Raw genomic sequence first — 142,793 nt, forward strand, 5'->3', positions numbered from 1 at the left:
AAACCCAGGTCCCATGAAGTGTAAATCTAACAATCAAAACGAAGCACGGAGTGTGAGCTGTGAAGGGGCTGGGTGGCCATTTTGGTGTGGCAGCCATCTTGGGGCAGAATAGATGCAAAAGCTGAGTTTCCAGAAATTACTAACATTTTGCAGATGTGATAGTTTTAAGGAAATCTTTCCAATTATCAGCTGCTTCACTAGAATTAGAGGAAGGGTATGGCAGTCTATCACAGTATGACATGTAACCGCATGAGGAAATAATTTCTGCTGCACATATTTTGCTCTCATCTTACAAAACCCCAGAGATGTAAGAGTAAAAACAAGCTACTATTAAAAGCCCCCTTTCAAGACCATAAGGTAAATCAAGAACACACGGTATAGGAATGCCTACTACTAGGATCTCATTGTAACCTTAATATGCAGCGTAGTTTGGCAATTTTATGTACTTACTTAGAAAGCCGTAGACTATAAAAGCACACCACCAACACTAAGCCCCCTTTGACACGTAAACTAATCTAATCAAATGATTTGGGAATGAGGTTGTGCTCATGATTTACTTCCCTCACAGGAGACTTTTATCACTCAGGACCTCATCACGGTGGCTGCTTCTCCTTTTCGGAGCTCTGACCCCTAAGATGTATCTGCAAGAGAGAAGGGATTAGATATTAGGTGAGGAAGGGCGATGGGAATAAGCTGTGGAAGCCAGGCTGCTCCAGCGCACCTTGGAAGCGCCGTTCAAAAGGGGCGACGGTCACAGCGAAAGCCGAAGCACACGTTAGGAAACTTATTTCACCATTTTATTTTTCGCGGCAGAAGACGAAGAAAGGCTGGAGCGCCCACGAGCAGGACGACAGCAAAGAGAGCGCGAACCCTCAGGATTCAAACACAAGCTCGGCAACAGGACTGATGAGATTCACCGATTAGAAACGAGAGAACACGACAACACCCAACACGAACACAACAAGGGGTCGGAGCCGGCACCCAACACGCCACGCGACCCAAGCCCGATACGGTGTGTGTGCCCCCTGCCTCGCCGTGATTCACCGCCCCCGCAGGGCAGAGCCGGGCTGCGGCGGCAACGCGCGGGGCGGCGAAGCGAGGCGCGGCGCGAGACACGAAAGGACGGGGCAGATGCCGGTAAAGTTCGGGTGTGCAAGAGGTCGGGCGCTGCCCGGTTTCGAATCGCTTTCGGTGCGGCGGGAAACACGTGGGCTGGAGGGCGCGCGTCGGCGGGTCGGGGGAAAAACACGTAGGCTGGAGGGCGCGGGCTCTCTCGGTGCAGCGCGCGCCGGGGGGGGGGAAATGAGGGATAAAAACACGCGGTCTGGGGGGCGGGAGGGGAGCGGCCACGCGTCGCCCTCCGCGCACACCAGGCGCCCCCCCCCCCCCCTTTCCCGTTGGCCAGGGCCGCCCCCTCCCGCGCGCGCGCGCGGCGGGACCGTTAAAACCGTTAGGCAAGCTCCCGCTTCCGAAAGCCATTCAAAAGCGGGCAGCGCCTGGCCCGGCCTCGACCCGTGGTCCCTTTCTTCATTCCCGGCGACCACCAATCCTTTCCCCCCACCCGCTCCCGCCTCCCCACGAGTCTCCGCCGCGACCCCGGGCGAGGTGCAGGAGCGGGCGGACAGCGTAGCCCCCGCCAGCAGCGAGAGAACAAAGAGCTCTCCCGCCTCTCCCCACCCCCACCCCACCCGCACGTGGGTCCGCGCGCGCCCGCCCCCGGCCCCGCCCCTCGCGGCGCCCGATTGGCGCGGGGGCCCCGCCCGCGTCCTCGCGGCGGGGGTGGTGCGCGGCGCCCGCCAATGAGCGCGGCGCCCATTGGGCCGCGGCGTTTGGCGCTCGGTCCGGGAGGGTGAACCCGGCGGGGAGCGCGCGCGGAGCTGGCGGTGGCGGCACCGGGCCGAGGCGGGGGGGCGGGTGAGTGAGCGAGCGACACCTCGCGGGGTCGCGGCGGGGAGCGCTTTGTCACCGGGGGGAGGGGGGCGAGCAGCAGCCTCCCGCGCGGGCGCGGTGCCGGCCGGGACGCCCTTTGTCTAAGTTGGCTTCGGCCGGCGGCCCGCGCTGAGCCGGCAGCGCCGGGAAGACCCCGCGGTTTCCTCCCGCGGGAAGGGGCGGGGGGAGGCTGAGCCCGCCGAGTCGGCTCCGGGGGCGCCGGCGGAGCGCGGGGCGAAGCCGCCCTGGTGCCCGCCGCCTCCCGGAAGCCGGGCAGGGAGGCCGCCCCCGCGGAACCCGCTCTGCCGCCGCCGCCCCGTGGGGTAAAGGCGGCTCCGGTACCTTGGGGGGTAAATCAGACCGGCGGTGGTTCCGGGGAGCTACCGAATCCACGAGGGCTCGGCTCGATCTGCCGCGAGAAAGTTCACGGGGAGCTGGAAATTCTGGGCTTGGAATCTAATTGTCGCGGGTGTACAGAGCGCTCGCTAAAACGAGGGGTGCCTGGGGAGGTATGAAGGGAGAGCGCTGGGAGAGAGCTGTCTCTGAGCCGTGAGTGTGACTGGTTAAAGATGAAGAAATCGGCGCCTTGTGGCGTACGGTGTACGCTTTGGATGTTAATAGGTATTTTGGTGATTCCGAAATTGTTATTGCCGGACAAAAGAAGAGTACTCCGTGCATAGATGAAGCAGGAATGGGATAATAAACTTGTAACGTGCTTGCAATACTCGTTTCTAACTTACAAAGCGCTTTCGTTATAGCTAGGAAAAAGTTTTCTGTGTTTTGTTTTTTTTGTTTTTTTTTTTGGTCTTTTTTTAATCTATAGAGCTGAAACTTCAGATTCTTGGTCTCTCTAATAAGACTGTAACAGCTTAAACAAGGTTGTTTAATTGTCGCAAGGTAGATTTGCCTTTGTTTAAGTCTAGCAACTGTTGTTTCGGCTATTACGAGTCTGGTTCTTACTGATACAGATTTCAGTGAAGACTTTTACCAGGATTTTTAGTGTCATCTTCACTTCTAAATTGGATCATCCTCATAGATAGGTTCATCTTTTTTTAGGGGTTGGCACATTCAGATTCTTCATGTGATTTATAAAAATAAAAAAGTCATTCTTTGTTTGTCCTCAGTGTCTATATCAAATTGAGAGTCTGGGAAATGTTTATTTGTGGTAACAATAAAGCATCTGCAGAAGGGTGAGTATTACTTGTACATAGTGTACTATACTCTTACTTTAGATAATTAAAATATGAGTATTTGAGGTGGACAGAGTATTCCAGAAAGTGTCCTTCCAGTATTTTAGGAGATACGACTCAAAAGTTTTGTGCGACGTGTCAAGTGTTATTAACGTCGAGATCTAGTGCTTTATCAAGTGCTGGCTTTAAGATTGTTGCATCAAAAGTGTTACAGTTCTTGTTCTGAAGTTTTCCTTATGAAAAAGCAAAAAAAGAAAGGAAAATTTTTTTGTAATCTTTCCTCTGCCTGCATGAGGAGTGAAAGTAGCAATTAAAGTTAACCTGTGGAGAAATCTGTGACAGTAAAATATTCCGTGAGATGCTAACAGCTATTTTTGCCGGGAACTTTGAGAGAATTCAAGATTCTAATTTAGGACAAAAATTCAGAAAAAACCCCATTTTTAAAAAATATGTAATTTCACCCTGAAAGATGACATATACTAAAAATCCACATTGTCAAAAGGTTATAAAAGGCCTTTGCTCTGTTTAAAATGAGCTGAAGGGGTGGTTTGTAACCTTAGGCCAGAGATGTGAAATTTAAGCTCAGTGTTTTTTGTTTGTTTCTTGCTGTATTTTTTTCTCTCCTGCTAGAATTGCCAACAAGCTGAAACATATTTTGTTGAGGACATACATTCAAATGGATTGTTGTTTGTTCTGTAACATTGCGATGTTCATAGGTGAAATATAAATATATTTCTGTACTTATGCTTACCTGCAAAGAAACTTTGGCTTAGTGAGAAGGGAATTTTTGTAGTGCATTGTTGAATGCACTAGCTATATTATACACAGAGAGGGTGCAAACTAGCTGCTCCTTCTTGTAAAAGCAATTTATGTCAGAATAAGCTACATTTAGTGCACTCCAACAGTGTTCCCAGAAAAGCTGGTGCACTGTAAAATTCCCCTTGAAATTAGTAAAAAAAAAAGCTGTTCTTGTCACCATTCACAAAATTCAGCGTCTTTAGCTCTGTATGTCATGTATACATTTTAGCAAGTTCACAGCTATAATGTTAAAATTGAACAACAAATTTAAACAGCACTGCTATATTCATGTGATTGAACAGTGAGTGTTATTTTTAAAAATGGCTGCAGTACCATCAGAAGGCACATTTAATAAATGTTTGCTTTACATTGTATTTCAGCAAAAGTGGTGTTGTGGGAAACTTCAATGTGTGGTTGTAATCTGAAAGTTCTGTAATCCCTCCAGTTAGTGCTTATAGGTATATCTTAGCTGACTTGAGAGGAAGTAGCTGTGAAATTTAGGGGGGAATAGTTTTCCTTAGCAGTAATGCTGAAAATCTCAGGAGCAGGACCTAGCCTTCAGTAGGCAAGGAAGTTTACTGAGTCAAGTAGGTCATCTTTACAGAATTACCTTTCCAAGCAAAACTGAGCTTATCAGATTTCTATAAAAGTGGAGAAAATGAATTATGTACTGTAAATATAGTTCCTAATGTTTTGATGAGGTGTTTGAATAATGCTTACATTAGAAAAACAAAACCTGTGTTAACAGAAGCTGTGGGACAGTAACAGGTCGTTTATGTTAATGGTAAAGCTGCTACTAGCCTTTCGTTCATACTGTTAGCGAGGTCATGGAGAGCACTGCCGGGCTCCTTGAAATGGTGTCTGATTGAAGACAAGATCTATGCTGTATATATCGATGTATATACAACTGTTCTAGATTGGCTAAGTCTGTCTTTAAATGGAAGTTACTCAAGTACTGGCATCGTTTAAGTGGTAACTTCAGTTAAGTGGCTGTGTCTGGGTTAGACAAAGAAAAACCGTGTATAAAATGGATGCAAAACAGAGAAAGGTGTTTCATGGGGAAGCATAAACATTGGTTACCTCAGCAGAGTGCTTGGGTTTGTTTTTCACCCTTAGTATATGGCTAAGTTTTGTTGAGGAAGACATTAAAAGCAGAACAAAGGATAGAAATATGAAATAGGTATTTTATCTCTTCTCATAGAGATCAGTTAAAGACATTGGGGTGATGCTCTGTACCTCTGTTTATGCCTGAGGTGAAACTGAATAATGACATTTATTGGAGAAAGGAGTAGGTTCTCTTGGGCTCCAAGCAAAAAACAGTGAAGCATTCTAAAATATGATAGTGACAGTGTTGCTTTCTGTAACTGATAATAGTAGGTAGTTAGATTGTTACAGGCTTTTTCTAATGTTTTGCCTGGATTTCCACTAAGATGTGTCAGACTGCAGACTTGAGGCCTGGATCCTCAGCAAAAGTGAGAAAACTACCTCCAGTGTCATAGTCAGAATATGTACTCTGAATTAAACCAACCAAGTGACTTTTAGTAAACTTGGGTAGAGGCAACTCTTAAGAAGAAGCATGAAAGGTATAATGTGCATACAATACTGACAAATTAAGCTTCTCTTTAAAATAGTAAAAAAGGAAAGGAATACTTAAATATATAATTAATTATTTAACCACAGACTCATAAATTGGTTGTAATTTTAAAAAATATTGGGAGAGAAGAGGATGTCTGTTAATGTGCCTGCTTTGTCCAGAAAAAATGTAAACACACAAAGAAACAAACCCCACCCAGATTAATGTGAGTCATGCCCTTACTTTAGGAATCTTTTGGCTACCTGGCTGAAATCTGCTTTTAGGATTTTTTCAGTAATTGTACTTCTGTTCAATTTGTGGAAAATGCTTTTGTCTTGGTATGGTTTATGGTGCATACTGTACTTCCTTTCTAATGGTAAAATCGGTAGTACTTTTAAGGTGAGAAGGCCCTTTGGAAATCTAGATGGACACTGTGCATGCTTTGAGTGCTGTGGATAAACATAATGTAATAATGCGCGTGGATCAGTGCAGTATTGTAATTTGCTTGAAAATCGGGTGTAGTACTTCCAAAGTTTCTAGTTTGGATATATATGGTTTCATTATCAAATGAGGTAAAACTGATGCCTTACTGTGTGCCTTCCTTGATATGTAATTGCAGAAGAACTTAAGAATTTGATATTAATTTTCTTTTTTTCATATATGCATATGGAGCCTGCTTAGATGACGTTGTATGTGTAATTATGCAAGCAAAGTAGAGCAAATTGCAGTCCGTATCCTGGGCTTTCTTAGACGTTAATTGAAAAAAAGTATTTACGGGGGGGTATGATTTCTTTATACTTTTAATTTATTTATTTTTTTTTAATCTAGAGCAAGGCCTATTTCTCTTGTCAGATTTTGTTGTATCTGGCTTCTTCCCATTCTGCCTTTTATGTGGTTGGTTCAGTTTTTCCTGCCGTGCATTCTCTTTTTTACAGACTGCGTGTTCGATTTAAATCCCAAAGCTATCAGATGTAATTTAAAGAAACAAAGTATTTGAAAGGAAGGAAACTCAAACCTTACGACTCACATTAAAAAAAAAATAATAAAATTATATGTGAGCTGGTTTTCTTTCTGTATTTCTTAGCATGAGTGGATCTGGCAAGCTTTATATTTTTGTTGTGTAGTTGTCTGATCTAATTTTTCATTAGTAAGATAAGAAATTCTAGAGATGGAATGCAGTTTGCTGCTTCTGTCAGAAATCCAGAAGATGTGTGTTACAGATGCTTGATTTACCTGTGAAACTGTACCATGGCAAATGGGTTAAAGTCATTAAGTTGTTATCGTCTCTTTTTTAATGATGCAATTTATAACCAGGGACAGCATAAGATCTGTTCTTTGTGATAACTTCATCCATCTATATGTCCACTAGTTTGTGCCATGTTTCTAGTAAGCATTTATTACTGTGTTTAGTGCAAAGTTAAACCCACTGTTTAACTATTGGAAGAAGAAATTGACAGATGTTGTTTTATACTTAAAATGGTTTAACAGTTACTTGTGCTTCGATCCATCATTACTTTGAAAACAGGAGATGTAATTGGTCCCACAGCCTTATTATTTGTAACTCTCTTCCACAGCCTAAGGGAGCTGCTTTTTTTTGGAGGTTTTGGGGTTTGTTTGTTTGTTTGTTTTTGTTTAACTTGGGTTATTTCTTTTGTTTTTAAAATAAACGGTTCCATTAATTTTCCCTGTTAAATCAGGCTTCTGGAAAAATAGTCTCTCTGGTATCTGCCTTTGTAAGCAACGTTTAATCTAATATTCTTATGGATTAATTGCTATATACCTTCTAGAATAGGGATGTTATACATTAGACCCAGTTATTTTGAGGACTGTAAAATAAGAGTTCAGTAAATAACTCTTATATGATTTCAAGCTCATTTTGGAATTTTTCAAACAATTGGCAAATACCATTTCAGCTCCAAAATTTACCAGACTGTTCTACAATAAATTCTGCATGTGTGGAAGTGTAATGCGTTTAAAAGTTTAGGCCATTTGCCTGTGCAGGGGAAGGAATATGGAAGTCAGTGAGGTGCTTAATTGTTATGTGTCAGGATTTTTCCATGCAGGTTGCTTTTGTGTGTGTGGATTGAGCTGAAGAACTATTTTAGAGTTATTTTAGTATTTTAGTGGCTATTTTAGAGTTTTTAAAGTAAGAAAGGTGTGTTCACAAAACAAGTTTGGGTGGAATAGTGAGTGCATTTCAAATTCACACCCTAAATTATTTTGCCTGTGGAGACATGCCTTAAGTGTTCCCAGGAAGTGTTATATTTTCTGCCAGATTTATCCAGGCTATCAAAGAGCTAAATTTTAAGAGATGAACGTGTTAGAGGTTATTTGAAAAGTGTGTGAGAGTCATTTAATTCCTCTGGGTGTCCGTGAATGCATATAAACGGAGAAATTCAGAGGTACATATTTGGATGACTCGAAGGTGAAATTTTATGCACAAAACCTAACTTTCTGCTGACAAATATCCAGGCTTGGTCTTATGTAAGAAATGTGAGGTGATTTTAATGGTGACTTGTAAAAAGCATGATCAAAATCAAGTTTGAAAGTTTTTGTTGCTGTTCTGCTGCTGGGAATTTTGAAGTGTTTTAGTTGTTGTGTTTTTTTTTTTTTTAACCCAATAGTTTTACTTGCATATGCAAATACCGTTAAAAGTATTTATACATACAGATATCCATGTAAAAAGTAAATGGTTGCGTTACCTGCTGCACAGAGTTTTGCTGATGTTAACCGAGCTGGAGCAAGTTGTTGGATTATTTCAGTTAGCACCAATCTTTATTTGATCTTTTATATAAAATGCTTGGTTATGATCTCTCCATTCCCTCTTTCCACATTCTCCTACCCACATGGATGAGTACTTGAACTTGTTATTTTTATTTCCAAACCCAGATTTTTCTAAAAGCGTCAAATGTTGACATATTCTGGAAGAAAGCAATGATTTAGGGAGTTTAGAAAATTTTTCTTTAAAATGGTTACTCTTACGTGGTATTCAGTTATTATTTTATGTCTGTTCTTGTTTCTCTGGATCCTGAAGTTGTAGGGACATGGAGAAAGAACTTAACTTTTGAAAGGAAAAATACCCTTGAAAATTGCAGACTTCCACCTACAGGCTGATTGAACGCTCTAGTAAGGATTTTTCTTTTTCTTTTTAGGGATGTCTGACAGCATATTATACTACGCTATTTTTTTCTTGTTTTAGTCTTGTATTTGTTTAAAGAAATGAATTATTTGTATTGAAAACTTATTTTATTATTAACAGATCTAACTTCTTTGTTTTTCTCTACTGAAGAGAATGAAACTGAGAAGTACCCATAACACTGTTTCTTCATGAGTAAATGCTCTCAATGAAGGACTTGCACAAAATGAGATGAGGTCAAAATAAATCCAAAGGCAGTGTACTATTAGGAAAAAAGAAGTCATCAAACCAATGCCTTCCTTTGCATCAGGCAGAAATTCTGAAATAAGCTTGTTTTCTAGAACAGTTCTGTTATTGGATCTTACTCAGGTTGTACTTCATGTTTAATCAATCTACAGTAAATGCCAAAACATTTTTAAATAAATGGGCGTTTTGTCAAGACCAGGTGAATTCTTGCTTCCCTCCCCACCTTTTTAATTATTTAAATTTTTGAAGCAGTTTGATTAAAATTATTTTAGGTATTAGGAGCCACAGATGACTTTGGGTACATTTTTCTGAAGTACTTTTGGAAGCAGTTTGATTAAAATTATTTTAGATATTAGGAACCACAGGTGATTTTGGGTACAGTTTTCTGAAGTACTTTTGGAAGGTCTGAGTTTATATATGAACTCTGAGCTGCTGCACTGTCTGTGCCAGCAGATAGTGTGAGGGATGTTGAATACCTCATAGTTACTTTTCTTTGATAGTTAAAAATTCTAATGTAAAAACAGCAAGAAAAGTACAGATTCCTCATGTTTTTCCAGGAAGGAAAGGAGACTGAAGGAACATTTCCTTCTTTAATGTTCAAGAGCTGCTCAACTCCTAGTTTTTCCGTTTCTTTCTTCCTTGTTCTTAGTAAAGAATTGGAATTTTTAACATGAGGTCAGTTTATAATGGTTGTAGAGACTTCTGAAAAGAGTGTTTGAGCAACATAGTATGTGAATGAACTGTTAGGGCAGAAAGCAAAACATGAAATACCATGGGAGGAAATTTTTTTTTTAAGCCGACGGAGTGCGTGATTGAAGAAAATGTGAGTTCTGTGATCCCTAGAGCTGACTGGTGTCTTCTGTCTTGTGTGTCAGTAACTGAACTGCTCTGATTAACTGTGTAAAGGCAAGCTTTTAAAATTATAAGCAGTATGAGTTTCAATATGAATTGAGCACGTGCAGAAGTTGAGCTGCACGTTTAAGCATTCAGTTTTCTCAGAAGGAGCTGAAAATTGAACATCTAAGGCCATAGTTCCCAGTGTTTTTAGGTGGAGACAGAGTGATTGGAGGCTCACTTTTCTTCAACCAAAAGTAGCAAGGTATTTTCAGCCAGAGGACTTCCTCACTTCTGTCAGTGTCTGGCTGCAAAAAGCTTATGCTGTCAGGAGGGAAATGATAGCACAGGTACAGGAACAAGTGGCAGGTAAAATGATACTTCTTGCAGCAATTGCAGCTCCAAGTGATACTTGGAAATCAAAGCTTTCTGGTCCTCCATACAGTTCTTGTCTGTATGTTTGGGCAGTAATGAGAAACTGTGTTTGAAGAAATTAGTCTAACTTTTAAAAACACGCTGGAAACAATAAGTGACAAAGGAAGGCAGATGATGTGATCAAGGCAAACAGAAGACAGGAGCTAATTATGGGGAATGAAAACAAGGACTCTATAAAATCTGGAAATTGATCTGGAGGTTGGAATTCCTAGTATCTAAGAGCATTCCGTAGCAAAATCTAGGGCTATAGGGCAGGATTGTAGCTACTGTAAAGTAGTGTATGTGATTGTTACATACTGGAGCAGACAGCAGGTATGGCAGTGGGTCATCTAACTATGATTAGCTGCCACAGAATTGCTTGGGTAGGGATCTGCTGCTGTCTGAGAATACATCAGTGCTTGCAGCCTTAAGTGGTGTTTCTCCCTAGTAATTGTTTTCATTTTTTCATGACTTCCCTGAGTTGTCTTTTTGTAAAATGTGAGTTCACACTGCAGCTTTTCATAATTCTGGAGCCCTTAGTCCTTCATGAATCTATTGTAGAAAACATACATAACTTAGTGCTCTGTTAGCCATGCACATTTGGTTTATTTGCCATTTGCATCAGTAGTTACTGTAGAGGATGTATGCAGAAGGATGCATAAGCCTTGTTATCACAGGAAAATAAAAATCAGAGGAAATTCTGATTACATTGATTAGCTCATAACATATTGCCTGTGTTTTAATAATTTAGTAGCCACTTCAGCTAGTTTTACTTTGGGGAATAATATTACAAATAAATATAGTTATTACAGTTAAGTTAGTTTGGTGGTAGTACTCTACAGATAAATAGTTTGATTGGATTAAATATGCTGTGAAACTATACTCTTAATTCACTGATGGCTGTTTAGACAGATGTAAGAGAAAAGGACATGTACAGTTTTGTTCATGATGGACATCTTGATCAAGGTAACATATGATGGCCAGGTGTCATTTTGCCACAAAATTGTGACTTTTTTTTTTTTTTTGAAGCCTCTTTGAAAGAAGCTGAACTTCTGATCTCGAATATCCTGAAGTATTGATTGGGAGCTATTAACTTCAGGAGCTGCTGGGATAGGAACAAAGTAGAGTTGTGCTTGGGAAGAAATAATTGGGGAGGCACATCTTTCAGGTTGTGGGGAAGCAGGTCATAGAGTATTCACTTACTGTGAGCATATGTGCTGCTTGACTTGTGTATTTATATCTTGTAGAACGTGTTTAAGTTTATTTAAAATTGTAAAAAAGTGAAATTGAAGTCAGGGTGGGTGGGTGGAAACAACCAACCACTCTGTTCCAGGGTAGAGATCAGGCTGCTGATCATAAGCACACCAAGTGCAAGGTAAGGCTGTAGTCACTTTAACAACAGAAAGTAAAAGGTCTGAGAAGAGTGACACTTCAAAGGCGCAAAGGTTGGGCTATAAGAGAAGCAGAACCCTATTACAATAAGAAGACAACTAATTGGAAAAAAACAGCCCTTTTATGTCTTTTTTTTTTTTTAATTTTAGGTGTAACAGTAAGTTTGTGGAGAGTATGCAGCACTCTAGTTAGACTACATTCTTAATTAGTGAAGAGCTTTCTGATCTGTCTTTTTAAACTATGATTTCTAAGAGGTAGAACTGACAGCTCCAACTCTACTGTTAGGCAGAGATCTTTCAAATGAACAAACATGGAATAGTAGCGGGAAGGAGTGTGTGAACTCACACACATGGGAGTGTTGAAGGAGACTGTAACGTACAAATGTTTCTGCTGATTAGAAAAATCAGTGGTTACACACCAAACTGAAGAGTTCAATCTGATTAAGCTCTTAAGCATTTTAATTCTCAAATTATTTTTCCCTTAATAGTAGTGTTGTGTTTCCAAATTGTACCTGTAGCTGATTGAAATACCAATAATTTTAGAATGCAGTTGGTGATAGTTTTCATCTTCTGAAATATTAAACTGGAATTCTAAAGGCAAGCAGACTCCCTAGCATCAGATTTAAAAATAGCATCACCCTTGATTTTGAGATGGTGGGGCCCAGTTCAGCGTTGAATTCACTTATAGAATAGTTTAGGCTGGTAGGTAACATTTGATCCAGCCTCCTGATCAGGCAAGGCCAATGCTGGAATTGTCCTTTCCAGACTACTTTTAAAATGTTTTCAAGAATGGAGATTGTACCATCTCTCTGCTTAATGCATTCCTATACTGGACCACACTCACGGCAAAGAGTTTTCTCCCTACGTTGATATATCTTGCTGAGTCTTGTCTGTTGCCTCCTGTATTTTCGTTTAGCATAGATTAGCTTGTCTCAGCCGAAGGGCTATAGTAGCGCTCGGCTGCTGTGATTGTCTAGGTTTAGCTCTGATTTGTGTAAAAGCACTCTGTTCAGGGAATTAATTGTTTTATGTATTGGTTGAAATTCTTGAAGTGACTCGTTCAGTTTTAATAGGGACCAGAAACAGGCAAAACCGTGACATGTTTCAAAGAGTCTCTTTAGGAGTTTGAGAGCCTACATGTAGTATTTTTAAATAACTTTGTTAGGAATAAACAGAACATACCTTGAAGCTTTAGACTTGTACTAAAAATAGGAAATTGAAAATAACCATTGGCTTGAATATATGCATTTGGTTGTGAATGGCCGTAGTGGGATGCATGAGGCAGAACTGAATTTTGCAAACCCACACTAGCTTTTTGTTGGTTATAGACATCTATATTTGCCTTGCACTAGCAACTAATGTAGACAAGTTACAAATGTTTGCTGTTGTTTTCCCACTCACTACGTGTTTTCAGGGCAATCTTTAGTTGATCTAGAAATAGCAGGAAACGGACTTCTTCAGTGTCACTTGTGCAAAAGTAGTAGTTGATGCAAAAGTGCATCAACTGCTTTGATTGTGCGGAGTCTTGTAAAGAACAAAAAATTACACAGTGAGAATAGTAGATTTTACATGGTGTGAAAGATAAGCATTCTGGTCTCAGGCAAGAGGATGGTACACTCTTAATGGTTTGCTGACGTTGACAAGGAGAGACTTTGCTCCTTTCCCTTAGCCCTGATTGCATGGTGGTGGTACTTCCCTGCCAGTTTGGGTTTATCAGGCCAGCATGAGTGATTTTGGTCCGGTTAGGAAACTGCATCTTTTGAGCGCAGAAAAGATCTGCTATGATGTAGCTGATCACCTTAGTTGAATTTATCTTATTTGCCATGTAAATTCTGGCTGAGATGCTGAAGTAGCAGGCAATGAAGAGAATAAAGGTATGCCATTTTAAGATCCCGTTTCCTTTCCCAGTCCTAGTTGAGAAGTACAGTAGGATGCATTTGTTGTCAGCTTCCAAAAACAAATGGGTAAATGAATGTGCTGCTCGGTCTTGGTGAAGTTCAAGTGTTGTTCTTTGTTCAGTTCTGTTAGGTAATTGTTAATACACTAGAAAACATTCATTATGTCAGGGTACCCTGGCCTTGAATTTGACAGCTCAGTTCCAGTGGAGGCAAAAATTTTAAGTTGTTGGTACATTAGCCCCCCCAATATTGTAGTGACAGACTACTAGTAGTTTTGAAGGGGTTCCACTACCTGAAACATATTTTAGTGTTGCAAGTAGTAATTGCAAGTAACTAACTGTATCACAATAATTGGCGCTTAATTGAGAGACTGCTTGTAATAAAATCATGCTTATTTACAGCACTTTTGGCACTGCCATGTCACCTGGAAAGTCTACAGTTGTTGCAAGTCTGTCTTAACATTAGGGCTGATGGTAAAATGTCTTGAATGTGATTGTTACCCACACTGCAACTGAAACACAGGCTTGTAATTCTACTTGCAAGCCAGGGTTTTCCTGTTAAGTTGAGGGAGGTGGAAGTATTCTGAGATTTGGGCATTTGCTTTCGCATGTACGGGACTTTTCAGTTTCGGTTTATGGCATTAGTACATCTGGGGCTGTTGGTGGTTCTCCTCCTTACACCAAATTTGTTAAAACTAATAGTTTTGTCATTATAAATAGCTTGTATAACAGTTTCCATATCTTGAGTAACAAAAAACATTCTTGCCAAACATGTATCCTCATTAGAGTGGATCACGAATGTTTTATTAACCTACACCATCCATAACCACTGAAGCCTGTCGGAGTGAGGAAGGACAGATGACTTGTTTGGAGTTAATACTTAGATGGGTTCCTGATGTGATCAATTGCTTTTAGATACTACCAAACAGACCCTAACAGAGGTTAAGCCTTTGTAGACCAATACAAACCTTTTGGCATTTATCTGCCCAGAGAGTGGCACAGCTGGCATGGATGTCTTAGTAAATGTTTCCTATTTCTGGTTGTTGAGAATAGTTTTTCTGTACTGGTAAAACTGAGTGGCAGAGAGACAACATGGCTTGGCAAACACTTTTGATAAAGCCAAAATTGCTGCCCTCTCTAATTTCAGTTCTTTGCCTCTTGCTCCTGGTCCAGTATTGCCCCCTCCCTTCACTTGTGTTGATCCAAGAATTCATGTGGCTGCTGAACAAACCAGCTCATGGAGCTGATTTTGTTGAAAAAATTGTATTTAAAAACTAAGTGTGTTTATTTTCCAGGCTGTTCAGACAGATTTTTTTCCCTGACCTAGTTTGATTAACAGAATCATAAGCACTTAAGCTCTCACAGCAGAGAAGGCTGAGTAGAGGTGGAAATGAGTGACCAGGAGCCAGATAGTTGATGTCTTTTCAAGTAAAACTGACACCAAATCACATTTGAGGAAGGTAGTTGAACTGATGGTAGTATTTGATTTAAGTTCTCTCTCCAAATTTAAACATCCTTTAATGATACAGAACTTCAGCATATGGAATAATGTGATGTAAATTTTAAAGCATAGCTAAGTATTTTTAGGTATTTCTTGATTAAAAATAGATTGATCTGCACTATAAACTTAAAATACCACATTTCTGTAATATGGAATAGTAAAATACACATTACAGATTACTCTCATCTCTTTCTTTGTGATGAACTCTAAAAGACTAAATGTGCTGTAGTTGTTTCTCTGCTGAAATATTATTAGTAAACTATGTTAATCTTTCCTACATTGTCGTATTTCAGAGCTAGAGATTTTTGTTAGTCTGGTTTGGTATCTGAAAGATCCAAGCTGACAGTGGCCTTGAGAATACTTTTCTTCCCATGCAAATGAGAATGTGCTATCTCGCATCAAAAAGTTTGGAAGAAACCCATGTTTTGTTTTAGAAACTTCATAAAGTAGCAAGCAAGTACAAAAATTCTAGGCATTTTTTTTTTTTGTCTGCTGAAAGCTCAGGTGAAAAGCCCTTTGAGGTGCTGGGAGTATCATCCTTTCCCCTGTCTCTATGTCTTGCATAACTTAACGTGGAAATAGCAGCTCTGAAATCACAGCAGTGAGCAGTTTTTCTTACTTGGCTCAAGAGAGTAATAATTGTTTCTTGACAATAGTTTTTTCTTTAATCTCTTAGTGCTGTTAATGAAAGTTTGATATAGATGAAGGAGGAAGATCTGGCAGATTGCACCATTAATTTATAATTAACTTTCAAGTCAGTTTTTTTTAAGTCTGGCAATACGTAAGTGTTTTATTGATATTTTATTTTCAGGGCCTTGCCGATTGTAATAAATCTACTGGAAACTGCTTACTCTGGAAAAAATTCATAGGGAGTATTGTCTTGTTTTGTCTTTAGTGTGTATATGAAGCAGAATACTAAAAGTAAGCTTCCAAGAGTTTTTAAATAACATACCTGAAAAATACTTTAGCTGCAGTTGAACAATCATTTCATTATATTGTACTGTGTAAAATCCTGCAACAGAAAAAATCACTGGAGTTTATGAGGTAATTTTGGAATGTTAACAACTTTAGGTCTAATATCTTTTCTATACTTAATGTATTAGATTTTTTTGTTTGTTTGTTTCTAGCAAGTATTGATTTTTTTGGTGAGTTTATGGAATAATCTTGTTAATCTCTTCTGTTGCTAAAATCCTGCTTTTTGAAAGTTGCCTTAAATTCTGCTGCCGAAGTAAAAATCTTTTTAGTTTGAGGAAAAGCATAGAGGGGTGTTGTAGGGTTTGTGTTTTATTTTTGGTTTTTTTTTTTTTTTTTTTTTTTTTTTTTTACTAAAGGCTTGAAGAAGTTCAGTGATGACTTCAGATACAGTTCAATATATAATAATTTGTCCATTAGTGAGATTGCGTATACTCAGGCTGAGACACCTACCTGTAGTCTGTCTGGATCTGATAACAGCTTGCAGTTAAAGAGCATGCCTGCCACTCCAGAGCAAACTGATGTATAAAACCAGTGCCTGTTTGTGGTGTAATTGCCTGTGCAAGTTTTTCCCTAGCATTGGTCTGAGTTCCTAACAAATACTTCCTGCTTTATTGCTGTGTATAGGCCACAGTTGTGTATGGGATCATCAAACTGATCTGTGTTTCAGAAAACAAACAATCACAAAATTGAACTTTTATTTATTGTTGGTCAGTTTAATCCAGTTTACCATGCCTTCCTTCAAGAAGGGTGGCTGCATTTCAGTGGGCAGGATTTGTGGTCAGAATAAAGAGTTGGGAAGGGTGGGATGATTGTAAGATACCTTTGCTGCTGAAGAAATTACTTGAGCGAGCACCTTAATTATGTAATATTGAATCTAAATAATTTTAGGGTATCTGAAGTGACAGTTCATGAAGGCAGCTCAGATGTGTGCTTTGAGTTTACCAGTGCATACAATGCAGGGAACTTAGTGGAAGTATGTCACTGTTCACGGCTGTGAGGTGTACTAATGTGAGGTCGAAGAGGGTGAGAAGTAGTGTGGTGTAGTTCACTGAGCAGGGCTGTGCAGGTAAAGATATTCCTTTAGTACATGAGGATCTGAGAAGCACATGTGAAAGCATTTGCATTTGGGTTCATGGGAGGTAGAAGTAGTACTTCCGCCCTGCCTCGTCTGATTTATTTTATTCCTTCATTGCCCTTTCATTACTCTAGGCCACAGAAGGCATGATTATTTATTTTATTGTTCAGTTTGCACTAGGTGATACATGTACTCTCCTGGGTTTTATATTTTCCCTCATTCCCACCCCCTGACACTGAAACTGTTGGTTAAGAGTGCTCTTAAGTGTAGTATTTTATAACTGTATGCATATATTTAGAGTATATCTATGACGTTTTGAGTGCAGATTAATTCACGTAAAAAGAACTGAGTAGTTACCCTATACACAGCATGTTTTAATTCATAAATATATCCAAACAGATATCCTAAGTAGAGGGAAGATAATGTAATATTGTTTGTCTAAAGTACTATGTGATAGTAAGCACAATTACAAACTAATAACATTCTTCTAAAATGACAGACTGTCTTGCTTGTTCTCCCATGCTTTGCAGTTTGAAAATTTTCAGTAATTTTTTTCCCCTCCTGGAATCTGGCATGGTAGCCAGATGAGCTTAAACATAGTCTTTGACAGCAATATAACTGCTTGAATAGACTGCCTAATTTAGAGAATTATCTATGTGCTTGTCTGTCACTGATGGATATTGCCAAAATAATGGAAGAAAAATAGGATATCTTTAAATAAAGCTACTTCTGTGTTCTGTAGGCAAAACAGGAGCATTTTGAGTAGAAATTTTTCTATACTTCTTTGTCTCTTCTTTGTTGCTTGTTATGAATTCTGGATGTATACACTTTGGCTACTGGAAGTAAGTATTGGCTGATTTAGGCTTATAGGCGTGAAACTTCTTTAAAACTTAGTGTAAAGAATGAGAATCTTGTACATAACTTCATTATGAAATGCTTAGCAGAGTTTATTTAAAACACAAATGTATGTGCTCTAGGGCACTGCCATTTTTTGTTGTGGTTTTTTTTGGGTTTTTTTGGGTTTTTTCCCCAGTTAAGCAAGTATGAGTAGAAACTGGAAAGAACTGCAATGTTTTTGCTGTTCTTTACTTGTAGGTTTTTTAAAAAAATCAGTGTTTGGTATTTCTCATTCCTAATACTCCTTATTGGTCAAAAAGAGGTGTTAGTTTTGTTATTTTTCCTGTATTTATTGGTGATCTGTTTAGCATTTCATTGGTCCTCTTATTATAATTATCTGATTCTACACATGCACTCGTGCTTGTACAGCATTACCTACTCTACAGCTCAGGGAACTAGTTAGCTGTAATATTACAAGTAATGGAAAACCATGATGATATGAGGGCTGGCGAGCACAGTGAAGCAACGCTGAGCAGTATGCATGGAATGGGCGGCATGGGCTCGCTTCAGTTCTGCAGCGCTGTGCTCCAGGAGGGCTGGCGGGGTTAAGTATGGCTTTGGACTCAAGGTGTTAAGCCTTTGCATTAAGTGTAGCTCATGCATCTCATAGCTTGCCACGGCAGTGGTTGATTGCCCAGTCTGGAATGTGATCGTCTGTCTGTCTGTCTGTCTGTGGCTGGACCAGGTTGACACTACATTTGCTTGGGTTGTGTTACCACACTCTCCAGTGTTCCCTCTTCTGCAAAGAGGGTACAGGGAGTTGTGGCAAGGTTTCCCTCCTTAGTGTGATGCCAAGTAAGATCTGTCAAAGTTAGCTTAGGTTTTGCACAAAAGTCATTGTGGCTTTGGGAGATGAGCTTTCTCTGGAAACAGTTTAACTGCTTTAGAGCTGTGCTTGCTTTCTTGTATCTAATTTGGAGACAGAGTATTTGCCCGTTTAAAAAAAAAAAAAACAAAACACAAAAACCTGAGCTGGCTGCTACTTAGTTTCTTTCCTTTGGATAAATGTTCTCTGGACTGGGCTTTTTTTGCAGCTAGATGGTTTTTGTAGGCTCTTCTAATGAAAAGTATGAAAAAATGGGAAAGATTTTTAAACAATAGAAACAGCTAGCAGGATTCAGAAGGGGAAATGGGGACAGAGAAAGAGGGACGTGGCCTGGGGCTCTTGGAATCAAACCATTGCAATAAGACAATCCAATATCGTGTTTTTATTTATTAAATGGAAACTGTCTGATATTATGCTGTCTTCTTAAGAAAGGCTTAACTATTCTTTGACAAATGAGATTTAGCTTATGCCACTTGTGCCACTGCAGGGAATATTCTAAAACTTTTCATATAGAGTTAACTAGTTCTGACAAATTGATCATAAAATTCAGAAACACACAACAATAGGGGCTGGAAGGGACCTCTAGAGATCGTATAGTCTATCCCCTCTGCTAAATCAGGTTCACCTAGAGCAGGTTGCACAAGAATATGTTCAGGTGAGTTTTGAATATCTCCAGAGAAGGAGACTCCAACCTCCCTAGGCAGCCTGTGCCACTGCTCCATCACCCTCATGGTAAAGGAAGTTTTTCCTCATGTTGAGGTGGAACTTCCTTTGTTGCACTTTGTGCCTGTTGCCCTATGTCCTGTCACTGGACACTGTTAAGAAGAGTCTGTCCCCATCCTCTTGATACACACCCTTTAGATATTAGCATTGATAAGACCCTCTCTGTCTTCTCTTTTCAAGGCTAAACAGACCCAGGTCTCTCAGCCTCTCCTCATTAGAGAGATTCTCCTATCCCCTAATTATCTTCATGGCCCTCTGCTGGACTCTCTTCAATAATTCCTTGTCTTTCTTGAAATGGAGAGCCCAGAGCTGGACACCGTTGTACAGTACTCCAGATGTGGCCTCATTAAGGCTGAGTAGAGGAGTGGATAGCCTCCCTCAACCTACTCGTCCCACTCTTCTTAATACAGCTGAGGATACCATTGACCTTGGCCACAAGGGCTCATTGCCAGCTCATGGTTAGCTTGTTGTCCACCAGGAGCCCTAGGTACTTCTCTGCAGAATTACTTTCCAGCCAGCTAACCCTGAACCTGTATTGGTGTCAGAGATTATTCCTACTGAGGTGCAGGACTCTAAACTTGTGTTTCTTAAACTTCATTAGGTTCCTCTCCACCCAGCTTTCTGGACTGTCCAGGCCTTGCTGGATGGCAACACAGCCTTCTGATGTATCAGTCACTCCTCCAAATCATGTATTGTCAGCAAACTTGCTGAGGTACACACTGTTCCCTCATCTGGGTCACTAATGAACATGTTGAACAAGACTGGGTGCAGTACTGACACCTGAGGAACACCACTGGCTTTTCACTAACTTTTGTACTTTGCAATCCTAGCTGCAAATCCCATGCAATATAAGTTGATGAAAATGTATAGGATTTTTTCTTTTTTAGCAAAGTGAAAACTGTGTAGTTTACTACACCTCAGAGTACTTATGAATATGAACAGCAGAAATGGTGGAAGATGATTATTTGGGAAAGGTTTTTCTTACACATAGGTGCTAATGTAAGCGGAGCAATAGCAGTCTTGAGACAACAACTCAGGTTTAGTTTCTTAAATGTAGTTTTTGGAGCAACCTTTGAATTGCCATTAGAAATTGTCAGTGGCATTTGGCTATAGTCGTAATGTGAAGATGATGGATCATTTGCACTGTGAGAATTAACTCTGTCCACTGTGAGTGCACTCTTCTCTTCCTGCCCTTGTCCTGTTTTTTTTCCCCCCATACTTTCTTCTGAGATTAGGAACAGAAAAACAAATATCTCTTACCACAGCACATGTGTTAATAAGAATGTAATTCTGCTTTTATGTTCAGCTGCCCAGTAACATACAAATGTGGTTCGCTTGATTTGAAAAACTGCTGCTCAAAATCAGAATTCATTAATAAATTTTATGGATTTTCGTGATTAATGTCTTACAAACATGCATCTAGGGCACTTTACTTTTTTCATAACTATAGTTTTTCTATAACTTTTATGTTCACATGCTTCCTTTCCACTCAATGCTTTTTGTCTTACTGTGGACTTGACATTCGAGATGTCATTTCTAACTTGTTTATACATATTTAACTTAATGCGCTATGTATATCCTACTCACTGCTGCCCATTAGTATTACTTTATCTAGAAGAACATTTTCTTGCTATAACTTCACATAAGCAACGGTACATTTTTTCATTTTCTATAATTTATTTGATATCTTGAACATTAAGTTGTTGTCTATGTAGTGCCCCAAACAGCAGCTTGAAAGTAGTGCAAGTGGAGAGCATTCTTATAAGTCCCATTTGTTTTCTTATGAATGAGCTCCATGTTCATAAGTTATGCTGTTTTAAAAGGAAATGTGTATCTTCTTGTGAAGTGTTATTTTTCTTACCATTTTTATACAACAGGTAATGACGTTCACTACTGAAAAACTGAGTAGATTGGATTTCTTTATTTGATGGGGATATTTCTCAGGTCTTAAATCCTTGTTTGTGGGGTTTTCTAGGGGCTGTATTTCAGCTCTGAAAGATAGAAATTCTTCTGGGTTTTGTTTGGTTTCTTTTGTTGTTTTTAACGCAATTATATATGATTTCCATATAGATCTGCTTTTGATAAGCAGGGATTATCTGGCAATTTAATTTTATTTAAGAAAGCTTTTTTTAAGCCTGAGTCATTTGTTATTCTCCAAGAAAGTAGAATAAGAAGGGCTGTGATTGGTGCAGTATTAGAGTAAGTGAATATAATCTGTGGGATTTTTTAATGGGATATGCTACTTAAATGAAAATTCAGCTGGCAATACTTATCTTTTAAATTCATTGTTACTTTACCCGTATCTTTTGGCTGAACCATAGCTGAAGTGATTTTGATGTTGTGTATTACTTACAAATTGAGATTCTGTCTTTTGTTGTTTAACAATACTTACTCTGTCTAATTTATTTCCACATAATGGGATATTTTTCCACATCTTTGCCTTGCTTAGTTTAGCATATAATTCCATGCATTTTCTATTCTTCATGATGCTTTTTTTGCTGTTTTCTGATCAGTATCATAGTGCACTTTAAATCATTGATTGTCTTTACCATGCTCTAACATGAATGCTCCAGGATTTTAAAAAATGTTACTTTATTTTTTATCTCTTGTAACTGCTGGTGTTATGGCAAATGAGATACAGGTAAATTCTGCTTACTGCTTGAGGCGTGGAGGCAGAACAATTATGTTTGACGTTTTACTCCGAATTTAGCTCCTCATGCTGGTTCTCTGTCCTCTCCCTCTGTGTAGTCAAATGTTTGGGGATTATGTGAAACTTATTTATTTGCTTTAGCTTTTTTTCTCAAAAGATAGCTCCTATGATTTGGGTTGGCAATTCTGCCATTTGTGCGATTCATTTTCATTCTAAATCTAAATACCCAACAGTTTTACTTACAAAATGTGATTTAGTGTCTTGCATAAAAATGGGTGTCAGGATCTCATAGACTATTGCCTTTTGTTCAAGGTAAATGTGTTCAGTGTAAATGAAGGTGTAATATAGAGAATAAACAGGGTCTGTATTGATTTTCCACCAGTCATGAAAGCCTGACAAAACTCAAATCCAACATGTACAAGACTGCTGAAAATAGAGTTCTGCCTACAGTAGCAAAGAGCTTTCAGTAACTTGGATAAAGCCACACTCATGACTGTCAGAGGAGCCGTGGTGTGGGCGGGGGAGGTGACACTGGGCATTCAGCTTCAGCCCTAAGAAGACACCTCTGTTCATGTTTACCTACCCTGATAATTAGAAGGGCCGGAATTATTTCTGCTCAAATTGATTATGCCTGTGTGAGAATGTATTAACTCTGGGCAAATGGATGTTTCAGATCACAATGGCTATTGTGAATTGTATTTTGAACTATTCAGTGACATACTGTGAGTTGCTACAGTGCAACTCTTGAGAGGGAGCCAGTTTGTGATGTAGTGGTTTTGTGTCAGGATGCTGTCAAAATAGTTGTTGCCAGCATAGTTGCAGCATACGGTTCTGGATTTTGAGAAGTGCCAAGCAGATTGGCATATTCTAGCAACACATTTGGATTATAATATAAAAATGCAATTTCATTGCCAACTGTCCTGTAACATAAAAATGAAGCACTTGGTACTAGGAGGGTGATCATTAAAAGTGGAATCTGTTCTCTTTGCAGTCAGCTGAACAGTTTGGGTTTTGGTAGAATACTTGAGAAAATAGCAAGATCTCTTATTCTAGGTGTCTGAAAACTCTCTATGTCTGAGTTTCTAGAACTTTTTGACACTTGAGTGGCTGGATTGGAGGACTGTGCCTGGGATACCTCTCCACGCTTGAAATTAACTCCAATTGCTTATTGTAGGAGTTGGTATCTTACTGAAGAGAACCCCTCCTGCAAGGAGGGAAAAGTTGGTCTGCCATGAACATAGCTGTCCAAAAATTAATTTACAAGACTGCTTGAAAGGATTCCAAGGTGTACCTTTGCAGTGAGAATCTTAATTTGTTCTGTTCCACCCTTTTAAATGCATTAAGTACCTTTCTGTAAAGAGGCCTTAGAAGTGCTTAAAGCAAATGTGAATGGTCTCACTGATTTTTTATTAAAAAGACTGTTTTCTGATGTCTGTCACTTAAGTCTGGTGTTTGGGGTTTTTTTGGTTTTTTTTTTTTTGTTTTGTTTGTTTTTTCTGGATTGGGATGTTATTGCAAGTGTCTTATTGAAAGGAATTAAATGAATTGGATATGAAAGGTATTAAAGAAATATCTCTATACTAACTAACTGCACTCCTCTGTAAGCAGCAGTGTCAGATTTGGTAGTATTAACGTGACATTGTCTCTTGTAGTGTAATCATGGGTCAAACCGGAAAGAAGTCTGAGAAAGGTCCAATTTGTTGGCGAAAACGTGTGAAGTCAGAATATATGAGATTGAGGCAGCTCAAGAGGTTCCGACGTGCAGATGAAGTAAAGGTATATCATCTTTTGGTTCTATTGCTTAAAAAATGGTAGAAGATTTATTTTCTTCTAAAGCATGGGTTGTCCTGCAATTAAAACCAGCAATAATGATTTCACTAAGTACTTTGTTGTCATACTGAAAACTTTTCTTAACTATGCTTTTGTAAACAGGGCTGATACATTTGTATGTCATTGAATCAGACATTCTTAGTATCAGAAGAGACTGTGGAAAGCCATTATAGCAACTTCTTTGGCTACATACTCTTTCTAATTCTATGTAGAATTTAATTACATACTAAACCTCTCTGTGTCTCTATACATGAGAACATGGTTTGAGTCAAAGAAAAAGATAATGAACTATATTGAGCCTCACTGACATTTAAACAAAATTTGGATGGGTGAGTTTTGAGCACTTTTTTTTATCTTGTCTGGTTTTGTTAATTTTTTTTAGTAAATGTTATAATGCCTTAAAATGCTAGCAGGTGAATTTAGTCTTCAATTCATTTGTAATGTTTACAATTGTGATTAATTTTTAGAGTATGTTTAATTCTAATCGTCAGAAGATACTGGAAAGAACTGAAATATTAAATCAAGAATGGAAGCAACGTAGGATACAGCCTGTTCACATCATGACTTCTGTGAGCTCATTGCGCGGGACCAGGGAGGTTGGTTAATATGTGTTGTGGTAATTCCACTTACAAGGCTGTTAGCACTTTTTTGTTTATTATGGAAAGTTGGTGTTTCTTTATCTTTTTTTTTTTTTTTTATTTCCCCAGCATGATGCAACTTGGTGACTAAGTATTTTTCATACAAGAATTATTTATTATTTATCAGTCATACAACTTCTGGAAACCAATAAATATGTTGCAGGCTACCTAGCTTTGAATGACACGAGTGAAACTTCTGTATTTCTGATAATACTTGGATCATGCTGCAGCATCCTATAACCAAACTGTTTTGTCTCACTGATGTTGGGGGTTTAATCTTGCTCCTATTGGAGGTGTCCCCCAGTGGTACAAATGAGTAGTTACTTTGGTTCTTACTGAGTTAAAGCATGTGAAAGCTGTGAATATTTAATTAAAGTCATTTAACCACAGAGATTGTAAAAGGAGTTAGTTGAGGTGATGCACCTTCATGTTGCCCAAGAAGACTGGATGCTGAATCTATGGAAAACACTTCCATGATTGTGATGCAGTTTGAGCACCTAAGCTGTCTTTCTTGTTGGTAGCTTGAACAGTGGTCTGAGCCTACTCCAATTTGCTGTATTCAGCCCAGGTTAATTTATCTTCTTTCTCAATTGCTCTTTAGGCCCTCCTGCTAACTAAGCCAGTTTGAAGATGTCTCGTGTTAATACTCTGACAAGCTAACTCTTTCCAGTAGGATGAGAATGAAAAGACTTTACTGTGAATAAGTTAAAAAGCAAAATGAAAAAAAAAACCACTTTTGTCTTCAAGGCAATTTATCAGATTTTCCATTTGCTAAAATATTAGTGGGGATCTGGGGGAGTGTGTGTCTCAGATGTGCATTTGTGTGCATGCATGTTCAAATGCTAACAGGCAAGGACCTTTGCTTGAGTATTTTCTTTTAAACGTGAATAAATATGCAATTACTCATGTACAGCTCTATGACTGTTATATGGCACTGTAGGATCAAAACTTCTGATAATTATTGACACAGGTACACATCCAACTTTCACATTTGATTTTTGTTGGTAGAAGATCATTCCTCACCATTCTTCTTTCTTTTCTTCTTCTTCTCTTTTTTTTTTTTTTTAGCTTGATTCACTATTCTTTTATGTTAATTTCCTGCCTGAATTGATAGAGCACACTAATTACTGCATTCAAATCCCGTCTCTGTCTCATGAATCAGAACTCTAAAGCTTGATTTAAGATTGCCATAATTTATAGTGAGAGAGGTGGGACAAAGCAATGGTGAGGGTTTTAAAGATTAATTTAAAATATTTTTTCTTAATATGCTGAATTTCTTCAGAATTGCATAGGACACTGGCTAGAAGTGTTAGTGGAAAGGTTTTGTGAGGGCCTCTGTGTTTGGCAGGGCATTGCTGGTGACATAGGTTCTCTCCAATGGTTAGTTCAGTCAGCGTCAACTAGAGACCATAACATGTCCTGGGCTAGCCTAATAAACATTGAGCTGAGTTCCATACCAAAACAGTGGGTCAGTGTAACTGAGGCTTAGTACCAAACACTTTGTCATTTTGACATAGATCATTTGTCAGTCTGAGACTTCTAGTTCCAAAACCAAAAATAATTATCTTTTTGCTTTTGTATTTTTCTTTAAAAATACATGAAAAGCATGCTAGAGTGCTGCTAGCTAGGAAACTAAAGATTAACCTGAAATGGGAATAAAGCACTAGCGTAGGACAGTCTTGAGTATTCACATACGCAGCAGAAATCTGATTCATTTGCTGCAGATGAAAAAGAAAATAAATAGATCTGGCTTCTGTCATTCTACTGGGGTACTGTCTCTGTATATTGTTCGTTACATTACTTTGTGTATTTCTTTAGAAATGTGAAGCTCTGTTCATCTTTCCCTTCTGGAAAGGAGAAAGATCTTTTGTCTCCACTTCCTTTTTTCCTTTCAGGTAGCTATGATAGCTGTTCTAAACTTTTTTTTTTTTTTTTTAATCTACCTCCAAGTCCACTTTGTTGTACTTTCACTAGCTTTGTATGTTCCTGACTGCTTTTGTTTGTAACTTTTTTCCAGAGCTCTTCATACTGCTGTCCAAGTATTTGAGAAAAGTTGATCTGTGTTTGTTAACTGTTGAATAGATGCAAGAATAATGTAGAAACTGTCTGTATTTCTTTGGCATATTTGTCTTGTAGGAGGCTACATAAACCTCTGAATCTCAGAGTTGAAAAACTCATTGTGTCCAGAGTTGCATATTAAGAGTTAATTTTCATAATAATCAAAGGCTTGAGGATAGGATGAAAGATAAACAGACAACAATAGGGAACCAGAGCAGGAATTAACAAGACATATGGAGGATTTATTTCCATATGATGTCTTGCTGGCATTAAAGTAGATTTTTTTTTTTTTTAATTTAAATAATACATGATTTCTGCAGTGTATTGATCTCAAGCCAGGGGAATTCAGTTGCCTCTCTGATTGCTTGAGTAAATACTCCTACATCAGTGTAGCAGCAACAGGTACTAAGTCTTTTTTGAGATACAAAATGTAATTTGTACTCTAGCTTGAATAGTCTGAGTAAAATACCATCACAACCACTTATTAAGTGGGGAAAAAACCCATCATGATCTATTACTAAAGGTACTGACATAGAAATAATTCTTGTGTCAGTTTTCCTGCTAAACCTGTTCCTACAATTATGCTAAATCTGATGCGTTTTTCAAAAGCTGATGTGGATAATTTTGACAAACACTTTGAATTATGTACATTGTAGAGTACCCTTCTGTGACTTTTTTTCCTTTTGTTTCTGATGTTGCTGTGTTTTGTAACCTCTTATTTCAGTGTTCTGTTACCAGTGACATAGATTTTCCAAAACAAGTCATCCCACTGAAGACTCTCAATGCTGTTGCTTCTGTGCCTATAATGTATTCTTGGTCTCCCCTTCAACAGAATTTTATGGTAAGCTTACAGTGCTAGGAGGAGAAAAGTATCGAGAAAAGAGAGGGGTTAATTTTAGAAATAAACCAGTAAAATTTTAGAAATAAAATTTTAGAAATAAACCAGTTGCCAGTTAACCTCCCTCTCTCTTTGGGATTGTTAATAAAGCAGTAATAATCAGAAATAGGCTTCTCCAAATAAAATGTTAGGAGCTAGTGTCAGCATCTTGAGCCATTAGTGCAAAAAATCGTTGAACAAAGATAGGGTTGTGTGTGTTTTATTATCTGGTTAATGGTAAATGTGCTAAAGCAGTGAAGCCAGTTAGTTACCTGTTGCAGATTGTGAAAACAGCAATGCAGAAATGGTCAATTGAAACAAAAATTTGAAATTGTTTGAAATTTGAAATTGTTACTAGGTAGAGGATGAAACTGTTTTACATAACATTCCTTATATGGGAGATGAAGTGCTTGACCAGGATGGTACTTTTATTGAAGAATTGATCAAGAACTATGATGGGAAAGTGCATGGAGACAGAGGTGAGCCCAGACACTCAGGTATACTAATCACTTCTTCCTACATAAATAATTGTTGTCAGTAATGCTTGTTAAGGCCTGATGCTTGATTCTTACAGTAGTATCTCTAGAATTCTTACATTGTGTAAACATCAGGTAATACAGACTTCCTTATTTAAGTATACTGCGTTGCATGTTCATAAGGCAGCATAGTGTTAAAGAAGTAGTATGGAGAAATTAAACACATCAGCTTTTTCCCTAGGTCATACTGTGATTCATCGTAATGCCTACGTGCAACTTGGAGAAGTTCTTTGTCTTCAATTTTATTCTCAGATCTTTGAGATATAATAGTATAATGTCCCTGCGCGTGTCCTGTCTAGAACAAAGTGACAGCAGTATGCAAAATTCTGTGATAATGTGATAATGCAAACACTTGCAAATGCCTTTTCATAGAAGAACCTTCTGTGCCCTTTGAGTGAGCTTTCTTTAAGAAAATTATTAGCTATTTAAAAACTTCCTTTTTATAAGCTCTATAAGCTTATAGAGCAAAGTTATATCCTTCTGTCGATACGCTAGTGTGTGTGTGCGCGCGTGTGTGTTCTTAGGTGTAGTTTGCCTCATATACTGTGTGGGAACTAGACTACATGCAATGTCATCTGTCACTTAGTTTGTTAAAGTCCCAGTGAAGTAGCAACCTTTCATTTACTCTGTGTGCCCACTTGGAACTGGGTTATACAAGCCTGAACTTCATAGTTGTAAAGGTTTCTGACTGCTCTGCTTCCACCTTCACAGAAATCTTAACCACCCCCCCCCCCCAAATGGAGGGCAGTTTCTTAAAATTGATTACATTCCTGTTAATGCTGCAGTGACTGAGAAAGAGTACTACATTTTTGAGTACATTGTGTGCCACTCATGGAGGTTAAGCCTGTGATTCGATAATAAACGCTACTCAGTCCTACACAAGTCTTATTAATGCCCTCAGGATAGCTGGTGCCTTTATGTTGCGTGAGGAACATGAAATATTTTATGAGGTTTTGCCTTTGGATATTTTTACAGATTTACTGATCACTGACATCTTTGTCAGAGAACTGGTTATTTCAAAATGGTGACATTACTAGTAAATGTCTTCTCTTATTGATTTGATTTATTATTAATAGGTCTAGCTTTAAAATTAATCTTGTTTCACCATCTTGAGTCCCAAATTTATGGTGGCAATTACTGTTATTATGGGTCCTTCAAAGCTATGTATTGAAAGTAGATGGGTTTTTTAGTCTCCCAATAACTAGTATTATTGTGCAACTCTAATGAAATATAAATGCTGTGGGAATCTGTAATCTAGAGACATTGCCATGTAGGAGCCAGAACTGTAAACTAGGTCTGTAATTGCGCTTTTGGGAGAGAAATTCATACTAAGCTGTGTGTATTTTAAGAGTTATGTTTAAAACATCCAAATGAATTAGCTGCCTTTTTTCCTTTATTCAGGAATAAAATTATTGGTTTCCTTCCAGCAACTATAACCTTCCAGTTATAGTTTGACGTCCAACCCCAGTCCAAGTTCAAAAGGATGGTGATAAGCACTACAACTCCCATACAGTTCATAGTTATTTTTTGAAAGTAACAGAACTCTGTCAACACTAACTATGATTTTCCTCTTTGTGGAAATACCTTATTGTCTGTCTGTGCCGCTCTCTGAATTTCATAGCAGAATACAAGCTAATAAGCAGATATACACAGCTTTGTACCCTTCAGATGAATTTTCCATAGATAACTATATTCTTATCACCTTTCCTGTGGAGCCAATGATGGGGAAATGCATGCTATGGAACCACCAACCAAAAATCTCTCTGGACACCTTCATAGACTGTTTGCATGCATTTCCGAGCTGCCAAACTCAACCATGCTGGAATTGGGATTCTGGCGTAAAATCACTTGAATAATCTAACTTGAATAGTCTAACTAATTTTTTTTCATCTTTCAAGGAAGAGATATTTATTTATATCTACCGGTATGAAGCACAGGGATTCGGGAAAAGGAAAATTTCAACAAGTTTCCTTCTACCCTTCGTAGCTGTTCAAAAGAAATAAATACTGAGTATTTTTAATTCTTCTCAGTTCATACATTGAAACTAAGAGAGAAAAACACAAAATTGTTTTTTCATAAGTTACAACATTTGCCATAATGTAATTCAAGTGTTGGGGGGTTAAAAGTATTTGATATATACTTTCTGCTTTTCTGTTCACTCCCAATTTTGCTGAATTTCAGAATGTGGATTTATCAATGATGAAATATTTGTTGAGCTGGTCAATGCACTTGGTCAATATAGTGATGATGATGATGATGATGATGGAGATGACAATCCTGATGAAAGAGACGACAAGCAAAAAGATCGGGAAGGTAACAGGATGGGTATGTCTGTCTGCGGACTTAAAAACTAAAACAAAAAAAACCCTTTTCTTTAATCACTCAATAAATTTATTCAAACCCTTCTACTTGATAGTTTTCAGGTAGTATCATTTTCTTCAAAGTTTCTTTTGCCATTTAGTTCAAGAGTTGTACAGAGACTAATATGAAAGGTGCTTTTGCCAATTTTTGTTTATCTGCTTACTGAGACAGTCCAATGCACCAAAAATCAGTTGGGTATCTGTCTATTAATGCTTTGCTACTCTTTATGAAATAAAATATTCTGAAGCAGGCAGTGTTCTAAATGGGCATCTCCATCTGCTGGTGAAATAATGATTTCTCCAAATTTTACTAGTAAAGTTTTCTCAGCGGGGAAGATCACTTAATACAGTTTAAGTTGTCTGTAATTTAGAAATAAAAAACTTTGCTTCTTTTTTTATTAGGATTTTGGTGAAGTCTCCTTTTCTTTTGAACACCTCTTAGAAGTAACGAATGAGCAGAAATATAATTTTTTTGTTTTCAAAATATTTTACTTCTTTGACAGAGAAAGAAAGCCACCCACCTCGGAGATTTCCTTCTGACAAGATATTTGAAGCCATTTCCTCAATGTTTCCAGACAAGGGTACAGCAGAAGAATTGAAAGAGAAGTAAGGATTTCTTAGGATATATTGTTCTGTTATTTTATGAAACAAAGATTCTTTGGCTTTGCTAAATATTTGTTAATTAGGAATGGTCTCGCTTGCAACTTGGTTCTGTGGCAGTTGCGTAACTTCTGCAAGTGATACTTGAAAGGAATTGGCTGCTCCTACCAAATGAGTCAAACAAGACAGAGGTTTTTATTAGACCTCTTTTTAAGCCATTGAAAAGTGGATGCTTGCGTGTGTCTAATAATCTGTTAATTTTTGAGGTGGTAAAATAAAAGCTTCTGTTAGAGAAAAGGGTCTCCTGTTTAGAGCTAGCAAGTAATTTATATGAGAAGATGATGGTCCAGAAAGTAAATGTATGCTTTCCTAGCCAATTCTATCTCTCTGATAAACTAACTTATCTCACTGACAGGATGGCCTTTCTAGCTGCAACGTATTTCTTAAATGTTTTTAAATTTGTCACTGAAAATGGAGTGGTACTGGAATAAAAAATTACTTTTTTTAATATAATGAACACATTTTGTTTCTTTCTTTTAAGATACAAAGAACTGACTGAACAGCAGCTTCCAGGAGCTCTTCCTCCTGAATGCACACCAAACATAGATGGACCAAATGCTAAATCTGTTCAGAGGGAGCAAAGCCTGCACTCTTTTCACACACTCTTCTGTAGACGCTGTTTTAAATATGATTGCTTCTTACATCGTAAGTACAAATATAGTGTGCTTGTATCTCTTTCTTTTTCACAAGTCAGGAAACTTAAGTGTCATAAGATACAATACAGAAGGAATGAAAGTATTAAAAATAAAAGCACTAATGTCGCTGAAGTTTATGAAAATGATTTGTCCATGTTGACATTTTGCAGTGAAAACTGTACCTAAAAAACATGAATGTACTTGTTTGTGGTAGTTTGTTATCCTTTTTGCATTTAGAAGTTTATATAGAATTCCTTGCTTGGGCCAACCTGTAACATTACTTCTCTTCTTATAGTCTTCAACAAAACTACATTGTTTTCTACAATTGTTTCTGTGTTACACTTTTTCAGTTTGTCCATGGAGAATGGAATGTATTTCTCCATAAAAGTACCTGGTTATTCATCAAACTCAATTCATTTTCCAGCAGGAAGAATTGAATATCCATGAACAGTATTATCTTTTATTCCCTCAGGTTACTTTCTAGCCCCTTGACTTGTACCTGGTAATTTGAAGAAAAATGTTTGACAGCTGAGTTTTAGAAACTGCAATATCCTTTCCACTGAATTACTTTCATGTTGTCCCATTCTTTTGTGGGAAGGATTTAACAAGAGTATTAGTAATGTTAGTTTCCATTTGCAAAGTGTGAACAGTGAGAGAGATTCTGAAGTGCTACTTGAGAGAATTCTTTCTCTGACAATGGAGTCAGATGTAAAGGGGAACTTAAAAGTCAAATGTGGAGTGGTTTTGACTTGTAGATAAATATTATGATGCCCTCTAGTTGAAATTAATTTTCTCTTTTGACTTAACTGCTCGTTTGCATGTCCCACTGTGAGTGTGCATGCGTGTTCATTTAGAAATCTCTGTGCTTTGTCAGCAGCTCCTCATCCAGCACACATGCAGTCTGCCTGCATTTGTACCTCATACTGAAGATTTTACACAGTGCTGCTGCTTTTTAGTATCCCTTAGTTGCCTTTCAGTTTGAGGAGGAACTTGAGTGTTTTGAGTGTTTTGCAGATGGTGGGAGGCAGGGATGCTTTTCCTGTTCCTAGTTTCTTTAGCATTTGTGGTTTTTGGAGTTAGGTCAGTTAGTTTCACTTTCTCCTTGCATTCTATTGGCAGGTCTTTTTTGAAAATACACAGAGAGGTGCTCTGACTTCTGAATAATATTTAAGAACTGTAGGTTTCTGGAGGTGTAGCTGCTGTCTTGTCCAGCCTCCTTCAATATGGTGTGTTCTGGGAAGCTGCAGGTTTTGTATAGAAGTATCTTAGTTTCCTGTATGACTCATTCCAAGAAATGCTGTGTGCAGGCATAGTCTGTAGGACAGGGAAGTGAAGCTGCATGCTACCTCTTGGCAAATTCATTTGTCTAGTGGTGGTTTTATGAGTTCTTGACACTCTTGTTAGTCTAGCAGGGAGATTGAGTGCCGGTCTAGTTTTACTACTTCAAAAAGATTTTGTTTTTTAAGTTAAGAAGAAAGCATTATCCAGATATAGTGAGAACAAACTTTTTTCAGTAGCACCCAAGAATGTTTTAGGTACTTCTGTAGCAGTGGTTTTAAACCATTTTTCTCACTGATTTTATAAACTTGTAGGAGTTTTCCACTAAAAATATGGGCCACTCTAAAATAAACATATATTTAATTACTTACTTAGTTTATATCAATTTGCCTTTCATAGTCTTTTTTGAAAACTGTTAGAAGTAGAGCTGAAAGGATCCACAGGCTGCATACTGGTATCTACTACTCTGGGGAGCCTAGTATTATCAGTCCACAATTTTGATGCTTACTCTATGAGATTTCTTTTTCTCTTAGTGTTGTGAAGGACCAGTTCACAGTGTTGTTCATTTTGACGTGTTCTTAAGTGCCAGATTCAGCTAATGACAAAGTCCAGAGTCATGTCACTGATTGGCCGAAGGATCTCGGTTCTTATGCTAGCACAATCCTTTAAGCTGAAAGCTTTGTGCTCTCTTTCTCTGTGTTCAAAGCCTTCAGGTGAAAGACAAAGTGTTTATGCCAAAAGATTGCCCAAGTTCTTGTTGCTGGTGATTTTTGATAAGTCCTTTAAACAAGGCGTAATTCTTTCCATAGTGGTGTATGTCTAAAGGCTTCATTTTAAACCATGCCTTGTTCTTAAAAAGGACCAAACTTAAAGTCATCTTTTCAGGGTTTTAGGGCTATAGCAGGAGGAAGGAACAATAATATTTCCACCGTGGAAGCATTCAAAATTCACCTTTTTTTCAAGACAGAGTATGAAATTCCCAGTTATGATAATGCTCTTCATGACAGCTTATGCAGTACATGGTTTATCACTGATAAAAATATATTTTATACTAGATTGTTGCAAAGAGATGTCTTGAAGCATGATTTACACATTCACTAGCCTTCAGACTGGACCCTGAATGTAGTAAACTAATGCTTCAGTCACCATTCCCTGTAGACACACTCAAATCCTTTCTCTACAATGACTGGTCACTGCTTTGGATGCATTGCTTCCTTCTGCTTTGTCTGTAGCAGCACCGAAGAAGAAGAATTGTTTTCTATGTCTGTCTGTCTGCTTGTCTGACAAGAGCTGGTAATTTACCTGTTAAAAACTTGAGAGTCAGTTGTTTGACCTCTTCACTTTCTGTGAAATTTTAAGACAACTGGTTGAAATCCCCCAGATTCATTGCTGGGAATAAGTGACTCATTAAAAAAAAAAAAAAAAAAAAAAAAAAGACTACTCTTGGCTGTTGGAAGGCTGCACTAGGAATTTTCAGTGTCTCTACAACAATAAAACAATTTAATTTTTTAAAAAGTTGGTAACATTTCTATTAGCATCTTGATCAGTTGCCCCTGTATTCTACTTCATGCAATTTCCAGGCACTACAGCGTTATGTCCTGGCTTTTGTTGATGACATTTTTTATGTATTACTTTGGTAACATGGTGGGGTACAGTGATCAGATTTGTACTTTGAAAGTGACAGATCTCTGGAGAAAGCATAGAGGATTAAAAAAAATACAGGAATTCTATTAGGTCTGGGTTTGATGATTTTTAATTGTAATTCCCCCTCATAGATCCCATTTTTTGTTAAGAGTAGCCTTATTCTATGGAGTTTAAAAATCTTTGTTCTAGAAAAATTGAGTTAAATATTGGAAAGTTATCATTAGTCTTTTAACATGTCAAGTCCCCTTGACAACCTGGCAATCCCTTTATGTGCAGGTGATGACATTACTGAAAAAACTTGTGTACCGACTTCATTTGCTGACAGCAAGGAATTATGCCTAAATGTCTGGACTAAGAAAGAATTTAGAAGAAGGAAAAATATCAGGTAGGGAGAATTTCCCAAATAGCTTGACTGTAAAGCAAATGTACATTTCAGGCTAAACTATTGCCTGTGTACTTCCACATTACGAAAAATATGAAAATTGAGCCTGTTGGGGATGAGACAGGTAATAAATCTTAAAGCAGAAAACATGCTCAGTGAAGCAGCTTTAGAATTACTTTGTTAAGGAAATTACTGAAGAAATACGGAATTCAGTTATTTAGGAAATTCTGCAAAGTTGTCTTTGATTTTTTTTTAAAAGAAATTACTGTAAGAGTCATAATACAGCTGTACAAACAGTTTTATTCTTGTCTTGGGTCCTTTACTTATACAAGCCTCCCTAAAAAATACCTCCTAATAGTGGTGGTAGATTCTGACTATAGTTGTCAGTACTACACTATGTTGGATGCTTTTGTAATAGTGTAATACAAGATATGATTCTAATTTTAAGTATCAGATGTAGTGCGTTTTTGAGGTCTCACTAGTTTAAAAAGTCAAATATTGATTTGTTTCATTGCATTACAAACTAAACATTTCTTCATAAAATAAAATCATTTTAAAAAAATAAGCACTTATTTTAGGATCTGCACAAATGAACTTGAGAGAAATGTTTGCATCTGCAAGTGACGTGAATAGTTTTGATTTATGCACACTGCAGCAGCCTGATATGGAATGATGGTTTGCAAATGTTTTACTGTTCTTATGCATTGTTGTAAAATTATTTTCCTTGTGGTATAAAGAGAAAGTTATGTGAAAAAATCCCCCAATGAAATAAATGGTATACGGTGCAAATTCAAGGATGCAGTGTTGAAACATGGTTGGTTTTTTTACCACTTTTGGAAGGGGCTGTTCCCTTCATCTCAGTGTTTCTTAAAAGCTGGAAAAAGGTGGAATAACCCGGTGTTAAATTGCAAGGTTTCTTTTTTAATTAACATATTTTACCTACAGAATACATGAATGCTTCAAAGATATATCAAACATAAGAAATGTCTTACCACATGAAAGCTTTTAACTGGAAAGTGGGAGAAGAAAGAGTGCTAATAGCAACAATATACATAAATTGCATTCCTATACCTGCTTGTTAATAATTATGTATCTGTATCTCCACGTGTGGAAAATCAAAGCTTTTTTGTGTTTCCAGGTGTATAAAATGTAATATATTTCTTTGGATAAAGTCATGCAAGGTTTAATTAGCGATGCTTCTATATTGTTTATACTTCTTAAAGAAAGCTTTGGAAGAATACATTGCTTCCCTGAGGTTCCCATGTGCTGCTGTCATTAATACAGGCATAATAACGTTATAGAATTTATGATTTGATTTCCAGTACACCTTCCCTTATGGAAGGGGAGCATGAAGTGATGGTTCCAAGATGGAGTGGTTTCATCAGAGAAGCTCTCTTAAGAAGTGCTCATCACTGGTCACCCTCCCCAATGGTACCAAAACAAGTGCTTGTGGAGCTACGCTGCAAACCAGATCACTGAAATGGGATCTGCTTTTGAAAACTTTGAAGATGTGTGGGAGCTCTGCCCACATTCTTTAAAAGGGAAGGAACTGCATTTAAAAAGTTCAGTCTTGAAAGCATAGAGGACTATTATAAAGAGAAGCTTTGTGCACAATCTGGAAATAAGATGAGTAGGAAAGCCTGTGATGATGGCTTATTGAAGGAGAAGGATGTATGTGATGTTGGTACAGAACAACCCTTATGGATTAATATGGGTCAGAGGTGAGGGATTTCTTCTTTCAGTTTGAACATTAGTACTTTTTATTCACTGAGTGTTGCCTAACTGCAACTGCTGTGGTAAAACTGCGGTAGAAGTGTGTTTACAGTGCTTGGGAATCATTTTCAGATGGGTGTCTTTTGTAGGCCTTCCTGGAGCATTAGGAAACAGGCAGCTAGCACTGAGTAGTCTTTTTTTTTTTTTAAAAAAAGCCCGTGAGTGAATTCTCTGGTTTTGTTCCCTGGAGTTGTGCATGCAACTGTTCGCATGTTTAGTGGGAAAAGTACTTACTGCTATTTATCTATCTATCTCTATATATAAACTAAAAAAAAATAATTCCTTGAGCTTGGAGGAATTTCTTAAAAAAAGAATTAGAGAAAACTAAGAGTGGTATTTCAAAAAGCTCCCAATGTAATTTGGAAACAGGAGCATATGAGTTCTGGTGAGAGTCTAGCTACAGGTTTTCCAGGCTTCAGTTAAGTGAGGGATACAGAAGAGTTCCCAAGACTACCAGCAAATTGGCTTTCAAAACGGCCTGCTGGGAGACAGGGATTGTACAGGGGAGAGAGCTGGTAGATGTGAGCTCTGGCAAAAGGAATGGGTAGAAAACTTTGCCTTCCTGTTGTAACAGTGCTCATGTTGCATTGATAATGTACCCAGTTTTGCCCCATTCTGAGTCACCATTCAGACTTATACAGAGCTGTACAGAGTCCATCAGATACATATGCAGACACTTCTCTTCAAGTTGCAGGCCTAACCATGATTGTTCCGATCCATAGTAACTGTGTGATGCTAACTTATTTTTACTCTGCAGCTGAGATGTAAGACTGAACTCATGTCACCTGTCAGCTTAGTTGGAGTGCTGGTAAACAATAGGGTAAAAATGTTTGTGTCTTTCTCAGTAACAAAAATGAAAAGTGGATCCATATTCTTTCCAGAGTGTGGAGGGTTTGATTTTTTGACAAGATGGAGATTGAACACTTACAGATTGAGAGATGATCATGCATTAATAGAAGCCTTGAGTAATTCTGTTTAACATGGTAACAGAAGTAAAAGCTTTTCTGTTTGTTGGGAAGTGAGATATAGCAAGTGTTCCTTGATACATGAAACAAATGTGATAATTGCCTTCACTGATGTAAATGGGCATATGCCCATATACCTGTGTACTTACTGTCTCTGTATTTAAAGTGGTAAGTCAAATGTCAGTAGAGGAGGTTTATTTTGTGTTTTTCATTTGTTATCAATTATATTCTGGTTTTATTGTGGTCTTGCTACGTCTTGTGTTTTGAATACAGTTTGAGATTGGATATTTATTGTATTTTTTATATTTAAATTTACAAATGTGATGTTTTGATTCAACAGCATTCCACGCAACTCCTAATACGTATAAACGAAAGAATACAGAAACAGCATTAGATAACAAGCCTTGTGGACCGCACTGTTATCAACACCTGGTAAGATAGTTTTATATGTTAGAATTCACTAGGGGCTAGTGCTAGCTGCAGCATAGCAAGCTACACATAGTGCCAGCACATGCTGTATCTGTGACAGTGCATATACTTGTAGGTCACTTGCAGTCAAATATTATCTTCAGTTTAAGTGAAAGAAAAGAGTTAACTTCCAAATATCAAGTGAAAGTCTAAGTAGAAACAATTTTTAGCTCTTATTTTCTTATAGTCTGAGATATTTGCAGGGAAGAAAGATTATTACCTCCTAATAATGTGCTACTATCCAATCTAATAATAAACCTGGGTCTTACAGACTTAGCTGTCGCATAAGTTACATACTACTATAAAATTATAGAGGTGTTTAGCTTGCCAAAGGCAGATTCCATCCAGTATTTGTGCTCTTAAGAAACAACAGGGTGGAAATTATAAAGGTGAAATCCCTAGTAATATAGTTTCAAATATCTCTTATACTTCCCCAAAATTTTTAATAAGAGAAACCATGTAACTTTTCCAACTTAAAAACTCGATATGCATTGTCTTGCCCTTCTCCACTAGAAAAAAAATTACTAGTGATTGTGTTTTAAAAAAACCCAGAGTGCACATTTTTAAGTACTGTGTTAAAGAAGACAACTTGTATTTTGAAAGGTATTCTTCTTGGGAATTTTTTTTTCTGTCATCTAGGGAAATAGAAATTTACCACTGAATTGTTTTTCCCTTGGCAGCCAAAATGGAAATGGAACTGTGGAATATTGACATAAGTACTTTGTAAATGTAGATTAATTTTTTCCACAGCAGCATCAAAAGTATTTGTTCATGGTTAGAGTGCATTTAACTAGAATTTGTGTGTAATTTGTGATTAATTTGTAGAATAATGTGAAGTCATACAGTATGCAAGTAGAACATGTTCTTCCCCAGTCTCTGACCACAGGTGAAAACACTTGTTGATTCTTTCACTGAAAATGGTAATGTCTTCTGTTCAGGAAGGTGCAAAGGAGTTTGCAGCTGCCTTGACTGCTGAGCGTATAAAGACACCACCAAAGCGGCCAGGTGGCCGCCGAAGGGGAAGACTTCCTAACAATACCAGCAGACCCAGCACACCGACAATAAATGTATTGGAATCAAAAGACACAGATAGTGATAGAGAAGCTGGAACTGAAACTGGAGGAGAAAATAACGATAAAGAAGAAGAAGAAAAGAAAGATGAAACATCCAGTTCCTCTGGTAAGGGTAGCCAGTGCTTCTTTATTCAATTAGCTGCAGTGTTTAGAGGATGAAAAATCGAAGTTAAGTGACGTGATCCTAGAAGTCATGTGTTTGGAAGGCACGAACTGAGTGAAAAGAGAGAATAATAATATAAGTTTCATCAAATAGAACCCTGTACAAAAATTTCCAGATTGTCTCTATTTATGTATAGAGATGAGATCATGTAATTATTCAATATTTTCTGTTACTTCATTTTTTATTTCTTTAAGAGGTATGTGAAAAGTGCTGATTTGTTGTACCATTTAGATTAGGAAACAACAACAACAGAAAACGATATTTTTAACTACAGTTAATAGTTGGGTGTTTTTAAGGGCTATGTAAAATATTTTGACACATAACCTTACATTGACCCAAATCCTCAATCATTTATTGCAGAAGCAAATTCTAGATGTCAAACACCAATAAAGATGAAGCCAAATATTGAGCCTCCGGAGAATGTGGAATGGAGTGGTGCAGAAGCCTCGATGTTTAGAGTTCTTATTGGCACCTACTATGACAACTTCTGTGCAATTGCCAGACTGATTGGGACCAAAACGTGCAGGCAGGTAAGAGAAGCTACTTAATAAGGGTGATAGCATTTTACTTTTAAAACTGAAGTATGGAACTATTAGTATTGCTTACTAAAAAAAGAAAAATAACTAATCTTCTTGTTTTTTCCAAGAATGCTATGATCCAGAATTAATGCCACAAATATAAAAGTTAATTTTAAAACTGATTTTAAATTAAATTTACAGAAAGTTTAAATTAGATTATCTTTTCTTAAATGACAAAAATAACCAACTTTTAATATATTGAAAAGAGACTATCATGGGATTCAATCTGTAAGTTGATGGTTGGAGGAAATCGTAGTTACTTAGAAAATGAGCAACTTTCTGCTAGTGAGAGATTTATTGTGGATGTATTGTGGTATCTCTTGCTAGGTGTATGAGTTTAGAGTAAAGGAATCCAGTATTATTGCTCCCGTCCCTGCTGAAGATGTTGATACTCCTCCCAGAAAGAAGAAAAGGAAACACAGGTAAATTGGTTACTGAATAACCTTAGCGTAGCGATAAACTGGCGGTACAGAGGAGCCTAACAGAAAGTATTTTGGAGGAAAAGTCATGCAACTCTTATCATTTTGCTTCCAAAACCGAATTTTGCAGCAATAAAACAAAATGGTGTTCTAGTCTCAGATACAAGTCTCACCACATTGGAAAGTATAACCTTCCACTTCACTTTCCCTCTTTTTTCTTTTTAACCTCTTGAACAGCCAGATTTGTGTTAGCAGATTCCTGTAGGTATATTGCTGCAAGTCATCAAACTAAGTTCGGATTGCAAATACTGAAAACAGCTTACTGTAACATTCAAGATATTGTGGTATAATTTTGTTTGCAGCAATAAATATTAAATTTACAAGTGTTATAATGGGATTCAATTATGATTGTATAGTATTTTGTAAATTAAAACTCATGAGTTTTTTATGGTTATGTGTATTCCATTAAGATTCAGATGACCAGTAGCAAAAATATTATGGCCAACTAGTAGGATTGCCTTATTTTCCTTTGAGAAACTATTTCTTTGTAGCACCACAGTTTCATTATCAACTAGAACTTCAACTAAAGAACCAGCTTAACAAGTTAGTTGAAGTGATGCTGCAATGAAGAACAAAATGAAGCTTTTTGCTGGAGCCACAAAGGCCATCTGATAGAATCTCTGTTGAAACTGTAAACATGGTAGCTACTGCCTGTCACCGAAATGAGAATCCTGAGGTTTGAAAAATGCAACTCCTGCACTGATTATTTTTATTCCAAGGGATAAGAACATAGGAGATAAAAATCTGACTGAAAATTAGTTAGAATGTTTCTTTCTGCATGCCATAAGTACACATTTTTCCATGAAGTTTCCTATTTCTTTCTTTAGCTTTCCTTATTTTCCTCCAAGTTTGTTCTTTTAGTTCTTCTCCCTTCAGTGCTGCTTGATTCTATCTTAGCCTGTCTAAATAGCTTTTATTTCCAGACTTAGTGGAATTCCTGATGGGGCTCAAAGACACTGTTGACATGAAGTAGGATGTATCTGCTTTGTAGCACAGAGGCAGCCCATGTAAGCTAGGAAAAGATTCAGTGAGCATCAGGAAGTGATTTTGTTCTGAGCAATAACTATCGATTCAATGCTCTTCACACAGTTTTCAAGTTTTTGGGTATTTGGTGGCTTTGGCTGTTTAACTCTGAAGTTATCAGCCAGAGTGCCAGTTTGGAATATGCAGTTGGAAATTGGGTTGTTTTCAGATTCAGATAAATTGCTATAAAAATGATGCCACTAACTGTTTGGAAAGAGCAACTAAAAGGCTCAAATGTATTTAGAATCTGAAATTGATTGTACCGTTACCAAACTGACATTGTTATAGAGGAGTTCGGAGACTTTTTTTGGTTTGGGTTCCTTTTTTTTCCAAATTAATGGAAGCACATACCATTACGTGGGGTTCTTGATGTTATTTTGTTCTTTATCAGCTGCCACTATAAAGAATTTGATGCTAGCAATTTAGTTTTGAAATACCTTTTAACTCTCATTAAAGAAAGGAGGTAATTTTTTTAATCTGATTTCACAGAATATGTGGTAATCAATCTATTTCTGTTCTTCTGTGAGCAGTAGCCTTTTTAAAATAGGAGAACCTTTTAGCCCACCTATATACTTCTGTAATCTGAGCACCCTCTAAAGATGTTGCACAAATAGCAATTGGGAAAACCACCTGGAAGACTTTCTCCATTTCTTTGAGTTGTGATTACTCACTCCTAGAGTAAATCCATTCGTAGAGCAAAGAAGGTGCTTTTGTCCTGTATGTAGTTTTCCATTGCAAGGGACTTTGGTCTGCAGGTTTCCCACATGTATGTGTGGTAGACAGCCTTTGAGCAAAAGCATCATTCAGCAAAGAGAAAAGCAGCAGCAGCAGAATCATAGAATCATAGAATCATAGAATAGTTAGGGTTGGAAGAGACCTTAAAGATCATCTAGTTCCAACCCCCCTGCCATGGGTAGGAACATCCCACTAAATCAGGCTAGCCAAGACCCCATCCAACCTGGCCTTGAACACCTCCAAGGACGGGGCATTGACAAGAAGAAGGCTGCTTTTAATGACCTCTTGTAAGAAAATCTGATATCAAATCAGTTACAAGACTGCCTATTTCCCATGCCATCTTGGTGCTCATATAGGCATACTGAGCAACTAGCTGGCAAGACTACACCCCTCCTGGATAGTAAGAGATGTTCTCTCCCTTCTTCCAGTGTAACTTTTGTTAGATAGTCATAAAAAGGCTGGTCAGTGAGAGGAGACTTTATGTATAGTTGTTATTTTGACCCAGTGAGTGTCAGAGCCTGTCCTAAGTATCAGATTACCTGGCAGTTTGTGAAAACAGATTTGGTGGATGAGTGGGTACTTTGCATAGAATCCAACAGAAAAATCTAAACCAAGAAAGAATTTGGAAAAGTGTGAGCATGTACTGGAGGTGAGAGTACTTCAGTGCTATTCATTCTCGTATATGTATGTTTTTCTTTGATTGTTGGGAGCTGAATTGTATTTGCTTTACTAATCAACACTCCTTCCTCTGGATTGATAAGGATCTGTTATTGATTGTAGGGCTGTGTAATGTGGCTACTTGATTATTTCTTTTCTTCCCCTCCCTTATCCCCTATTTAGATGCCAGTTTACTTAGTAAACTTCATTTCGAAGTATTTTCTCTTTTCCTAATTTCTCATTTACTTCCTCCTGTGCTTGCCTTCTGTTCGACTGCTGTTCACAGCATATGTTTGAATAGCTTACCTGGATCTGCCTAGAGTTCAGGGTGCCTTTTTATAGAGATTTAAAGTCTCACTGTTATCAGGCAAAAGGTGAGCTGAGGCTTTGGCACAGATACTCTTATGTGCTACCTGGTTAGCCTGGAAGGCTGAGTCTTAGAGTGTTGGGGAGGCTTTGGATATGACTTAGGAGGCTGAAAAGAAGTCTTTGAGCAATGCCAGAACATCAAACACTGCAAAGACTTAAATACATACGTTGACATAATTGGCACGTGTTTTGAATTTTCAGTCCTGGTGACAGTATACTTCTGCAGAAAAAGAAATGCTAGTTTAGCTTTTTCCAAAGAATGCTTTTCTACTGCCTTATTAGCTGATACTAGTGCCTCCTAAAGTCAGTGCAAAACCTAGTAGGTTGTTAGCATGGAAGAACAATATTTTTGACAGTGTCATAGTGCTTCTGGAAACACTTGTTTACTAAGCTGGCTAGCCTGCAAATGTTAGCAGCCAGATGTACAATCAACCTGTTCACCTGGAAATCTGCCACTGAGTTTCCAATTTGCCTTTTTTATGAAGCTTTGAGTCGTGAGTGCGCTCTCAACTTTCTGTCTTTTCCTCGCCTTTGATTCATGGTGTATGGGATGAGATCTTGCTTTTTGTTTTTGGTTGATCTAGCAGATTATAGGGCAGATATAGACAAATCAGCCTGCCTTTAGTATGCTACTCATTCAGGCTTCACCTCTGTGTACTTATCAGAGGAACTTGTGATGCTTCTTGGCAATTTTTGAAAGTTATAAGCCAATGAATGTACTATTTGATTGTGCTATCCAAAACTCCTGTTGCATTGGTTGGTGCTGGCAGCTTACTTCATGTTGTCTTCTGTCATTCTGCACAATTCATGCTCACTTTGTATGTCTTCAGCTCCTTTCTTACTAGGCTCTCTTCCTCCTGTCATGCCAGTCTCTGTTACAGTAGTGGCTAAGCTGATGCCTTTGCCATTGTGACTGCCATTTTTAGTTTTCTATCCATTTTGAGTTGTTAGTATTAATGCTTTGTTGATGGTGGCAATCTTTGTCATGTTCTTGTCACCTTGTTTATATGGTCTATACTTTCTTGTTGAAACCAAAAAGTTTCAGGTGGCAACTAGTCATCAAGTAGCATTTTACTTTTAAAGTATTAGGATAATGTTTACCTAAAAAAATATATTCATGCTAATTGCTAATGACATGGTGTTTTAACAAGTATTTTCACAGAAGGCTTTTAAGGGTTTGGTATGCTAGTGAGTCCTTGTTATCTTGGGCTGAGACACAAGTTCCTGTGAAAGAATTCTTCAAAAATATGTTGTATGTTACATTTGCCAAGTACCAGCGAGACGAAAAAGAAAAGTAGTTTGATGTGCATTAGAGTAACTTAAGTCAAAATTGCACTCCTTCTTTCAGTTACATGGGAACTGTCATCTTATTAAGAGTCAATGTCTCATAATTCATGAATGTATGTTGGTAGCCTTTTTTTCTTGGAGTGAGTCACTCTTAATAGGAACGTAATCTATTTATTACAGTGCTCTAATGCTGATGGTCTTTGGGTTTGTGTCCTCCACCCTCTCAACCTCAGTTACTTGGACAAGTCTGCCTCTGTGGGTTTCTAACTTGTTTGGGTTCTTTCAAACTCTTGTAAGGAAGTTGGCTGTTGAGCACCCAACATTCAGTTTAATGGTAAAGCTTTGAAAGGCCAATTGCATAGAGAATCTTGTTTGACTAAAACTGTTGTGTGTGCTGGTCAGGCAGCACACCTTCTGGTTAAAGTAGAAATTGATGTCATGCTTTTGTGAAAGAAGTAGAAGCTAAAAATCCCTACTTAAGCAGTTACAGCAGGAGTTATTTTTTAAGAGTGCCAACTTCTGACTGTTGCATTCACTGAAAGGCAGAAGAGCTGTCGAAGTGTTCTCCACTGTGTATTTTTGAGCACGTGTTCATGAGTATTTTGGACTGCTAAGTAAATCTGCACAGAAAGTGAGGTGGCTAGGTGCAGCTAGCAGGATATTATTTGGCCAGGGAATGAGGCTTCTCTCATGTTCTCTTAATGTTGGTGTATGACATGCTAAGAAAATCTAAGAAATATTAACTTTGAAAATCCTTGTGGTTTAACGTGGTAGCCATCAGCTGAGAACCAGGAGAAATCAAGCTGGGAATCAAGAACCATGCAGCTGCTCACCCCCCTCTCTCCCTTCCCATGTGGATTTGGGGGCATAATTAAAAAAAAGAAGGCAAAAGTTGTGGGTCAAAATAAGGACAAGGACAGATCAGTCACCGATTACTGTCATGGGCAAAACAGACTTGAGGGTGGAGTGGGGGAAATCAATCTTATTTATTACCAATCAAATCAGAAAAACAAAACCAAATCTCAAAAAGAACACCTTACCCCCACCCTCACTTCCTCCAAGCTTGACTTTTACTCCTGATATTCTCTCTATCGCTCTCAGTGCAGGAAGATGTGTTATTGGTGTTGTGGTCGGTTCATCACATGTTGTTTCTGCCACTCCCTTCCCCTTAGCAGGAGGACTCTTCACTCACTTCCCCTACTCCAGTGTGGGGTCCCTCCCATGGGAAACAGTCCTTCATGAACTTCAATATGTGTCCTTCCCATGGCTGCTGTCCTCCATAACCTGCTCCAGCACAGGTTTCCATGTAGCCCTGGCCTCCTTCAGGAGCCTCCACCTGTTTCACCATGCGATCTTCCACAGGCTGCAGGTGGAACAACCATCAAGACTCCTCATGGGCTGCAGGGAAATCTCTGCTCAGGTGTTTGGAGCACGTCCTCCCCATCTTTCTTCACTGACCTTACTGTTCTCTGCAGTGCTATTTTTCTCACATCTGATATCTGCATAATCATTTCTCTTGCATCTGGTGCGGTGCAGGTCTGTTTCTCCCATGTCTTGCTTCTCTTTTTCCACCTCTGCACTGGACTGGCCCGACAGGTCCACCAATACCTGGCAGCCCAGCCTCAGGGTTGGGGGGAAGGCCACGTGTCCCCTATCTCTCTGCCACTGCTGCTCCATCACTATTTCTCCCCCCCTGCCTTTCTTAAATATATTGTCATAGAGATGTTACCACTGTCGCTGATGTGCTAGGCCTTGGCCAGAGACAAGTCTGCCCCAGAGTCAGCTGGCCCCAGCTTCTAGCAGATCCTTACTGAGGCTGCCCCTGTAGCACAACTCCTCCCCAACCTCTGCTACCAAAACCCAATCCTTAATCTAAACTTTTTATTATGTTTGTTCACTGGCATTCAAATGGTAAATAAATGCATAGAATTGAAGAAAAACTAAAACGTTGTTTTCTCCTTAAATTTCAGTAGCCTTAAAATGAAAGTCTGCTTTTCCTTTTGGTACTAAAGGTGCAGACAGGTGTTTTTACTTGGTTGTTGTTACACAGCTGTTCATGGAATAGTAGACGTTTCCTGCCTAAAGAGCTTGTGATCTGAAATGGATACAAAATAAAAGTATAGTGGGTTGTATTAGGATAACTAAAAGCATGTTCTTAAGAAAACCCCAACAAACTGATAGTACAGTACAAAGCCACCTCTTTTTGCAAAGGGAGTGCATCCTTGCTAAGCTAAGGGAGAAAGAGGACACTGAAGGAAAACTGTTAAGGACGTAAGAGAAAAGTGTATAGAGTTTGAAGGAGAAGGGAAAAGGCTTAGCACAGTACTACCAGTCACAACAAAGCGGGCAAAAGTTTGTCCAACCAGAAGAAATACTGAGGTCACATGAGTGTGGCTGTGCCAGACAGGTATCATCTCCTGTTGTCATACCTGGAGCTCAGTTGAAGCAGGGTAATACTTGACGGTGATCTGTAGGAGGCTGCTAGGGTGATGCTGGGGTCAGGTCCTATGAAGCAAGCAGCTGACAGACCTTCACGCCCCTATTTTAGACATATCCCTCCATATATGCAATTCCATATCCTTCCTTCTGCTGCTGCTTCTGCTTGCTAGAAGCAGCTCCAGCAGCCTCTTCTTTGCAGGTTTTCCTTCAAGGCGATCTGAATTTAAGCATTTCTCTAGCCTGAGCTGCGTGGGGGCGGCTTGTCTGTACAGTTCTGGGACTAGAGGATTGGAGTGGGGAGGGGGAGAGAGCAACCCGGAGAGCATTGATCTTGTCAGCTCCAAGAGACTGGGACAGGGTGGTTCTGCTGTCGCAGGTCTTACTTGTGTGCAGTTAGTTGGTGTTCATGTTTCCAGAAACGTTACCAATTTAAGTTAAGTGCGAGTGCAAGATGCAGCTACTTTTCCCAGCCCACTGCAGGAGGAGTTCCTGTCAACCTTTTTGTGTTTGTTTTGTGTTTTTGCAGGTTGTGGGCTGCTCATTGCAGAAAGATACAGCTGAAAAAGGGTTAGCATCTTTCCATTCAATTTATGTCCTGAACTTTTAAGATCCTGCTATTGCTCCTTTGGTTTTGTTTTTTGGGGGTTTTGGGTTGTTTTTAATGTTAGGTCATTACATACATTCCATGGGGAACTAGAGGTTATAGGGGGGAATGAAAAGAAAAAAGTAAGCTCATTACAGATAGCATAGGGACAAAAGGTACTGTTTGGTTTATGTAACTGGAAAAGCTCTGTATGAGTCAATAAAAAAGGGAAGGAGACTGAATTTACAGTCTCTTCAATATGGCCTTAGAATCACAGAATCATAGAATAGTTTGGGTTGGAAAGAACCTTAAAGATCATCTAGTTCCAACCCTCCTGCCATGGGTAGAGACACCCCACTAGATTAGGCTGCCCAAGGCCCCATCCAACCTGGCCTTGAATACCTCCAGGGATGGGGCATTCACAACTTCCCTGGGCAACCTGTTCCAGTGCCTCACCACTCTCATGGTGAAGAAATTCTTCCTTATATAAAGCCTAAATCATCCCCTCTCCAGTTCATGCCCGTTCCCCCTTGTCCTATCACCACAAGCCTTTATGAATAGTCCCTCTCTGTATGAATAGTCTCTCTTATTGAAGTACAGATAAAAATGTATTAACGATAAGAGCTGCAGTAAAAAGCAGCATTTTTTTTTAAAAAAACCCCAACTTATTGTAGAAATAGCTAACTGAAAATTTGTTGAGAGTGGTTGAGACTTCGAGCAACACAAATAGTTTATCAGTTTGTGTCTCCTTTTTGGTTGCTGGTTGCTAAATTGAGCGTTTTTACAAATACCTGCAAACCCAACAGAAGCTCAGAAATATTAACGGCAAATATAAATTGTATAGCACCAAATTCTCCTAGCTGCTCTATAGGTAAAGCTCTAGACTTGTCCCCCCATAGTCTCTTCTTGCCTATAAGATGCTAGTGTTGTCTGTATTGGAAAATTGACTTAGGAAAGCACAATGGTATAATGACCAGGTGTTATTTTGCCAGTGTACCTGTTTGAGAGTTGACTGCTGCTCCAGAGTAAAAATTACTTTGGGTAGTTGAGCAGATTTACTTTTGCTGAATAATATCATTGTTACTCTAGAACATGTTCACACAGGAAATTATACCATTGTAGTTTTGTTTTTCAGTTTTCCACAGTAAACAGTTTTCAGCTCTGAATATTCAAAGCAGCTGAGTAATGGGAAGAATTAAAAGCTCTAGGAAGCAGGCAACTAATGGTGACACAACAACCAACTAATGTTACAGTGCTGGTTTGGTATATTTTGGTTTTTTAACTCCATTCATTATAGGTTTGGGAATTTTTGTTAATTTTGGGGGGTTTTCTTAGTTAAATGACTAAAAGGGAATTTCTGCTTTCAAGACTGAAGGGAACTGCATGTTGCTTATTTGCAGCTTTCAACTTTACAATATCTTGCTATTTTCATTCAGATGGGTCATCGAATCATGTTTACAACTATCAGCCATGTGATCATCCCCGTCAGCCCTGTGATAGCTCATGCCCATGTGTAATTGCTCAAAACTTCTGTGAGAAGTTTTGTCAGTGCAGCTCAGAATGTAAGTAAAACATCTAAAAACTATCTATAAATTTCTTTCACTGTCACAACATCTGTCTCTACTTGCAGTCTCTGTACTGCAGCATTTGTGTTAAACAGTGTGAGAAGGGAACACGTGCTCAGTTTACTTTGGCCCTATTAATTGACCATTGAACGAAGTCAGAAGCAGTCTTCAGACTTCAGATTCCAAAAGACTAAGGTTAAATCTGGGAAAGAAAGAATTCACAGCACTTCCAAATGTCCTGTACAGATATCAATGGCTATTGTCTTTTTAATATTCTGATATGCTATAATCTGCACTGTCTTAATTTTACGGTGTACTTTAATGTAATGTAATTATACAGTGAAAATACTTGCCCACTTTTTTTTTCCATATGCTTCTTTGTAGGCCAAAACAGGTTTCCTGGATGTCGTTGTAAAGCACAATGCAACACTAAGCAGTGTCCATGTTACCTAGCTGTACGCGAATGTGATCCTGACCTCTGTTTAACATGTGGAGCAGCTGACCACTGGGACAGCAAAAATGTGTCTTGCAAAAACTGCAGCATTCAGAGAGGATCCAAGAAAGTATGTAGATAGTTATACAACTGCATGCCTATTACCTTTGGTTTGAGGCAGTTTTATATTTTCATGCCAGAGAATGGGATTTCTTTGCCTTCATGCTGTCATAACGTAACAGAAAAACACTGAAAACCAAAAAAGAAAGGTAGCCATCAAGTATGTTCGCTTGCCTATGTGCTGCCAAGTCATGTATCAGTTAGTGTTTTGGTGTAACACTGCAGCAGAATAGCTCCTTTTCCCCATTCAGACTCAGCTTGTAACTTGCACATAGGGTGCTGTTTAAAAGTGATAGCTCAACAGTCTTCCCCTGAGGAAATTTGGCTCAGATATAGATACTGGCTGTTTCTTTCTTCAGCTGTTGATTCTAATGCACAGACTTGTAAACTGTCTACCAAAGATACCTCCAAAGCCTGTTCAGCTCTGATAACTAACTAAACAAATAAATGAAATAAAGAGATAAACTAAGATTATATTCTTTATTTGCTCCCTCTCACAAACTAGTTCAGGTTGAATACTGAGCTAATCAGTAGTAGCCTTCTGTCTGTGGACCTTTCTAATTTGAAGTCCTTAGTGTATATGACTTTATGTAACACCCTAATTTCAAGGTTAAACTAAAATTTTTATTGGTTTTCAAGTACTTCACGTGGTTTTTCTCTAGCATTCAACTTGTGATCCACAAGGTGTAATTTTAGTGTGCATTTGATAATTAGAAAAATCTGTGTTTGTTTTATCTCCTGGAGTCCCAGCATACATTTTGTGAAGTGGTACAATTAAAAACCAACCAAAACAAATTAAAAAAAAAAATCAAATAAAAATCAAATCCAACCTAGGCACGTCTAAACTTTCTGTTCTTTTTCTCTCCCACAGCACTTGCTATTGGCACCTTCAGATGTAGCAGGCTGGGGAATTTTCATCAAAGATCCTGTACAGAAGAATGAATTCATCTCTGAATACTGTGGTGAGGTAAGGATGGAGAACACTGGTTACGTATGAGCTTAATTGGTGAAGTTGTGTGTTGGGTAGGACCAAGAGTTTCTCTCTAACTTGGTATCATGTTTAGACAGAGATATGATTGACTAAGCATACAGCTACTGCTGTCAGAGACTCCAAGCCCAGGAGCCAGATGGTTGAAATGTTAAAAAATTTGTCATAGGTTTTTGTGAGAATGTGAGGCTTGAATGTCATTTTTGTCTTAGATGTAACTTCAGTTCAGGTATGTATGTAATTTTGTGCAAAATCTTTTAGTATAGCACTAAAATTCAGTAGGCACTTTCACTAAATCATATTCTGTAGTCATAAAACCTTGAATCAGGTATGCAGTCTTAATTTTGAGATGAGAAGCAATTCTGGCTTTCCTTCTGCTCTGAAAGAACTTACTTATGCTAAGAGCAAATGATGGTTGTTTGATAAACGCAGAATGTTTGCTGAAAACAGTCCTTTGTTTGGGAATATTTTCAGTCCCAGAGAATAAATACCTCCATCTTTCTTTCTGAATGTCTGACCTTAGGCTGCTATGGTTACAAAAGGGAAGAGGTGGGCTTTTTTACAAGTACTATTTCTTTCAGATTATTTCTCAGGATGAGGCAGACAGAAGAGGAAAAGTATATGACAAATACATGTGCAGCTTTCTGTTTAACTTGAATAATGGTATGTATGTAGTTACAACCCTTGTGGCGTAAATAGAATATGTATGCTTACCATTTTGTTCAGCCCTGTTCTTTTGCAGGCACCACAGAATCATTTCTTCTTCTGCATATCTTTTCCTTGCAATTCTGTGTGGATTCCTAATACTGATAGCTAGTGCTTTTTTCCTAAATACTAGTCAACTCAGTAGTGATGGAGCCTGTTGTACATGGCAACTGTACAAGATGAGTAGAAGTAGAATTTCATGGAGTAAAGTTATGTGCAAGCATTAAGTATCCTAAAGAATTTAAAAGGCTTACTTAGATATTGTCTGAAATAACTTTACTGTGACTTAAATCAGCAGTAAGTTATGATGGTCATTTTGTGTCAGGGGTAAAAATGCCACACAGAAATGTGGCATGTGGCTACTGCCACTTGAGGATGAAAACAGAGACTGCACCGTGCCAGGCATAAAATAAAATATTTGAAAGGAGGAAAAAACCTGCTTTGTGCCAATTTTGATTTAGCATATTTATGGAGTTTGTCCTTGTGGAATAAAGGTAGAGAAGCTTCAAATGAGAAAGGAAGGTAGTGCCACCACAGCAGGAGATAAATGTGAGGCAGCAGGAATATTTTGACTCTTGCAGAACAATAAAGCTACCACAGAATGATGTGCCAGCTCTTCCATGTGGGAAGCTGAGCTGTTATTTTTCCCAGCTGCTAAAATCCAAGCACACTTAGGTATTAAACAGAAATTTGTTTGGTGACCTATCTATCATTTGTGGTGTGGTTGGTTTGTTTTTTTTGTCTCCCCCTAGATTTTGTGGTTGATGCAACACGCAAGGGCAACAAAATTAGGTTTGCAAACCATTCAGTAAATCCCAACTGCTATGCAAAAGGTAAGTTTAAAATTAATTTGCTTTTAGCAATGTGTAAAATGTTGTGGGATACTTATTTAGAACGCACATTTTATCAGTATTTCCATTAACATAAGCTTAAATTTCTTTTAAACAGTTATGATGGTTAATGGTGATCACAGAATAGGAATATTTGCTAAAAGAGCCATTCAGACTGGTGAAGAACTGTTCTTTGACTACAGGTTGGTAGATGAATTTTCTGCTTTCTTCCTGTTATAGACTGAAGTAGTTTTCAGTATTTCTGCCCAGCTCATAATTAATTACTGTGCCTGCCTCCTTAAAACCTCGGGTCTCAGCAGCTGAGCAGCAGTCCCCTTGCATTTTTTTTGACAGATAACATGGTAGGATTGACTTGAGCGAAGCAGCTGGTTAAGAGCCTCGCAAACTTGGAATAGCAGCTTATATGGGAAAGCTTTAGGGACAAACAGGAACAAACCTGCACAATTTTTCCAGGCAGACTCGTATATTAAACTTCATCTAGTAGGATTCCCTAGTTACCAGTATGGGTTGTCTCTCCTATCATTCAAAAATGGACAAGAAGTACTTGTTATTAGAGAGGTGCTTGCTAAGACTGTGTTCAGTGTTTGTAAGACTGTTCATTCAGTGTTAGAAAACTAAGCTCTCCAGTGCTAATACTGTGTGTAAGTCAACCTTGACAAATGCAGTTGCTTTCCACTGGCTAAAATGAACTCGCAAGACAAAAAAACGTGGAATCTTAGTGTGTTGTTTCCTCTTTGGTCAAACTCCTCTAAAAGCAGTTTGAGTTGTCAACATTGTTCTGCGTCTGCAAATTCACAGGAGGACTGAAGGCTCCAGCTAGAGAGGGAACTATAGGAAATCCTAAGTATCAGTATTCCAGGCTGTGGTGCCATGCTGTTACGTCAAAATAACAAATCTGACATCTGACAGTGTTACTACTTTTTAATTCTGGTTTTATTTGTTTAAATTTCAGATATAGCCAAGCTGATGCCCTTAAGTATGTGGGCATTGAGAGAGAAATGGAAATCCCTTGACACCAGCTACCTCTTCTTTTAAACAAACAGCTGCCTTATCTTCAGGAATTTCTAGTACTGTGGGCAATTTTAGAAAAATAAAAAAGATGCAATTTGAAATTCTGTATTTGCAAAGTACTGTAACAGTAATTTATAGTAAGGAATTTAAAAAAAACCCAAGTTTTTATTGCCTTCTTACCAGCTGCAAAGTGTTTTGTACCTATGAACTTTTGCAATAATGTGGTGTGGTACATTTTTCAACCTTGAATAAAGAATACTTGAACTTCTTCATTTTTACTGGAACAGAGGTGGAATTTTGTGTCAGCCAGCTCAGGAAGCAACGTGAATACTTGCTTCCAATTTCAGAGCAAAGGTAGCTCCATACTTGTCTGCTTCTCTTGCTGTTAATTCAGTTCACACTAAAATGAATTTGAAGGCAAAACCAGGGAGGAGATGGCAGCGAGGCCGACTGTGGACGTAACACAGTCACGGTCTTGCATTTTTCCTGTATCCTCAGCATGAAGCTACATTCATCATCTCATGTGATGGTGCAGTTTAGAAACTCCTACAACTTTATCACAGCCAGTGCAGTTAAGATTGTTGAAGTTTTTCTCTACTTTTAGTTAATCCTAACAAAGGCTCTGTCCAGTAGCAGTAGATGCATTTCATGGGAGGGGAAAAGGCCCCTGCCCCCTAAAAAAACCCCAAACCCAAAGAACTAAACAGAACAGCTGTGACTTCAAGACAAGTTTGTGTACTTTCAAGACAAGTTTGTGGTACGAGGTCTGCTTTGCTCTGTCTGTTATCTTAATGGCCACCCACTGCTGAAGCAGATGCTGTGAATCTCTTCACTCCGTTCAGTCAGTGTGGAAGAAACAGACTCTTTTGTGGTGTTTGCTAAGAGAACCAGCAGTGGCCTTCCAATAACCTAAAGCCCTCAACTGCTGCTTCTCTGAAGCAACTCGCTCAGTAATTAAATGCAACAGTAAGTGCCCATACATTATCTTTTGCACCTCGTTAGCTGTAAGCCAGCCCACTTTTGCTTTCTACACATATTTTATATGTATATAAAAATATTTTTATATTTGTATATTTTTATATCCAAAACTGTATAGATTGTTTGGGTGTCATACAGGGCTACCACATTTATTTCCGATTTGCCAGCTAAGTGAACTCTGCAGCCTACTGCTCAGTACACTGTGATGCTCTAGACAAAGCCAGCTGGGTGGGGGGACAGGCACACACTAGAGAGAACCTGATTTCAATAAATCCTGTCACTAATGACAGTGCACGTTCTGCTCTGAGTGAGGCTCCCAGTCCCTGCTCAGCAGAGCCTGCTTCCAGACTCCCCAGTACAGCACTTGGCTGCCAGGTGTGATCTTGCTCTGCAGTACCCTAAGTAAGAAACTAAGAATTCATAAACCCTTACCTTACTTTGGGGGAGGGGTGGGTGGGAAATACAAAACGTAAAACTCACTACTTGGGTAAAGCACAGCTCCTCTCTGCAGCCTGGTCAATCACTGCATGCATAGTAACACTCAAATCTTTTAGTTCCTAGCACAGGTTGCATTTAATGGGAATTAACCCACGTACATCTTTCAACCTCAGGAAGGAACTGTCTATAGTATTTTGGGTTCCACATGCTCATACTTGGGCTGTTTCCAGCTGTTTTCCTAACAAGTTCTGGATCATTTTATGTCTTAGTAAATGTCTATGGATAAAGGAAATTTTCAATAACTTACTTGGAGACACAGACTTCTCCATCAGAGAAGTTAGTAGCTGATCAACTTACAAGCTGTAAGTCTCTGTGTGAATGTCAAAAGCTCCAGAAGCTATGGACACATTTGAACATGCTTTCTTCCATCTTCACCTATGATAACACATTTCCCAAATGTAAACTTCCCTCTATGCATTTCCCTTTCCATGATTCTTTCTCCGGGTCTATTACATGATTAATTTGCCAAAGGTTGGGGCCATTCAGTAAGCTGACAACACACACTCAGTTTTTCTAGTTTTTCTGTTCTACTCAAAGAAAACGGCAGCATGGAGGCAGGTAGGCTGTATTATATAGCATACTGAACAAACCAGCTCTGATTTCAGATGACTGAGTATTGCCAGGTATAGTGTAAGTATTTTCTATTCTCCATATCTTGTGAAATTACCACAACTTTCTTTTCAAAGCACAGACATCTCCTCCTACAAAAAAAGTAAAATGCACATTTGATAACGGGTGACAGTTTCTCCAGAGCACAAAATGTGCTTTAAATCACCAGAAACCAGGGAAAAGGAGGAAAAGCAAAACGAATTTATATAGCTTTCATAACCATTATACCTTTTTATTTACATTTAGAAAGATAAAGCATGAAACTTAAAACAACAAAACCAAATGCAACTTGTACAGAAATCTTTTAATTTTTCATTTTATTTATCACACATTAAAAAATGAAACACACTATACAAATGGTTTTTCATAGCAGATTACACATGGGTCCATTCAGACTCGCTCTCAAAGTGCTGCCAACATTTATAAGTGCTGCCTGTGATGGCAGCTGTTTATCATATAGCCAATGTATTGATTTAAATGCAGTAGCATGCAACCCTTAAAGGAGAAGGGTTTGATTCCTTTCTGTTCTTAAATTAGGTTAAATGGCATTGGTGTCCATATTTACATACTTGAAATGTATCAATCCTGAGCAGTTCTGATGTAAATCTGAGACTGGCCGATGGGAGTCCTGGTCTCAGTTATTAAAAAGGGAGGTCCAAATGGCAGCAGGGTGGCTGCTATGAAGTTCTGTTGCTTTCATTCTTTCCATCACATACCTATTTGCCGAGTGTCACACAGTCAAGTAATTGCTAATAAAAATGTTAAGCCAAGTAACTGTAGGTGTCCTTCTCACCATCTACACGTTCCAAGTACTCCTTCTCAATCAGAATGTCAATGCATTTCTGTGGGATAAACAAACATAAGAGATTACACGCTGGCAGAAAAGCCCTCTCTGTGGTCGCTACAAACCTTGAACAATTTTGGCCACTCAGTTTCATGCCAAGTAGAGAATGGGAGTAGGCAAAGGGCAAATCAAAATGCTCTCCTGTTTCAGACCACATCCAAGCACAGGACTCTACTAATCCACTAAACCGAACTCCGCTTACTTGATGCCATTCCAGGGCAGTGACTGGGAGATCAACGTTGATCATCAATATGCTAAGCAACTGCATAGCGAGACCGCAAATAGTTAAACTGAAATGCAGAGTGCTTTCTGTAAGTTCAGGACTTGCCTTGGGTGCATCTTTCAGCACTGGCAGCAGTTAATGCAACTGCTCTCCTGTGCCCGTTGTTTGCCCCATCTGTCCCCATGGGCGTTGGTGTAAAACCACTGATGAGCCCAGCAAGCAAACTGATGGCAACAAACACCACAACATCCCTTTGCCAACGTCTTTATTCTACAAGAGATCGGGGACCTGTTCTACTGAGCCCCCCAAGCAGTGCTACTCCCACAACAGACCAGGAACAAGAGGTAAGCCTGGAGCAGAGACTGCTGTAAACTGGCACTGTTGTGGGAAGATGCAATCATGCTGCTATTTTACTACTTAGAACAACAGAAACATGCATATTGCCATAACAGAAACCTGGTACTTCTGGTTTAAGTATTTCCTACTGTTTTTCAGTTTCTAAAACCCATCCTTGCTCATCCCATCTCCTCAGCTTCCCTTTTTGATTCAGAAACGTCTGTTTTGTTTCTATATATCCTCCTCCCAGGACAGGTTCAGAGGTGCAGTTCTCTCATACCTTAATTACTGGAACTCGTGGCTTGAACCTTGAGGACAGCTGTGTTAGCACTTCTCCAAGCAGTTGCTGGTGTTTTAGAACCTTCCTCATTTTCATGATTCTCACAATAGCAGCCTGCACAGCAAAGTCAGAAAGTTGTGCTTAAGAGCAAACTACTTGTCCCTCTGGATTAAGCCATTTTACTTCTGTAGCAGATCGTGTCTGCTAGCGCAGAAGCATCACCACAGCAAACTCGAGAAGCAGGTGGGGAGAAGTGTGCCTACAAACGTCAATTACTCATGCAGACTTTATGAACTCTGATTCTACACAGCATGGAGCAATCAGAAGTGGGTTTGACACAGGAATTTTAAGAATTCTGCTTCTGGGCAGTCACAACAACCACAGCACCAACCGGTACAAAGAGCAACATGAAACTAATCTAAGCAGAAAGCCTTCCTTATATATTTACCCTTTCTGCAGCCCTCTCAGTAGTACATTTGTATTTCCTTCCCCATCCCTTGGCTTCTCAAATGAATTCCAAATGAACTGACAGAAAACCACTGTTAAGTTTATACTACTGAGGTGTTAGTAGTTTTCACCCAGGACAGAGGTCTGGTGACCCAAACACTCACCAATGTGCTGTTAGACTCTAATCAGCTTTAAGAGTGTTGTAAATACATTTTTAGCTCCACTACAGTGCACTGCAAGGGCATGTTTTTTTCTAATAAAAATTAATGACACCCTACCTCCTCCATAAGCTTCACTAATGGATTACAAAGCTGTAATTCTAAGTTGATAGCACAGCAGCATTCTACAATACCAGTCACCTGAATCAGTAGTTTCCTATCTTCCTCTATGTTTTTGTGTGTAGTTTCTTGCTCCTGCTTCTGTTCAGTCTTCATTGGCACATTGATGTTTACTCTTAATTTTTTACTGTAAAGAAAGCCAGAAGTTAATGAAACAATTAGCTTCTTTAAAAACCAATCAAACAAAAAACCCTACCCCAAAACAAAACCCAACTCCAAAATAAAAGCACCACCACCACAATTATTTTACAACAAAAGGGGACTTTGGCACTTCTGAAAATTTTAGACAATCTTATTCAAATTAAAAAGAGATAAATACAACCAAAAAAGCCTCAAGCAACCAAAAAAAACCCCAAACCAAAATACCTTTTTGGTGGTTGTTTGTGACTTAATGACTCCAACCTAGTGATCTGAGGTCAAATCAGTGGTGTACAATTACACTATATTTGAAACATTTCTATATTTAGTAAGAAGCTTCCAGTCAGTGAATGGGACAAAGCAAGTCAGTGGAAACAGAATCACCTTTCTAATTTACAGACTGGATTCTGACCATAATGTGGAGAAATCAGTTTGTTTTGTAAAATTGAATCCTGCCTTTCTTTCACCCGCTCCCAGTGCCCATGGTTGCGCTTTCAAGACAAGGTGCTGTGTCACAAGTGGGGAAGGAGCCTCAGCACCAGGGCAGAGAATGGGGCAGCGCTAAGCCTGTTGGCAGCACTGGAAAATGCGGCCCTGGAGAAGGGATTTGTTATTTATTTAGTGTAAGTCTTGCACATCACAACTTTGGAACCACTGAGCTGCTTCCGTCACTACAGTAACCTAACCGACCATGAATCCTCAAACCTTTAATTACTGGTCAAGGAGGGGAGAAAGCAGATAAAGAAAGGTACAAGGAAAGATTTAAACGGTTTAAATATTTCTTCTGCTTGAGATGTTATCTTCAGGAAGTGCTGAACTCACTGAATTTATGTGTGTTTACATCTGTGCTCTGGTAAGCATGATAAAGAGTCACCACAGTAGAGCGAACAGCTTAAAACACACGAATGTTGAAAGCCACACTGGTTGAAGTAGGTAATAAAACTACTGAGAATCATGTTTATTAAGTTTTCTAATCACTGTATGCCCTGAAGTTCTAAAATGCGCCTGCGGATCTTATCTCTAGTGGATGAACATTTAAGACTTTGAATCTCTAGTGGATGAACATTTAAGACTTTGACCTTTTCTAGTCACTGAGCACTACTGTAACCTAATAAAACAGAATGTATTTTGCTGAGTGTACGCAAGTCATGCATCCTGGTAAAAAACAGCCAAGTTCTTACCAGAATTAAGTTATGCAAGAATTAGACAAGAACAAAAAGGAGAAATGAAAATATGTTCAAGCCCTGACGGACTTAAAGACGGTCCAAATCAGATAGCTAAAACCTTCCCTATCTCCTCTACCAGTCAACCGTCTCCTTTAGAGCTAGGACATTGGATCTCTACTTGAATTGGCACTTGAACCCCGGAGCTTTCACCCCAGGTATATTAGGTTTTACCCAAATTTTGAAAGCAGATGAAGAGAAAGGAGCTTTATCACACAAGGGATGCATGCGGCTGAAGTTTTTCCTTACTTTTTATAACCAAGATACAGTTTTATTAAGGTATCTGGCTTTAACTCCACCTCATCAACATTTGCATTTTCATCTTCCAAAACCTGTAAGAAAAAAATAAGGTAGATAAATATTTATTAACATATTCTGCTGAATGTTAAGGTCGTAAAAAAAGCAAGAGTACTTACAAGCAATTTAGATTTTAACAGTATCTGTAGAACTTGTGCCAAGATATCCTACAAAATTACAGAAAATATCATCAGTGCAGACAGCAACTCTCCCTCACTTAAATTATTTCAACAAGAATACACCTATTTACACTAAGAACTAGTGAATGCACAACACTGCAAAACTGAGTGTGTGTGTGTGTGGTGGGGGGAAAAGCAGTAAAAAAACAGTTCACAGAAATAAAATGTAATAAGGCCCTTTTTGAGTGTTAAGACATATTTCCCTCGTACTCAGTCAAATAACATCAAATTCTTTCAAAGGACTAATTCCAAACAACAGATCTTTCCAGTTGTTGTATTAGGAGCTACTTTGCAAACAGATTTATAACTGTAAATATTTTTTTCCCAAACCATCGCAATATAGATACCACTGCAAACTTAACCTCAGACAGCAAGTACCCTCTGCTTTCTGGTGAACATTTTTCTTTTCTTGCTTACACCAAAGATCTGTCCTGGTCACTGTTGCTGCTCAGTCACCCAGATGGCTACACTTCTGTTCTGTGGAGGCTGGCAAAGCTGCTGTTTTATCACAGCAGAAGTCTTCTGGGTTTCATGCAGTCAGTTCTCAAACTTTATGAAGAGTTTGGCCCGTAATTTGAGCCAAATATTTATTTTACGTCTCTATTTTATCTATCTACCTGTAAATAAGAGTCTATAATAAATGGCAACCCCAAAAGATTGCAGAATTTGCTGTAAAGCAGCAGCAGGAGTAACTTCCTGGATGCGTATTTCTAAAAGTAAATATCTCACTGGCTAGGAATGACCTAGCTTTCCAGCAGCCTTGATTCAAACCTACTAGTAAAGGACATAGATGCCACATAAACCATAGGCTATGTCTCCTTGGAAAGGAAAGGAGGAAACAACTTTTTCCACAGGAAAGAGTGAGCCAATGAAACTGCAGATTTTAGTAGGCTCAGGCATATAAGCCTTGAGATGTAAAGAACAGATGCACAGATAAATCATTTAATGAAATTGCTGTTTTTCCTAGAACGTGTTTTTTTAATATTGAAGCGTATGTAGTGAAACACTGAAAACTTACTACCAGAGCTCAGCAGGAAGCTAGGCAATTCACTCTAGTCATGAACAGTCAGTTATATACACACTAAAATTCAGCAGAAAACTAGGCAGTTGCGATTACAGGAAACTAAACTAGGCAAGTAAGTTGACCAAAAAGAGAACATATCTGTCTCCTCCAGGACAGAAAAAGACTCTTGCTGTTCAAGCATGTCTAATCCCAATTTCTTATGATATCAGGAAGAGCCCTGAAGAGCAAAAATATTTGTTCATATGACAAATGTGCAAAATCACTACCATTTTTATTTGGGTACTGTCCGTCAGCTGCTGCACAGTGTAGGCATCTTCTGTGTTGTACTGCAGTAAAATCGCCATCTGGAATGTGGATGCCTAACAGAACCCCCCCCCCCAAAAAAAAAGAGGATAAAAAAGAGAGGAGGGAAATCAGAAAATGAGAATGAGTACTTTCTGAATTTGAACAGCCTGAAATTTATGAGTTAAATACATATACTGGAATATTTGGACAACAGAAAATAGCCAACTCCTGCTTATCATTACACAATACACAAAAATCAGATGTTACTTGTACAACCAGAACTCTACCTTCCAGCACTATCTATACATAAACCCCAAGATTATGATAATTTAACTAGCTGCAGACACTTTGTCACATCGTTTATTATGGTGTCAAAGCCTTATCTTTCTACTTGCTAATACGATTCGTAATTCTTTTCCCCTGTCAATCTCCCACTTTTACCCATTTAATCTTCATTGAAGCCTACAGACTACTAAATTCATGCTCACAACTCTTCCAACTCCAGCAGAATAATGAAACCAAATTTATAGACAAGGCAGCTATCAGTGGCTTATTTGAGTCTATCACCACAGGGTTAACATATGTTGATGACAAGTTTAAAGTCTGAGATTATCTCACTGTTGTGAACTCCTCTCCTCTGTGTACTTCTTGAGAGAAAGCAGACGTGAAAGTATAAGCAGCATGAGACCTTATGCAAAGAGTTTGCAGTTGTCTCACACAACCCAGTTCAACACCTGTTTAAACCACAAGTTAGCATATTCCCCCTTCTTAGTCAATATTCTTTTAAAGATACATCTTCAGTGTCATTACAGTAAAAAAAAAAAAAAAAAAATCAAAGCTACAATAAAGGTTCTATTAAGATTAACACCAGCAACCATCTGGGGAGGGCTAACATTTATGTTCACTTCAATCATACACAAATCTGTAGCCATCACATCTTGCATCTGTGCTTTGCTTTATTTAAAGCCAGTAGCATTACTCACAGGAGTAAAGCTAATGAATGCACTTGAGCATCATAAAGAGTACCTAAACATATATATATATGTGTGTGTATACATACGAAGTTCCCCAATTAAGGAACCGAATGATTTAAAATAGTTAACTGTGATACATCACTACAGGCTGTTAATGAATATTTTGAGATACAAGCAAAATACAGCTCAATTCACTGTATTATCTATCAAAATTAGTTTGTGTGCAGGCACAGGTATTCACACCAACTCCACTGCTTTATCAACTACATACTTGACCACTTGCAGCACATTTATCTACACAACAGTCCTTTGAAGTAAGGAAAAGCAATTATCTCCAAATGAGGAGTAAAGAGGCTGAGCAGCTCATCCAGAAAACATAAGTGCAGTGGAGCAGAGTGTGAACACATCTTTTAAATGATCAACTGCATCTTGTTCTCCTAATGCCATTATCACCACATGTTTCTACTGGTATCATGTTATCCTTACCTGTAACGTGTATCTATTTTTGAAACAGTTGGTAACCAGTTCCCCTTTGGACAGCTGATACAACCATGTTAATTTTCTTCCACTATGACGACTGGCATAAAATGCAGTAAATCTCTGGTAGCTCCGTTCTAACTGTATAAAACCAACAACAAAGATTATTTATTTTCATTTACCCTAACTAGAACATGTTCTTTGAACTAATAAAGGAGAAACAAATCCAATCACCCTCGACTGCCACGTTGTCTGAATAAGACAAACAGAAATGCGTAGTATTCAAACTCTTCAGACTAGATGAAAATTTCCCCTTTTTATGAGTTTTTGCTTTAAAGCATCGTTAACTACAAACCTAGAAAAGCGCCGAAGTTCCATTCTTCCTTTTTTGATGCATTAAGCAATGCGAAAAAGGCAATTTCTTTTAACTGCCTTCATCCTGCAGGTAACAGCAGTTACTTATTTCTCAAATTCAGTAAGATTATAACTTCTATACATTTTACTGGACAGAGCTGAAGCAATGGAAAGAAAGTTTTTAAATAAACGTATACACAGAAAAATACGCTAACAAAGATTTGCTTCAGTTATTGTTGAATGCTTTGAAGAAAGATTCATTAACCAGGGTCTTTCCACAGGAGAAAATAGTTGCACACAATTCCCTCCTACTAGCTTACTCGCTTATCTTGTTCCAAATATCTTCCAGCCAAATAGGCAAACACCACAGAGACATTTCCAGTCTTGTAAAACAAAATTTCTCACATACTCACTCCACATTCGGATGTACCAAGTGCAAGCACCTCACCTCAGACGGCAGAGCAAACGTGCAGGACTGCTGGAACGGCCACGATCCAGAACTCAGCACCTGGATGCTGAAATCCACTGAAAGAGAGCGGAACACACATCAAGAGGCTGAGCTGCATCGCCTCCTCGTGCTCCCACCCTATCTTCAAACATGCAGTTCCAGTTCTAACGCAAACAAGAAATGGTTATGCCTTCCTCAAACTAACATGGTGAAAAATCATTAAGCAATATATATTTTCTTAAATCCAGACCATAAACCAAGTGTAAGATACGTTGCTGCAGTTGGATGGCTTTAGGCTTACTGTGGCAGTCATTTAATTTTCTCTCAATTGTTGTTAGTTAGTACTCTGTTTCTATCCCCACAACGAATTTCTCTTTTAAGATGCAAGTGTAAAAATATTAAGAGTTCATTCTTACATGTAACTATATCTCACCACTCCACAACTGCAAGAACAAACATTTCACATTTATACTTGTAAGGCATTTTGTGCAAGTCAGTGTGAATAATGTGAAAACTAAGTAAAATTTAAGCCTGACAATAAACAACTCTAAATCTAATCCAACAAATAATTATAAATTCTTTGAAGAATTCGTTTCAACGTGCTTCAATGAAAAAAATATTTCTTCATAAGAAAAGTGACAGGGCTGTCTAGCAACCTAAAACACAACATCCATTTTTCCTTAAAACTCTTGCAGAAGTATGAATTTAAGCCATGTTGTACTCAAAATCAAAACTGTTTAAAGAAAAACATCCTTCCAATTTAAAAAAAAAAAAAAAAAAGACAAGACAGGATTCAACTTAATTTAATTACATACCTAAAACATGAGCTGCAAAATCACGAGGAGGCTACCCATAACAGAAGATATAAAGTGCTATTAGAAGACAAAGTAAAGGCCTAAAAGACTAATTTAAAAATGCTAGCTACTGTGATTAAAGTAACACTAACTTCTGGGGATATGATGTCTAAATCAAATATTTCCCTCATATAATTAGCTCTGTAGAAATAAGAGGAAGCTAAACTACTCAACAGTAACTTATTTAAATGTATTACTTACAATCTAATGGTTCTGAATTGGTCAGGTGCTTTTTAAATTGCTCATTCAAGTCCTTGCTTACACCAATATCTTGGAACATCCGCTGCAGCTTGGAGGTATACTCAAAACCACAAGCTTGCTGTAGTTTAAAAGCACAGATACATCAGCAAGACACATTTTTGACATTGGAGAATGAGAAGAACACAGTATCAGAGGCTATTTTCTTAAAGGAATATGTATAAAGTTCAGTATTTCCCTTACTCAGAGTACTCATCTCAGCCAAACGTGCTCATGTTTTGCTTAATCCTGAATGAACAAGCGTTAGAGAAATTAAGCAACTTTTCAGCAGCCATTCCTTTGGCTAATTATATCCATGTTATTCATTTGGCTAAGGATAATTAATCCTAACTCCACTGGCCAGACATGCACTTTAAGCTTCTAGGAGATTAAAACAACAACAAATAAAGACGACCTAGTTTGTTTATTTTTCTATTGTACACAAAATAATGAAATTAAAGGACACTTATGAATGCTTTCCAAGGCAGCCTGAAGACCTGCAAAACGGTAGATCATGGGACAGTCATGAAGTACTCACTTTTAGTTTAGAGATCATGCTTGCCTCAGCATCATCACTAGCACTGTTCTGGTGTACAAGTCTTTTTGCCAGCATTTTAGCATAAAATTTTTGAAACACATCTTTATCCTCAATATACTTGAAGACAACCATCTGGAAAAGCCAAGAAAAGTTGTAAGAAAAAAAAAATACTAACGCATTTGTCTTGAAAAGGCTGTACAGTATTTACTTCATTTGCAACTGAATTTTTAAGGATAGTGGTTTTGAGCAGACGGGTGAGTGGTGGTGTGTTTGAAACGTGGATACTATTTTAAAAACATTAACCGTATATTACTCATGTACAGCCCAATATATTAATAAATATGTAGTGCGTATATGCAATTACATGAAAAATATATATAATTTCTCCGATATATTATATGTGTATATAGAATAGAAGTAAAAGCATGAATTCCATTTAGCCACTTTAAATCTGCTCTAAGGGGTGGGGATTTTTTAATAACAAAAAATACAATCAACAAGCCACACAGAGATTATTCTTGAGATGCTACGCAAAGAAATCAAACATGAAAAATGAAAGGTTTTCTTTCATCTGAACTGCGTGACAATTATTAATAACTTGTCAAAGCTTACACGGAAGAGAACTGTATTTATGGACATCTTACCACTTGATTGAGTGTATCTTCCAATTCTGCTTCTTCTGGATTCTTTGAGCTGCAATTAAAGCAGTGCATTTTCAATGAGTCCCAAAACCGCTGAATTAAAACAACACATGGATGTATATTGACATTTCATAAATAAAGGAACATGGATTGAATAGTTTTGGGATAAAAGATTCTTTACAGAGGAAACATTGTAGTGAAATGGATGCTTTTCTTTGCTACTTCACACGTATGGAATTCTGAAGTATGTCATTTTGTACACTATTTTTAAACAACAGGTTGAAATCCTGGACCATGAATTGCTCAGGACTTCCCAACAGCCTGATAGTTCTCAGGATTTACGAGTTTAAACACGGATCTCTCTCATCCTGCCATTTTTCTGCTGTTAAATGTTATCTTCATTTCTTATCTTAGACAGTACAGTGAAAAGAAAACAGCTCAGACAGCTGGGTCTTGACTGGGTGAGAGATCAGGTGGCACCACATTGTCTTCCTCTGTATCATGCCTGTCTGTCAGGCATACACCAAATCTACTCTGCAGAAAGCCGGTACTTGTAAAGGGGAAAATAAACCCTTTGCTGAAGTAAGGAGGGAATGGGGGAGGGAAAAATGGGCAAGCTTTTCTGGTATTGGGTTGTTTGGTGGTGGTTCTTTAACTCCCCTGAAACAGCTAGAAAAGTTGCCAGTGACAAAACTGACACCAATCCAGTATGAAGTGAACTGATACCAACTCAACATATGAGCTGCTGAATCATTTGAAGCCAAATACCTTAAATTATGAACCATGAGAGGTTAGAAAGCAGTTTCTGTTCTCCTCAATTTCTGCCCAGACACAAGAAGATACAGAGAAAACAACATGAGGAAAGCAAGACTTTTATTGGAAAAAGGGAATATGCATCTCCTCTTTACAGCATATAGCACAACTTGAATTTTTGGGAAAAAAAGCCTAAAATCCCTTTCCATTTGATTAAAAAACCAATAACTTTCTTTCCTGTAAGGAAAGAAAGGTTTTGTATCTTTTATTATTTCCCCCACCCTCTTCCTTAAAAAAGAAGCAAACTCCATATAATCTTTAGAAACAGACCTAATGAAATCTTTCTATTCAAAAGTGATATAATTAATTTTTCTTGAAACATTAAGTTCTGTTTCCAAAGACATAAAACTTCATTCGCTAAAACTTTTTAAAACAAAAGCAATCCTGAAATAATAATTTGTCTTTGAGGACGTACCTTTTCTTTAGTAAAGAGTCACAGTATCGTGCCAGTAGCTCTGGGGATTTACTGGATGATTGAGCCATTTTTGTCACTGCATTATTATTTATAAATCGACCACAAGCCTATAAATCACAAAAGACAGTGAAATTTTGGGAGACAAAACACTGAATAGAGAAAAGCGTTCACCATATGCCACTACATATACTTACCTTGTCTAGTGCAGCCACAAAGCCAGCATCATTGTTGAATGCAGACATGACTAAAGCATTGTATTTCTTATGGACATCCAACACTGTCTGTACATACATTTTTGGATCCTGCAATTAAAGAGAGATCGTTTCTTGCAACCTGTTGACTTTCTGCTTTCTACTTCCTCCAAAATGGAGCTACTCACTGGCCTAAGCAAGTTTTTTATGGGGAAAGTACACAGAAAGCATACAAGGCATTAGAAACGTTTTAAAAGGTAGAATAAGATCCAGACTAGTTTAGGTCCAATGTCCAGGACTTACATTAGCACAAGCTTTCATTGGCAGCAACCAGAGTGCAGAGCGTACTACATGATATACTATAATACAAAACCACTTAATCATTGCAAACATTTCCAAGAAGGACATTTTCAATGACATGAGCTCAATCTGAATCAGACCTGAGAGACCTGGACAATCATTAAAAGGCAGCTGCTATAGAAGAAACCCTTGAAATAAATCTGTAGTAACAATGTACCAGGTGTATCCCCACTAGATACAACTTAGTACAGAGACCTTGGTCACTGTTGACAGTTCTTAAAAATTGTCCACTCAAAACTCAGTGGCAGCCAAATGCCAACAAACATCAAGTTTATGGCACTCACAGACTGAGTCCTATGTGCAATTACTGATCTCTGCATATCAATAAAGATGGAATGGAGTCAGAGTAGAAACAGTGAAGAGCAACGTAAGCACCAGACAGGGCAGCTACTATACAACAGAAATGGCTACAAGTCTTCAGTTCCAACTTCAGATTAGAAGTTGGAACAGGCATATGACTAAGAAGGATGACTGAAAAGATAAACAATCACCAAAAGCCATGTTTTATAACTAAGGAGCACTTGATAAAAGTCATAGGAAAAGTTTAAGACAGATGGAGTAAAGAACATTTTCACATAAAAGACAGTGGACTTGCGGTACTTGCTGCCACAGGAAACTGTTGTGAGTAGATAGTATCATCAGGTTCAAGAACCAATTACACAAACTCGCAGACAACAGGTCCATAAACAAAAATAAAAGGACTGGGCATGGAGGTGCTCCCATAACATTCCTATCCTAAGTCTTCTGGATGCTGGCAACAAATGGCAAGAGATGGCCAGGGTTGTATCAGGATACCGAAAAAAATTTCCTGTTACCACTGAATACAGACAGACTACATGGACCACTGATCTAACGCCATGCGTGAGATGAAGAATTGAGATTACTGAGAACCTCCTAGACAAGAAATTCTAGTGGACTTGAAAGACATTCAGAAATGCATCTACTGACTACAAGGACTCAAACCCTCATAACTGTAGGCACTAAAAGCAGTCATCTTCCGACTGAAGGGCATTCTCATTAACAAAATTAATGGGAGTCTAGAGCACAACTCATTCTGCAATAAAAATCTAAAATAAGCCATGTGAGTCAAGCTAGTATGACTATTTCTCTCCACTGACTACAAAGAAATGGAGAAGCATTTGCCCAGCTGAATGTCTCTTTAGGCAGAGTATGAGTAAATGAAGTTAGGCAGAATCAATTCTACTGAAGTGTGATAGAAGGGCAACAAGGCAATGATGAGTAGTGATACTGTGGAGCGAAAGATATTGGAAGAATCTTAGGCAAGCTGGTTCCCAAGGGAGACAGGCAGAGATATTGCTATGAAAATTAAGAAGAAAGGCGTGGGAAAAGAAGAGGAATAAAATAGAAACAAGAAATGCTGTGGTCAGGAGGAGTTCTTGTAAATGGTTGGAATAAAAAGAAATAATACATACAAATCTCAGGCTTCCCCCTACCAAAGATAAGCAATTTCCTGGAGAAAGTTTTCAGTATTCTGGGAAATTCTTCTGAAATAAAATAGTCCACCAGAGCTTATGCTTCTTGAAACAGAAATACACCTGAAAGTCCACTAAGTATAGGATGTTGTATTTGCACAGACAGCTTTCCAGTCAGCATGATACCCTGACAAGGAGCAAAAACTTAAAAGGAAATCCCCAAAAAATCAGAGCAGCAACACAGCAACATGACTGCTATTTTAACCTTGCTGTCAACATTTGAGAATCATCTAGATGTCACAAATTAAATTTTTGAGATGGAAAACATAAGCAAACAAATTACACTAAGAAGCATTCATTCGGTCCCCTCTAATGTAAAAGTGGCAGGAACTACACACAGGCTTATTTTGATGAGATACTTGCATTTAGAGCAGCTTCTCCACATTTCTCAATTGCAGCTAGACCCTGATTATGAATATGGGTTTCTAAAAGTTTCTTCAGCTCTCCAAGGCCATCCTGGATTCGAGATACAAGGTTATACATGCGTCCCAAGTCTGGAAAAAACAAAACAAAAAAACAACAGGAAAGCCAACATCTCCCATTTGTACCAGGTACGACTCCAATTTCTCATTTATAAGTTGCCAATTGGAATTAAACATCCATCATCAACAAAAACATACATTCAATTGCTCCTGTAAAAAGCCACAAAAAACTACAGCCAAAAAAGCTACAGAGTACATCAAATCTTGGCACTAACCTGGAAAGCTAGGACTAGTCCAAGACAAAACAGCCTGTTAAATATTACTACCTTCACAATGCTACATAAGTCTCAAGAAAGAAAAAAAAAAAAAAAGACTTAAAATGTGGAAAAGCATTTAAGTTTGAATTAGACAACTATAAATCAGAAGAGGTGCAATGACTTAAAAATGGAGTTAAAAACCTCTTATTTAGATGAAGTTTTGAAGCATTGCCATGAATTGCAACTGTCATTAGTGTTACTGCTGGCTAAGAGTACAACATTCTGCGATTGACCACTGTCATTTGAATCTTATTAGGTACAGGACAGTTCTTAGATATCTAACCGCATGAACTGCAGCGCAGGAGCATTAGTGGTAATGTCATGGTTGGAAATCTAAGGCAATATGTTATGTATGGAGCAGGTAAACTCAAACATCATAAACCAAATTACTTCCAATAAAGCACTGTCAATAAAGCCATCTCTTCAAAAACGTTTAAGTAATTGAATGAATATCAGTAGAAATAATTGTATCATAAGGAAAGAAACACTTCTGATAAGCATTACCAGGGAACAAAACTAAACCAAAACCAAAGGTTAAAAAAAACTGGACCATCATTTCACATATGTTAAAGCCTCATAATAAAACCTCACCAGTTTTCAGCCAAGACCCAAGCCAAAATCAATTAGTAAATTCAGGAAGTCTAATATTTAAGAGGGTTTTGGTTTTATTATTCATTTTCAACAAGGCAGGTGCTTTGCACTTTCTGAATGCAGAACACTTTTTTTTTAAAAAAGCAAACTTTAATTTGGCCATAAATCAGGTATACAAAAGCACAAGTTACCTCTTGTAATCCTGCCCGCACTGAACAGGCACTCAAGTGTGAAAAAGTAAACAACCAAATTCGTTACTGTAAACTAATGAGGATATTTCACCTTGTTGAATCCATCCTAAGGCTGTCAGCTGCATTGAGCACTTCTGAAGTGTAAGGACTTCTCTGAAGGGCTAATGAGCACTTAGGTAGCAATACATGCACTTAACTCCAAAATACAACATACGGAACCTGCTGCCTTTAACAGTGAAGTGATGACACCTCTATTCACAGCCATTTCTGTATAATGCTTTCCATTCCTTAGGACTTTGGCAAGGTTAAACTTTTGCATTTGAGAAGTAAACATTTTTTTTTTCCTTCCAAAACCCACATTTGCTACCTGATACTGAACTTCTATAACATAAGAATACCGCTCTTTTACCCACAGAATTATAGAAAGAAAAGTAGGAAAACATGCTATAGACCTAAAAAGCTGCTTCTAGACAAACCTACAAATACAGGTTCACAGATTGGTCCACCAGGATGTCTGTATTTGGTGAAACATGCAAGAGATGCTACAAAGCCTCAAGGAAGATTAACATGGTAACTTCACCTAAACCATTACAGCCTGCTCCCAAGAAACATCATTATTTCCTAAGGGTATCATAGGATGTGAGTAGGTAACATGACAAATGTGTCCCACAATCTTTATAAGTAGTTGCGCAACGCAAAAAATTACAGAACGCCAACGGGAGTGGCCGGTAATAGGATATGCTTAACATATTTCACATGCAAGGACCTAAAACCCAATGTACTTCCAAGAAAAAAGCAATAAATATTTTAATAGAGAGCAAGATTTTATTACAAGTTTAGGACAGTCTACAAGAGGCTATTTTAGTATATTACAAATTTGAGTGTGAACTGATTATAGTAATTAAAGAATGAATTCTCGAAGAATCTTTCAAAGTAAATGTTTCTAATTTTGAGGCTTTATGAAACTTAAAAAGGGCCAGCGAATTACTGTAATTTGCAGAAGCAAAGCCCTGTAAGAGAAAAGGAAATATTTTGAAAAAGAAGAAAAAAAAAAAAATCAGGCATTTTAAAATGCCCAATGAATCCTAGAAATAACCTAAATGAAAGTAAAACCAAAGACACATAAAAGATGGTGCCCAAGACACAAAGTAGTCCTTTTCCTTTTTTTAACCATGACTGTATTAAAGGCTCACATAACCCATAAACTTGATAAAGGGAAACAAGAAAAACCTGGAAAGGCCTCCCGAGTCCAGAAGTTCCTTGTTTGTGCTATTACTATTCCTATTATCAGAATACATTTATAACGTCATTTTACTAGCCAACATCCATTTATATCAAAATGCCTTCCAATTACAGAGTAAGTATGTTTATTTAAAAACTCAAGTACAGCATAAAAAAAACCCCTTTTATTTACATTTGAAACAGGTAAATTCTGACCTACTAATCGTGCCGAATGAACTACCCTTTTCTATTTTGAAGCATCTTTTAGTTATCAGCATGATGATTAAACTAATTATTCACAGTTGCTCTTTTAAGGTTGATCTATCAAGAAAGAGAATCATAGTTGCAATTTACAACTCTCAAATGAACAGTATCATCAACAGTAACTTAATCGTGTAGTATCTCTTAAATTTTGTAACTTTCTTAAAAGCAGTATTTCAGCTACAGAACCTTACCTTAACTTCCTATATAGACCTAATTGCCCAAATGAAAAAATCAGTAACATCATTCATCCCGTCATCTGCATGACGCACAGGAATGATTTGGCCCTAGTTTTGACTATTATTCTATGCTAAGCATTAACTCCTGAAATAAAATCATAAAAAACAATTCCTTAAAGATAGCTAAACTCTTTGATAATCTGTACCTTAAGAGGAACTGCAGACGAGCCTGTGTTCTCTATGGAATTATAATCTTGATCCATTAGTGGAACTTAAGACTCATTTTCACAGCTAAAATTATTTCTTCAATTAATATTTTCCACCCTTTCCTTGTGCTCTACAGGCAGTTTTATATATTTTAGGTACTATATTTTGAAGTTATTCTCTTATTTGCTTCTACTCCTCTTTTAATATTCCCTATACATACTTGTAGGCAGCTTGGATTTTTGAATCTCATCGTGGACTCAAAAATTCATGGATTAAACTGAAACAGGTGGTAAGACTACTAGCTTGTTTTCCGCCTCACATGTGTCTCATGCAAGCTTCACTTCCTGCTGGAAGGATGCCTCAAGTGCTCTTAAAGCTCTTCCAGCCTTTGAGAAATCAAAATTAGTGCTGTTTTGCCTTAATATCTGGGATGAGAAAAGGTTCCTTGAGGCAATATTTTCAGCCACCTCAATTTAATCCATCAGTTTAGTGTCTATCTTGTCTCTTTAATCTAATTTCTGTAGAAGTCACATTTAGCCATCACCAGAATTTACATCATTCACAAATAATTAAGAAGGAGCTCTAAGCCTAAAATCAATGTTTGAATGTCCTACCTTCATTTTTGTCAGCATCCAACAAGTTCTGAAACTCTGTATGAAATATCTCCAGGTGTTTTTCAATAAGAACTTGCTCACATTTTCGTGCTAATTCATCTTGTGTGCTCTCATGGAGATATACCTGAACTCTACGCTGTTCCTCAAGAAGGCGAGCTTCAGCCTACAGAACAGAAAGGTAAACATGAAACCTGCATGGAAGGCAGAACAGAAACCCAACAGCAGAAAGCACACATCAGATGACTATTTAGTAAATTCACCTAGAAAACAACAATAAAATCAAACCTCTCTCATGTTATGGTCCACCTACTTAAGCAGTTATTTTTCTGGTAATAATGTGACCCCCCGGCTGAATTAATGCTTATGTTGATGATAATAATATACGCTGTTTAAGTGAGGGGAGAACAACAGCAAAATTGTTTTCCCTTTACTTCCAAATAAAAAGTTTACAGACAAATCTGCTGTCAAAAATGCTGAAAGCCGCTTACATGGGATGCTGGCAGTTTTAGCATCAGGAAGCTCTCTAGCTACAGAAATAGCTTTATTTAAGACAAACATGAAGCTACTTCATACCTCCACAAAACTAGAGTTGAAAACTACTATTTAACAGTATGTCCCTGGCAAATACATCTGAATGTTCTCATCTACATCCTTCCATGGAAGCTTCCCAATAATCAAGAATAATTTATATTATACTAGCATTTAATTTGGCACATGAAATGCTACATATGCATATTTTCTAGACCAAAATTCTAAATGCCACTAGAGGAACAGTACTTAACATAAAAATGTAAAACTGAAGTTGTTTATATAACGATTACCTCTATTTTGTTTGCAAAAGCCTTAAAAGATTCGCTTTACAAGCCATCTGTACTTGCAGCACATTGTTAGGGATAAAGTGCGTATGTCTTCTTATCAGTCCAAATTATTTAAATGAATAATGTCAACAAGAGAAGGAATTAAATTATTGCATTTTCCTAGTAATTCTGAATATTGATTAGGCGTGAAAGATCACAGTGGACAACAATAAAGAACAATTTCACTGCAAGTACACTGCACTGTATACAGACAGCTTTAAATAATCTCTGCTGGTGTTAGCTACACTCATTTCTATAACAATTTTGCACTTAGCTCTCATGAAATGGTCCTGGATTACTGTTGCCTACGGTTAAGCCAGTACAGGCCAAAGTGTGGGGGCAAAAAGAAAAAAAAAAAAAAAATCAACAGTTTGAGAATGGATATAAGCTCATGCTTCAGAGTACTTGCCAATTTCTTACAAGTAAGAAGTAGCAACTAACTTCCTTAATGACAGCAAATGCTAGAAACTGGAATAAGACTAGTAGGACAACTGATCTTACATTTAATCAATTCTGTATTTCCGTAGTTCAGGAAATTCTGCCATTTCTAACTGTGCTGCTTAAAATACTCTCAGACCTTCACTTTTAACATGAACAGTCATCTCTCACTTTAAGCTCCTTTACGAAAATCAATATTCATTCTGACATCAGGTATGTTTATACCCCCTCACTTTTTACGTTCCTGTACTTCCATTTTCCTTTTAAAGTCATATTCCAGAAACAAGGGGAAAATAATTAGCCTACACAACAGTATCTTTGGCCATTTTAGCAATAAAGATCAGGAGTTCAGTTTGATACTTTATTTCAAGGGACAATCTTAAGAAATACTGACCTTTTTCCCTACAGCATATCAGGCCATGACAGCTTTACTCATGAGTTCTGGCCTGAGAAGAAAAATTCACAATCCTTCTAAGCTCAGTAAGTCTGCCTGTATAACTACATACACATATACTAATTCTAATTAAGATTTCATTAAGTACATTTACAAGAAAAGGCTAGGATTCTACTACATCATGGTAACACTGCTGTTATGCTGGTGCGCACCATGGTATTCCAATAGTTTTTTTTTATTTTTATTTTGCAATGCTATAACTATTTACCCCCTCTTAGAACTCAATGCACAGTGCTGCAGTGAGAAAGTCAAGTTATGTGTACTAATAGCAAATTACTTGGTTCATACTTCCAGCAGATGACTTTTAAGACCTTCTTACTGCTAGTACATATGCCATGTGACTGCTGGACAACTTTCAGATTTTCACATCAGTAGCATTTAGGGCATTTTGTAACAGAAAAGAACTCTAATTCTCGCAAAACCTGAGTAATAATTACGGGGAGTACAACTGTTTTCCAGGCATTTAAGTGGTAAGCAAGATTACAACACTCAAACTGAAAAAAATTAGGAAGTTTACAAAATGGTCTACTCACATTTAAGTAAAAAATGTTACGAATGCCTTATGCATAATGAAGCAGGGTGAAACTGAAGGACAGACATACGTGAACTTTAAATTAATAGTTTTTAAAACTTGCACACCGTCTCTTGATCTCTCCAGCAGAGTGCATAGACGAGCGGAATCAGTCAATTTATTTCAGTGATTTAGCTAAAGAGCTTCAGTTAATGTTTCCCCTTTTTGTTAGGTTACATCCCTTAGTTTGTATCACTTTACGAGCTCTGATCATATTTGCTGTGGTGTCTAATACACATCTTTTTCAGTTTCATCAGTTAAATCTCAGGAAACAAGTAATGAAAACAGAGTTTCTTGTTCAGCTGGATTTCAATTTACACACATTATCTGTAAGAAGATGTCAAGACAGCCAGAATAGCTTGTATACCTTTGTAATGTACAAATTTGAACAGAGACTTAAGGCTACACACACACACACTTTCTTGCTGAAGATTTCCCTTGCCTTCTGCTAACTTTACATATGTTTTCTACTTCAACATCAGCTTCAAGCACAGCAAGTTGCTCTTTTGTGGATTTTAGTTCTAAAGTGTTAAAGATTGTTTGGTGTACTAATAAGTTTTTTCTACTTGCCACTAATCTCTAGTTCTGGAAATAGCAATGACCTTCAGACAGCTTTTTACTGTCCTGTACCAGAGAGGCCTGGATGAGTGAGTCATTCAGATTATCAGTGACTAAAATTCCCTTACTCTATTTTTGCATATTTTTTAAGGACAAATTGAAAGGGAAGTAGCAAAAATCATGAATTCAATAACAACAGCAAAGGAAATACAGGTACGTCTGGAAACTACAGGGCAACTGTTTCAGTGCACTCAAAGCAAGATTTGTTTTACTGTATTATTTCTAGGACTTCCACTCCCTAGTCTTTTTTTGGGTAAATCATTGACTTCAATGCCAAGACTCAGAACGGATGTGTTCCACAGCAAACAGAATTAAACAAAAGAAACACAAAGCTATTTCAGGGAGGGAAGTGTACCTGCATATTACCTACTCAAAAGGTTGTTCTTTTTAAAATTAAACTCAAAGGGGAAAAAAACACGTAGCAATTCAGAAAATGAGAAATTGTGCTGAGAAATAATACATCAAGTAGCACTTGTCCAAGACGGAAGATGACCAATCTATTTTACATTCAGTAAGACCGACCCAATAATCAGGCCAGAAATAGTCAATGTTTATCCAGCTTGCTTTTACTTAGCCTCTGGTTTGGAGGATCGCAGACAGGGCATTTCAGAATTTAAATCTGGCCTTTATTGATCAGAAGTCTTGTGAAAGGTTCATTACAATAAAATACTCAGAGATAATTAAAGTTAATTAGAGATCTACTTTCTTGGGCAGCTCGCTCAAGAAGAAATTTCAATAAATGTGCCAACATAGTTCCTTGTATAGAGACAAACTTGTAGGTATATAGCAAAAATGACTGTTTTGGTGGGCTGAAGTCTAACAAAATCTGAATCTATTTCAACGTTCTCTTCTGTTTTGCCCATTCAGAAAGTTTCAGACTTTCAACGTACTTAGTGAAATACACTAAGAAGTCAAACTTCAGACCAGATAAACACAGAAGCAAATCACCACAAGGAAAAAGAGCTAACTGTTTCTGTAAAATAATCACCATTTTATGAAACTGGCAATAAAAGCCAGAAATTTATACTCTGTTACTTCTAAAAATATCTGCATCCAGAAAATAATCGCAAAGCTTCTTGAATAACTCACCTTCTTCATGTACTCTGTAACTGGGTTCTGTTGCAAGAATTCAGTACTTTCTCGTGTATAAAATCTCTCTGTATCAGCAAGAAACTGAGATTCAAAGGATTCTTTATAGACAGTTAATGTAGGTCCTTTTGCAAATGCATCATCTTCATTCAGCCCTAGCTCCACTACGAAAGAAAAAGCAAGTAATGACAAAATCATCTATTATGAATTGGTCTCTTGCAAATAAATAGGTACCTTCCTTCTAATTTGAAACTAATCAAATTTGAAGGTCATCAACTGGAATGATATTGGCACTACTTTTAAAAACTTTTAAAAGTATCCATTTATTTTTGCATTTAAAAAACAAGCAGCACAAGACATTACTCATGTAAACTACACTTTCCGATACATTACTAAATGGATGATAGAATTTGGAAAACTTCAGTTATCTCAAAAGCTAGTACATATTCCCCTTCCATTTCTTCCTCCTAGAGTTCCAGGTTATGTGTACATTTTATTTTTTCATTAATGAAACTGGTCATTAATAATCATGGCAAAACTCTCAACTTCATGCAAATTGCAAAAACCAATCCTACTCAGTTTGTAAACTACTATGCTAACCTACTTCAAAATTTAGCTCCTACATAACTTATCTGTAGACAATGAACATCTATCAGTTCATTCTATCTATCAGTTAGTTCTATCTATCAGTTGTGCTTCCAAGCTTTACAAACATGGCACAATCAACTAAAATAATGCCAAATGTCCCTACAAACAGGAAGTTAAACAATATATAACTGTGTTTATTTTACTGTAGAAATCTTTCCTGGACATCCAGGGAGGTAGGATGGGCTCTGTTTGGGGATATATATTTGTTTAAAAGACATCTCATTTACCGTAAGATTGTACAACTCCACTGATCAGTCTTGTGTTGATAGTTTCACCATTTCTTTCCTTTTCAATCAATTTCAACACAGCATTTGTTACCTTAGAAAACAGAGATTAAAAAGTAAGTCAAGCCCAGGGAAAGCAACTGGTAGGGCAAGCACAGTATTTAATAAGGAGGGTACTCCTATATTCAAGAGAAGTCAAGCTCCTTGAAAACAAAATTTAAGGAGACCTGTACATACACAGTTCCTACCAACATCACGGAGTATGCTACACCTTTGAGTTCTACAATGTAATTACAGTCCGACTAGTTTTGATTTTTGAAAAGCCCATTCCCCCAAAATATTTCTTTTTAACATCACAGAGAGGAAGCAGAAGGCTCCCTTTTATTTTCTGAGTCAACACTTGCCTATTCCCTCCTCAAATCCATCTTGGAACAGTTACTAACAGCATATAAAATTAACCCTATAAAATAACATCACAGTTTTTAACCTACATAGATAGACAGATATATGGATACCTGCTTATTTAGTGGCCTGAATAAGCAATCTCTCCAGGTCACCAAGGCCAGCTAGAAGGAAGGGAGACAAAAGACGTAATAAAGAAAATATTTATATATACGCACAGATACATGCAGGATAACTTGTTACAGTAAGCTGATCTAAGTTTGCTAAATAATTATAACATTCTTAATCATTATATTTTGGCACACATTTCTCATGCAACAAGACTGCTTCACAATACAAGTGCTATGTGCTTTATTACTAACTGTGCCTAAGATGTCCCTTTTTCTACAGTGATCCCATGCCAACTCTAACAAACACCACAAGTTACTTTCACAGCACAGGCTTTTTTCATTGGAAGTTTTCAGGCTGACACAATCCTTTAGCATTAGGGTAGTGAACCGAAAAGGGAGGGAAGTAAGGATACCAACTGTTTTTCTACCATATGCAAAGTTATTTTAGTGAAGTGGTAAAATGACACATCACTTCCTAATGCATTACCAGCAATGACAATAAAAATCCTTTATTTAACAATAAGTGCTTTTAGTTATCCAAGATACAGAACTTCTGCTACGTTCCTCCCATATTTATATTAAATTACAAAAAAAAATTATCAAGAGCACAGATCGACCTTTCAGAACGGTACCAAAATAACTTATATTACAAACCAAATGTTGACTAAATCTTCGCAGCTTGGATGCTAAGAAGTTTGCAGAGATGTATTGAAGTCAACAGAAAAATATGCAGTTTACTTCTCCATTCTGTGTTTGAAACACTTGATTGAATTTCATGTGGAATGACAAGGCCATGCTGATGATGCACGCAGACAGCAGTACAAGCAGCAAATACTATGAAACAGACAACCCTTGACAGTCTAATATTGGTAGCCCCGGTGAGTATAAGGCAGACTGAACATCTCACAGGTTTAGATCTATGGAATTTTTACAAATATACTACGGTGGGAGTAGGGAAATCAGGGAGATTCCCGCTTTGCTCACTTCTTCAAAACTTCTATGAACTTCATATAAATTTCAAGGAGCGATTTGCAGGATGAGAACATAAACATGACAGATGGAATGGATAAGTCATTCACTTTGAAAAGCTACATACCGAATAAATTTCATAAATTCCTTTACGACCTTCATCGCACTCACGACGCACCCAATGTCGATTGAGGTAGGCACATATCCCATTCAATACTTTGCTTGAAAACCTATAATCTTCCCACTGTTGAGTGTAGAATTTCAGCACACTCTCATCCATCAAATCTTCACCATCCTGAAATAACAGAAGTTTGCCAGTACTGTTGGCTAATCTTAAGATACAGCCAAGATACGTAAAGGTATACAAATTGACTGTAATAAATCATGCAATGTATTTATAGGAAACATAAGAGCTAACATTTACTTCTACATCAATTAAGCACAAAGCCTGTATGAGATTTAGAAATTAAAACACTGGTAAGAAAATGCACAGCGCAGACAAAGCTCCAGAAGACACTCTTGTCCCTCCCATGGAAGGCAGCAAGAAGGCACCTGCCAGAAATAGCGACACTGATGACACTGTTGACTGCACTAGGTAAAACATGCCAGTGCAGCGTAACACATTCAACACCACCATCTCTGTAAGATACACCAGCCACTCCCACTGCTGCAGCTTGAGAAGCTGAAGCAAGTTAATGTGGGCGGGCTCTTCTATAGGACCCTGCCAGGTAGTAAATGGAACTCCATATTCTTGGAAATGAGTATGGCATCATATTTATTCTTACATAGGAAAAGAAGATCAAGTTGCAACACATGGAAGCTCAAGTATCTTTCCAACTGGAATGCTACAGCTTGAATGGTCAAGGGAATGCAACGGTCAAGACCAGGAATGCATTCTGGATAAGACCTCACTTCTATGCAGCTTCATAAATTAATTACACAGCAGACTTGATAGCACACCAAGAATTTTTTTATTATTGCTCAAAACGAAAATCCGAGAAGTTAAAAGCACAGTTCCTTTACAAAAATAACGAGGAACCACTCTCTTAAAAAGCAGTTTAATGTCTTGCTCTCCTAGTAGTTTATTTATTAAATTAATGGCTACCATCAGGCATTTTCAACATTACAGGCAACCATTTTTTCAGCACTGCCAACATGCTGGTTTAATTGGTTAGAAAGTCTATCTATTCTTGTTCAAGACAGAGGACAGCTGAAGATGGCATATAAGGTTACTTCCATAAAACACAGAAATGCCACTTTGGCTCAAAGAGGAAAAGCAGCTCACAGGTTCCCTTCGCGACTGTCTATGCCTGAGGTAAGCCTACGAAACTTTCTATCTGCTAATGGAGACAAAAGCAAATTTCAAGATCACCCAATTTACTTCCACTGGTTGCACACACCTCTAGGTTTCTTGACAGAAGCTATACTTAACCCAGCCCACCCTGCTGCAACAAATGCAGATGGAGCTAATGTCCCCATCTTACCTTAAGGAGATTTGTCAAGTAGTTCTTCAGAAATTCTTTTAGCCGTTTGTACAATTCCAAGCCAACAAACTGAGCACCTCCAGGTGTCTGGCCCTTTTTCGATTTAGAAGGGGGTACTCCTGCTCCTCGTGCTTGGTTTGACTGGTGTACACTAGTACAGTAGTTATAAACATGACTAACAGGAAGGTTAAGGAATACATATGTGCCAGGTAGAGACATTAAAAATACAATGAAAAACAATATGGTAATTTCAATAAGCAATTTTTTACCATAAATGACTTAACCATCATTACAAGATACATTAGCCTACATAAAGTCAAACCAAACCTAGAAGGATGAAGTAATTTTCAGCAGAATTATCCAGAGCAGAAGTGCGTCACAATGTATAGTGCATTGTAAATACTAATGCCAACATTAAACTTACCCAAGGCTTACTTAACAAGACCACCAAGAAAATAAAGCAGTGGAATTAGCTGACAAGATTATTTTCAAGCTTTAAATGTACTATATTTGCCTTCTACAAATACATAAGCTTTCACTTGAACAGAAAGAAATTTCAACCCTAGCCTCAAGCAACATTCAGTAGTTGAAATCACAGAGTATATTTTTGCATTCTCTCAAACACAATCCTTTACAAAATATTTAGCCATTTAACACTCGGAGATGGGGACAAACCTAGAAAGTAGTAATGGCTGTAGCATTATTGTTTCCTCCCATACAAATACAGCCTGGAAGACTTGTTGGATCCGTCAACATAACATTTAAAGAAAACATTACGCTTTTCTAATCGAAAAAGTTCAAATATTCAGAATAAGTGTAAGTCACACTGCTTGAGATACTTCAAATAAGAAAGCACCCTGAAACAAACTAGGCTCCATAAACAAGGAAAATAAACTAGCTTAGTAGCACTCAAATTTAACTGGATGAGGAATCAGATCACACAACAAAGATTAATCTAATGACTCAACCAGCAAAAGAATGAAACTACTGAGCACTCTCAATTCTACTGATAGTCCAAGGGCAGGCTTTTGAGTTGCATCCCTTTGTAAAGAACACTGTATTAAGCAATCCAGAAGATCTTATTTGGCTTTAACTTGCATTTTAACTAAGACTAAGCTTTTAACCACTAGACAGGCTTCTTCCACATTATGCCATATATTAGGAAATAAATACATTGCTGAGATTTGCCTTTTATCTTTCCATTCAGAAACACCAGCACAATATAATGGAAGACATCAGCACAATTAAATTTCAAGGGAATTACAAACCCCAAAACATCATGCATTACAGCAATTATGAACAGAACTGCTCCTAGTATTTAAACAGTAAAGCTCAAGCAGAAAAAGTATCTTAAAATATCCAGTTAACTCCCTTGCAATTTCTTTCAAAAAAAAGCTTCACAGATAAATCATATCCTAAGGAGCAAGTATCCTGCGTGCCACCAGCAAAAAGGCTCACAGTCTGTGACAAACTGTAAAGAAAACCTGCTCGCGGTCTATACTCATGCACAGGCAATACCCCAGAGATACTGCAGGTTTGGTTCCAGGCCATCATAATAAAGCGAGTCACACAAATCTTCTGGTTTCCCAGTGCACATAGAAGTTATGCTTGCATGATACTCTAGTCTGTGAAGCGTGCAACAGCATTATGTCTAAAAAGATAATGTACACACCCTAATTAAAAAAAAAAAACTTTATTGCTAAAAAATTGTACAATAAAAACCACAGTAACTGCAAAGCATAATAAAGAAACACAATAAACCAAGGAATGGCTGTGCCTGTTCAGAAAGTCATCATATCCTGTCCAAAAGACAACTGCTTTCTGTCCAAGATTACCTTTTTCAATACATACAGTACACATTTGTTTCTTACCTATTACCTCACCCAGGTACCAAATAATCAGATTTCCCATGATCTCAATCAATAACATGAAATCCCTGTTTATGCTTAAAAACTGAACTTCCTACCAGACTCTTATCTCTACAAGTCATTTATTTCCTGGACACTGATGATTTCTTCCAGCTCCTAGCTCTTTCTTTGTTCAACTTTCCTGACACTATCCCTACTTTTACCATCTACAATTCAATTGCAGAATTCTCTGAAACACACAGCATAACAATTATTCCCTAGAACCATAACTTCCCTTATTTTCATAAACAAGAACAGCAGGTCTTATCTCACAGTTTAACTATAAAATATTTAACAAAGTCTTCTGAATTGCTTATGGGAAGTTTCTCCATCACCGTACAAGGAATTTAGGGCTGATTCATTAATACCCAGCTGGAGACCTTGCCCCTTTCTTCCCCTAACTCTCCTATCCCAAATGGTGTTGAGAAAGCCTAAAAATAAAAGGATTGCCCAGATGACAGGTAATTCTTTCAGGTTTTGTGAATACTGCCTGATGAAAATATTCTTTCTGTTCTTCTCCAAGAATAATCACAACAGCCTTCAGAAAAATAGAAGACCGTGGTTAGATGATCAAGGTTAGAAGACATAAGTCTTTCTAACCCCATATATTTCACTATCAAAATCAGCATTCCTTGTGAAGTGAACATTGAGGGACTCTGAAATCTTTTGTTCTGTTCACACCTGACAGTAATAACCTTGGAGCTGGAGTAAAAATATACCAGTAATATCTGTCTTTTCTTGTTATTCTGGCTTGAGTCTTACTAGCCAAAGTGCCCAAGACAGCACTTTTCAAACGCTCTAGTTTAGTTTTTCTGTGCAAGTCAAACTGAACTAAGTTTGCCTGTGCAGAAGGTAGTTTGTAAGTGTAAATAACTCTTTGACATATATGATACGTAGAAGAATGCACTCTCACACGTTGTTTACAATCTGTGTCCCCATCTGCTAAAGCCAACCACTGACAGAAAGACTGACATATTCAAAACAAAATCAGACTTGTGCCGCTTCCAACAAAGTACATGACAGTCCGTTTGAGAATCACAAGGGGAACACTATGAAAAGAATTCCTGGTTGCAGAAGGCAATCTAATCCCCTCAACTGCTTCGCAGGCTGGAAGCCACATATATATCCAAGTAGCTATTAGGAAACACTTCTGTGGTCGTTTGTACTATTCTGCATAGAAATTTACATACTACAACCAGCATGGAAATCAATTCATTGACAGAAGAGTTTGCACCACAGTGAAGCTGCTCTGCTCCTCAAGCTTCTGGCTGCTGAATTTCAGATTTGGCCCAACAAACAGACAAGCCATCTGCAGGAGGAATAGATCAAGATCAATCTCCTAACTTCCACAACTCCCTTACACTGAAGGAGAAATGACATTTAATTACCTAAATTAAAATTTGAGTTAGAAGACTGCAAGGAAATTTAGAAATTGATTCAGCATCGTCCTGTTTGAGATAAAAAAAAAAAAAAAAATCTTTTCCAGAACTTTTTGCTTCTCTGAAACTCTACAAAACTGGACACAAGAAGCAGCAAAAGACAAAGTAATTTTACCACCTCCGTCTTCAACATGATTTACACTGCTTTTGACAATCTTGACTCAGTTTCTCAAGTTGGTCAGTGCAAAGGAAGAAGAATTCCCATGCTGCCATGCGAGAATGAATTTATGGCCTTGTAGATCACTTCCATGGAAGGAAAAGATCCTGACACACAACACACCTGTAGGGCTTACTTGCCACCTGTTTTTCCAGTGGCAAGGGAGTTCATGCAGACAACCAGTGATGTGGACTGGGGAAGTGACTGCTGCTACAACTAACCGTTATCCCTGTCCCCAAATCCTTTGCTGAGTAGATCTGAACTTCTGTTCTGCAGGGGGCAAATGAAACAGACACTTTCAGTAGCGGTGCATGTACTTCTTGAGCAAATACACCATCAAAACAGAAGCTTAGGTGTGCCACAAACACCTCCAATCTGCCCTCCGCCCCAGAAAAGTACCAAAACCACTCTATATGGCATTTTTTCCCTCCAGGAGGAAGTGTAAACAGAAATTGTGCGAGACAAGTATCAGTTTTGTAATTCAACACACAACAGGAAAACACTCAGATTTTACACTGTTGGGTGCAAATTACTCAGTACTGCATGAATCCCTGATCTTAGTTTTTTTTAATAAAGGAAATAGTTCTGCTGACGTAATAATTGATTCTCATTTCAGCAACACAGCTGGGTCCTCACAGCTTTTCCATTTTGCTATGAAAAATTATCATAACTGGAATAAGTTTGCTTGAGGAACAGATAAGTAAAATTAAAAGGAACTGAAAGGCAAGTAGAATTAATACAACGCAGCATAAAACTACTGGGCAGACAGAAATGACAACAATGCTTTTGAAAATGAGGAAGAGAGCACGACAACAAAAGCTGAACAACTCTAACCAAAATTTCTCCCTCATTACTTCTAGTCTCTTCACTTTTAGGCATAAATTTGGTATTAAACAGATCTTAAGCAGTAATTAACTCTCTGCTGAGTGCTCTGTCGCCTCAACAGCTGGCCTACAGGAACACGTTGAGATTAGTTCCACTTCTGACAAAAACTTGTATTTTCCTAGATTACACCAAAGGCACACAAGAACAACATATAGAAAGTTACTGATAACTCTGATAGCAAAATTGCTAGGAAGGATTATGGAAGCTTTGCATTCTTGTAAAACCAGTTCTAATACAAGCACTATAGCTTACTGAATTTACTAGAGAACAACTTTACATATTTTCTTTGAAATTATTAAAGCCATTTGAACTCCTCTGTATCCAGAAAATTAGGCTGTGTGAATCTCACAAAACCACCTAATGTGCCAGCAAAGCTGCTAAGACAAGTGGACAAGCCTACATGACTTCAAGATTTCATAAACCAAACCGATGAAGGAATTTTGCACAAGTTTTTGAAATGATAAGGCTGTCAAAAACCAATCACTTTTCAGAACAGGTGCTTTAAACACCTACTACATCTTTGTGAGGGGCAGCAATAAAACAATAATCCCAGAAACTTTCATCCTTCTCAGTGAGAGAACTTATTACAAGTATGTTTGCTTTATCTACAAAGCAGTTCAAAGAAAACAAATCAAGAAAAAAGTTAAACCCCTGCTCCCAGCCCTACACATTCTCCATTCACGTTTCAGTGATGAATTACACATTTAAATTTTTAAATTAGGTACAATTGCACTGCTAAACTATCCCCACTTCAATCAGGGAAGGTCTTGGACAAAGACCAAACGAGCTGTAACAGCATCAGCCACACAGCTGCTATGAAAATCCAGGCATAACTGAACTCAGACATGTTTCTGCAAGCCTGAGACTCGAGAAACTTCCAGCAAAAGCCATTTGAAGATTAATAACTTCTTGTTTCCCTTTTTGTGGCATAAACTCAAAAGAATCACAGAGAAGCCCTGAGTTACAACAAAACCACAAATTTTCAAAGCCAAATGCATACATAAAGTGTACAGTCTTTATGCCAGGGAGTACAAGAACCACCATAACCGAGGTTGCTTTTAAGTTTCAAATTCTTTGCACTGGCAGACGATAGTTTTGTACAGTATATTCTTGGTTACTATAAAAAGCAAGTAAAACAGCAAGTGATCATTCAAGAGAAGAACAAAACAAGGAACTTATGGCATTAATATAAACATATTCTGTACTTCTCTCAAACTGAAGCAGCCATTTTAATAGATGTGCACAAAACCAGACAATTACACCTACCTTTCCACCCAAGGGAAAGTGTATTATGTGCCCTTTGAACATGTAAACAAATACATTTACTTCTACCTTCACATTCCACACAAGCTCTAACTGGCACACGAGAAACACTATGAAATATCAAAAATAGAAGCAAGATTAATATGAGCAGACAGCAGAGGCTGCTTTGATGGATTTAGAGTGATCTTAAACAATTTGACATTACTGTGAAAGGATAGTTTGGAGTGAGAGAATCTCAAGAGAAAGTTAGTTCCTGATGTTTAAAAGGTGCATGCCCTAACAGTATATTTTCTGAGAAAGCATAGTAACTTATTCATAGGGGAAAAAAATTAAAAAAAATTAAAAAAAAATTCCAACCCAATAAACAAACTTGCAATAAAACAACATATCATGCTGCCTGCTAACAACAGATTAATGTGATCAAAAAATAAACACAGTTCTAATATACATCTGGTGATCTAAAATCCAATTAAAATACAGGAATTCAACTGAAACCCACTAGAACAAGGATTGTAATAGAAGCAACTACAAAAGACCTCCGCAAATATATGACATGGTTTTAACTGGACAACATGTACTACTCATGCTGAATCTACCCACAGGTAAAAACATGTTCATGTTATTTATGCATTCTATTTTTACAAACAAATTATCCTGAGCAATATGGTATTTTTAAAACATAAGAACATAACACTTAATTATTTAATGTTTAACACATTTTTTCCTTTTCTGACTCAGAATTACTTATATTTGGTCTAACAGATAATCAGTAACTACCATTTTGTTACGATAACTTAACAAAATTGAATCACAGTAACCAAATTCAGAGCCAAGGAAAAGATTTTTCATAAAATAAGGAAGTGTGACCGAACCTAACCTTTACCTAACCTTACTTTAAAATAATTAAAGCAATTACTTTTGAAAATAATTACTGCGGCTAACTATCACAGAATCACAGAATCCCTAGGTTGGAAAAGACCTTTTGAGATCATCAGCTCCAACCATACCTGTGCCCAATACTAAACCATAACCCCGAGCACTTCATCTGCTCATCTTTTAAACACCTCCAGAGATGAGGACTCAATCACTTCCATAGGCAGCCTGTTCCAGCCTGATAACACTTTCAGTGAAGAAATTTTTCCCAATGTCCAATCTAAACTTCCCCTGATGCAGATTGATGCTATTCCCTCCTGTCCTATCACCTCACTTGGGAGAAGAGACCAACACCCTCCTCTCTACAATCTCCTTTCAGGCAGTCGTAGAGAGCAATACGGTCTCCCTTCAGCCTCCCCATCTAAAGGTTAAACAAGCCCAGCTCCCTCAGCCACTCCTCATAAGACTTGTTCTGCAGCCCCTTCACCAGCTTTGTTGCTCTTCTCTGGACATGTTCCAGGACCTCGATGTTTTTCTTGTGGTGAGGGGCCCAGAACTGAACACAGTATTCAAGGTGCAGTCTCACCAGTGCCAAGCACAGGGGCAGAATCACTTCCCTGGACCTGCTGGCCACGCTGTTTCTGAGACAAGCCAAGATGCCATTGGCCTTCTTGGCCACCTGGGCACACTGCTGGGTCATGTTCAGCTGGCTGTCAATCAACACCCCCAAGTCCTCCTCCTCCATGCAGCTTTCAAGCTACTCTTCCCCAAGCCTGTAGTGTTGCACAGAGTTGCATCCCAGGTTAAGGACTCAGCACTTAATGGAATAATATAAGAACTACATTTGTAAAACCCAATTTACAGGTATAAGACAAGTAAATTTTAAGTTTTAGTACAATTCAGTCATTTTCCTACAAAGTTTCACGTAAGAGCTATTAGAAAACTATGCCAAATACAACTACTCAAATATATTATATGAATTGTTAAAATTAACAGTATGATTTTTATGTACACAACATTAGAAAGACACTGAAAGACAATGTGGACATTGCAGATGCACATTTTAGTAAAAACCACCACACCTTCCAAAGCAACTTATACTCTTCTAAAAATCAATGAAAACACACAAACAAAACCCTTATTTCTTGTAAATTAATGGTACTTAGAATCTTATTTTTCCCAATTGAATTTTCTTTAAATATTCATAGAATCATAGAATCACTACGTTGGAAAAGACCACTAGGAACATCGAGTCCAACCATTCCTATCAATCACTAAACCACATCCCTTGAGTACCCCATCTACCCATCTTTTGAAGACCTCCAGGTATGGTGACTCAACCACTTCCCTAGGCAGCCTCTGACTGATGACCCCTTCTGTGAAGAATTTTTTTCTGATGTCCAGCCTGAACCTCCCCTGGTGCAGCTTGAGGCCATTCCCCCTTGTCCTGTCCCCTGTCACTTGCAAGAAGAGACCAGCACCCTCCTCTCTACAACCTCCTTTCAGGTAGTTGTAGAGAGCAATAAGGTCTCCCCTCAGCCTCCTCTTCTCAAGACTGAACAATCCCACTTCCCTCAGCTGCTCCTCATAAGACTTATTTTCCAGTCCCTTCACCAGCTTTGTTGCTCTTCTATGGACATGCTCCAGTGCCTCAACATCCTTCTTGTAGTGGGGGGCCCAGAACTGAACACAGTATTGGAGTTGTGGTCTCACCAGTGTCAAGTACAGGGGGAGAACAACCTCCCTGGACCTGCTGGTCACACCATTTCTGATACAAGCCAAGATGCCATTGGCCTTCTTGGCCACCTGGGCACACTGCTGGCTCATGTTCAGTGGGCAGTTAACACCCTCAGGGCCTTCTCCTCCAGGCAACTTTCTAGTCACTCTTCCTCTAGTCTGTAGTAGTGCGTAGGGTTGTTGTGCCCCAAGCGCAGGACCCGCCATTTCGCCTTGTTAAGCCTCATGCCACTGGTATCAGTCCAGAGGTCCAGCCTGTTCAGATCCCGTTGGAAGAACCTCACTAGCCTCCAGCAGATCAACTCTTCCACCCAGCTTAGAGTCATCCGCAAACTTAGAGTGCATTTGATCCCCTCATCCAGGTCGTTGATAAAGACACTGAACAGGACTGGGCCCAGCACTAAGCCCTGGCAGACACTTGTGACCAGCCTCCAGCTGGAGTTAACTCCATTTACCACCATGCTTTGGGCCCAGCCATCCAACCATTTTCCACCCAATTTCCTAACCCCAATTTTTTTTTTCCCCATCAAAAATATTTTTTCCACCCAATATTGTAACTGGACAAAAAGGTTCCTCTATTCTGTATGGATAGTCTACTATTAACTACTAATACAGCTATTAACTATGCTATCTGAAAAGAGTCCTTAAAAAATGCTTCTCAGATTATGTTTTATAAATCAAGATAGCGAAAGCATGATTTTATGCCAAGAAAAGTCATTTTGATGTTTCAAATAAAAAGTACAAGCAGATGAAATGAAAGCCCATCACCAAGCTTTCCATTCACTAGTCACATCTGGAAACTAAGAAGTTGATGTGAGCTTGGAGGAAGAAAATAAGAATCTCAGAAAGTTATTCAGCTTTTTGTGCAAGCCACTGAAACATTCTGCTAGTTTAATATAATGCAGGAAAGTTTTCTGACACTTGGTTTGAGAATCTGCCTAAGATACATAAATGAAGAGGAATAAAATCCTTTGATTCTCTCCATTACAGAGTTTAAATCCAAATGTATGTAAATCCCAATTCGCCCTATCACACCTTGAGGCCTAAGGAAAATAAAGTGCACACTTACCAAATGATTAGTTTGAAAAAAGGGAATAACCTGGAAAAACACACAAACAAACTAGCACAAGATTTATGCATATTTTATCATTGCCACAAGGAGTTTAAGAAGAGGTGGCAAGAAAGACAAGTTACTTATAGCAATAATGAGCAAGTTGAATTCTAGTAAACAGGTCTTCAACCAACCACGCAAAACAGAAACTTGCAACTTGCTACATGCAAACATAGTTCTCTTTGACTGTCTCCTCCAAATAGACCCAAAGCTATGCAGAGATATTCTGTATACATTGATACCACAATTTCATTACTCCTTAAGTAAATGCAACAAATGCAGTTCCTTTTTTGTTAATGCAGAACAGGGGCTTGAACTTCTTTGCATAAAGAGAGAATTACTTCTGAGCAAAACACCCTCTCAGGTGTAGTGTACCAAAACTTGCTGTTTTCATTCTGAGTTCCACGAGTGACTCCTACCTGTGGCTAACAGCCTCCAAATTAATTGCCACTAAAGTAAAAATAGGGTAAAAAGGTTCTTCCTTCACAGCATTAGGAATGCTGTTATGTCCACTGTTCCCAGAAAACTAGTTAATCTTATTGACTATTTCTTTATTCTGCATTAAGTCAATGCTTGGCATGTAATTCTATGCTAGCTTGCAATACAGCCTGTCACTAGACATTAGTTACTATTGCAGGAGCTACTAGGCTCTTAAGTACCTGGAATTACTTAACTGTCTGGGTAAGGGACGGAAAAGCATCCAGCTAAAGGATTTCATTTTCAAGAATCTCACATAGAAAAAAGAAAAAAGCCAAAACAACAAACCACACAATGAAAAAAAACCCCAAAAAACAAACCAGTCTCATCTTGCCCACAAGCACCACTCTAAAGGAATTCTCTTCCCATATGGAAGTCGTAAATTCTCAATAGGATACAAAGAACATACCTCAGCAAGTAACTATTGTACACTAATACTGTGATCTTCATAATCATTTAAGGAGTGGCAAATAAAAACATCACAACTTCCACAGAAGACTGGTTTTCTGGTTAGATGCCTTGGCATTGCTGGCAGGTCAAAAGCAATCACAAACATCTAGGCAGTACTGAAACACATTTGGTGATCATCTGATTTGTAAAAAATACATTCTACAATCTAAAACACAAATGAATCTAAATTAGAGAAAGCAGGGATAAAGATATTGAGAACCACCATTCAGAAACAAGATCTCCTAATTAATCTCTTCAGTATTCTCAGATCTAGAAAACCCCTGGAATAATCAACCTCTTTCTTCTCCTGCATGAATGAAGGGATAAAAAACCCAAAACAGTCCACATCTTAAACTCTAGCCTACACTCAGAAACTGGATCTAGTGTTCCACAAAGACAGATCCTCCGAACAAAGAAAATTAGAGGATGTAGGTCCAAATAGTCTTATTCACATAACTCCTCCAGATTCACTTGAACAAGGCACAACAAGAACTTCCACATCTACCGATTTTGACTGAAAATTCAATACCGGCTACAGGATTTAAGAAACGATGGCTTACAAGTAGCACTGGTCTTCAGTTCAACTACAACTGCAGCTGAAACTCACCTGCATCTATTTTGTCTTTCAAATCAATCTGCTTGATAGGCAAAGCGTCTCAAAATAAAAGTCCACAAATTTACTTCATTTGCTAGAAGCAAAGACTGAGCCAATGTGTTACAGATAGAGCACCTGAAAGGCAAGCAATCTTTTAAGCACAACTTTTGAACATGTGCACTTGGTATGGGAAAGTGTAACATCTTCAGTGTAGATTAAAAACTCTTACCTTAATCAGTGTCAAATATTCCGAGTTATCAGTCTATTAATTTAACCTACAAATGGAGGTCAACCACTAAAATTATCCACTAACTTAACTCACTTATAAAAGTAACAAAACTAATCCTTAGGTTTGGATCCAACACCTCCTTGAAGCAGCAACAAGAAGGAAATAAGTACCATATCCCTTTTGCAGCTCCATCCAAAGAATACTTGAGAACATCAGAAGAAGAAGAAAAAAAGCAAGTGCTTTAACATTACCATTATAATATGTACTTGGTCTTCAGCTGCTCTGCTTGACAGATCTCACAAACAGGAATATATTAAAAGCACTCAGAAAACAAAAAAACCTCTCCGAGGTTCCACTACATGTCAGTTCTACCAGACATTCAGTCAAGGACAGTGCAGAACCTGATGCTACATTAAATCAGTCATTTTAAGCCTTAGGAAAAATTCTGGACCAAACCCAAATGCTATTTCATCTTCCCATCACTGCTAAAGATGCATCCTAGAAACACTCAGGGTTTTTCCAGTTCACCCAAGATCATGGATTCTGCAGGCACAGATAAGACTACACATCGATTCTGAGATTACATGTACAGAAAAACCTTGTTATCCCCTTAGAAAGTCCAGAGAACTACAGAATTAATTGCTTTATAAAAGTTTTCAAACTCCTCCTCCTTATATAAAAGCCCTCTCCTTTCAATAAAATTAACACAGGCTAAAATTTGATATGCAATTCCAAATCAATGCCAACAACAGCTTTAGACGTTTATGTATCAGAACAAAAACTTTTATTATAAGAAATGCTAAAAAAGGATAAAGAAAACCAGCAGAACTACTTAAATTAGGATAGCAAATGTATTCTGTCACCATTTCTTCTATCGTACGTCTACACACTTTGCTTTACCACCATCACCTTACGTAGTGCTTACTCTACTGAGCAATACAAGTTTGCAAGAGTGAACACAAAACAACAGGTTCCGTATTGAGGTAGTTCCTCACCAAATTCATTTAGAAGCCACTTTATAGGTGGAATAGAAAAAGGAGGATTTCTCACATTACAAAGGTAGTCCTGAAGTCAAGCACCAAAGCCATAAGGGCAAGAGGGACATTTCTCCTTTAAATTAAGAATAAAAGATTCTTATGCACTACCTGACAGAAACAAGTTTCCTACGATCTTCCAAACGGGACTTCAGCACATACACACAAGGATGAACACAGCCTCCTTCCTGCATATTGTAACAACTCCCAGGACAGGGAAGTGTTAGAAAATTTCAATAGTTCTCTGATGAAAGTCAGGAATTCAAGAGAAATCCATTGCATGCATTCTCACTCTAGGTAGAACATTATAAAACCAACTCAGAGTAAAATAGTACTCTGAGGTTGAAAAAAAGAAAAAATTTCCAGGTAAACAGACTTTATTACCAATAAAGCCTGCAGCATAACACCAAACATTAACAAATAAAGGAAAAAGAGCTTGGTTTTCTTTTGGTGTGTCGTGGACTCAAAATTAGACATATTAATAAAATCACTTTAAATACCTGCTCTGTCACAGATAATGATAATCAGACCTGAAGTTCAGAGGTAGCCATAATCACAAAGACAGTTTTCTGGACAACAGAATAGTTCCTACATATTTGCCAAGTAAGATTAAATAGAAAAGGCTACTTTTCAAAATAAAAATGTACTCCTAAAAGCCACTAGAGTCAAGAAGTTATGAAACAATTTTCAGTTTAGAGAAGTGAAAAGCTCTCTCTAAACTATTAACAGTGAAAAGTAACTGATTTAGGCATTAGGATACGTGTAGAGTTCCATGTATCTGGACTTTGCCATACTTTGTCTGGTGTAAACCTGTTGAATTCCAGCTCTTAGGTCATCCCATATCTGGTCAAGACCAATCTGTTTAAGTCCATGCGGATTCTGACTCCTATTAGATGACATTTTGTATTTCCTTTGAAGTCTTCCAGTGCAGCAGCCTGAGATCTGGTTATTCCTCCATCAGAATCACAAGTCAAGTAACATTCTAAGCTTAGTTGCAGCACCCAGAGACACTCTTTACATACAAGGACTGATGTTTCCCCGGAAGATAAACTGCAAAAGGAAAAGAAAATGCATACATTATATATGACAGTCCAAATTCTTTCACACTAAAGAAAAAGATACAAAATTAATGTCATTGAAGCATTTTCATTTACAGAGGTAAGAAACCCACAATGAGATCTAGACAGATATTCAAGATTAACCAGAAGATACTAAAAATAAATATTTCTCTTCTGTTATCAGTAACTCTTCCAGACCTGAGGTTCTATTACGGGTAACCTGAAAGTCTAAGGTATTTTGGGAGCAGAAAACTTTTCTCTCGTAAACACATGCATACGTTAATTTCTTTGCTAATTAAATGAACACCACTTCCTTCACTGTAATCTTAACAAGAAGAGAACATGCAGCCAATAATGGTGGGAAGGAAGAACAACTAATGGAGCGCACAAAATAAAGATTGCATGACTTGTAAATGAAAGAATAAGAAATTAAGAAAAATTCACTACTCCCATAAGTGCTTAAGCACACAAAGTTTAGGAAGTAGTTGAAAAGACTTATCAATTCAACAGCCTCATGAAATGACAACAGTCACCTGGAAAGGACCAGTGAGAATATGAAGCAGAGAAGATCCATTTTTACACGAGTCCTTAAAATATTTTGCAATTTGAACATTTCTCAAACACTGCAGCAACAAAATTAAGAAGATACCCCGAAGTGACAAAGGAGGAAACACAATGTAAAAAAATGAACCCACAGAGGTGTAGTAAGTCAGAAGTGACTTACTGTCTCTGCAGCCTTTCCATACATAAGGGGCTTACAAGAAAGACAGAGAAAGATGATTTTTTTTCTTTTTACCAGGACCTGTACTGACAGGACAAGGGGCAATGGTTTTAAACAGAGAGTATATTTAGATTGAATATAAGAAGAAAATTTTTACAATGAAGGTGGCAAGACACTGGACCAGGTTGACCAAAAGTTGCCCTAACCCTGCAAGACTTCAAGATCAGGTTGGATGGGGCTTTGAGCTACGTGGTATAGTAAAAGACACCCTGGCCCAAGGCAGGGAGGTTGTAGTAGACTATCTTTAAAGATCCCTTTCCGCCTAAATCACTCTGTGATTCTGTACCTTAGAACCCATTCACAACTCCGAACACAGCAAACCACTCTTTGCCAAGTTTCTACAGACAAGAATACAGCTTTATGATAAACGTGCCCTGTAATGAAGCCTGCCTGCCAAGGCCTAGATCTGATAAATCCTATTACTTGGTTTTGAACTTTGAGCACTGGAAAATAAGAGATATTCCTTCAAGATCTACAGTATGTCATAGGTGCTTTGTCACAGCCATTCCTAGGCTGTTATGCATTCCACTCCAGATTTCACAGTGTTCTAAATATCAAGTATTCTGTTATACCCTCCCTAACCACCACCATCCCCATATTACTTCTACGGCTTCTCTTCTGACTTCTCTCCTTGACCCTATAAAGACCAGCTAAGATCAAAAAAAGAAATGTCCTCAAGTCAACTGTCTTACCACAGTAATACAGAAGTTACCACTCCACATAGTCCTTTGCTATCCATAACCCATAAACATTTGAATCCCAAGCTCTAAATAAAAACACTGAGAAGCATTTTCATTATGTCAACTTGAGCAACAAGTACTGTCTCATTTCAATTAGACAAACTGCTTCTGTAGCTAATTTTTATTTCTATGTGAGAAACAATTACTTAGAAGATTAAGTGGAAAACCAAGAATTCAATCAATATATATATGTATCATAAAACATACACTTAAAATTTAACCTTGCCTCATTCTGTTTCTATAATTACAGCAAACTGGTTATTAAAGATACATGGGAATAACGTACCATCACACTGAAGTGCGACACAGACCATACCTTGTTTGTACTTCACTAATTTCTGAAAATGGAACCTGCTGCAGTACTAATGATGACGGACTTCCACAACTGAGCAATAAAAGCCCAAAAGAACAAAGGTCTATGGATGAGCATTTGCCTCTGCTGTGGGAAACATGCTATGCACGTTACACACCCATGATCTTGGACTATGATCCTAAGTCAGCTTGCAATATAAAGCAAGAAAATGTATTCAGTGTCTACAATCCAGGAGAGAAGAAACTTTTTGTTTCCTTAAACTGGCTACTATTTGAACTCCCCAGACAAGCAAGAAAACACACGCTTACAGATCTAGAACTCTACTATGACTGTAGTTATGTGCATAAAATAACTGACTGTTACTCTCTTACTAATCTGCAAAAATCAAGCAGCCTAGAATTAGACTGTATTTAGTAAAAATATTTTCGCATAACTAACACAAAATACTTCAATGCTGCATAAAAGTTCATAACAAAAGGCAAACTCCTTGCCAGCCAGCAGAAAGCAGAATAACCACTACAATAGTTCATGACTTGGCCAAGGTCCCTTCCCAGGCAGCCTGCAGGGAGGAGCGGCAGCCAAGGCTCTTACTCGGACATCTCTCCGGGTGCCGCTAAGAGGCAGCCCCCTTCCCTTGCAAGCCTGTGGTCACTGGCTGCCCAGTGGCTGTGGAGATGACCCCTCTATGATGACGGAAATATTTAACGTTCTTCTCTAACCATTTTTTAGTTTTTATGTACCCTGGTGCATCTACAAATACTACCTTTTCCAACTATTTTTTTAAACTCAAGGTCTTCCTCAGTCACAGTGTACTAATTTTCCCTCCCTCTAAAGGAACCCTCTGTATTTAAGTCAGGATGTAGCCATTAAAAACAATGACATGATAAAGAACTTAATTCTGATTTTTATTTTCTCACGCAGTCCACTAAAAGAAGTCCACTCTTCCACAGAAAAGCTCTCTTAGGCAAACGATTTCAGAAGGTCAAACCTGGTGCACAGTAGTTAAACTGCACCGCACCTCTTCACCTGAAATTACAATTGTTAAACTTATAAAGATGGAGAAAAAGAGTTCAGAAGTCTACCAAAGTGCCTTCTCATGAACTATGAAATGCTACAGTTGAATTAAAACCTCAACATCAGGTCATAACCTTTACATCAGGGGGATCCTCTCACCTTCCGAAGTGGTGCTGACAGGACTATGTAAAAAGTCCATCTTGAACTGACCATCGCCATTCTTTTTCACCCAAGCAGATCAAACTTGCTGGTGACCTGCTTCATGGGCAGGACCACCTGCCCGAGTTGCAACATCCCCTCTGTAAATCTGGATCAGAGAATTCAGACTTCTTCATATCTTCAAGACTGACCATATTTACATAAAGAAAAATTACCCCTGCCGTTCCCAGCTGATGTACACACAAACTGATGCACCAGTATGAGTGTACAGCCCCATCCTATCTTTCAACCCTGAATTCAAGCATTACAATTAAAACACTGTCAAACAGAACTGTAATTAGGCCACGGTAATTGTCAAAAGGATGTAATATTTCTGCCCAAACTTTAGAACAAATGGTGTTGAAGAGCAAAGGGGAACATGACACAACAACTTTTATGCAAGGAAACACGTAGCATTGGAAAACAGTGGGTTTGTTTTTCCTTATCACCTAATAATCAGTGGCAGTTCTTTTAGATATCCCACCTGTGAAAAACTGTATATGTCAAAGGAGGCCGACAGGAAAACCTGAAAGTCAACCCTACCTTTATATTAAAAAACATAACAAAACCAACCCGATTTACAGTATCTCAAGCCATCTACTGGGAAGACTACCTCAATTGTGTGTCCTAATACAATGTAACTTCCAGCTTCATGACTCCAAGGCCTACGCACCACCTGCTGTTCTCCTACAGCTACTTTTTTTCTAAACTATGGATTTCAACTAGCTTACTTCAATAATTACAGACAGAATATGAAGTCGTCAGCTTCTTGGTCCAGTAAGAACTTATAGGTCCAAAGCAAGGTTTTACAGCTAACCCAAGAGGAATACAGATAGCATTTTTTTAAAGACATAGTATAGAGGCACAGGACCTAGACTTAATAATTTCAAAGTATTTGATCCCTTGTCTGATTTAAAGCATAAGGAAAATACCATTGTTATGCCTAACAGTTAGCTAAGGTGAACAGATTTAATCATACTAAAACCAAACACATTAGGGAAGCAGATTTCACTAATAAGCTATGGTGGAACAAATGTCATTAAAAATAAATTCAAAAATCTTTAGTGTTATGAGGTTTCCAAAGTTCACAAGTGTATATTAACAGCCAGAATTTCACCCCTGTACACTGCCTCAAATCCTTTTTCTAAAATTAAATGCAAGTTTCCCAGTAACAAAGTACAGTACAAGTTCATTTGGAACCTGGTTGCAGTTTGACATCTTTTGTAAGAATTGGTGCAGTCCCCACCCTCACTGAAATGGCCACTACAAGAAAAACATCAGCCCTCTGTGCTAAAAGGATAAAGCATAATATATGTTTAATCTCTGGCTTCAAAAGACAAGAAAATAGAGTAAGCTTAATATTGCCACACACTTAAAAAAGCAAGATGAAATTCCTTTGACCAAACTCCTTCCTCCTCATTTTTCCACTCTTACTCCTCTAACTTACTTCATTCTGTGCTCCTGTTGCTGTATTTCAGCCAGACTGAACCAGAAATTCAACAGATACTCTGGTATTCAGCAAACAGCAACACTCAAAATGCTCCAAATCAGTTTTACTCCCTCAAAGTTAAGGACACCTCCAATTAGACCAGGCTGCTCCAGGCCCCATCCAGCCAGGCCTTGAACACTTCCAGGGAGGTGGCAACCACAACTTCCCTAGGCAACCTGTTCTAATGCCTCACTACCCTCATCAAGAAGAATGTCTTCCTAACGTCTGGACTAGATCTTCCCCCTTCCATTCCCTCCAGGTTGGATGGGGCCCTGAGCAGCCTGTGGTGGGAAGTGTGCCTACCCATGGCAGGGAGGTTGTAACTGGATGATCTTTGAAGTTCCTTCCAACCCAAACCATTCTGTCCTATCACTACCTGCCTGTGTAAAACATTAGTCCCAAGCTTTCTTGTAGGCCCCCCTCAGGTACTGGAAGGTGGCTAGAAGGTCTCCCCAGAGCCTTCTATTCTTCAGGCTGAACAATCCCAACTCAACTCAGCCTGTCCACATATGGAAGGTGCTCCAGCCCTCTGATCATCTTTATAGCCCTCCACTGGACCTGTTCCAACAGTTCCATATCCTTCCTATGTTGGGGATTCCAGAATTGGACTCAATACTCCCAACGGGGTCTCACGAGAATGGAGCAGAGGGGCAGAATCACCTCCCTTGACCTGCTGGCCATGCTTCCTTTGATGCAGCCCGGGATACAGTTGGCCTTCTGGGCTGCGAGCGCACACTGCCAGCTCATGTTGAGCTTCTCATGAATCAGCACCCTCAAGCTCTTCTCTGCAGGGCTGCTCTCAGTTATGTCATCCCTCATCCTGTACTGAAACCACAGATTGCCCCAACCCAGGGGTTGGACCTTGCACTTGGCCTTGTTGAATCTCATGAGGTCTGCACAGGCCCACTTCTCCAGCTCGTCCAGGTCCTATCCTTCTGGCGTGACAACTGCACCACTCAGCGTGGTGTCATCTGCAGACCTGCTGAGGCGTTCATTTATACTCTAGCTTGCAAATTTAAAAATCAATATAGTTTCAATGATCCTAAAGTATAACCATATCAAAATATTTGGCAAGTTTTTGCCTTACAATAGGCACATCTACTGTCATCAGTGTTAGGCTTGACACAAACATACAAAAAAATACACAAAACCCCTCTGGTAACCAAATAAGTCAATTTATTATTCATATATCCTTTCTTACCAAACTTAGGCACTGACAGTTTCACAGGTAGGACACTGCAACAATCCATCCTACAAACCAGCCTTAAGATTCATCTTGATGTCATGCAAACACACCTCTTTGGAAAAGGCATGTAAATGCAAAGTACAGAGCTGAGAAAAACGAACCTCCCTCCACTGCTGGTTAGCTTGCAAGTGTGGTGATGACACTTAAAGATCTCTTTGCTTTCACCTCTTCATTCTTTGCCTTTACACTTTATAAGCTATTTCTTGGAATTTTTTTCCCCAAGTTAAAAAAATATCTCCTGAATTCAAAAGGACACAACCTCCATTCTAGTATACATTTATGCTTGCCAGAGTGGAAAGAGACTAGAAAAAGAAAAACCTGCTTTGTCCTTATAATCACTCATATTCACAATTTATTATTTCAAAGACACTTTTAATATCCACATACCTGCAAATTAATTATCTTGTGGTTATTTGACTTCAGCTGAGGTTACCATTATGAGCTCAAAACTACAATATAGCACAGCTTAGTTAAGCTATCGTCCTGCACACAAAATTTTACAGTGCTGACATTTCTGTCCAGAAGTGCTTTAGGTAACTATATAGACCTATAAACTAGGCAGACAATTTATGCATGTAATGTGACCCAATCCTTAAAGCAAGACTAGGAGCCACCATAACATCCTTAGCACTTTAAATGCTACAAATGTGTAATCAATCAAGATCTGGAGAATCTGTCTGTATCAGGCATTTCCACTGTGCCCCAGCAAAATGAAACCACAACTCCTGTAAAAAATGGTTAATCCAGGAATCACAGCAGTATCAGAAAAGAAAAGAGAATCTTTTATCCCTATCTATCAAAGAAATTTGAGAAAAATTATGCAAATTACAGTGTTCAGTTCCTCTGTATTATTATAAAATAATTAGTTATATGTAATGTGAAAAGCTTTAGCTCATCTTATTTTCCAGAGTTACATTCAGTTCTTCTCATTATAAGAAAAAGGCAGACGTATACATACATACACTCCTCCCTTTTGAAAGTTTTCTTTAGGTTTGTAAAAGCACTCTGTGCAGCATTTTTTTTAAAGAGTTTTAAAGAGTTTAGAGTAGAGGTACATAGGTTCAATTTGCCAGTAGTTTAGCAGCAAGTTGTGCAAACTTGGTGTAAAGTTTGAGCAGTTGCTACTTCCCTAATAATACCTCCATTCAGGGCTTCTCTGTTCCTCCCACACCCCTACTGTATGTGTTACAGCTCTGACCAATGATACCTAAAGCGCTATAAAGAATACACCCCTACCTTGCTTCATGTGCCAATGATTCAGTTGCCAGCTGAAAAAAAAACCTCCACAAAATCCTGGATGTGTTCTTCACAGCTAGAAAGACTCTTGAATTCACCTTTATTTTCAAATTTAAAGAGAATACATGGAAGTAACTTGAAATAGCAGGTTTTATACCTTTCTTATTTACTTAAATTATGCGTGATCATGTTCACTAAAAACCTTTTTAACTGACACGGTTTTAATTTGGATGCTCGATTACAAGCATTTTTCCAAAACAAACAACTGCTGCTCAGAAGAACACCAAGCAAGTTTGACTGTGACATTTTTTTCACTTCTATCTATTCTTTTATTAGTTCTTTTATCTTCTTCCTTCACTTCCTGATTTAAGCTTTACCCTCGCTTTCCTTGACAAAACAATTCCTGACATTTTTGATAGGGATCTCAGTACAGTAATGCAATAGCTAATACAAAACAAAGACCTCATATGTGCTACCTAATAAGCAGAGGTCTAGACCAGACAACGATTGCTGATGTATCTGCGGAAGCCAACCCTCCTTTCTACACACGCAGCTCAAGTAAACTTTGGTCAATATTAATGCTGCCAACAATACAAGTGTCATGGTAGTGTAACTGCATCGACATCAATTTTGCAAATAATGTAAGGGGCTATACCCTTAACACTACTATACAGGTAAAACCTTCCAGGTTTTGCTCGGCAATCTTCAGGAGGGTTCACTTTTTTGTCATTCAAGTAATCCTTATGTACAAAGTTCGTAGGCTACTCCTAAACCTAAATGTCCTTTCTAACCTGAGGCCACAGGTTTTACTGTTCTACAATCAGGATGCAGATTCTATGTTGTTTTTTAACTAAACCAGCATAAATAAGCTTCATAGCTTCTTAAAACACCAACTATGCTTAGTTCTTATACCTTGCAAAAAGCAAGGCTGCAGACCAGGAAAACAGCAACACTGTAAAGAGAGAATCAAGTCAAGATATGAGCACATTGAAGAGGAGAAGAAAGGTTTACACAAGACAAAGGGCCTTGAGTATTCCCATTCTTCCTCTGACTTAAATCATAGATCTATATAACCTGCATTATAAAGAAAAAAAACAACACCAAAACCCCAACATCAAAACCAAAATACATATAGGCCTTGAAGGACAATGCACACAAAGATGCATTTCTTCAATCAGCCAGGAAGATGAAGAAAAAGAAATTGAAGGAAGACAAGCCACGAAAACCCAGCATACCAAGAGGAAGACAGAACAATACACCTTGTTTTCTAAAGACAGACAGAAGACAGAATAAAGAAGACAGTAGGGAGAAGTCACAACAAATGCAATTTAGCAAGACCAAACACAGAAGTCTCTGGAAACTCTGAAATACTTCAGGCCAGTTTAGAGACCTTAATGATCCTGCAAGGGCAATTCTTACGTATAACTTTTCCTAAAAAGATCTTACCAGCCATCAAAAATTTTAACTAAATCCAACTACTACATCACCATGATCCTACTCATCTCCACCAAGGAAATCTTGGTATGGTCTTACAGTCTACTTCAAACACAGCACAATCTCTGCCAGAACCTGCAGGGCAAGCCTCTGAACCTCAACACAAATTCCCTTCCATTATAACAGCATTTAGAGCACCACAACATACACTTTCATACTGACCTGTTCAACACAAACAGGAATTTTCACCTGTAATAATGTTTCCATACAAAATTTTCCCACACTCTTGGAAGGTGGTGATTCCTATCATTAAAAAGCACTGATGTTAATGAGCATAAAACACTTCTGGCTGGAATCTCTTCCCAATAGCTTGCTAGTTTTACGGCACCTTCCATCTTGTTACTTTTACAAGAGCTCAACTGATCATGGCAACGCAATCTACCACTTCAATTTATAAATGAAGATCACAGTCACACCGATTCATCTACCAAACCGTCTGATATTTTCAGATGTTCAAATATATCACAAGACCTTGGTTTAAATACTGAAAAGCTTTCTCCTACATTCACCTTCATGCTAAGGTTTCATTCAGAAGCGATAAGGACTGCAAGTATCACACAGTAAAAACAGTCTACAAAGCAAGAACCGTTGCAATTACTCGCATTCATTTCTTGTGTGTGGCAAAATCACCACCCTGTCAAAGCCGTCCCTCTACCTTCTTTTTGTGCGTTGTTTCTTTTTTTAAAAAATCAGGTCTACATTAAATGCACAGACATATCTGCTAGTGATTTAGATTCCTGTTATGGTATAGTGCTACAAACACTGCTAGCAATGAACAGCACAGCTTCTCTATATTTCATTCCATGTGCCTAAATATTGACAAGGTACACTTAGTTCCAAAAAAAAAAAAAAAAAAAAAAAGAATGAGAATTTTCTCATTAAAGAGTAGAAAGGGATTCAGACACAATTTTTCTGGCTCAACTACAAAATATGAACTGTAACAGCGCTAAGCGACAGCAAAGAGTTTGTGAAGTTCTGCATAAAATCAGTATCATTTTCAGAAAGTTTTCAATCAGTTTTGACCTCCAATGAACGTAACAGGCATGCCTGGTATACAAGTCAAACAGTTTAATTTGATTTTGTAAAAGTTAAAATCGACACACATCCCTAACAAGCACATTAAATCCTGCTTCTTGTTGATTTAGCTGGTACCATGAAGTTTTTGCATTAGAGCCTAAAATCCATTTAATTAAATTACTTTATGTAAATTAATTTACTTAAGCATATACATCTTGAATTTATACTACTCCTATCAGTAGTAGGATTCGCCTATCAGTGACACCACAGTGACAGTAAAAGGCACACTTTCAGAGAAAACAAAACTTTCCCAAGTTATCTATGAAAAAAGCACAGTAAGGGCACAGTCTGTTTTCCTAAGAAAACGCAGAAATTTTAAAGAAGCTTCTTCAATTGTACAGTGAAAAGTTACTCCGTCTACCCAGAAGCAAGCAGAATGTTTGCCTGTGAGATTACCACCATGAAAAGCAAGATGGAAAGATTAGCAGCTAACAAAACAAGAACTATTTTCTGTAACTTTTTTTCCCCCTCCTTCAATTTAGTTCTCCAAACTTCTGATACGCTTCCAGGTGACAGTCTCCACTGCTCTGAGGCTAGAGGAGCTTGCAAATTGAAATATGAAATTAAGTTTAAATTACAAAGCAAGACAGGTTGAACTCAGGTCACACCGGCAGCCTTACTTCTGAACTCTAATCCACATTAAGATACTGTCCAACCTTAAACATGCAGAACAACAAAAAGCCAAGTTACATCAGATGCAAATTTAATATAGAAGCAAGAAGTTGCCAAGTTCAGCCATGACTGAAATTGCATTCCTAATAACCCAAATTCTTGTAGCTCCCTACTTTAAATTTAAAAAAATTAACTTTTGTATAGCTTATATATTAATGAATCGAATACAACTGGGTCCCAGTAGCAAAAGCACCAGTATTGCCATGAAAATTTGAGATGAGAGGAAGTCCATGTCTTCAAAAGATCAGTTACATTACCAGAGCAGAGTGAGAAGCTGATCACACAACTTTCCATAGTCATGATTATTCTCACTATCCTATCTGTGAATAAAAAGCTGCTGTTTCTCCTTCACAGTGACACCAACTTTGAGACATACAGCAACAATAACTATAGCAAATCCAATGAAGACCAAAGACAAGGAGCATTTTCAATCACTTTTAGGTACTTCCAATTTGAAGAAAAACAGAAGCCAACAGTATTCAGCTGATACTTGAATCCACCACATAACTACAAAGTCCTTGGAAAAAATGTATTTGATCCTTTATTCTTAGCACTGTTGTCAAGCAATGCTCCATATCTGCTAGGCCAAGCTCCAGCAGTGAAACCTTCTGACATCAAAACAAAAATAATCAAAAGGGGAAGGAAAGGCGATGACAATTTATCCTCAGTTTTGGGAAGAACATCACATGAAATTTATAGCATTTATTCAAGAATCACAGAATGGTTTAGGTTGGAAGGAACCTTTAAAGATCATCTAGTCCAATTCCTCCGTCATGGGCAGGGACATCTTCCACTAGATTGCTCAGAGTCCCATCCAACCTGGCCTTGAACTCCAGGGACTGGGGCATCCACAAATTCTCTGGGAATCTAGTCCAGTCTCACTACCTTTACCACAAGAAATTTCTTCCTTATGTCCAATCTATATCTATCCTCTTTCAGTTTAAAACCATTGCCTCTTGTCCTGTCACTACTGTCCCTGGTAAAATGTCTCTCTTTGTCTTTCTTATAAGCCCTCCTTATATTTTGAAACGCCCCAATAAGGTCTCCTCAGAGCCTTCTCTTCTCCGGGCTGAACAACCCCAAATCTCTCAGCATTGCAGCACTCCAATCATTTTCATGGCCTTCCTCTAGACCTCCTCCAACAGGGTCACGTTTTTCTTGTACTGGGGGCTCTAGAGGTAGATGCAGTGCTCCAGGTGGGGGTCTCACCAGAGTGGAGAAAGGCGAGAATCACCTCCCTCGACCTGCTGGTAATGCTTCTTTTTACAAGTCCAGTATACAATCAGCAAAGAAGTAAGGCATTCTTGAGGATATAGTACAACAGATCCCACCTCTGGCAAAAATTTACCTATGACTTTATACCAGTTTCCTGAAATGCAAAATGGTATTAATATTTTTCAATTTACACAGTAGCCTTCATTCATTTTTTCAAGGTTCACAGACTGAGAGGGATTTGAAAAAAATGTTACATAAAATAAAGTGGAATGTAACAAATATCTGGTTTATTTAAAAAAAAATTGACTTAGATCTGTATAATTTATGAGAAAAGCTGAAGTAGCAACATGATGCAGTTCACTGCTGTGGCATCAGAGGTTCTGGGGGGCAGAAAGAAAATTGTCAGAAAATTACCCTCTGGGACCTGCTTTATTTCCTAAAACAGTGCTTTTCCCAGCAGCTGTACTACAACCATTCCCTGATTAAACTTCATACAACTACTCATTCTGGATAACACAATAAGTGTTTAAATCCTGACAGTGTTCCACCTCTGTAGTTATGCTAAAGTCTATAAGTTACAGCACCACAGCAGGGCACATCACATCAAGACAATTTTATTACCAACTCATTTAGTCATGTCGGTAATAGGTCTGAACTGCATTGTTGTAGAACCATCCATAGTCAATCCATAGTCGTTCTTCCACTGATAAACCTGCAACTAACTGAAAATTCTCCTTTAATAAGTAAGGGAAACTCACTGGTCTTTGTAACAAATCAAAAACATGGTCATTTAAGTTTGCCTCCTATATAGGAAGCAACACTTACCTAAGCCTCCAAATATTCCAACCATTTCTTTACATGAAGATTTTCCAGAAAAATACAGTAAATAAAGTTTTTGAATTTACTCTTGCCAAAAAAAACAAATACTGGCACCCAAGCAGTCAGTTTAAATCGTTTGTGCATTCCTAAAGCACATGCAGAACATCCACAAGCATTCCACACTTCTTTACTCCAAGGTCTGTGCAGCAGGAAGACTGTAACAACCTGCTGGCTGCCGGGACTGCTTCTGCTGGCCCTCCTGGCACACCTGTCCAGGTGGGACACCTGCCCTGTTCTCCTCCTGGAAAGAGGGAAGCATGGGAAGCACAACAGCATGGCCACGTTGAACACGACATTGATGCAGCCACCTTACACTTTAGTTCTGTCCTTGGCAAGTTAGAGAATCCTGGTTGAAAGGTGTTGTATACGACATTGGTATCTACCTGTAACACACTGGCAATCTCCTACTAGTACAATCCCCTAACTTCACATTCACGATAGAAATTTTTGATGTAGAGAGTGGTACAAGTGCAAGAGAGACATCTTTAAAGCTGTTTCATTCCCTAGGAAGTTTTTTTAAAAAACAAGCCAAAACAAAAACACCAACAACCCAAACTTCAATGCCAAGAGAGAAGACTCCAGGTATACTGAATTCACACACCGTTAACGCCCAGGATGTGACCCATCATTAAGCTGAGCCCTACTGATCTAATTGTGACTACACAAAACTAGGCACTACTTGAGAAATGCAACAGACAAAGGAGATCTTAACACATAAATTGTAGAAAAACACTTTTTAAGCTGAGTATTTAACTTTCTCAAAGGATTCAGTTATCATTTTCATAACAGTTCAGCTAGAATGCAAGACCTTACATCAACACTAAGAATAAGCTAAATTTAAAAATGCCATCTGCAAATCCAGATAAGGATGCACACCAATTTAGCTTAAAATAATCTAAATTAAAGCAATGCGATTTTCCCATGCTGATAGTTCTAAGTAACAGGCCGAAGTTATAAGGCAAGTACAAACCAGTGTAAAAAGTACCAAGGTGGAAGAAAAAAAAAAATCATTTAGTTAAACCAGTACAACTATTTTGTCAGCTGAGGAGCAGGGCATGTAGGCACAATTTAGGTGCCTAAACTAAGAAACTGTTCCCTACATGATCTCTGGATAGGCAATGAAAGAAGTTTCCACCACAGGGGTAATGTAGATCAGAAGCCTAGTTCAGCTTCTCTGAGTAGTTGTCTAGTTAATAGGATCTGCATATATTCAGCTGAGAAAATAAACGGCTTTTAACACTAGACACCCAACGCGGACCCTAGAGTTAGGTGTATAAATTACTCTCGAGATCAAATGTGCTCCCCATACCTCCATGGAACACCTATATCCAGTGTTTCAGCTGCTCCTCAAATACATGGTGATTATATGATTGTGAAATGTAACCAATATTAAGAACCAATGCAACTAAGAAAGATGTGAAATAAGAGGCTGGGCAACAAATACCGAGGAATAAAAGAAGTTGCAAAGCAGGGGGAAAAGACTTCTTTCCAGCAGAGACACAAAGTGTCAGCACAACACTGCAGCAGCCCACTGTGAGCACGTTTGGAGTAAATACTATGTACAAGGGTACCCAGGAAGTACCTCACTACTCCAGAGAGGATGCATCCCAAACACACTCCCTATCAACTAAGTACCAATTCACAATATGGTATTACAAGCAATATTTGGTCTAACTTAAGTGAGATAGCCACTAGGTATTTCTGCTCCCCACATTGCTCCTAGTACTGCCAAAATGATCTCCAAAATTGGCTTTCTTTTCCCATACTAGCATTAGGGTATGTGTATACATTAGAGGGTAGATATATGATTATATATGAACACATGTACTGGGGAAAAGGTTGTTGAGGAAGTCAGTAACAAAACAAATGAAAACAAAATAAGGCAAAATAACTAAATAACCTGTGTTCTCTTCGCGTTGACTGACAAGCGTATAGATAACCTAGGGTTAAATTCCTTGCTCCTCAAAGACACAGGTGAAGGATTTGAGTACAAAGTGGGAAGCCTACAAAGGGAAGGAGTATGTGAAAAGAGTATTAGGTGAGCTCACAAGGAAGGTTTTAACAGCAAGAAAAAAACAAACAGGCAAAAATAAAAACATGGTGAAAGAAACAGTTACTGGGAAAAATAAAATTGAAAGGGGAAAGGTAACAAGGGGACAATGACAGTGATGAAAATTATGAGTATAATGAAGAGGAAATAAGAAGAATGGGAAAAGGATCCCAGTAAAGACACAGTTAGCCTTCAGTGGCAAAGTTACTGGGAAACAAATGCGATGATTCTTTGTGAGGACAAAACCCTAGTCAATTGCCAGGGCAAGTCAATTGGATGGAGGCAATAAATGCACAGGTAAGAGGTTACTCAGGGCACCTTCTCTGTTAAGGCCATAACACAGGGCAACGGGGGGAAGCCCGGTGCACAACCTTTAGTGATGAGAAACGTGGAAAAGGCAGCAAGGAAGAGCTGTGGAAAATATTCCCCCAAAACCACGACGTCACTGGGGACACCCAAAGAGCTCCCAAACGGACCCAAGCGTCGCTGGGGCTCTGGGAAGGGCGGGAATACGAGAGAGTGAAAGGAGGCGACACGGAGAGGGGCAGGGAGGAGAGGACAGGCAGACACTGAGCCCAGCGCGGGTGTGCACAAAAGCTCACGGGAAGAAGAGAATGTGGGGCGAGGGGGGCGGCAGGAGGACGGGGAAGGGGAAGCAGGGGCGGGCACGGGGGAGGGCAGAGACCCCGGGGATGGGAGTGGGGGGCAGCCAGGGCAGAGACCCCCAGGATGAAAACTGAGGGAGCCGGGGCAGAGAGCCCGGGGTCGGGAATGAAGACGGGGTAGAGATCTCAGGGATGAAAAGGGGGGACCCGGGGCAGAGACCCCGGGGATGAAAAGGCGGGGAGCCGGGGAAGGGGAGGCGAGGCCGGGGTAGAGACCCCGGGTATGGGGCAGGAGGATCCGGGGCAGAGACTCGGGTGTATCCGGGCAACAGGGAACGGGCAGAGCCGGAGTCGATGCACTCCGAGCTGGCGCCCCCCGGCCCGCAGCCCCCGGCGCCTCCCTCGCTCGGGAGAAGAAAGGCCGGCGGCAGCAGGTCGGTTCGGGCCGGGCTCCTCTCCTCGCGGCGGGACGCGGTGCCGAGCTCCGCCACGCCGCCCCCAGCCCAGCAGCGCCGCCCCCCCCCGCGGCCCGGCCTGGCTGCGACACGGCGCGGCCTCCGCGCACTCACCAGCATCGCGCGTCCCGCAGAGTCAGAGCGCATCCGCCCGCCCCTTCCGCCTCCGCCAGACCCGGATCTGCCGACACCTCTTCCCTCCCGCCCGCCCCGGAGCGGCCCGGAGGCCCCGCCCCGCCCTCCAGCCGGCGCGCGCTTTCCCGAGCGTGGCGCGCGCCTTCCCGCCGCTTCCGCGGGGCCAGGGCCAGGGCTAGGGCTAGGGCTAGGGCCAGGCGTGGACGCGGTGGGGGCTGCGGAGGGGCTGAGGCGAAAGCGAACTCTCCCAGATTCGTCTTGGAGGTTGGGGGGGCGGGCGGCCTTCATCAGGCCTGGGCAGCACGAGGAGCGATCGCCGTCCATCGTGTGCCCCGAGGCAAAGCTGGAACACGACATGTTTCCCACTTACGTGTGTGTGGATAAATTTTCCCACAAATCTTATGCCTATTCTATTACTTTCCAAGGACTCGTTTAAATGTTATTTTGAACTTCACGACAGTCAAATCTCTTGCTTGGTTGCAGCTTTGGAGCCAGCTCTGCCTGACCTTGCCTTTGAGATAGGGGAAGGCTGCAAACAGGTGATCAAAGAAGATACATCTGTTCAGCACAGCCCGCACCTCACTTTATCGTCTCCAAAGAAGGCTAAGCACCTGAGTGCCTTACATTAGTATAGAGAATTCAACCCAGAAAATGCAGTAGCTTCATAAGAAAGGAAAGAGAAAAGGGGAAGCAATAAAAAGAAACAGAAGATTTCTTTGCTCTGCAAAATGCTTCGCTTGTACCCTGGCTCCACCAGCCCTACATCATTTTTGAAAATTGGCCTTCTCAAAGCTAGTGATCGTTAGTCACTGAAGTGCTTGAAAAATTATTTGGCTGTGTAATAATGCCTTACCATGGCACAGCCTACTGAAGTGGACACAAGCAAAATCATTGACACAGCTCTTCCCATGGAACAGTGCTGGCTAAGCACCTGAGTAGTACTTTCTGAGGAACTGGTTTAATGCGAAGCGGGGACTCTGTCTCAGTCAGCTGGGTGGCATCGCAACACTTACATTAATTTTACCCATGTAGACATGATTTGCAAATACCATTCCTAGGCATGACTAAATTTCTGGCTTGAGTTGTGCTGGAGGAGAGTATGTGTTAGTCATGCTGGATGCTGCATCAGCATGGCCAGTTCTGCATGGTGTGTTGAGGCTGAGGAGAGTGAGGACGAACAAAATAGTCTGTGGGAGACAGGAACCAAATCCAAAGGAGGGCAGACTGATCATAGAACCATTAGGTTGCAAAAAGACCTTTGGGATCATCAACTCCAACTGTACTTGTCCACTACTAAATCGTGTCCCAGGTCACCTCACCTACCTACCATTAATATGTCTAGGGATGGTGACTCAACCACCTCCCTGAACAGCCTGTTCCAATGCTTAATAACGCTTTCTGTGAAGAATTTTTTCCTAATATCCAAACTAAAGTTCCCTTGATGCAGCTTGATGCCATTCCCCTCTTGTCCTACCACCTGTCATTTGGGCGAAGAGACCAACACCCACCTCTCTGCAACTTCCTTTTAGGTAGCAATAAGGTCTTCCCTCAGCCTTCTCTTCTCCAGGTTGATCAACCCCAGTTCCCTCAGCCGCTCTTCATATGACTTGTTCTCCAGCCTCTTCACTAGCTTCGTCACTCTTCTCTGGTCATGCTCCAGTACCTCAATGTCTTTCTTGTAGTGAGGGGCTCCAAACTGAACACAGTATTTGAGGTGCAGCCTCACCAGTGCTGAGCACAGGAGCAGAATCACTTCTCTGATCCTGCCGGCCACACTGTTTCTGAGACAAGCCAAGATGCTATTGGCATTCTTGATCATGAAAAATAAGAACTGTTCTTTCAGTCTTCAAAAGTAGGTTTTAATGTTGTGTTTTACCACAGCTATATTTACACAGCGGTAAGCCCTTTGTTGCTTTAAAATCCTAAAAGAAGGGCACAATAGAGCCATAGATAAGCAAGGAAAGTAGGAGAGAAATGACAAGGGAAGAAAACGTGGGGGGAAAGAAGGTTTGAATTAGCAATATCCTGCACTGGATGGGGATTTTTTTTGCTTTTGTGATTAACTGTAGTAAGAGTTGACATCTGACAATTTGGAGTGTTGAGGGTTTGTTTTGATTTGCTTTCCATGGGATTGCATTATAGTTCCTGTATATTTTTAAAAAGGCAAGGCACAGTTCTCTGATTTTATTCGTGATAGTGGTAGCTCAGTTGGCACTCTGAAAAAACAGGCCTTGAAAAAATCCACACTAGACGATTTAGACATCGAGCATTACACCACTCATTCATACATCCGCTGAAAGAATTCCAGTATCAGGATAAGTGGTCACAGAGGTAAAAGGGAATTGAATACCAGAATAAATATTACTAAATCGCCGAACCACTAACGCATTTTAAGTTGTTCAATGGAATTGATGTAATTTGCATGAAAGGGAAGAAACTTCTCCTAGAGATTGAAGCAGTCAAAATTTCAGGGGCAAGCTTCATGAGAGAAATCCACTGTCTTTTTACTGAAGTGAATTTGCAGTGCTGCTGAGATGGGCCTGTTTTGAAAGTAATTTGCAGGTTTCGCGCTTGTTGAATCAGCAATGAATCAGCACACATCAAGCAAGAAAATTATCATGACAATGTTGCAAGTAGGAAGTTCTGTTGGCAATGGGGAAAAAGCCTGAGTCATTTGAAGACATGGAGATGCAGTGTCTGCTGGTTTATTACTACTGTCAGGAGTCTGAACCTATGGGCAGGAGTGCTTTCCCTGCTACTTATATATACAGTGATTGTCTGAAAAGACTAGTTGTATCACCCTGTCAATATGGCCAGGGGAAGCAGGCTAAGGGTAGACGATAACCAGATTTTTTTACACATTCTTATTAAAGTTGAGTTCCATTGCGCTGCTAGTGCATCAGTGACTCAGGCTGGCAAAACAAATAAACCCAAAAGAAAGAGAGAGGCAATATGGCAAAAAAATTAACTAAACAAGATTACAAATCGGCTTTTTGGAATTTACTGACTCTGTAAGATATGCAAAAATAATGAATACGGTCAAACACGCCACATGATGGTGTCTTACATAAACTACAGCCAGTTTGAATATGAACAAATACTTATTTGATTATGATACTGAGCCAAAAGAGAAAAAAAACAACAAAACAACAAAAAAGGCATACCACTGTATTAGACTCCAGCTTGTAAATAACATTTTAAAGAACTAAATGAAGAAAATTCCTGTATGACAGTAGCTAGCCTGGATGAAATGTTCTCCACGATGCCGAGATTGTTACTACTGTTCATAGAGAATATACGATGAGAGGACATATAACAGCAGCAAGATCAGCGCTAGACTTACATCTATCCTAAAAGTTAGTGTAAAGACTCAGCTACAGACATTCCCAAGTGTACACATACCTTGTCATCAGTGGTAGGGTACTTAGTATTTCAAACCTCTTTGTTTACACTCAGTGGGCTCACAAAGTGAGGCTGACTTGTGAAAGTCTCACTCATGACCTCTTCCAAGACTATCCTAGATAACAAAATTTTGCTCTACAGCTTCTGTTAAAGTACGGGAGTTATACTTACACATGACCAATGTTATTTTCACTAACCGATACATTTATTTGATGAATTATAGCAGAGTTTTAAACTTAGAGTACAAAATGTAACTAAATGTATTACCAAGTCTTTTCAATCCTGGGTGTGTTTAACCTTTGTGTGTGAAGTAGAGCTCTGATTTGCACATTTGACTCTTCTTAAAGGTATGAGAACATCAACTAGTATTATTTTCATCCATGTTACTTACTCCCATGCTTATTTGTAAGTATGCAACTGATCAGTGAAGGCGATGAAGGGAGACTGCAATTTATTTTCTGCCAGGAAATTTTTTGGATGCTGTGGGGACTAAGAAGACATTAATATGGTTTGCTTGAGGCAGTAATATAATAGAGCTGCAAAAGTTAGTTATTAATGGATAATTTGGCCTTCAGAATACATCTAGATACAGAGAGTCACCGGATATATGCAGCTTTAACTAATAATCTTGCACTGTGAAAGATATGGGAAAATGGTACTCTGAGAGGAAGGCCGGTGAAACTAAAATGAACTTGTTAAATGGGATCTGCAAGATTTGAAAGACATTATCAGGATATACAAGCTAGGTGGAGAAGAGAAGGAGGAGATGTAGCAAGCTGCCAGTCTGAAAAAGTTGCTCAAGAGCAAAATTAGTGCTAAGCTGATAGTAAAGACTTTGCTGTGTATGTGTATTGGAGATGTGTGACTAAAGCATTCCTATCACACTCAACTGCAGCTCTCCTCCCTAGCCTGAGAAATCTCCCAGTAACTGTGCAAAAAAGTTTTAGTGGTCTTTCCTAAGCTCAGTTGGAGGTTTGTGTTATTTGTTTTTCTACAATTACATGCTAAATAGATATAGCCTGATAGAGTTAGAGATTTGATAATGTGAAGGTGAGCCTGCCATCATCTTCTCTTAAGCCTGTGAGTTTTAGTCAAATCTGATCCCAGCATGTTATGATATTTTCCTTCTTTGTGGTTAGAAACTCCCTGGGCACCAGGGAGGACGTTATCACATGCCTGACTGGGAGAGCTTGTCAGTGGTGTAACTCAAATGCTCAGACTCCTAAATAAAGAATTCCCGTAGTGCAAAAGAGTTTTCAGTTCTGCACAGGAGCAGGCAGCACCAGTGACTCTCACTCATACACCTGAGTCTGTCATGAGGAAGGGCAGATGTCTGGGACCCTGTTTTGCACTTATTTTCAACCACTTGTGGTGAGCTCAGCACACTTTCTTCATTGTCATTCTTCCTTGAGAACTATTGAAGGCTCTTCAGAAATTTAATAAAGCCAAATGCATTTAGACTTGCTCTCAAATTCATTTTATGGAGACTGAAAGACAAAATTTCACAAGTAATATTTTTGTAAGGTATGGCTATAGTTGAGAGGTGCCCTCAGCTGTGGAATGTTTTGTATTGGAAAGCAAGCTATACATTAATATGATGGATTTAAACTGAAGTGACTGTATATATATTGTGCACCTCTCACACACAGAAATGTCTAATTCAAAGAATATGTGAGAGTGCCTGAGTGAAAATAATGAGGTTCAGGAAAGGGTGATCAGTCAAAGTTCTAGCAAGGTTGTGTGATACATGTGATGTGCAAGAATTTTCTTGCTGCGAGTCAGAACAGCATGTCTGAGGTTTTTCTTGCAAGCTGGTTAAGAGGCACAGAGTTTTCTGGATGCTCTGCATTTAGACAGTGGATAAAGACTCCTTAACACATGATTTTTTCATCTTTCTTCATAGCCGGAATATTAGGTACTCAGTCATACATCCTGAAGTCTCAATGATAGATACTGTTTCTAAATATCTGGGAGATTCAGAGGCCAACTTTCAGTCTTTTTGTGTATCAAGAGCATGTGCCAGACGAGATTTTCTATGCATCTCATACATTCTTGTAAGATGGATTATCACAATATTCTTTCACCTCCAAGAAGCAGCTTAAAATGTTTTCCTTCTGGTTTTGTCCTTAAAAAGATTTTTCTAAACTCTCTTCTGTATCTGATGTCATCAATCTTGCCCCTTGAAGGCACTGAAAACTCTTCTCTGTTCCCCGTAAAATAGGACAAAATTTTGCCTATTACCTAACCAAACTGCCTTCTCAGAAGTCGTATTCTCTCTAGGCCCTTTAAGGGTTTTGTATTTGAATCTGGCATTAACCAGTTCAAGGCAGAATGCTTTGAATTACTTCTTTTTGGTGAAATTCTTGCTAGTACTTTTCTTTTCTAGGAGAAGATCTGTGTGGATAATTGTTTTCAGAAATTGTTACAGATCATGGCAGATGCAATTTTTCACAGTTTTTTCCAGCTGAAAGAGCTCTCTATGTCCTTCTTTCCTTTCCTTTTCTGTCCCACTTCCCTTCCTAAATCCTTGGTTTGTTTGACACAAAGCATTTCATTTGACCTGAAAGGAAAGTTTGTCAACGAGTGCTAGAAACTGAGTTCTGTTTTCTTTTCTATCAGAGTGAGAGCATTGTACTCGTTTTGGTTTTTTTTTTTTTTTTCTTTATCTAAGGGGTTCTATAAACTTGCCTCACTTACTTAGCAGGAAAATGTTCTTCCAGTGTAGGACTGGGCCTTGGTTGTACTAGCTACGAGCGTTACTGTGCTTTGCAGAAGTGAATGAAAAAGAGTGTAGAGCTGTTGTGCTGTTCAGCTGAGAGGTGAGATCTCCTGCGTGTAGGTTCAAATTTGCTAATAGTTTGCGATAACTAAGATACAGCTGTCTTCTTTTTCTGTTAATACTTTTGTCAAAAACCACAGGGATTGTCATGAATGCTAAGAGAAAGCAGTGTTAGGAAGGCTAACATAAAGAATACACACTGGCTGTAGTCTTTATTATTTATGTGCATTACTTCTCCAGAACCACAAAATATCGCTTCTTGTGTTTTTCCATACCTGATGTCAGACAGAGAGTCTCAAAACGAAGCAAAACGGAGAATAAGTGCAGAAGTGGTATCAGCTGCTTCTGGGCTGGTTTATTGGTCTTAATGAGTAGCTTTGAATCTGCCAGTTTTTGGTCACCTTGACAGCATAAACTTAAGGAAGCAACACAATCACTGTTAGTAATGCCTAATCCTTCCTGCATAATACTGTATTCAGTTACTAACACTTGGTTTTGATAAAAGTTGCATGGCTGTGTTGAACATCTCTTGCTTTTTCTGGCAGATCCATTTTCCTCAATGTTTCGGTCAAGAATGGTTGAGCTCATAAGTGATGGTTCCCCATTTTAAGGCTTTATTCCTGCTTTTGAGCTCAGCACAATTTATGCCTTAGCTCTGATTACATCTGTTGCTTGCACTAGTGAGAGGCAGCAGGCATATTTTTGCCCTTACTGTTCCTTCTTGGGGGTAATGGTGGGTGCTGCAAACTAAGATACAGGAAAAGTTAAAGAAGTTTTTGCGAAAGGGGTATATGATTGTGTACAGTATTTGAACATACTGCAAAGACACTACCTATTTCTACAGCTTTTCTGTTGAGTGGTCAGTTTGAGTTTTGGGGTCATCCAATAAACCAGTCTTGGGCTCACTGTCTGTCACGAATGTTTGTGTAAATTGAGAGGTCAGCTGTGCTTCCGAATTCAAAGATATCTGAAAAAGTCTGTTGGTGGCAGTTGATATTCCAGGGCTCTACTCCTTCTTGTGCTGTGAACGTTTGCCAGAAGGTAAAAAGCAGTTTGCAGAGATCACATTGTTCTTCACAACAAAGAACAACATCTGCATATTGAAGATGGGCAGTGTCAGATCTATATATTGAATGAAAAGACAGTGTAAAAATGATGCACAAATACGGTAACTCTTGTTTAATCTGCTGTTCCTCTTACAGCCACAGGCCAACATTAATAGTGTCAAGCCCCCTTACTGGCTGTATCACCAAGAATGGCACAGGACAGTAGCTCCCCTTAAGACTTGTGTGTTTCTCCCTGAAGGGAGGAGAATAAGGAAAAGAAGTCCCACAAGAGAACACTTCTTTTGCAAGTACCACGTCAGCTTTTCACACTCATCGGATTCAAAACAAGAGTTTATACTTCCTGCATGCTTATTCAGGCTGATTTCAGACCTTCCAAGGCTTGCTTTTCTTGGTTTGATCCCTTTTGGGTGTTTCACAGGACACATTCTCCGTGAAATTTTTTTTTTCACGGGAAGGGTCATTGGGCACTGGACCAAGCTGCCCAGGGAGGTGATTGAGTCACCTTCCCTGGAGGTGTTTAAGGGACGGGTGGATGAGGTGCTGAGGGGCATGATTTAAGGATTGTTAGGAATGGTTGGCCTTAATGATCTAGTGGGTGCTTTCCAACCTAGTGATTCTATGATTCTTGTAGGGGAATTAGTTTCTCTCTGATCAGTATTGGCTTTACCCACCATACACAGGATTCCTGAGTGAGAAGGTCTAATAAGGAGCGTCAGGAGAGGTTGATTGTAATATATTTAAATGCTAACAAGCTTGTAATTTTCTTTTAGCTTGTTTCCCTTTGCCCTGAGCCTGCAGCTCAGCTGTTTCTTACTGGTGTCCTCAGCACATGCCCTCCATTGGACTTTGCAGGATTGCTGTGATATGAGGGTTTGTTTGCACTAACCCAGGAAAGAGGTATACATATAGACACAGATATAGGTATAGATATCGGCCTAGGTATAGATATGTCTGTGCTTGTGTGTGTACATGTATTATTTTTCCTGGTTATTTCTAAGAGGTGATTATGCTTATTTTGTACCAGGAGTGGGCAGAGGCAGTAGCATTTTCTAATATTGTCTTCATTGTGAATAATGATATTTTGACTAAAAGAACAGTTTGTTCAAACAGACGCAAACATTTCCTCGCTTCGGATGGGAACCCAGCTGGGGCTGTTTTCTGCAGCCTACAGCAACATCTCTAATAACACACTTGGTGGCTGTTCTGGTTTGAGCTAAAGTAGAATCAATTTTCTGACTTTCCAGGTAAGCCTCATCTAAGTAACTTTGTTTTCTGAAAGTTAACTGCGTGTTTTTCAGACAGTGTTTCTCTCTAGAACTGATAATACAGGGCACTGGTATGCAGAAAGGCCATTGTTTCTACTTATTCCTATGGAAACTCAGGCCACCTGTGAGCTGGTGGAATGCTATAAGTGAAAGGAGTGAAAAATGGTCACACCTCCAGGGAGCAGCAAACAGGGCAGGTGACTCCAAACTGGCAAACAGAGTATTCCATTCCATATATATAATACTTAGTATAAAACTGAGGGATCACGAGGGTCAAGCTTTCTTCTTTAATCACTGATGTCCAAAAAGGACCACATCTGTCTTTTTGCCTCCTGATCCTGGATCCATGCATTCCTGAATCCAGTTCCTAAGTCCAGCTCCCTCCTGCTGTTGGGTCCAGCCTAGGACCGGAGGAGGAAATTGGGACCAGAACTGTTTGCATTTAGCTGCCGACTGGGGCCGTATGGGGATTAAACTGTGACAGTGGCTTTGCCTTTTCCTCTGGTAGATCACTGAAGGAATGAGCCTTGTGGGAGAGAGACTAATGGACTAATGGTCGTTCTGCGTTTCAGGGATGTGAAGAAACTCACAGGGGTGATATGTTGTCGGTTGCCATGCTTTTCCTCAGTACCCTTTCATTCAGTGGCATTTAGCTGAGGCTTTTTAAACTGATCTACACAAGTGAGTCGATTAGTTCTTTTTCCTGAGTGTTGCAGGGAAAACCTGCTCGGTTCACGTGGCTTAAAACAAATTGGAATCCAAGTGCTTTATTGATCTGTCAGCAACGTGAAATTAAGCAGCAATTAGTGAAGTGTTGTATAAACCCCCAGACTAGACATTAGCGTTAATAAACACCAGCAAATTTGACACCCTCTGTAACAAAAGGAAAAGAGATTTCTGTAGTGTTACAAGCCTTTCCATAGGAAAGGCAGGCATTGTGCAAAGCCGTGGTAAAACTCACCTGTAGTGCTAGGGATATTTCTCATTCCTCAGGTTCAAGAAAGACAAATTCTGTCTGAGATGCAGGCAAACAAAGCAGTTAATTAGGGGCACAGAGGGCCTACGGAAGAAGAATACTAGAAGGACCAACACAAAGGCTGAGAGAGCTGCCAACACTTTCAAGAGAAGTATCAAGGGTGAAGACCAAAGGAGGAAAAGAGCTACTGAAGAGCAAGGAAAAAGATGGTTAAGAACACAAAACAGTCCAGGACTTCTTTCCAAAAAGCTAACCACACCATAAGCTGGGTAGTAGTAAAATGTCACTTATTGGTGTATTGGTAGGAAATGGTAAAGAAACCTGCATGCTCTCTACATCTCTGCAGAGTTCATGCAGAGGGAGCTAAAAGCTCCCTTATTATTCACCTCTGGCATCCCCACAGTGAAGGGAATGTCTAAGCCCTTATTTACATAGTCTGGACATACAGATGAATTTGCAGGGCCACCCAGCAGTGGTGCCCAGTGCATGGCCACCATGGGCAGGGAATAAAAGGGAGTATCCTCCCATGTCTCAGTGTCAGAGCCAGCAGTCTGAAGACATGCGAGAAGAAGTCCTTGACGAGCTGGTGGAATTACTTGGAGGGGGCCAAGGAAGGAAGATCGGAGGAGGCTGAATGAGTCTACTGGAGATGAAAAGAGCCACCAACAACTGGAAGTACCCAAAGCTATCTGACTTTTTCAGCTGGAGGGAATTGGCAAGGCCAAAGGAATGCCTTCTTCAGGAGCACTGCAGAGCCAGTGGCAGCAACCATAAGAAATTGGATGCAGAAATGTTGCTGGGGGTCCAGTGCTTTGGAGCACAGACTGGTGCCCTGCCAGGTGTGGGAAGAATTCTTGCCCCCAAGGTCAATCAGGCTGAGAGCCTTTTGCCACTCAGAAGTGACTGAACTGTCTCCTGGTTGAGGGAGAACAGGCCTTGGGCATCTCCTGGGAGGCATGAGCAGCCTGTGGGATAAGAATGGAATTCTTGCTCACATGCTCAGGAAATAGCCAGTCACCAGCATTGGGGTCAGGAAGGAATTATCCCTCTGGGTCAGATTCGCATTGGTCCACAGGATTTTTTTTTGCCTTACTTTGTAGCACTGAACAGCGCTTTATAGCACTGGCCACGGGCTCCTGTGTTCCATTTTGGCTGGGTTACTGCCTGTTGCTCTTGCATCATGAAGATGCTCTTGTGCTGTGCAGTTGGCGGCAGGACACTTTCTAGGGTCCGAGGGTGGGCTCTTAGGGAGGCCCTCTGAGGTTACTTCTTGTCGTCTCCTCCTCCTTCTACTTGTAAACTTTGTGATATGTCTCCTTGAAAGATTTTTTTGACCTGAAAGCCTCCTAGCATTTCAGGCAACGCTCTTATTTCAGTCAGCATGAGTGCAGGGAATGGAATGGAGTGGAACAGAACAGGATGGAATAGTTGAGTTGGAACGGACCTAGAGCAGTCATGGAATCCTACTGCCTGACTGCTTCAGGGCTGACCAAAGTTAAAGCATACTATTAAAGTCATCCAAATGCCTCTTAAGCATTGGCAGAGATGGGGCAAATGTTTCTTGGCAAAGCAGCTTACAGTTTTTCTGTGCCATTACTTAGTATCTTGTCTATTGTGGAAACTGACAAAGCAGTACTGATGGTCTGAGCTGTGTATGAACAATGTAGTAGCAAGAATGCTTCTTTGGTATCAGCAGAAACCAGAAGTATTATAGTCGGAACCCAGTAATTTAAAACATGATACTTGGTCTTTAGATTCTTAAGGTCTTATACAGCCAAAACCTTGAGATAATTATTTTGCAGAATGAGAGAGCTGCCAGAATGCCTTAATGTTTCTATCTCAGAAGTCTGAGAAAACCTAATGTAATTTTATAGCTAGAGATCTATTCTGTTGGCTAATCACAGCTACCTTCACACCGTTGTGAGGAACAAGTGGTAGATTTACACTCAGTAGAGCAAGTAATCAGTTTTCCCCTTCTTCTGTGATGTTTCTACATAGCCAAGTTAGCCGAGTACTAAACCCAGATAGTAACAGGTGATGCACATTTTATTCTTGGAATGGAAGCTGATTTAAAAGTCAATCATGAAGGAATTAAAATTGCTGTTGCTAATATAAACCAAGAACATTTTGTTATTTGTGACTGATGCTTTTAGCTATTTTTTACTATGGTTTGCTCTTTTATTTAGTGATTTACTGTGGTTCTCCCACGTAGTGTTGCAAATTAGCCTACTATGCTGGGTAACAAATACTTTTATCTCTTCATTAAACAAAATGCTACATAAAATGAGTAATAGTAATATTAGTATGTGGAAAACCCAGTGCTCCAAAAAGCCATTATAAGTACACTTGAACAATACTTACAGCCACAATGCCTCTGCTCCTTAATATTTGTCATAGAAATTGTGATAGCACAAATCTTGATTAAAATCAGGGACAGATTAGAATGACATCTACTTAAAGACATTATCAAACCACATCTGCCCTCTTTAGAAATAAACACGCAAAAACACCCTCAAAAGCTGAAAATGCGTTAATTTTCCTGTCTTCATATATTGATTTCTGGAAGCAACGTATTCCCATTTAACTATGAATATTAGTCCACCTATCCATCTGAACCACACGGACTCCAGTTACAGGATATGGCAAGACAACAAAACTAAATGATTTCTCAAGAGCTACAAATATTTTTCTAGATGCCACATCTAGGTTAGGTGCTATGCCACTGTATGCACCCCTTGGCACCATGTGGATCGGTTTTCACTTCTTGCTTGCTTGATTTTTTCTACTTAAGACACAAAATGGCATAAACGTTGATACTTTGATGCAGGCTTGTCTGTGTGCTTAGGTTTAGTATCATGGTGGGTTTGTTAAATGAGAGTATCGGACTGATGGTCAAAATGTACTCACAGAATCACAGAATCACAAGGTTGGAAAGGACCCATTGGATCATCGAGTCCAACCATTCCTAACACTCCCTAAACCATGACCCTAAGCACTTCATCCACCCGTTCCTTAAACACCTCCAGGGAAGGCGACTCGACCACCTCCCTGGGCAGCCTGTTCCAGTGCCTAATGATTCTTACTGTGAAGAATTTTTTTCTGATATCCAACCTGAACCTCCCCTGACGGAGCTTCAGGCCATTCCCTCTTGTCCTGTCCCCTGTCACTTGGTACTCTATCGCCACCTCTGCATCTTTTAAGGCTATCTGTCAAGATCATGTTTTATGAGTAGGAAAAATAATGTTAAATGATGCAAATGATTCCCAAGACTAATCCCTAAGGAACAAACAGATGGAAACATTTGAAAATAATTCCAATGACGTTAAGGGCAGTACATCACACAGATGTGTTGTACGCTCTCACAGTATACACTGCAACTGGTACATTCACAGCCTGTAAAGTTGTATGCTGAGTGCTGACCAGATGCTAGACTGGACGCATTTTTTACCTATTCTTACCACTAAATACGATGCTGATTTTTCCTTTTGTTTCCCTGCCATGTATGATGGTATGATAAAAGTGGGACCAATGTTTACAAAGATGGCCTGGACAATGTGTGCTGGACTTCCTACTCATACTTGTTTTTGACCTTGCCATGTTCAAGAAAGCACTTGAAATAGAGCAGATGAAGGCCTGTGTCTAATAGATTGTCTAAACTGGAAGATTTACCACACATTAGAACATGTAAGTGAATAAAATGCTAAATGCAACTCAGTTTTCCACATAGACAGTCTTGGTTTTGGCAGATATTTAAAATAATTATGGTTAATTTGTGGCATGCTAAATACTGTTCATTTTCGGCCTCGATGTGAAAAAAATCCTATTTGATTTAAAGCATCCAAATACCATTATTTTATATTGGAAATGCAACTGAAATTTATTTTCAGCAGCAGAAGACTACTCTTCTTTGCTTAGCAGTAGAGCACAACCTACTCTAGACATTGCCAGAAAACCAAAAATCAAATGTCCAAATCAAGAAAGTACTCAGAGAGAAAGTACTCAAAGAGATATTTTTAGGTTCTGATGTGAGTCTACATTCTAACACGTTATTTGTCTAACGTATAGTTGTTCATTGCTCTTAATTTCAGAATGAAACCATTTTTAGTCAGAATATAACATTATGAGGACAAGTTAATACTTGTTAAACTGATCTCTAATGAGGGAGAAATTTCCATTTGTTCTTTGAGCAACTCAATCACCATCTTTAAAGCCTCTATTAGTTCAGAAGTATGATCTGTTCTCAGTTAACTTCTGATGAAATAAACAGTAAAAATATCCTGACCTCTAACAGAGTGATTAATATATCAGGTTTTAAATTTTTTCAAAGCAATACTTTGAAAAAATAAAAGGCATATAAAGTCAAGTGATTCATATTTTGTAATGACCTGTCCATTTGTATGAATTTTTGGAGCTCTGTGAAACTAATTATTTTTGCTGTAACTGTCCCATCTTAGCCTTATTCTTGCTTGCTATGACTTCGAGAATTTAAATGAAAGTAGGAATTAAAGACCTTTACAGATTTTCCCCTATTAAGCTTGGACAGCCCGTTTTATGAAACATTAAGAATGAACTGAATTAGAGCCACTAGTGACCCAGCTGCTTCACACTAGGGAGGCTGGTCAAAAGGCTTGTGAGATCTTCAAGGACTTGTGGCTGATGTTATTAGCTGTCCTTGACATTTCTATCCTCCAAAACTCCAGAGACCAGCAATGAGCTTCATTAATTCTTGCTAAATAAAAGCTGTGCTGTAAATGCAGTGGTGCTGGGATGGAAAGAGATGGCGGTTGGGTGCTAAGCTCTGTCTGCAGCAGGTGCCGTAATCCATGAATGTGATTAGGCAGTGAGTGGTGTGCATGTGCATGGAGAGACATGGAGAAGAACTGGAGCTCCTGCCTCCCTGTCTTTCCTGTAAGCTGATTATCCAAATTTTATCACCAAAGTGGTCATTAATGCACCAATGTTGCTCCATTGGTAGGCAGTGGTGGCCAGAATGGGTGGCATCCATGCTTCCTAAGATAGTGAATTGGTTAAGAGCGAGGAAGAAGAAAGGGGAAAGCTTCCAGTAATGAACCTCTCATTAATGGGATCTTAACATGTATAACTTCTTTTTCAGTGTAGCTGGAGGTTTGTGGCACGTCTTGCTTTTAACCTGGAAATGTACTGTATTGCATGGCATGACTTTTCAGAGCTGAGTTAGCCAAATTGCTCAGCTAAATTGCACATAGACTGAATTTTGAGTAGCTGAGTGAGTGTTTCTATGTGTGCTGTAGGTATTCAGCACTGAAGACACTTTATTGACATGCCTAATATTTATGGCTCCAAGTTTGAAAATGTATTCCTTTTTAAAAAAAAAAAAAAAAAAAGTAGAAGCTTTGTTAGACTTCATGATTTTATGATGAGCATAGTTCTTACAGCTGGTTGCCTTGTCTCTTAAGTGTTACTAGTGGAAAGTGCAAACTTACATGAAGCAAATTTTTACAACAGCTCATGATGGATTGAAAAGACTGACTTTTCTTAGGAGTGTATGCCAGCAAAAAAATGATCAATGAAGGAGTCAAATGCATAGTGCCTGTAGCAACTCTGCTGGGAATTTCCATACACTATAAAAAAGTCCTTACAAAAAATGTTGTCTAACTGAAAGTAATCAGCTCATCAGATCAAAGCTACCAACGTACAAAAGAGATTTAAAGCAGGAAACTTACCCCAGTTACCACTAACTAGGCGTGTTATTGCTCCTCTTTATTTTATAAAGCCTTTACAAGAGAGAATCTAATAACCTTTCCGTGATGTTTTTGTGCAATTCTCTTCACAGTGCACCCATGTTGTAGAGAGGTACTGTTTTTGTAAGTGAAACAGTAAAAGGCCCTGAAAGTCAAAGTATCCTATTTTTCATACAAAGGCAAGTATGCAGTGTAATTTTACCAAAGCACGTAGGTTCGTAGCCCCTCTTACTTTAAACAGAAGCTAGGTAGGTATGTGCGGAATTTTGATTTGCAAGATGAAATAATAAATTCATTTTCAAAAGCTTGCATGAGCTGATTCCCTCCCTCTCACTAGTTTCCTTACTAGCGCTACAAGATTTGCTCTGGGAAAAAAATGTATTAGAAGCCTTCACTACTGAAAGAATTTGGAAAAATATGGTGAGTTAGAAGATAGATGTATTGCATTCATGAAGAAGCTATATACTGCTAGATGGAGACAGTGCAGAGAATGGTACCTGTTAAAGTAACACGTAATTGTCTTCTCACCTGAACCATAGCATGCTCCCAGCCAGATGGGATCAGGCAGGGAGCTGGTATTTAAAATCGCAGGCCTTTTCATATCGAATATAGCAGCAGGATCTGCTTACTACCTCTATATTTAAATGTTGGTGCAAAGCAAACTTAAACACCCCAGGCTGCACAGAGATTACTAGATGCAGAAATGTGATGTGAGGGGGACTCAGCTCCTTTGTGAATTGAAGTTGTTCTCCACTCAGCAGCTGTCCGTGAGCTGGCCATGTTTTCTGACCCCTGTTTTAGCCAAGGGTGACTGGGTGTTTAAGGGAAACAACTGACAGCAAAAGTTGAATGTAAACGGAGTATGGAGGAATAGCTTGTTCAAAGCATCTTGCCTTCAAACTGCTAAAATGAATTGATGTAAATCCCACCCCAGCCCAGCAATGAACCTGCTCAGCGAATCCCCACAGCTCTCCTACCCCATTCTAGCTCTGGGAAATGGGATCAAACCCAGGAATGGGAAGAGCAGTTCCTCTGCAGAATAGTATGGATGCTATTGGCCTGTGAAGCTACACCTAGTTTTCCTTCTCATGCACAGCTTGGAGCCTTCTCCACTCGATTATGAACTCTGCCTGTAGAGCTCGGCCTAGCACAGTCAGACAAGAAAACAGTGACATCTGCACAGCTGCCAAACGTGCCCAGGGAAGGAGTTGTGTTTGAAACAGAAGCAGCTGAAAAATTATAATCTTACATCAGAAAAATACTGTTTCTGCATTAGTAATAATCTTTGTAGGTATTGAGTAGTGAGGATTTTAGCTATGAAAACCTGAGGACTCCAAAAGCCATTACAGCTAAGTTGTGTAGTAATAATGTCCTTTTAAAATAAAAGCTGATGTCTGTCTTTCTAACTTCCTCTGCCCTTTCATTTCTATTGCTGAAAAGCAATGAAAGTCACCATGTGCCTTTTTCCCTTCTCTCTATTTTCTTTTGTCTTTCTTTAACAATCTTTATTTTTCATGTCTTCCATGTTTGGTTTTGGGTTTTTTGGGTTTTTTTTGTGATTTTTAAATCCTAAACTTTTTAAAAGGCCAAATAACGTTTTCAAACCAACCTCCCGCCCCCCTCTAAAAAACCTAACCACAAACAAAAAAACCCCAGCAAAACAGTTGCTGAGCATTTCTCATTGATTTTCTGATATTTTTCATTCCCAAACATTTCCTCTCTACTATCTTCTTTCTTGTATGGAATTTGGTATTAGCCTTTTACACTTTCGCTCACTTGTATTTCTCTTTTCCAGTTATCAGTGTCTTTCTTTTTACTGCCTCTTACCCTCCCAAAATTCCTTTACCTCTGTCTTCTGTCTATTTTATCCCATGAGCTTTGCTTTTGAGAGTCATGAAACGTTCTACTCAGAACATGACATAAAATGTCCAGGTTAACTTCAAAAACAGAAAGGCAATCCTTGGAGCAGGAAGAAGGTGCGAAGGCTAGACTCAGGATACTTTCAATTGATCAAAAATTATTTGATCTTAGAGAACCCTGAAAGGTGGATAAGCATTATAGAAAATGTAACTGATGTACTTATTGATGCCTTTGGTGATTCAGGTTAATACCCATAGCTGCATTTTACAGTTAAACACACACACGAAATTCCTTCCTGGACTTAGACTTGATATTCATTTAGGCTTTATATGCTTATGTAGGAGTTTATGAACAAGGTTTACAAAGCTGAATTTTTAATTGCACTCAGCTATACCTCAATTTAGTAAAATAAAATAATAACGGCAGGCTTATTTCCAGAGATACTGAGAATCCACAGTCTTTGCACAGCTATCATGCAGCAACCGAACTCAATGGCTCTGGCAAACAGACCTACTTTATTAGAGTAGCTGAAGTTAGGCAATCAGTTTTGAAATGTTCATCTGCAAGAGATTGCTACAAGTTGCATAGAAAACCTGGGAGAGTCATCATTCATATCTGAGATTTCCAGCCTTCAACTCTGTACATTAATCATGGGTCTGTCTTGGGTTTTTCAATTCCGTCTAGTGCAGTGGTGCTATGAATAGCTTTACAAGATACAAACAGGCAAATAATTTTAAATGCAGCATGCCCAAACTTCCATACGGTGTCTCCATTGTAAGCTGTGTTTCAGTTTGCATTCCTGCAGAGGTATCATTACAGAAGCTGAAGTAACGTGGCAGAGGCCAGTACAGATGTGGCTAGTCCTGTTTTCAGCTTAGCTCCATATCATCTGAAAGCTAGATTAAATCTATGCATACTCAATTACCTCTTTTGGCATTGCCTATTACTAGCACCAATAACTCTTTTAAATTCCTTTGCAGATGTGAAAAATATGGTGAAAAGACTGTGTCTATTTATGAACAGCAGAAACAATTCCAGAGAAGTGGGGTGGTTGACTTAGTCTGTAGCCGAAAGCTGAATCTTCTTGCTCTCCTGCTTCTTGGGAGCTCTATGGGCCATGGTGTCTGACATCAGCAGGATGGCTGCATGGGTAAGGGTGAATGGCAGCAGCGCTCAGAGACTGGTCAGAGACCAGTATGGAGGCAGGAAGGGTTGTTGAGCAGTCACCTACTTTTGATGGTGCAGCCTTAGGAGAAGAGGTGTCTCCCTTCCAGGATTCTGCAGGGACCTTTGTAAAGCCTACTGGAAGAGGAGTGTGAGAAGCAGGCAAGTTCGTCTCCAAGGTTGTAATCTTGCTGCTCAGCGATGACATGTAGCAGAGGTGGAGAGGACAGCAGAAGCAGGTACAACCTAAGATGATTAAATTGTTCTGCAGGACTGGGATTGCAAGAGGTGAAAGTGAAAAAAAAAGACTGACATGTCAGAATAATGCCCTCTTAATTTGAATCATCTTTCTAATCAGATTCACTGTAGAGCAGGAAGAACAGATTTACTTCTTGAAATTACTGTAAATAAATTCAAGTAATGCTTAGAAAATACTACAAAACATGCTCAATGAAACTGAATTATTTACTCACAAGATACTGGCCTAGTTTTATCTTTTACAGTGATCACTGCATTTGCTGAGATTTAGTAATGGAAAATTATTAGAATAAGTTATATGTGATCCATCAGCTATGAGGATAAACCTGATACCTGCTCTGGGGTGCTTGTTTTTTATGGCAGGAGTATTTTGTAATGACCCAAGTATCCCAGACAGGGCAGATGACAGGGATGCTATCATGCCTAGGCAATGCCAAGCAGGCTGTGAATGGCAGCCTCCCACTACAGCAGCAAATACTGTACTGGCAAGGGATAAATTGAACTTGAACCCCTTCAGCTAGCACTCAGCTCCAGGGAAGTACATTACAGCAGGACCAGGTCAGGGAAGAGTGATTTGATTGTCATTTTAAGCCTTGGCAGGATTTAGTCGGTGTGTTACATGTTTTGGATTTGGTTTTACTTCCTCTCTTTGGTGTGTTACAAATAGAAATAAAAGTAATGTTTACAGATACAAATAAAATATAACACAGAAATACCAAGATGGTAAAGGTTTTATATATGTGTGTGTGTATATATGCATGTTTCACACAAATTTTCATTAGCTTTTTTGTCCCCATGAAGACGTGCTACACCTACTGGGAAGGCCACAGCTGGTTTCTTCAAGACACAAGTCAAGATTGATCTGTCCTTGGCTGTTTCTACATAGATGTTAATATTTCAATGAGCTCATGTTTTAAAAGGTCTGCAGACAAGCCCCTTCCCTTCCCTTCCCTTCCCTTCCCTTCCCTTCCCTTCCCTTCCCTTCCCTTCCCTTCCCTTCCCTTCCCTTCCCTTCCCTTCCCTTCCCTTCCCTTCCCTTCCCTTCCCTTCCCTTCCCTTCCCTTCCCTTCCCTTCCCTTCCCTTCCCTTCCCTTCCCTTCCCTTCCCTTCCCTTCCCTTCCCTTCCCTTCCCTTCCCTTCCCTTCCCTTCCCTTCCCTTCCCTTCCCTTCCCTTCCCTTCCCTTCCCTTCCCTTCCCTTCCCTTCCCTTCCCTTCCCTTCCCTTCCCTTCCCTTCCCTTCCCTTCCCTTCCCTTCCCTTCCCTTCCCTTCCCTTCCCTCTGCTTTTGCTTCACTGCAGGCATGGTGCTGTGTCCCCAGTTGGTAATGGAAAGTTAAACGCCCATTTAGTGTCATTAGATCTAACACAGGCCATTCCAATTTCCCAGTTCTAATGGTGTATGTTATAACTAGCTTTGAAGCTGATCCTGAAGAAACAAAAAGAGAAAACACATTCATAGAGCAGAGAACAAATGGGTCCTTAAACAATTTAAATAAATGCCGGGTTAAAATTCAGCTATCATTTCCATGGAAATGCTTTTTAAGGAATTCAATGAAATTATAATGTTATCTCACCAAGTAATAATTCAGTTCAGTTCTTCTCAGTATGGAAAATCTTCTGGACATAAGTATGCCTCCCTACACTTCTGTAAAAAATAAATAAAACCCTAAAGATAGAAAAAAAACACACCCTACACAACTGGAAATGTTTTGGTGAAAATAATAGACTAGAAGTCTTCCAGTTGGCATAGAAATAGGAATCAATCAAAATCAATACACTTAAAATGCTGTCAATAAGTCTGCCTTGTTAAAAAATCACAAACCTGTGCTCCATTAAAGCGGCACGGTTTGCATAGGAATAATCTCCAGTCGCCATACTTCATGTTTGCTTGTTATTTTGTTTCAGTCATAATTTAAACTACAAACACGAGGAAGTGGAGGGAGGTAGTTTGGGTATGTGTCTAGCTAGGCTTGGGATGAAAAAGTACCAGCTACTCCAGTAGGAATATTCTGTTCTGAAAGTTGCTGGCTTGGGCAAGACCAGCTCTGCAGACAGCCCTTCACCATCTCGTCCTGAAATCAATTCTATCTAGAGACCTGTCTCCTAAAACTGTTAAGCAGCCATGGAAGGTCTTTTTCTCCCAGCGTAAATTCATGTTATCAGGAAAAAACTTGCCTTTGATCTTATACTAACTAAGATGCAGGCTTTTTTTCCTCATTATCCAGAATGATGAATTCTCAGTGGTAGATTCAAGTAAAATTGAAAAAATAAAACAACTTTCAGTAGCACTCCTGACAGAAGAATTGTTACTTAGGATGATGTGTAAAATAAAAACAAATTATCAGAAATATTTAAAAAATAAATCTAGAAGTTACATACAGGACTATTATTTTACATTCTAGATGCGGGACAAGACTATTGTGTTTTTCACACAGAGACATGGATGTGCACATTTATGTGTTTATCCATTAACATTTTTTTCCAAGTACTTTTCAGTCCATATGTCAAGACAGAACAGAAGATGAATATGAAGACGGTTGGCAGTGAGAGGCAAACCTGGGCTGACTTCCAGCTCTTTCCTCTAATAGCAAGCTGTCAATCAGATGCAAATAATATATCTCAATTTTGCAACATGCACTTCCACAGAGGAAAGTAGGAGACTTTGTGGTTTAATTTCCTCAGAGCATAATCTCCGTGGAGTTCTGCTTAGTCTACCTAAATCCACCTTAAATAAGTATAGAGTAAAATGAGATATGAATTTTTTTAATTTTTATTTTATTGCAAGGGGATATTCTGGAAGTATGTTATTAGATTTCTTCTTCTATGATAAAAAGAATAACAAAGTCTTTCCTCTCCTTAGGTTAATTCATTGGTTTGGCAACAGGTAGCAAGAACTTCTGCTTGCCTTGCGAGTATACTGCACAGCAAATATTTGCCTTCAGAATGAAGTAGCATCAGTGCCAGGTCTTTCCAGCTCATCGTGTGCTGCAGGGGACGAGCAGAAAATCCAGCCCATGGGCCATTCTAGAACCCTCTTCCACCTTTCTTACCTTCATTGACATGAGATAGAAGCTTTCCAACATCCCCTGTTTGCAAAATACCTGATGATTTCTTTTTTGGCTGCAGTTGCCTGGAAGAAATCAACAGTTATCTCAAGCCCACAGGAAGTTTCTCTGGGTGGAATCCAGGACTGGGTGAGACATGAGAGGGATTTTGCTGGTTTCTTGTATTGCTTGTGTTAGCATCTCATTGTCACTTCATCACACCAGACTGTGTTTAACTGTAGTTTATAGATGCATACAGAGCAATGATCCTTACAACTACCTTAGCACAGGACCATGCTAAGTATTCGACTGGCTGTATAATGAGAAAGAGATTGCATCAGTAGCAGTTTAAATGTAGTCTGGTTTAAATTAAGCAATAGGACTGATGCAAAGTGCTTGCCTAAGATACTCCTAACAACTTTAAAAGATAAAACCCAACTATGCTAAGAAAACCAAAACTCTGTGGTTATTTTTTTTAAACTGGGCAAGACTTATCTGCATTGTAAATTCTGTCAAGGCTGGTTTTGATGGCCTTTAGTGGGAATATTGCAGTCTTCAGAACAGCATCCCACAAAGTTGTTTTTGCATTGCCAGTGAAGGTGGTACATTGCTTTTACTTAGGAGATCAAATTCTTGTAAGTCATTGGCTGAATTTGCCCATTTTCTGTCCAAATTTTGCATATACGTGTTTTTGTATATGTGTGTGCACACAAGTTCACATACGTGTACATCTGTCTGTGTGCTATATATAGCAGACACATACAAGCACACAATTTATACAGACATAAGCATTTACAAAGAGTGATAGTTTTAGTTTTAGTCAAAATATTTAAGCCACTTTACAGAATGGAAGTGGAAATCCTCCACTTTAGTCAAACATCAGTTATGGGGAGTTTTTCTCTGATATCTCTAGCATAATCTCCACCCACTACACACCCTGCCTTCTTCAACTGTCTATAGTTAGACATCATCTAGCAAGAGAGCATCTTACCTGGCTTCCCAGTTTAACAGATTAAATAGGGTATATATGTATGAGGCAAGGCCTCTCTCAGTTGTGCTGGCAGGAGTCGGTGTGTCTAGGCAAGCCTAGAATATCTAGTCCTCCAAGGAGGAGGCCCAGCCCTCGGACTTCTGATGGGATTTTGGCCCAAATATGCTGCTGAGCAACTCTGTGATATTACAGTGCGGGAGTACAATTCAAGCCCAGGAGCCAAGATGATTACAGAACCTCACAGGTCACAGCTTCAGCATTGATGGAAATTAGGCATGCTGTAGATTAGCTCAAAGTTGCTCAAGTGCCAGGAGAGCCTTCTGTGTAAACTAGAAACCCTTCTGTAAAAATACAGCACTACTGCTTGTTTGCTTTCAGTAGCTCTCTGTCATCAACCATAGACTGTTGTGACTTATTAAGCCTACCACACATTAGCCAAATAGCCGTCAGATCATGGTTTAAATACCATGGTATTTGCCCAGAGGGTTCTCTCATGCATCGTATATGAAGTTTAAATAAAAGCTGCACATTGTTCACAACCTTTTCTGAATTTTCTTTGAATTGTTTGAATAGTAACAACAGCCTGATTCCTTCTACACCAGCCCCATCTTTTCAGCCCCAAAGGAACAACTTACATGGAAGTTATCTTTAGAGAATACACTGGAGAAGAAGCACTCTCAGCCAGTCGATACAATCAGGACACAATATCCTTGCAGTTCCTGAATGCAAGTTACTTTTGTACTTTAGAGCTTGTCTTCAAAATCTTTTATTTCCCTTCACTCACAATCCATTCTATACAGTTCTGAACGTTCCTGGTATAGACACCTGTTTGGGTAATACTAAAAAAGGTAATTATAACGTAACATAGCATAACATAACGTAACATATAACATGACATGACATGACATGACATGACATGACATGACATGACATGACATGACGTGTGTAATATACACATATTATGCAATACACATTACATTATATGTAATACATGGTATATAATATAATGTTGTATATGATATATATATATCAGCAAGTCCACAGGAGGGCCACGAAGATGATCAAAGGCTGGAGCACCTCTCATACAAGGACAGGCTTAGAGAGTTGGGCTTGTTTAGCCTGAAGAAGAGAAGGCTCTGAGGATCCCTTATAGCAGCCTTCTGGTACTTAAAGAGGGCCTACAAAAAGATGGGGATGGGCTCTTTATCAGGGAGTGCAGGGATAGGGTGAGGAATAATATTTTTAAGCTGAAAGAGGGGAGATTTAGATTAGATATTAGGAAGAAATTTTTTCCTGTGAAGGTGGTGAGGCACTGGCCTAGGTTGCTCAGAGAAGTTGTGGATGCCCCATCCCTAGGGGTGTTCAAGGCCAGGCTGAGTGAGGCTTTGAGCAATCTAATCTAGTGGAAGATGTCCCTGTCCATCACAGGGGGCTTGGAACCGGATGATCTTTAAGGTGCCTTCTAATCCAAACCATTCTATGATTGTATGTAGGAATTCAACTGTGCATTTGTAATGAACAGCAACAGGAAAATTTCTGTTGCAAACACTTTTAGTAATAATTAAAAAATACTTCTACTTAAACTTTAATGATAATCTCACATATCTATATTAGTGGTATAACTATAAAAAGAAAACCCACCCCAAAGACAATTAAAAGTATTCAGGAATGATCAGTTGCATTTGTGAAAGCTAAACGAGGTATGTTTAATTCATCTTATTAGTTGTTCATCTGTAGTTTATGTTACTTGCTTTTAATGTTTTTAATGCTTCCTCCCAACCCCTCCAACTACCACTAACCTCCATCCTGTAAATTCTCTTAATTATTACAGGACAAAGGGAAAGTAATTTGAATGTAAGAAAAGCACTGTACCTTTAAAAGCCATTCTTAGTTAAAAGCTGCAGGGGAAAAAAATTGAATTTAACAATAGCTACAGTTTCTAAATTATTGTGTGGTAAATCACAAAAAGGTCATTCACCCATAGTAACTGCTCAATAATTCATTCTTTGACTGCCTCCACATAGCACAGCAAAATATTTAGTTTGTGAGATGACAACAATATCTCATGAGCCTTACACAAATACAGTGTAAACTTGCATAACTTGAAATAATTTAGAGACTTTGGAAATTTGGTATTGCAGAATAACTACATTACAGATTAAAAACAACATAATAGAGGTACCTGTAGAGATGCAGACTTTTAAGTTCAACCTTGAATCCCACCTATTTCTATGTGTATTCCCCCAAAGTCAGCTAACCAGTGGTAATGGTAACTGTAATGCAAGATGTAAGTTCAGGATTACTTTAAATAATACACTAATAATACAGTAATGATACACTAATAATACACTGGTACACTAAAATTATTAAATTATCAGTTATTAAATTGTTACATGCTTTTATGGAGGCTGATGTATATTTACTTTTCGCCATGTGTAAGGATGTATTTTTTTTAAACTCTCAGTCCTGCATACTTAGTCAAGGACGCTGAACTCTGGCTGCATTCTTGTCATGCATTTGTTGTTAATAGCCATGCTCCGAACTAAAATAAGACCTCAGCTACACCCAAACACCTTTACTCTTTGTGTTAGATTTGCACATACTCTGGCTAAACCTGCACTTGGGCAATTGCTTGCAATTTTTCTGAGGGGACACCAGAGAAAGTTACTGCCTTGCTTAATTTTGGAATTTAGAAGTAATAGATGTGCTCAAAAAGACTCTAGGAGCAGAACAGTTACTGAAAAGAGGCTCATTTTACATTGTCCAACACAGGATAAATCCACACTTTCAGACAAATTTTTGGTAATTGGTTCTCACCGCTCTGCTTATGTAAAGCAGCCACTGGACCAGATCAACCAGTCCCTCAAGAAATCCCATTACATATGGAAGTGAGGAGCTGCGCATTTCCACATGGCTTTGTTAAATAATGCTCCAGTTAGTCTCCCAAGTCACTTGCCATGGCTTTCACCTACTGTGACTGCTTCTCTCTGCAACCTTGCAAGGTTAAACTGAGATTCGTTTAAAGTTGTATTAAGACTTGGTAGTACTGTGCAAGCCAAGCACATAAAACATAACCCCTCCTTTCCATAGCCATTGGAGCATTTGTGGATTTTCTTACTCTCTGTTTAATTTTGCCTAAGTTTCTCTCATTACTGGAGAGAAGAGGTAATAAACGTATTTTGTTTTTAGAGACCTGCTTGGTGAGATGGATTTGAAACTCAGCCTCTCTGTGCTGGAAGTGGGAGTGGGGTAGGATAGGGGCTGAGGCAGCACTGCAAGCACTAGATATCATTTCTTTCTGCAAAGGAAGGTGATGGCTCGGGAGGATAAGCTGAACTCGGTATTTTCTTAAAGCTTCCTAGTATAGCAGTGTTTTAGAAGGTATAGGGATGAATACAAGAAAAGAAAAAAAAAAAGAAGCAAAGGAAAGTAACTTGTGCACATGCTGGACCAGACGGTGGGTGATGCTGTGAACGTGAAGGCTCTGGCTCAGGCACAAGTGGTTTCTACAAGCGCACTCAAGAGTGCAAATATTTAGTGTCACATTGGGGATGTCGTCCAGGCTGGGGTGGACTTGTGTTGGGACAGCTCAGGAGTTTAGGGTGGGTGATTTCATAACTCCCTGCAAAATGTCATGTGGATGTGCCCTATGAATTCATTGGCACTGTTAACCAGTTATCTGTCTATGTTAATAGCTGGCTTAGGTAGTATGCATATACTGCCCTAAGGGTAAAAGGAGAATAGCAAGGATAAAGATAGGAAGAGGAGAGCTGGAAGTAGCAGAAAATATCTGGGAAGACAACAGCCCCTACAACAAGGAGGCAGAAGGATGTCTTTCAGAGCCAAAACAAACTAGGAAAGCTTTCATTCCCTCAGGACAGATGAAAGCAATCACAAGATGCGTATGGTGATAAGCATCCAGCAGCTCAATCAGTGTGTGTGCAGGGTGGCAGTTGAGGATTAGTCTGTCACTTGTAGATGGTTCAGAGAATGTTTTGCTTCCTTACAAGATCCTTTCTCTCCTTCCCCACCATTGCAGGCTTCCTTCTGTGATGTAGACATCAAATGCCTTTGGAACTGAGAGATAGCATGGTGTCAACTTCATCTGGAAATGCTTGTGGCCTCTGTGCTGCTTAGTGCTGCTGTAAACAGTGCAAACAAAATGCCACAAGATGCCCTCAGAAGATACTATCTGAGGGGCACAGGATTCCTCTGCCCATTCAGGCTGTTTCCCCTCCTGTCAAAGCCAGCTCCTACTAGCTGCAGGACCTCAGAGTCCAGCCTGTAGAGAACTGACCTCTTAAACTGCCATTTGCTTTCCCATTGCTGTGTGCCAATGTACCATAGACGAGAAAGCAGTGCTCGGTGCTGCAGGGAGTAACAGCTAGAATGAATCATCAAGGGGTAATCCTGAGGAAACTGCTTTCACCTTTTCAAATTGTGGGTATTGTGGGTGCAAGCAGGAAAAAACCCCAAACCTCAAATAACCCGCTATCACAATCTTCCACCTACTTCTGTGTATAAAAATGCCAGGTTTTTGTAAACTGTCAGCTTCCAGAAAGCTCTTGTAGCTTTATCATAAACTCAATTGTCTGTCTTTAGGGGACTTCCTGGGGCAGCTTTAATGAGGAACGTAAAAAAAAGACCTCTGTGCTAGAAAAGTCTTAAAATCCCATAGAGTTAGGAGTTGAGTGTAGCGTACTGTGTTTTATCATGCCTTATCACATGCTTTGGAGAAAGACTGAGAGATCGTCAGGGGCACTGCAATATTGCCAGCAGACCTGCAGATGTTGCGGGAAGAGGGCAGCTCCTTGGTGGGGACAAGCTGTGTTGGTGCTTCTACAGGCAGGCAGGCCCTATGTGCAAGCATCTATCTGCCCTTTTGTCAACATCAACAACTGGCCCAACACACAAGGCAAGAATGGTGGCAGGGGACTGCAAGCATGTCTGGAAGCTGAGTTGGGGGCATTTGGCTCAGAAAGTGGGTCCATCATCTTCTTTTCCCATAAACAAGGCTTCTGAACATACGACCTCACCATCACACATCCTGTTTTCCTAGTGCTGCTCCTGTTTTTTCAAACCTATTACTTCCATTCGCTTCAGCTTATAACTGTACAGAAACATCCAATTAACATCCTGTTTTTTGGGTACACAGTGCCACCTAGTCCCTGACCAAGGATGCTAGAGAGGAATTTTTAGTGTTCCTGAAAATGGTGAAATGTTTTATTTTATAGGAAAAAAACATAGCATCTCTTTAGGCTGACATTCAAGGCTCACTGCACTTTTCTGCTGTCCTTATTTCAGCTACATCCCATCATCTTCTGGCTTGACCACTGCTTCTTGCAGGTAGCTGCTGGAGAGGTCTGAAACCCTGTTATCTCTTTAGCTGGCATGTCAATTCATTTAATGGCAACCATTTGACCAAAGCTAACCCTCTGACCTGCTTCAATGCTCCTTCCTGCCTGACTTTATATTTGCTCCTTTTTATCCTCCTCACAGGACCATTGCTGATTTACTCCAAAGGATAATCTGGCATGCTCCAGTGGCTGGCCAGCCAGCAGCTGTAATAAGCTATCAACTTGTAGACCATTACATTGCCCAAAAAGTATAGACCATGTCTTCTTGGCATACAGCAGATAATCTTCAGGGTGATAGTCTGCAACCTTGTCATGGTGTGGAGCTGAACATATATGCTAGGAACTGAAGTCTCCCACTCAGCAGAGATGCTTGTGTTTCCCTTGTGGTCTCCTTGGGGGCCTTCTTCATGCTGCTTTGCTGCTTTGCTGGAGTTCCTAGGGTTGGAGAAGCTCTGACTCCCAGAGAAGAAGCAGCCTTGGTTTTTCCAGGTCCAGGGTGATCTGCTCCGCTGAGCACCTGGAGAAGTTTTTGTTAGCATGACACAGAATCTGGTGATATTTTGTATTCCTGTGCATGTGACTGTGGACTTTGTTACATTTTTCCTCCAGGGATTTTCAGTGACAAAAAGCTCAAAACATTTATTAGAAACAGAGCTTTCTCAAGGTAATGCTCTTTTGAATGAAACTTCTTTCCTGAGAAAACATTTTGAATGCCACATGCTGTCTAAGTCTAAAAAACATTCTTTTCTGCCTTTCCTTAATAAGGAATGCAGTTAGCATCAGTATCTGAAAGACTAGTAACTCCTGAATTATCATCTATTGAGGTGGATGGCTCAGTTTGCACATCTTATCTGATTTGTTCAGGACCTGTGAAAAAATCAGGCTGGCTTTAGATGTTAGCTAATCTTGCTAGGTACCACTTCCTATGCTCTTTTTTTTCAGCTGCTCAACCAGATACTTCATGCCCATCAAAGAAGCTTTGGAGAACATTGCTATACACAAGAGTCTTCGGGCTACATGCAATGTTTTTTTATTCCTTGATAAACTTTAACCTGGATGCTCACTAGGTTTTTGCAAAGGTTGATTCATGTAAGGGTAGCAGAGAGACTGATTTGTTTCCAAAATAGAGCAGCTCTGTTGCACACATAATGTATTTGGGCCTGAATGAAACAGTTGTCCATGAATAAAAATACTATCTGTCTAAGAGTACCATGATATTTGGGCTGACAGGACTGAGATAAACTGGTTGCTTACGTTCTATAATATCACTGAAAGAAAGACAATGTCGACAATATCTGAACATCGGTGTTTCAACAATGGTATTTTAGGAACCTTAAGTTAATAAAGCTGGGGCATAACGATTCAATAACACCATGTGGCATTTCAATTTGACTGGTATTTTGTTTAGATTTCAAAGGTTGCTAATTTAAGAGCAACTATATGAAGTTTATTTTGCCTGCAGAAGAAGTAATTTCATCAAATGGAGGACGTGTGCAGACTTAAGACACAATGATTCCGGTTAGGGAGATACAGAACATTTTAAGATCCCACTTTGGTTCTTTTCCCTCAGACAGCATGCAAAGACTTCCTTCTCTTTATTGGAGGTCTATGACAGCAACTCCTTACTTACATGTGGATGTCGAGTGTGTCATACGTGTAGCTCATGATCTTGTGCCATCACAGTTGAAACAGGAGATGTCTAACAAAGATGTGAGGTATGCTAAGGTCAGCTGAAAAGTCACTCAGTGCCCGGATTAAACAATCTGTAAAAAAAGCCCAGCCCACATAAAAGCAATCAGACTGTGATGCTTTAGCATATAAACTGATATCATAAGAGATGCATTGATATGTGTTTCAATTTGTTATTTACTGACTGGAGTCAGTAAGCTTTAGCTTAGCATCCTGGAAACCCCAGTAGATTTTTTTCCCGACCAAGAGAATTTGAGAAGTGGTGTGATGATCCTGTGATGAGCTTCATATCCATGAGTGACCAAGGAAGAATAATGAGGGTACAGAGGCAATTTATGATCTTTTCACTTGACTACAGCCTGCTATTCGAGCAGCATACCAAATACCAATGCTGAAACCTTCCCTCACATGTCTGTGCTTTCACACAGCCATGCTGTTGGATGGTATAGGTGTACAGTGATACAAGATACATCAGTGCCAGGTTAAGCTTGCTTTGAGGTGATGATAAACTCACAAATAGCCTAGGAAAGAAAAAAATCCTTTGCCACACTGCTGAGAGGATAACTGCAGTGCTTCTGGGACTGCTGGCCCCTGCAGCCAGTCTCTCAGCCGTGGGGGGAAGGAACTAAAGTGGGCTGAAATACCTGAAGTCCTCATATAATAAAACCAGCTTCACGCAGGAAGCCACATCTGGCACCCAACATTGCCGTGCTTACACATGCAACTTGTTCTTATAAGCAGTAGATGGCACTCTTTAGATTATTTTGCTCTTTTTATGTTAGTAGAAACAGGAACATTTAACACACACACACACACAAATATTTGGTTCTCAGCAATATATATAAACCAGAAAAATCTGTGTATCTGATGTTTTACTTTAGATACTGTTAAAAAAGAAGGAAAAAGCTAAGAAACAGAATGAAGACAAAGTCTTTATTTTGTAATTGGCCTACATTATTTCTGATGTCCCCATCCCTCTTTTAAACTCTCGGGAGAAAATATATGCCTATTCTGTTCATCTTGCATCTTTCAAAACTGCTAAATGACCTACACAGATGAACAATGTAAGAACTAGGCTTCCCACAGGTTTTTCCTAACAAGTTCCCAATTTAATAATGAGATGGATTGGTAAGTTTTCTCCTATCCTGTTTTAAAGTGGGAAAGCACAAACTCACTCAAGATCTGTCTGCACCCAGCCTGTTCCTCTGCTTGCTTTCTGCTTTCCTGTCTCCCATTTTATTTTCCTTCTCTGGGCTCTCCAATGAGCTCCATGGAGATCCTGCTGGTTTACTTTGTTTTGCTCAGGTCCAGAGAAACTCCAGGGGATCTAAAAAATTCAGTTCTTGCCCTTGGCAACTCATATAGGAACTGTGCATTTGTTGGAATTCACACCGTAGCTGGGAAAGAAAAGAATGTTTTTCTTCTGCCTGGCTTTATTGGGTTTTGGTGTGGTGGTGTACGTTTGCTTTTTTTTAATTTGCTTTTGTGAAATTCTTTTTCAAGGAGCTTTTCTGAATTCACAGCAAGCTGGAGGGGCTCTCATCTCTACTTGTGGGACCTCCTGGTTTTGACTCTGCTGAGGTCCTTGCCATGCTGGGACGCTTAGCCACTGTGACAGCTGCTAGTAAATCCAGAGAGCGAGCGTCCAGTCCAATTAATTTGCTTCTGTAGTCAAAGCTGCGGAACTTCTCTAGGAGCTGTTGCACAGTAATATGATGACTGAATGTTTGCGAGACAGGGCTAAGGAAAACCAAAAGCTTGTTGATCTGATTATGATCTGACACTGCAGCAAATCCTTTATGCACACCAGATCACGTCAAGGGTACCAGCCACACCATGCCATCACTGGGGTGGCAAAGATTGTCATGGGGGTTCATAGACACATCCACCAGTTGCAATAGAAAGAATATTCAGTGTGGGCAAGATGATCTCAGTACTGTCGTTGTGTGGAAAGGGAAATAACTAACTGTTTCTTGTTTCACTCATATGTGCACTAGGGACTTACAGTTGCAAACTGCCAAAATCAGGTGCTCTGTTGTACAACAAGAAATACTCCGCAAGAAGAGTATTGTTTGGAAGCAAAGAGTATGCTTTGAGGCTCTTTGGCAGTTTGAAGCCACTGCTTTGAATTCTGTGGATTTACAGAAAAGTAAAACAACTGAGAACAGAAGTTGGCTATTATATTTTGTACACTAAGATTCCCCTTATTAATCCTTACTGACTTCTGCAGAGGGTGGGAGGAAAGAGGACTTTGCCCCAGACTGAAGTCAGTCAGTGCTAAAAAGACACTAGTCGGTTGCTGTTAGCATATTCATAACTGATGGTTATTTGGTTACAGAAAGCTTTGTAAATTTATTTTAAATTTAGATTTTTTAAAAACCAGATTTAATTAGTTATTTTTATCCCAAAATTTATCTTAAGCTTCCAGTAACAAAATGCAACTCCTGACATAAGTCCAAAATGCTGTTGTTGTACAGCCATAAATCTCAAGGGCACCCCCTACAGCAAATGGACGTATTAATGGAAGAAGAGAGGTGGAGAAAGCAAGCTGATAATGTTTATTGAGACTGAGTCCCGAGTGATGATACCTATTATTATTAACACTAGAAATGCTATAGAGGGTATGTGGTGTCCAGTGGCACCCAAAAGCTGCTAAACTGACTCCACAATTTTTGGCATTTCTGGTTTATCCTCCCTGTCCTTCTTCAGCCTTTCTTATTTCTTGCTTTGTTGCAGTGAGTACTTCTCCTGCAACTGGATAACACCTTATACCGCTGTCCACAGCAACCTCTTCACAGGGGAGAATTGTTGCCGTTGTGTTCTCATATCCTTTCTGCCCTTAGAACTTAAATGATGCTCACATTTTCAGGGGTTCACGAGCTTGCCTGACCTTCCATGCCTGTCCTGCCTCTGGCCACGAGCTGCTGGTGATGCTGCCAGTGATGAGTGCCACTCTTCTGTCCTCTGTGCTGCCTTCCCTTTGCTCCCTTGCCTCTGCCTGCCTGCCATCATTCATCACACTTGCCACAGGCCAGAATAACGTCATGCCACTTTTCGCCATTCTTTTCCCTCACATTCCTGCCTGGGATGCCTTGGGGCTCTCTGGGGGTGAATGGCTTTAAACGCAATTCATGTCTGTAGGAAGAAGAAGGCAGTAATGGACCTTCACAGAGTCCTCTTTTAGGGTGAGGGATAAAACTATTAAAGTTATGGGCAAAAGGAGGCATTTAATAATTTCAAAAGAGTAGAATAGAAGTGTAAAAGAAGCTAAGGTTGGAATGCCCTGTGACCAAAGGCAAATGGTGTTATCTGATTTATGGTTCTCAGGCAAGACTCACTCTTGCCTGATGACACAAAAATGATGGGTGGTTCCAGTGTACAATCAAATAATTAATGATTTTTTACTCAGTCCTTTTCCTTTAGGTAATCTAGTCCCTGCTGTGACACTGCAAATTGTGATTGCATGCTTAATCCTGAAATCAATTGTATAAGAAGCCGAACAGGGGAAAAAAAGAGAGGGAGAAAATAATAGTCAATGCAATTTATTGCAACTCACTTATTACAATGCATCAGAGTAATTCTTTCTGCTAGCATGACAGAGTCCTTGTGGACTTTATAAATGGGAGAAAACAAGGAAGGTGGAAGAAGAGCAATGTAAAAATTTGTTCTGAGCTGTAACAAAGCCCCCTGTTGGGTCTGAAAGCCCTAACACCAGTCAAAGAATTTACTTCATTAGGGACGTGTGGCAGCTGCTGCCCTTCTGCCTGTTGCAGATGGGATGTAGTGTCCTGACAGCAGCCCAGGCTGATGCCTGGTCACCAGGGCTAAA

General features: G+C 39.0%; 2 protein-coding genes across 10 annotated transcripts; one reads left to right on the forward strand and one right to left on the reverse strand.

The window, feature by feature from the left end:
* Positions 1 to 1,118: 1,118 nt before the first annotated feature.
* EZH2 (enhancer of zeste 2 polycomb repressive complex 2 subunit) lies at positions 1,119 to 53,491 on the forward strand. Of its 7 annotated transcripts, none has more exons than XM_054058702.1 (20): positions 1,119 to 1,137; positions 23,708 to 23,831; positions 24,353 to 24,481; positions 27,306 to 27,422; positions 27,817 to 27,955; positions 30,176 to 30,319; positions 30,858 to 30,960; positions 31,496 to 31,659; positions 38,032 to 38,123; positions 39,098 to 39,338; positions 39,756 to 39,925; positions 40,301 to 40,395; positions 47,489 to 47,529; positions 48,982 to 49,107; positions 49,495 to 49,673; positions 50,535 to 50,630; positions 51,233 to 51,314; positions 52,109 to 52,189; positions 52,305 to 52,389; positions 53,160 to 53,490. In XM_054058702.1, the coding sequence occupies exons 2-20, from the start codon at positions 23,715 to 23,717 to the stop codon at positions 53,218 to 53,220; spliced, it is 2,262 nt and encodes a 753-aa protein (XP_053914677.1). In that variant the 5' UTR covers positions 1,119 to 1,137; positions 23,708 to 23,714; the 3' UTR covers positions 53,221 to 53,490. The 7 variants fall into 7 exon arrangements, with proteins under 7 accessions (XP_053914677.1, XP_053914675.1, XP_053914676.1 ...); XM_054058700.1 differs by having other exon boundaries at positions 1,131 to 1,148; XM_054058701.1 differs by lacking the exon at positions 1,119 to 1,137 and adding an exon at positions 1,791 to 1,914.
* Positions 53,492 to 55,522: 2,031 nt separating this feature from the next.
* CUL1 (cullin 1) lies at positions 55,523 to 109,458 on the reverse strand. Of its 3 annotated transcripts, none has more exons than XM_054059056.1 (22): positions 109,373 to 109,458; positions 93,497 to 93,786; positions 80,580 to 80,754; positions 79,223 to 79,390; positions 78,130 to 78,180; positions 77,618 to 77,708; positions 76,743 to 76,906; positions 72,716 to 72,878; positions 69,076 to 69,206; positions 66,863 to 66,970; positions 66,669 to 66,775; positions 65,444 to 65,492; positions 64,800 to 64,931; positions 64,226 to 64,343; positions 63,171 to 63,247; positions 62,378 to 62,509; positions 60,899 to 60,991; positions 59,549 to 59,596; positions 59,382 to 59,464; positions 57,793 to 57,898; positions 56,987 to 57,100; positions 55,525 to 56,145 (listed from the first exon to the last, which is right to left on the reverse strand). In XM_054059056.1, exons 2-22 carry the CDS (start codon positions 93,634 to 93,636, stop codon positions 56,065 to 56,067), a joined length of 2,331 nt encoding a protein of 776 aa, XP_053915031.1. In that variant the 5' UTR covers positions 93,637 to 93,786; positions 109,373 to 109,458; the 3' UTR covers positions 55,525 to 56,064. The 3 variants fall into 3 exon arrangements, with proteins under 3 accessions (XP_053915032.1, XP_053915031.1, XP_053915030.1); XM_054059055.1 differs by lacking the exon at positions 109,373 to 109,458 and adding an exon at positions 108,049 to 108,172; XM_054059057.1 differs by lacking the exons at positions 60,899 to 60,991; positions 109,373 to 109,458 and adding an exon at positions 108,049 to 108,175 and having other exon boundaries at positions 55,523 to 56,145.
* Between the last annotated feature and the right edge of the window lie 33,335 nt (positions 109,459 to 142,793).

This window comes from Cuculus canorus, chromosome 2 (genome assembly GCF_017976375.1).
Source record: "Cuculus canorus isolate bCucCan1 chromosome 2, bCucCan1.pri, whole genome shotgun sequence".
NCBI classification, from domain to species: domain Eukaryota; kingdom Metazoa; phylum Chordata; class Aves; order Cuculiformes; family Cuculidae; genus Cuculus; species Cuculus canorus.

Excerpts from the sequence above, each read along its gene's own strand:
- EZH2 (XM_054058700.1), top strand. Across the intron at positions 23,832-24,352 it reads GACGTGCAGATGAAGTAAAG|AGTATGTTTAATTCTAATCG; the intron begins GTATATCATCTT and ends ATTAATTTTTAG. Across the intron at positions 52,390-53,159 it reads GAACTGTTCTTTGACTACAG|ATATAGCCAAGCTGATGCCC; the intron begins GTTGGTAGATGA and ends TTTAAATTTCAG.
- CUL1 (XM_054059056.1), bottom strand. The coding sequence starts at position 93,636 with ATGTCATCTAATAGGAGTCAGAATCCGCATGGACTTAAACAGATTGGT. Across the intron at positions 76,907-77,617 it reads TGGAGTTGTACAATCTTACG|TGGAGCTAGGGCTGAATGAA; the intron begins GTAAATGAGATG and ends TTTCTTTCGTAG. Across the intron at positions 63,248-64,225 it reads CAATTCAGAACCATTAGATT|TGGATTTCAGCATCCAGGTG; the intron begins GTAAGTAATACA and ends GCTCTCTTTCAG.